Source organism: Gopherus flavomarginatus, chromosome 11 (genome assembly GCF_025201925.1).
Source record: "Gopherus flavomarginatus isolate rGopFla2 chromosome 11, rGopFla2.mat.asm, whole genome shotgun sequence".
Classification (NCBI taxonomy): domain Eukaryota; kingdom Metazoa; phylum Chordata; order Testudines; family Testudinidae; genus Gopherus; species Gopherus flavomarginatus.
This window is the reverse complement of record NC_066627.1, coordinates 49,596,177-49,719,073: the sequence shown is the minus strand read 5'-3', so window position 1 is coordinate 49,719,073 and position 122,897 is coordinate 49,596,177. Positions and strand designations below refer to the sequence as shown.

Sequence of the window (122,897 nt, the reverse complement as noted above, 5' to 3'; positions counted from 1 at the left end):
GGGACCTTACGCTTAGCAACAGAAGAAAATCTCCCACCTGGTCTGGGCTGGCAGGGCTCACCCTGCCCCAGCTGGCTGTTTGGGGCAGGGACTGGCTGGCCAAGGGCCCTAGAGTGCCCTGAACGCAGGAAGGGCGTAGGTGCCACCCATCACTGCTATGTTAGTGGAGCTACTGAGGTCATACTTGGCTCAGAGATGCCCCAGATGTCACAGACACGGCTGTGCCAGCACTGGCTCTGAACTCCTCAATGGGTCCTGTCATGTTCTTCCTCAACTTCACACAGTGATAGATCCCGGTGTCCTAGGGGCAGGTGTCACTGATGCGAATGGTGAAGTTTGTGTCAGAGCCACGCACAGCCTGCGTCACCCGGGGAAATGATCCCATGTCTGTATAAACGAGCTGGCGGCCACTGCCCGAGTCCTTAAACCACTTCACGGGTCCTGCTGGAGCGAGCCCAGTCACAGAGCAGGTCAGAGTGACACTCTCTCCCGCTGACACCGACACAGCGCCCTGGGGCTGCAGCAGCTGGAACTCCTGGGCCTCAGCCCCTGGAAGGAGAGAACAGGACAGGCTGGGGGATGCTGGTTGACAAGCCCCAGTCCCGCAGCAGCAGGGGGCTGAGTCCCACGCCTGGCACCGCTGTGTGGATCCTGCTCCCAGCCCTGCCTAGAGCCGGGCCCTGCCCAGGGAGGGGTGCTAGCTGCCTGGGGAGTAACTTTGTGTCGTTCCACAGCGACCCCTGCAGGCTGCCCCGGAGCCGCGTTTCCAGAGCTCCGCCCCGGCTCCTAGGAGCAGGCAGGGACCAGAGAGCTGTTGTGCTGAGTGTAAACAGGGGAGCCGGGGCAGGGGCAGAGCTGCAGGGGCACGAGCAGGGACGATGGCCCAGAGCCCCTGCTGCTGTGCTGCTCCAGCCACACAAATCCCACGGGTAAACTAGAGGCAGGCCGGCTTCATAGCTTCCCAAGCCCAGCTCTTCCCACCCATCAAGGGCTCGTGGCACCCCTCCATTCCTACCTGTGCACCACCTGCCAGCCCCTTCCACCTCAGGGCCTCCCTGCAACTCCACCACTCCCTGCCTCATGAGGCTCTAAGTGTCCCCTCATTCCACCCTCCCCCACACCAGGGTCCCCCTTTCCTCAGGGGCTCTGTGCGCCCCCTCTTTCCCCCTTTCTCCCTCTGCCATACACCAGTGGCTCTGTGTGCCCCCTGCCCATCTCCCCTGTACCAGAGTCCCCCATTTTCCCCTTCCACCATGCCCTGCCATTTCCCTCACTGTTATCAGGGCCCGTGCAAGGATATTTTGCACCCTAGGCAAAACTTCCACCTTGCATCCTCTACTCCCCCCCGGAGCATCGCTTATTATAAATTTTCAAAAATGAATACAGTGGAGTCACATCTTACTTGGGGGTTAGGTTCTAAGGTCAGCGCATAAGAGGAAAATCATGTATAGTGAAAATTACCATAAAGTACAGTAAATACAGTATACACCAGAACAGGGGTCCTCAACCCATGTATTTATTGATTGGGGGAGGGATAGCTCAGTGGCTAGTGCACTGGCCTGCTAAACCGAGAGTTGTGAGCTCAATCCTTGAGGGGACCACTTATGAATCTGGGGCAAAATCAGTACTTGGTCCTGCTAGTGAAGGCAGGGGGCTGGGCTCAATGACCTTTCAAGGTCCCTTCCAGTTCTAGGAGATAGGTATAGCTCCATATATTTAACCTACGGCACACTTGCCAAAGGTGACACATGAGCTGATTTTTTTGTTTTAATGGCAGGCTGCAGGTCCCAGTCACCACTGAGCCTGCTGCCTGCCTGGGGTTCCATTCACTCAGCTGCCAGCTGGGGTCCCAGCTGGCAGCTCCACTCAGCCTCCTGCCATTCACCAAGGCTGGCAGGAGGCTGAGAAGGGTCAGTGGCGGAGACCTTGGCTGGCAAGGGGCCGGCAGCCAGAACCCCAGAGCATCAGCGGGCTGAGCAGGGCCGGCAGCTGGAATCTCAGCCCACTGCCAGCTAGGATCCCAGCCGCTGGCTCCTCTCAGCCTCCTGGCGGCCGGGGTGAACGGAACCCCAGGCCGGCAGACGGAACCCTGGGTGAACGGAACCCCAGACCATTCACCCAGGCCAGCAGGAGGCTGAGCATGGCTGGCGGCTGGGACCCCGGCTGGCAGGAGCCAGCCCACTGCCAGCCCTGCTCAGCCCACTGCCGGCTGGGCGAATGGAACCCCAGGTCGGCAGCACACTCAGCAGTGGCCGGGAACCACAGCCTGCCATTAAAAAAAATCAGCTTGCGTGCCACCTTTGACATGTGTGCCGTAGGTTGAGGACCCCTGTTCTAGTGTACTGTACTTTATGGTAATTTTCACTATATGCAATTTTCCTCTTACACAGTGACTTTAAACCTAACCCCCCTCCCATGTAAGATGTGACTCCACTGTAGTGTAAAGAAAAATTTGGGGGCACTGCTTTTTAGCATCCCCAAATCTTGGCACCCTAGGCGGCTGCCTAGTTTGCCTAGTGGCTACACCAGCCCTGATTGTTATTATTTCTTTTCCTTCTGCCTGGGAGAGAAGTCATGGAGGACATCAGCATGTTACTCTGCCCTGGGGTGTCAGGCAGAGCTGAGCTGTTAATCTGGAAGGCGTTTATGGGCTGTCATCACCCAATTCTTCGATCTCGAGCCAGTTACTGACCGAGCTGAAGCCAGTGTGCGAGCTAACCAGAGACAAGGGGCTCCATGTGTCCCCCACTTCTGCCTTCTGCTTTTCCAGTTTTCACCAAAATCAATTGGCTTCCTCCTGTTTGGCACCTATAACTATCCCTGAAGTGTTGGGATTGATAGATTAGAATTCAAAAGTTCCTGTGTTACGTCCAGCCAGGAGAGGAGGGGGTGCAGGCCTTGCTTCCCTCAGCGATAAATCACCAGCTCAGTGTATGTTACAGAGGGACCACTAGCGACGAGGGCTGCTTTGGATGTCACCCACTTCCCATAAAGGGAGAGACACTTTGCTCCTCAGACATCCCCACCCGACATGGCAGCCCCACTGGGTTGGCAAAGCTCTGTAGCAACGTGCTGAGTAAATGAGACTCTCACAGACTTGACCATGGTAAACTCCCCCATGGGACTTTTTACAGGCGCCAACTTTGGGATGAGAGGTGTCAAGTGAAGCGAAGGGAATGAAAGGGTAGGAACCAATGACCAGTTCTCAGTCTGGGAAGGGGACGGGAACCCAGGGCTCAGTGTCAGGCTGGATGATCTTCCAGGTATTTATTAAGTGTCCACAAGAGCAGTTGTTCAGTCAGGTGACAACTAGAAACCGTTGGATTGATCAAGCTGGGGTAGCGGGGACGGTGGGGTCAGGAGGAGCAGTGCATGCTCATGGGCTCTGACCCTGTTGTAATTTCTCAGGACAAAGGTCTAGGCAGCTCTGGGGGCAGCTCAGTGAAGACAATTTCTCAGTATACATGAACTGCAAAAAGAATGGAGTGAGACCGAAGAATCTGTGAAAAGGGGGCTAGGCAATAAGGTCTCAGCCCCGCTCCTGTATCCAAACAGGATCTCTGTACACCACAGAACCCCTTCCACTGTGATGGGACGGAGGCAGAGAACGGCTCGCGGGAGCAAGCTGGTCACAAGCTGGGGTCAGGAAGAAGTTTCCTCTCATGGTATAAAATAATACAGAGGCTTAGATCTTCCACTGACGCATCGGGAATTTATTACAGTTTCAAGGAGCAGGAAAGCAGTCTAGACAGTTTGTGCCTGCATGGGCAATACAGGTGTCACTTACCAGGGATTTCCAAAAGAAGCAGCAGCACTAGGCATGGCCGAGACAATGCAGACGTATGGGTCAAGAAAGCCATCATGATGGCAGTGGGGAGACCCTTCAACACTGCATCCTTTGCCAGTTCCCCATTGGCTCAAGAGATATTGAGAATTCGGAGTTAGGGATCAGACCATCCCCTGATGCAGAAGGAAGTGGATTGCGTTAGTGACATTTCCAGTTTTGAATCTGTGCAGGCAAAACTGTTTTTTCCCCACTCTTAATTTTACTTCTCACAGCAAAGTGGCTGGTGACCCGTGTTCTCCCATGAAGCCTCATAGTCCAGCCCTCTGACCCCCATGAAATAAAGCACCCAGGCTAACACTGCTAGGGTATTTAAGGGGGAAGAGAGGGCCTTGGCAGAGGGCTGTTCTTTGGGAAGGGGATTCCCCAATGATGTTTAAGACAAGGAAATCTGCCCACACCCCCCAAAGTCAGACCAGAGAATGTACTATCTGCGGCATGTTCAGCCACTCCCTGAGACCCCTGTTCTGCAGCGATTCTCTGAACAGGGCTGTTAATCTGACAGGCCCCTTCAATGCTCATCTGAGTGGGTGGAAGTCACTTGACTACTCACAGCACCTGAACCATGTGAATAGGCCAAGGAGGTGGGGGTTGGATCTGGATTAGGTCTAGGCTGGGGTTGGGTTTGATGGTGGAGATCTTATGAGACCAGCTTTTCTCTGGAGAGCCAAACCTGAGCCACGAAATGGCCTTTTCCAGTTTTGGATCCAATGCAGAACTCACACTGCGCGAGCCAGGAAGGTCTTGTGGTTACGGCACAGGTGAGCTGTTACGGAGTCACCTCGTGGGTCCTTAGGCAAATTGCTTACTATCTCTGTGCTTCTGTCTCCAGCGGTGCAGTGGGGATAACAGCACCTTCCTTCTTCTGCCCCTTGTCTGTCTCGGCTTCATAGACAGCAAGTTCTGTGGGGCAGGGACCATCAAATACCAACGCCTAGCGCAATGGGGCCCAGACGCTGCTGTGTCCTCCAGCACCCTGCAATAACGCTAACGAAGAAGTATATGGATGGAGTGATGAACAAGAGCCCCTTGCCTTGAAGGGGTTTGGATTTGAGACACCACTTTGGGTCATTGCTAGAGTTCAAACGGTATGAACATTCCCTCCCCGTGTTCTAACACTTCGTTAGTTTGGGCACCGCCAGGTCTTTTCCTGAGCGATGGCTCAAGCAGCAGGGCAGGCACTGAACGTGATAATTACGCATGTGCCAGTTGCTTCTGTTTCCTGTTGTGACTTCTCATTTTCCTTTGCCAGCTGAGCTGGCTGAGCTCAGACCATTGTTAAACCTACAGGGCTGACTGGTCTCCAACCTACAGCCCTGCAAATGGCTTTCCGCACGTCGGCGCGGCTTCAGCTGCTGAGCTTGTTGCTGGGTCTCTCTTCCATGGACAGGTCAGGTGAGTACAAAGCGGGCAAGCGATGGGAGCTTTGCAATACAATTTGGCTGGGTTAATGAACAGGGAAAGAAATCAGCCAGTTAGGGATCTCTGTGCAGGGGGGAGACAGAGACAGATGTCTATTTATAAGACACAGAGAGAGAGAAAGTGTGTGTGTGTGTGTGTGTGTGTGTGTGTGTGTGTGTGTGTGTGTGTGTGTGTGTGTGTGTGTGTGTGTGTGTGTGTGTGTGTGTGTGTTTAAAATAACCACAGAGCATTTACCCTCCCGGGGAGCCTGGGACATGGCGTTGCAAGGTTAAAGGTATTTCCTGGTGAATGGGACTCGACTCTGCAAAAACATCACAGCTCTTGGACTCTTTTCCAGGAGCTCCTCTGCAGTTTTCCTGCAGGTACATGCACACAGCACAGACCAGGCAGCACACACGTGTCCTGCGCGCTTTGCTTGCACCCAGCTCTGCACTGCTGTGACCTCCCTCCCGCAGAGCTGGGCTGCATGGAGTCAAGGCAGAGCTGCTCCCACATCACCTGCTTGGTTTTACAGCAGAGCAGCAAGTGATGTCAATCCTGGAAGAGCTGCTGGGACCCAGCTTCTTAAAGAGCAGCCGACGCTGGACAGAAAACTCCTGAAAAGCGTTGTACTTAGAAACGAGTCCTCCTCGCCTCTTCCCGCATTCGCTGCTTCTCCGGGGGCTTATTCCCTTTCAGTGAGGAGATCTGCAGGAGAACAGGGTCTTGGTTTGTGCAGAGATCATCTGACCCATCCGCTTCCCCTTCCCATCCCCCTCTGCCATCACAGCTTTGATGATCTCCCAGCCCAGCTGCTCCAGGTGGGGAATAACCAGCAATAACGCATAACCTCTTAAAGAGACAAAGTTCCTGCTTTCGTGCAACCACCCCGAGTTTATAAATAAAAAAGGGGAAGAGAAATGCCCAGGCATAACTTGCAGAGTCACTCTGCACAGAACGTTGTTTCCAGGTTTGCATGTTCAGCACAAGCAACACGCGGAGCCGATTCTGCCTCTGCCAAACAAGTGACTTCACCAGCATCCAGCCAGGAACATGGCAACCCATGACCTGCCCCAGACTCTGCGCCGAGAGAACCAGACTCAACTTCTCTGCAGTACTAGCCATGGGATGTGCCCTGGGTGGCTCTCTGAATTCTTTTCATGGGGCAGGGAAAAGGGCAGGCTTTGTTCTGCCCCCAGTAGCAGCACTAACCCCAAACATGGATCTTGAAGGATCCACTAGAGAGCATGGCCAACAGCTTCCAAGCTTGCAGCTTCACGTTGACTCCAGGGCCTTCTTCAGCTCCCCTCTAGCTCCTGGCAGCACAGCTCCATGGAAACCCCACGGCCAAGGCTCCCTCGGCCAGCAGCTGCTCCCTGATGCTCATAAGTGGAGGGCTCAATGCCATGGAGTGAAGCTCCAGAAGAGGGTGCATGGGGCTGCTGGGCAACATTGCCACAGGGTTGGGGGGGGGACATAATCTTATTGGATCTAGGGACTACCAATCCCAACACAGGCCAGTCCAAGAGCAGAGTCTGGGCCTGTGGGCCAAAGCATTCAGCCAGCCTCAACCAGGCATCTAATAGGGCATGCAAATTGTGCACTTCACACACGCACAGACACATGCAAACCTTTGCACATGCAGTCCCCAGAGTTGTGCACAGGAATTGGGTAATTTGGTGCCCAACCACCCATCTGCTAGGACAAAAGTACCTGTTGATTTAAGACATGCCAGTGTGGAGGCCCAGGCTGGGAATTTGCCCCTGGGTTGTAACTTGGTTTTTGTTTACAGCACAAGGAACATTAAAGGTTCAGGTGGGAACAACCCCCCATCTTGATCTCCTGGGACTCAACGAAGTGAGGAGTTTAGATAGGACTGAGCAGAGTGCAGGGAGGTAAATGGTTAAACCCAACAGACATCAGATCAACTATGGGCTTCCAAAACCAAGTCTCCAGTTCCTCGTGGGTGGAGAGGAAGATCTCCAAACATACTGTGAGCACTTGCAAATAATACACAATATAAGGAATAATAACAACTTCTTATCCTTGTCATTAACTAAAACTCGCCCACACTGTCTCTGCACTGCAGGTGCCGGGACCCAGGAGTTCCAGCTGCTGCAGCCCCAGGGCGCCGTGTCGGTGTCAGCGGGAGAGACTCTCACTCTGACCTGCTCTGTGACTGGGCTCGCTCCAGCAGGACCCGTGAAGTGGTTCAAGGACTCGGGCAGTGGCCACCGGCTCGTTTATGCAGACGCAGGATCATTCCCCCGGGTGACACGGGCTGTGAGTGGCTCTGACACAGACTTCACCATCCACATCAATGACACCCACCCCGAGGATGCTGGGATCTATCACTGTGTGAAGTTTAAGAAGGGATGGCAAGGACCCGATGAGGAGTTCAGATCTGGCGCTGGCACAGCCGTGTCTGTGGGCGGTGAGTGCGAGCTCCCCCCAGCCACACACCCCTCCCCACCAGGGGCTGGTACCAGGGCAGGAGGGAACAAACCAAACTCAAACTCTTCCTGCCCATTCTGTTCGCTATTCTTGCAGCTGTAACAGGCCTTGTGCGTTATAGAAGACACAGGACTCAACAGTAACAGAGATAATGATGAATCTTCATAAGGCTGCAGGACACAGGCACACCCTGTGGTTCTCCAGCTTCCAGACTAACACGGCCTGTGCTGCCCAGTGTCACCACACAGCGTCCCCCTGAATCCTGGCCTGGGTTTTTAACATAGATTCCAAGGCCAGAGGGGACCTTTGTGTCTAGCCTGACCTCCTGGATAGCACAGGCCAGAGAATTGCCCCAGAATAATCCCTAGAGCGGCTCTGTTAGAAAAACATCCCAGCCTTGATTTAAACACTGTCAGGGATGGAGAATCCTCACAACCTGTGGGAAGTTTTTCCAATGGTTAATTACTTGCATTGTTAAAAAATGTACTCCTTGTTTAGCTTCAGCTTCCAGCCACTGGATCATGTTAGACCTTTCTAGACTGAAGAGCCCGTGATTAAATGTGTTCCCCAATGTAGGTACTTATGGAATATGATCAAGCCATCTGTGACAGGTTGGATCACAGAACCCCCTTGGGAACTGCCAACTGATGTGCCAAAACTACTTCTGCCCGTTTTCCCTGCCAGCTCAGGACTCCAGCACCCTGTCTTGCTGAGCCAGACATTCCTGTCTGCTCCAACACAGACCCAGGGTCTGAACCACGTGCAGCAAAGCTGAAGACTTAACTGAAAGCAACTTAAGAAGTGTTCCTGTCTTTAACACTCAGATGCCCAACTCCCAATGGGGTCTAAACCCCAAATAAATCCGTTTTACCCTGTATAAAGCTTATACAGGGTTAACTCATAAATTGTTCACCCTCTATAACACTGATAGAGAGAGATGCACAGCTGTTCCGCGCCCCCCCCCCCCCACACTCATAGGTATTTTTACATACTCTGGGTTAATTAATAAGCAAAAAGTGATTTTATTAAATATAGATAGTAGGATTTCAGTGGTTCCAAGTAACAGAAGACAGAACAAAGTGAATTACCAAGCAAAATAAAATAAAACATGCAAGTCTAAACCTAATACAGTAAGAAAGCTGAATACAGATAAAATCTCACCCTCAGAGATGTTTCAATAAGCTTCTATCACAGACTGGATGCCTTCCTAGTCTGAGCACAGTCCTTTTCCCTGGCACAGCCCTTGTTCCAGCTCAGGTGGTAGCTAGGGGATTCCTCATGATTGCAGCCCCCTTTGTTCTGTTCCACCCCCTTATATAGCTTTGGCACAAGGCGGGAATCTTTTTTCTCTCTGGGTCTTCCCCCACCCCTTCTAAATGGAAAAGCACCAGGTTTAAGATGGATTCCAGCTCAGGTGACATGTTCATATGTCACTATAAGACTTCATTACCCACTTGTAAGTCTTCCTGTATACGCGTGTGCTGGCAAGTAAAACAGAGCCATCTACAGACAATTGTCCTGGTTAATGGGAGCCATCAAGATTCCAAACCACCATTAATGGCCCACACTTTGCATCATTACAATAGGACCTCAGAGTTATATTTCACATTTCTAGTTTCAGATACAAGAGTGATACATTCATACAAATAGAATGATCACACTCAGTAGATTATAAACTTTGTAATGATACCTTACAAGAGCCCTTTTGCATGAAGCATATTCCAGTTAAATTATATTCACACTCATTAGCATATTTTCATAAAATCATATAAAGTGCAATGTCACAGCATCCCTTAATCTTCTGTCTGTTAAGCTAGACAGATTGAGCTCCTGGAGTCGATCACTATAAGACAAGTTTTCTAATCCTTTAAATCATTCTCATGACCCCTCTCCAATTCATCAACATCCTTCTTGTATTGTGGGCACCAGAACTGGACACAGGAGTCCAGCAGCAATTGCACCAGTGCCAAATGCAGAGATAAAATAACTTCTCTACTTCTACTCCTGATTCCCCTGTTTATGCATCCAAGGATCTCATTTGCCCTTTTGGCCACTGCACCATTCTGGGAGCTCCATGTTCAGCTGATTAGCCAGCACACCCCCCAAATCTTTTCCAGAGTCCCTGTTTCCCAGGATAGAGTCCCCCATTGTGTGATTGGAGCCTCGTTCTTTGTTCCTAGATGTATATATTTGCATTTAGCCACACTAAAAAACATATTGTTTAATTGGTGCACAGAGTACCAAGCAATCCATATCACTCTGTATCAGTGACCTGGCCTCTTCATTATTTACCATTCCCCAATTTTTGTGTCATCTGTTCACTTTATCAGTGGTGTTTTTATGTTTTCTTCCAAGTCATTAATAAAAATGTTTAATAGTGTAGGGCCAAGAACTGATCCCTGCAGGATCCCTCTGGAAACACTCTTTCAGTGATGACTCCTGGTTTACAGTTACATTTTGAGACCTATCAGTTAGCCAGTTTTTAATCCACTTAATGTTTCCCATGTTAATTTTATATCTTTCCAGTTTTTCAATCAAAATATCCTGCATCAAATGCCTTAAAGAAGTTCAAGTATATTACCATTATTACCCTTAAACTTAATATCTCATCAAAAGAAGATATTAAATTAAACAGGATTTATTTTCCATAAACCCACATTGATTGGCATTAATTATATTACCCTTCTTTAATTCTTTATTAATCAAGTCCCATATCAGCTCCTCCATCATCTTGCCAGGGGTTGATGTCAGACTGGCATGCCTATAGTTGCCTAGATCATCCTTCTTACATTTTTTAAATATTGCACAACAAGAGCTTTCTTCCAGTCTACAGGAACTTACCAGGTGTTCGAAGACTTATTGAAAATCAACATTAATGATCCAGTGAGCTCCTCAGCCAGCTCTTTTAAAACTCTTGAATGCAAATTATCCAGACCTGCCGATTTAAAAATATCTGACTTTAGAAGCTACTGTTTAACATTCTCCAGAGACACTAGTGGAATGGAAAGAGTGTTGTCATATGACATGACTACATGATATGATTTTTCCACAAGTGTAGAACAGAAATATTTATTGAACACTTCTGCCTTTTTTCCATTATTACTGATAACCCTACCATTTTCAAGTAATGGATCAGTTCCATTGTTATGATTCTTTTTGTTCCTAATATATTTTTAAAACTCATTGTCCTTAACTCTGCTGGTCATAGATTTTGCCTTGTATCCCCTTTGCTTCCCTTATCAATTTTCTAAAATTCCTAGCTTCTGATTTTATTCATTACTACCAACTTTTCCTTTCTTCCAATTGTTTTATTTATATAGATATAGATAAATAATAGCTGCCTTCACTGCCTTTTTAAATTAGGTAAGTTTTTTAACCAACATGGCCTTCTTCATCGATTGTGGCTTTTGGGACATCCAGTAGAGTGTTCTTAAACAATTCCTAATTGTTCACTTTTTTCTGATTAAATTCTTCCTCCCATGTGATTTGGCTCATAATTATTTTCAGTTTTGTGAAACTGGCCCTTTGAAAGCACCATGTATATATCTATATCACCTGTCTGGACTTTATTCTGTTTGCACATCATAAATCTGATCAGATCATGACAACCTGTACCTAAAATACCATTGCTTTTAGTTCTGTGTTCAGTTCCTCTTTATCTCTCATGACAAGCTGTAATAGAGAATTCCCCTGTGTTGGATGCAACACTTTTTGTGTTAGGAAATTGTCATCTATACTGTTTAGAAAATCCGAGGATGTTTTAATCCTGGCAGCATGAGACCCCTAGCATATGTCACTCAAATTGAAGTGCCCCATCCCATTCCCTAGTATAATTTGGGGGTCTGTAGCAGACCCCAATTAACACCCCATCTGGTGCTTTACCTGTTAGGACATTGATCCACAAGCATTCAGAATCATTTTCTTCTAAGTTATCAGTGACTCAGAAACAGATGATGCCATCTTTGACATAGAGTGTCACCCCCCCTCCCCTTTTGCCCACTCTGTCTTTCCTAAAGAGGTTGTAACTGTTGATTTTAACATTCCAATAGTGCACATCCTCCCACCAGGTGTCAGTAACACTGCCTAGATCGAATGTATGCTCATAAAGGAGCCATTCCAATAACTTTTTGGTACCCAGGCTCCCCGGCAGTCCTGGAAGGACTGTGGACCGCGGTACAGAAGCATCGCAGACAAACCCACCTGTCAGTTATTTATGCACTGCAGAATGGTCTCTGCCACCCCCTGAAGTGCAACTTGTGCCTCTAGATTCTATTTCCTCAGGTCACACCCAGGTTTCACCTGTGGCTGCTGCTGCTGGGACAGTCTGTGTCCTCCTGGTCATTTTATTCCTTGTCTCCACTTACTTCTTTGTGAGAAAGAAGAGAGGTGAGTGCAGCGGTTCAACCAGCCTGTTCCATTTACTCCAGGGATATTTGCTGCTCCTAGCACAACTAACTGACCCATTGTTTCTTTCCTCTGCCCATCTAGGTAGGAGCCCCCGCACAGCCAGGTCTGTATAAAATTGATGTTAATCCAACAGCTCTGTTAGTCAAGCTAACCCATTCTCTCTCTGTCTGACCCAACAGCCTCCTGGCTTAAACCCCTCACCGCATTTTGTTCTGTAAAAGATCTTTTATCCATAGCACGTAGCTGTGTTTGGTTATTGTGACTTGAATTCTACCTGAAACCAGACCCCAGTAGTTTGTCTGTATGCTGGGACATCGCTCTGTGGTCTAGGTGTTTCTTAGGCACCTGTTACCTTGGTATTTAAGAGTCCAGCAAAGCAATATAAAAAGCAAGCACACAGAATGTCTGCCTCCAAAATCACCCCAAATACAAAGCCGATTTCAGGTTTGGCCAAGAACCCCGGGCAAACTTTCAGGGCCAGATTCTGTCCCGCGGATGGGCCCAGCTGCTTTTCTTCTACACAGTTCAGTTCTTGGGGGGCAAAAGCCTTTTTTCTGTGTCTTACTAGGATTCTCTTTCCCACAGGTCCCAGATTCCCTTTCCAGAGAACACGAGGACTCAGAGCCAGGTATGGCAGGATGCTGATACAAAGGGAGAGTTCACAGCTCAAGCAAGGGGTGCGGTTCCCAGCCTGAGGAGACATGTAACCTGCACTGGCTCAGATCACGCTTAGGTGCTAACACCAGAGTGTAGCTGCAGCAGGGGGAGAAGCTAGCTGGAGTCCTGGGGGGGGGGGGGTGACCTCAACCAGAAGGGGTGGGGCCTTTAAATCCCCAGGCCTTTTACATCACCGGCCTGGGAAGCCAGTCCAGTATGCCGTACCGTACTGTACCGGCTTACCTTCACCTCTGGACATACCCCCAGCTGCACTGGGCCTCCTCCCTGCTTCCTAGGACCAGGCCCGCAGGGTTTCGCCCTGATGCGTAGGGGCCGCGAGCATTTGGTCCTATTTCCAGGATGTCTGAGGCTGCACAAAACCCAACGCAGCACCCCAGCTGGAGCGCAGGGGAACTCCCCAGCTGCTCCCCTTCCGGCCTCCCAAATGGGTTCACTGAGTGGCCCAAGAGGCCACCTGGGCTGTCACTTTCCAGCCTGCATCACCTCCCAGAAGCGCGCTGAGGCACTGGCCAGGTTCTTCTCTCACTGGTGTAAGGCGAGAGTAAGTCCACTGAGGCCAACGCAGCGACATCAGTGTAACTGGGGGAGAATCAGGCTCATCGCCCTGTCATTGCTGTTAAAACACCAGGGTCATAGTGATCCAGGCCAGAAGGGGCCACCAGATCACCCAGCCCGACCTCCTGTATGGCACAGGGCCAGGCCACCAATGCCCAGCACCCGCACACTGACTCAGCAGCCCCAGGAGACAGACAGAGAATAGAAGAGACCACGGTAATTCCCATGGGAAGGGAAGTCAGTCATGTGGGGTCAGGCTCTGTGCTGGGCCTCTCCGGAGATGAAGCAAAGCAGGAGCAACCTTATGCGCTATTCCTAGGTGGGGGACAGTCCCACCAGAGGCCTCTCTGGCCCTGTCTACACTGCAGTCAGGGTGTGTCACTGCAGCACTGTAGACAAACCCGAGCTAGCTTGCTAACAATAGCAGTGTGTCCACAGTGGCACGGATGGCAGCATGCCACACTAGGTATGAGCCCGCTGGGGACCCGGCCCAGGGACCTGCTCAGGTGGCAAGCCCAGCCCACCTCCACTACACATACACTGCCCTCTTGACAAGCTCTTTAGATGGAAGCTAGCTCCGGAATGCCTACATGTGCTGCAATCACACCTCCGACTGCAACGCAAATATACCCAAGGTCATCCTGGCAATTCCCGGACGTTACCAGGAAAGGGGCTGCAACGGGGAGCAGCACCTGGCCCAGGAAGGGGTCACGTTGATTTTCCTGGCTTGCATTGGTACCAGAGTTGAACCCCTTCCAGCCCCTGCTGTCGCCCAGGCACAGGGAGATTTTCCAGCCTGTGGCTACTTCCCCCGTGGCGCACTGCAGCTTGGGTGGCGTTTCAGCCGCTAGCTCAGGTTCCTGTTGAGGTTTCTCTAGAGCCTTCGCGTTCTTTTTTTAAACCTAGTGTCTGTGTGTGTGATTCACTGGCAACCCAGCTGGCATTAACCCCTCCAGTGCCAGGCATGGACTGTACCCAGGGAAGTCGGGAGTTTGCAGACCGTGTAGGAATGTTTTATTTAACGGAACAGCATCCAGCTCAAACCAGGGCATCACGTTCCGCTCTGGTGGCCGTATGTGCTGAGAGCAGAGGTGGGATGAAGAAATAAACTGCTTGGAGAGCAGGGGAGGAAACTGGCCGGTTCGGGCTGACTGTAACTTTGCAATCTCTCCTCTTTTCCCCCTCCCTGTTCCCTGGGTGCAAAGCTACACCACAGTGGGCCATGGAGTAATTAAGAGGGATAAGACAAGGGCAGTTTGTTCTTCTAAACACGGGGATACCATACTGTGCCTGTGCTCATGCATAACTCAGCACGTACATAGCTTGCTACTGCACCCAGGAACCAATTCACAAACACTTTCATTCCAGCCCACTGATAACAAAGACCCTGACGTGCTCTACGCTGACCTGCAGCACTCGGCCGGGCTCCAGCAGCCCAAGAAGAGCGCCCCAGCAGAGCATTCTGAATATGCTGCTGTGAAGGTAACCCCGGCCATCGCCAGGTAGAGGGAGAAGGCAGCGTGGCTCTGGACAGCCTCGGAGAGACTGTCAGAGGAGGAAGCAGCGCACAGTCATCCAGGTCACACAAGGTCTGCCCCATGGGGGGCCCGAAACTGACACAGTCTCTTGTTCCCTGGCACCTTATTGCGATATCGTGGGTGTGACTCAGAACTGGGGAACTCATGACCTGGAAAGGCAGCAGCCGCCTGGCATGTTCCTGTTTTCATAAACAATTAAAGATTTCAATTATATTCTCTCTAAGTAGAGCCAACGACTATTTACCTGTGAAATCTGAGCTGCGGCCTTTGAACGGATGTTATCAGAGGCCAGCATATGAACTGCCTCTGTGATTTCTGAGGTTGTTCTTAGGATGAAGTCTTCTAATGGTGGGATGCACACATGGGGCTGACTTTTCCTTTTCCCAGGGGTGCTCCATCCTCGCTCCACCCCTTCCCGCTGAACGACTGTGGGGCCTCCTGGCTGCAGTCCCAAATAACAAACCAAACAATCCTGCAGCCCACAAAACAGCCCAGACTCGCCCCGCGCAAGGCAAATTGCCCTCGGGAAGGGAGGCTGGGTTTCTAACCCCCCGGGCATCGGGGGGTGGGGGGCAGACTCAGCACCCTGGGTTCTAGGGGAAGCCAAGCAAACTACAGATGGCTCCTCTATCTCTCCAGAGGATCTTCGGCCGCTTTCCTGACCCACAGCTCCTTTTCAGAGGGGCTTGGGAGCTCCAGCCCTGCGTCCCTCCTAGTGCCAGCCTGCACCGGGCTTGGATCCCCGCTTTCGAGGGGCTGCCCCTCTCCAGGTTTGATAAGCCACACCGGTGGCTGGTTTGGGGCTGATTGTGCCCAGAGGAGCTCTTTACCCCCATCCTGACTCGGGGAGGGGGCCAGGAGAACCCATCCTACCACCGGGTGACTTGGTCACTATCTGTATGTACCTACAAGGAGAGCCCATCGATAATCGAGGGCAGGGCCGGCTCCAGGCACCAGCGCAGGCAGCAGGTGCTTGGGGCAGCCAATGGAAAGGGGCAGCACATCTAGGTCTTCGGCAGCGGATCCCTCGGTCCCTCTCTTCCACTTTGAGCTGCCTCCAAAGTGCCGCAGAAAAATGAAGTGGTGCGATTGAGCTGCCATCGCAATGCCGCCAATCACCTTGATCTTTTTTTTTTTTTTTCGCTTCGCTTCTTGGGGCGGCAAAAAAGCTGGAGCTGGCCCTGATCAAGGGCACTTCAATCTAGCAGAGAAAAATATAACACAGTCCAACGGCTGGAAGAGGAAGCTAGACAAATAGACAGACTAATGCATGTTAACAGGGAGGATAATTAACCACTGGGACAATTTACCAAGGGCCGTGGTGGATTCTCCATCCTGGGTTTTTTCTCTCTAACAGATCTGCTCTGGTTCAACCAGGAATTAATGAAGGGAAGTCCTATGGCCTGTGGCACACGGGTCAGACTAGATGATCGCAGTCAAACCTTCTAGCCTTATAACCTGGGAACCTTAGGCCTGGTCTGTCTACACCTAAAAATTCAATCAACCTAGCCACACCGCTCAGGGCCTTGAAATATGTCGCTCCTAGTGTGATGTCGTTAGATCACCCTAAGCCCCACTGTAGATGCAGCTATGTCTTCTGTCGGCCTAGCTCCCCCCCTCTCCTGTCGCCTAGCACCCTCCTCTCAGTGAGGTGGATTATCTACATTGATGGAAAAAACCCTCCCATCACGGTGGGGAGCGTCTACACCACGGTGCTGTAGACACAGCCCTACCGAGGGGCTAGACAGCTAGCCTACCTAAAGGAACTCGGCACTGGGGCACCGCCTTTTTGAAGATAATGAAGGGGCTGCTAAATTGTGCAGGACCTTCCATTTCAGGGGATCAGCCCCCCCGTTTGAAGGTTTCCTAGCACCTGTGGAAGCCCGTGGTGTTTTTGGCACTTTGGAGAGGTGAGTTGAAATAGTCACTGAAGGGAAATGATTCCATAACGAAGGGCTGGATGGGGCTGTGCTGGTACAGCCCCTAGCAAGGGATGGCGTGAAGCAGCACTGCCCGGGGGCAGGCAAGGGGGGCAATTCTGCCTCATGGGGGCCAGATCCTGAGCTGGTATAAATCAGGGTAGCTCCACTGGCTGCAGTCAAGCTACCCCAATTTACACCAGCTCAGGATCTGGCCCAGAGTAGCGTGCAGACTCTCAGCGGCTGCCTCCTGGCTGCCTTCTTTGCAAGGTGCAGCAAAGTCCCGCATGCCCGGACAGCTGCGTTGGTTCACGCACAGATGGGGCAGAGTCCCGGCAATGTCTGCACCAGGGGAACAGGGCGGGAGTAACCCCTGCACACCCCAGGTGCCAGGGCTGTAATTTCACCTACACTTACATAAGCCAGGGAAAGGGGTGGGGATAAGGGTCCTTCCGCTGCCCACCTCCTCCACGCCCCCATCTAAGGGCTAGCCACCATCTGGCCCTGCATGATTCATTGTTATAGCGAACAGCAGATTTGGATGAAGGATATGACTTGAAACCAACATAGGTTCATTAGGCCTGATGCTCCTCTCACGAACCAGTGAAACCCTCACCCCCTAGGCTTCAGCAGCGTGGCTCCTGAGTCACCTCTGTGTACGTGACATGAGCAGCAGGCCCTGCGAGCTAGGGCTGCGAGTGGTGCTAGATTGTATTCTCATCACAGACGAGGTTGGATCTGATTCCAGTGTACCCCCGAGCGGCCTGCTGTGCTCATTAGCGTCAGGAGGAAGACAGTCCTAAGAGTTTCTCTGCATGCAAACGAGGGGCAGGAAATGACAGGGGCAGTTTACATGCACAGCGTCTGAATGGGTTTCCAAAGAGGATCACCCAGCACCAAACAAGCAGAGAGTTTTCTGTAGCACAGAGATTAGACTAGTAAGAAATGCGGATCTGGACACTACAGCACCTCTGCACAGGACAGATCCGAGCTCCTCTTTCTTTCCTGCTGTGTATAAATGAGGAGGAATCCGGCACAGTGCCCAGGGAACAGGCCAGCGGCATTTGTAACCCTTTGTGCATCTGAACTTTGTATCCCTTTCCAGAAAGACAGTTTAAAATATATGAAAATCCCAAGCCCCAGCCGGCATCTAGGGTTTGCAGCCATAAGTGCTGTGAGAGCACATAGAAGGAGCGAGGAATCGAGAGGAGTTGATCATGTTAAGCCAGGTTCCTTCCTTGGCCTCACTCTCGGACAGTCCCTTTCCATGCAATACTCAGAAACGCAAATGCCCTTTCACAGCCCAGCAAAATGACTGTATCAAATTCAGCCTCTTGCTGGTTCCTGTCGAATAACCTGGGAGCAAAATAAACTCTCCATCCCCAACAGCAAATACAGACTGAATTAATATAACAGCTCCCTCTAGCGGTTAACAGGGAAAGTGCTTTCCGTACCCCAGCTGCCTGCCTCTTTTTATGGCGCTTTTGCTACTTAATTGTATTAGAACTGTCCTCATGTAACTTGGCCTCTCAAGCTGCCTTTCCAGCCCGTAGCTCTTAATCATGTTCAAAGCCTTCTGGAGCATTCAGATTGTGTAATATCATGCGTTTAATAAAGCATCTTCCTCCCAGAGAATCCCAATGCACTTTGCAAACAGCAGGCCAAATCCTGAGCGATGTGGGGCCTTTGCAGCTCCCAGGAACATCAACAGTAGTTTTGAGAGCTCAGCACCCCTCAGGATTGGGCCTTCTGCCGACGTGAATCATTTAAGGGAGCATCTGCTTAGCAGCACGCTGTACATCACCCCCAGCACATGGGCCATTCGTACGCTACAGGGGTCAGTTTCTCAGAGGCTACCATGATAGCGCAGGGAGGAGAGAAATAGGAGGAGGAGGTTGTTGCTTTACCCTGGTAAAAGTAAACTTCCTGATTCACAACTTCATCTGTTTTTTTTAAGCAACTTAATGTGTTGATTAGTCTCTCCCTCGTTCACTATCCAACCCCCTTGGAACAAGCTAATGGCCTTGCGCTGTCCCCAGCTCCTGGAGCCATGCAGGTAGGAGGGGCAGGTGCTGATGGTGTCTGTGACACTACAGTCGTCTGCATAATGCAGATACAATCTGTGTGGGGCTGGGCTCTGGCCATGCCTCCAAGGTGGCCCAGTCCAACCCCTGGAGCCTTCTTTGCTGATGATTTTAGCAAAGATGCCCAGGTTTCCATGGCTCCCACAGGGCCTGGCACACCACCTACAGTGCCCTCCTGCCCCCATACTAGCTACCAAAACTCCCAACTTCCCCCCGACAGCTCCTACGATCAGGGGCAGCTCCAGGCACCAGCGCAGCAAGCACATGCCTAGGCAGCAAGCTGCAGGGGAGCAGCGCGCCAGTCGCCATGAGAGCGGCAGTCAGGCAGCATTTGGTGGCATGCCTGCAGGAGGTTTGCCAGTTTTGGCAGTAATTTGGCAGCAGGTACGCCGAAAACACAGGAGAGGCAGATTACCCACAAAAACGCCGTCGAATCTGCGTGACCTCGGACCACACGCAGGCAAGCTGCCAAAGGCTGCCTGACTGCCATGCTTGGGGCGGCAAAAACGTAGAGCCGCCCCTGCCTATGATGTAGGAAGGCCCCATCAATACAACCACCTGTGGCACTTAGAACATCCAGGTTTACTGTCAAGTGAATTGAATTGAATCACTGTGACACTCTGTACCTCAGGGGAACACCCTGCACCCCCATGTTCATCCTTATAATACGATTGTGTGTAATCCAATGCAAAGTTTGTCATGTCGGGTGTCTGTGGAAGACTCATGATGCACTGAACATTGTTGACATAGTAATGATATAGGTTGTAATTTCATGTATATAGTTATGAGGCTGAAAATGTGTCCTCATGGCTTAAAACAAGCTCAGACAAAACTGCCCAGGAACAGAGGGGCAGTTCACACTTCACCAGGGCAGGTATGGGACAAACCCAGCCCAGCCTCACAAGAACAAAGGATACTGGCCTAGGCAGCAACAAATTACCCTAATTGCCAGCTTAACTGTAAAAAGTGAGTGAAAGGTCACAAAAATGTCACTATACCTGTTATCTATGACAGCCAAAGTTGATGGGAAAAGGCACGAAAGCAAGACAGACAGACTGATCTAGTCCAGTAAACAGGCCACTGGATAGAACTCAAGGACATTGTTAAGATCATGCCTGGTGAGCGAGAAAAGTGAAGGAACGGAAATCAGTGAGCCAAAAATTGGTGTGGCGAAAACTAGGTCTAATCCAGAGTTTCTCAAACAGGGGTCGCCGCTTGTGTAGGGAAAGCCCCTGGTGGGTTGGGCTGGTGTGTTTACCTGCCCCGTCCGCAGGTCCAGCCGATCGTGGCTCCCACTGGCCGCGAATCGCTGCTCTGGACCAATGGGAGCTGCTGGGAAGCGACGCGGGTTGAGGGACTTACTGGCCACCGCTTCCAGCAGCTCCCATTAGCCCGGAGCAGCGATCAGCCGGACCTGCGGACAGGGCAGGTAAACACACCAGCCCAGCCCACCAGGGGCTTTCCCTACACAAGCAGTGACCGGGTTGGAGAAACCCTGGCCTAACCTGTGGCCAAAATAACGAGAGGACGGGTTGTTCTGCCCATCTCCCCTCTTCGAGGGTCCTTGAACCAAGAGGCTTGGGGGAAGGACGGGGGGGGATGGATTGCTACATTGGCTGACTGAAAGACACAAGAAGGGGAAGGAGTGAACTTCACCATAATGGCTGCCACCCCCACCAGCCTCTGCTGTTTAAAGACACACAGTCCCTCTTTGTGGCAGATGTTACTGTATGAGGCTGACTTGACTTCCACTGGAGTCCCGCTACATCAGTGTCTGGATGCACAACTCTCCTCGGGGTCAAGCCCTGCCTCAATTGGGAGCTGGGTCCTTTCCTGACTTTCCTGCATCCATCCTTCAGGAGCACAGCTCAGTCGCACTGCGTTTTCTTGAGATCCGGCTGTTCTTTGAACATGAGAAATCCTGCATGAAGGTCCCAGGCTTTACGTGGCTGTGTGTCACTGGAATTCCTTGTCTGGCTCTCCAACCTTTGTTCTTTTGCACCTTCTTTATCCTCACCACAGGACCTTCCTCCTGGTGTCTGATAACGCTTGTACTCCTTATCCTTCAGCAGCACAGCCTTTCAGCTCCTTGCACCTCTTGCTCCCAGCTCCTCAAACACACTTCCTCTCCTCTGGCTCCCCCGCTCCCTGACTGGAGTGAGCTCCTTTTTAAACCCAGGTGCCCTGATTAGCTGCCTTGATTGGCTGCAGGTGTTCTAATCAGCCTGTCTGCCTTAATTGGTTCTAGCAAGTTCCTGATTACTCTAGTGCAGCTCCTGCTCTGGTCACTCAGGGAACAGAAAACTACTCATCCAGTGACCAGTATATTTGCTCTCAACCAGGCTCCTGTACCCCACTGGTCTGCGTTTGTCACAATATAAGTCAAGGGGCACCGACCGTGTTGTGCTGGCCGAGCTTCTCACTTCTGTGTAATTTCATTCACATGGTTCAGTTTCCCCGGATGAAGATGCTTAATACACTTAAAAAACAACAGCTCTGTTGACGACAGCCCTAAAAGCCCCTTTGCTGGTTATCTTTCTCTGCCCAGGTTCTCTCTCTGCTCTGGACAGTTTCCTCTGCACAATGGAATCTGTGCTCTTCTCCGACACACGCTGCATCACACACTGTGCTGTCTCTGCTGCTTCCCGTGTCATTGTGCAGTGCTTTGAATTTCTCTCCCATTACAGAGCTGCCTTACTCCTTGGCTGTCAGAGCATTTGGTGTGTACTTAGCAGCACTGGATCGGTGAGCTCCAGTACGCCTCAGGCCTCAGCACTCTCAGCACTTTGACATGCCCCCCTGGAATTCAAAGGAAAACTAAGCTAATTCTTGTATCAAAGGGACATTTTCTACCATTTTCCTTTAGCTTTTGTTACTAACCCCATAAGGGGATTTTTTCCAGATATCAAAAATCTCAGTTTGGAGCTGGGGATCACAGCAGCTTGGAAATTGGAACGTCTCCTTTTTCCCCCTCCCCCAACTTGTTGCAGTTGATGCATTCAGGATATTGCAGGTTTGAATTCGATTCCAGTCTGCCGGTGTTTGTCTGTTCTGCAGAAGAAAACATCATCAATACAGATGTTCCCCTAGCGGCAGCCACACACACACATCTGGGAGGTCCAGGAGGAAAATCCTGATTAAAAAGGGTGTCTCGTCCCTGTTATAAATCAGGGTGAAGGAAGGGAGCAAGCCATTTGACACGTGCTACACCCAGTCCGACACACCTGCCGCACTCCCACACAATCTGATACACGTGCAGCAGGCAGACACACAATCTGATACACAGCATCCAGCCATGCACGCACTCAGCCAGGCACCTCTCCATCTAGAATTCGAAAGAACACTTAGAAGTCCAACCACACATGTTCTGTACAGAGCTGAAACCCCTCTGTGCCAATCACTGGCTCTATCACGTTGGAGGTTTCTGGCTGAGGCCAGCTTCCAGATTCCTCTCTCAGGCCCTCTTTCAGAGACTGAAACGAGGACACGAAATGAGACAGCAAGAGATACGTACCAATACAACAGAGCTTAATCACGGCTCCCATGACAGGTCAAGCGAGTTTCTATTAAAAGCAACAGTTATTAGGCAATCCGGAGGAGAGGTTAGGGTGACCAGATGTCTCGATTTTATAGGGACAGTCCCGATTTTGGGGTCTTTTTCTTATATAGGCTCCTATTACCCCCCACCCCACCCTGTCCCGGTTTTTGCTGTCTGGCCATCCTTGGAGAGGCTGTTTGTGAACTCTGTTTGCATGACTGCAAAGTCGTTTTGATAGTCAAGTGCCTGGGAAGGAAACATGGAGGGTGCTGGTGCTTTCAAGCTGAATGACAATGACTAGCTTTGTATTCAATAGCCCAGCCCAGCACCACCTTGGTGTGGGGTATTAAAGGAGTTCATAAAGTCAAGCTGCATGAAGAGGCAGTGGGAGGTGCCCGGCCGCTCTCTGGTGCGTGTAACTCACTGTGAAATAAAGCATTGAAAAAAAAAAAAGATTGGAAAGAGGAGAATTAAGCAACAGGTGAATTCCATGCACAGAAGCAGCATCCAAGCTCAGCAGGGCAGTGCAGGGACTGTCTCTGGTAAGTGGTAAAGCAGGTGTTTAACTGTTTTAATGAGGGAGACAGGAAATTCGGCAGAGGATGCACACGTAATATTTCAGAGGCACTGGCAAAGGCTCCACACTGGTGATCATTAGTGGCAGCTGAGGGATCAGGGTAGCAAGGGTGAAGTAGCTTAAAAATGCATGCTTGGCCCTTGGTAGAACACTAGGTCAGACTATCCCTGAACTCTGGTTCTTTGTTCAAAGGCTGAACCCAAATTGCAGTCTCCGTTTTGCAGAAGGCCCCCTAGCTTTCTCATGGGCCCAAAAGAAACCCTTTAAATCCAAAATATCCTGAACTTCAGAGTAATTGCAAGCCAGAGCCAGATCTGGAGTCTTCTGGTACTAACACTCTCACTTTTATAGCTCCTTTCAACAGAGGATCTCAAAGCATGTTGCAAACACACTAAGTAGGTCTCACAACCTCCTCAGAGGATTGTTACGTTTTATCCTCATTGGACAGATACAGAAGCCAAGACAAAAGAAGTGAAATGACTCAGGGCTTCTTGTTCACACTACAGGGTCGACACCAGCCTAGCTATAGCACCATAGCTAGGCTGCTGTAACCCCGGAGTGTAGATGCAGACTACTGTGATAGATGGGGTCTTCCGTCGCTGCAGGAACTCCACCTCCCCGAGCAGCGGTAGTGAGGTTGACAGAAATGTTCTTCCATTGACCTAGCCACATCTAGAGTAGAGGTTAGGTCAGCAGAGTCAGGTTGCTCAGCAGCGTGTAATTTTCTCACACCTTTGCACAACATAGCTCTGTGGATCTAAATTTAACCTGTAAACCAGACTTCCTTTTGTAGCTCTGGACACAGAAATGGCAGATCTGGGAACAGAACCCAGGAGTCCTACACCTACATCTCTCATTCTAGCCAATACTAGGCTTGGTCTGCAATTAAAAGTGATGTCAGCAAAGCTACATTGGTCCAGAGTCTGGGGGGTGGGGAACAAATGAGATGCCTGGCTGACAGCTGTGCCAACAAACCCCTCAATGTAGATTCAGCCATGTCGATGGAAGAGGAGCTAACGTCACTCAGGGAGGTGGTGTTCCTACCCCGACAGAAGAGCTCCCTCTGTTGGTGAAGGCTGTGTCTACACTGGGGAGCAGAGCTGTGCTGACGTAGGCTTCATAGGATAGACGTTCCCCTACACAACACTCCTCCATTTTATTTAGGGCCAGCTCTACCATTTTTGCTGCCCCAACTAAAAAAAAAAAAAAAAGCCTCTCGGACTGCCACCCAAACTGCCGAAGCAAAAAAATAAAATTAAAAAAAAGCCACCCGGACTGTGCCGCCCCAAGAATGGACGGAATGCCTCCCTAGGCACATGCTTCCCCTGGTGGTGCCTGGAGCCAGCCCTGGTTTTGCTCATTTAAAAAACCTGTTCCCTGAACAGGAAACCGATAGCATCTTTAGGGTCCTTTCCCTTAGAGGAGGGACCCAACACATACTTTGTGCAAACAATTTAGGAAAGGATCTCGAAAAGGAGAAATCATACTGAGACCAAAAACAACGAGGAGTCCTTGTGGTAGAACAGTAGAACACTTCAATCTCCCTGGACATTCAATAACAGACTTAAAAGTGGCAATTCTTCAACAAAAAAACCTTCAAAACCAGACTCCAGCAAGAAACTGCAGAACTGGAGTTAATTTGCAAACTGGACACCATCAAATTAGGCCTGAATAAAGACTGGAAGTGAATGGGTCACTACAAAAAGTAATTTTCCCTCTACTGATACTCACACCTTCCTGTCAACTGTTGAGAATAGCCCACTTCCACCTTAACTGAATTGGCTCGTTAGCACTGACCCCACACTTGGTAAGGCAACTCCCATCTTTTCATGTGCTGTAATATATATACCTGCCTATTGTATTTTTCACTCCATGCATCCAATGAAGTGGGTTCTAGCCCATGAAAGCTTATGCCCAAATCAATGTGTTAGTCTCTAAGGTACCACAAGGACTCCTCATTGTTTTTGCTGATACAGACTAACGCGGCTGCTGCTGAAACCTGTCACCATACTGAGACCGAAACCAGAGAGGGTGGGGGGATGAGGGGAAATGAAACCAGGCTCAGTGTTTCACAGGGCTTTTGCGTTCCTGGCTGGGCCAGGAAAGGGAAACTCCACTTTGATGTAAACAAACACAAACAGCAGGAGAGGAAGCCGCCCGCGAGTGGTGCACCTGGGAAGTGACCAGTTCTGCGGGCTTACTGGCCAGGAGAGGGATTTGATGGCTATTGTGGGAAAATCCTTTAAGCCACCCGCCTAGTGTGTGGTTGGCAGTGAAAGCACAAAACAAGCTTCTGGCCTGTATCAGCGCGCGGTAAGAACACAAATCCAGGGCGGTGTATTGTTACTTTGCAAGGCACCCGTTAGCTCTGGGGCTACTTAAATCTGGGGAAGGGGCTGTGGCGGGGAGAGCGCCTCCCATTCCTTAGGGATCTCGCATTAGCCTGCCTGGGCTGAGCAGCTGGAAAGTATCAGGCAATGAATAGCAAGTCAGTAAAGAGAGAGACTCTGCAGTGCTCAGGATTGTCCTGGAGGGAGGCAGCGAAGGCCAGGGGGTGGGGGGAGGAGGAGGGAGGGGAGAAGAGGGACTAGCTCTTCTCTGCCAGGCCAAGATCAGTCCAGGATTTATCTCGCAAGAAAAGGCCAGGGATGTTTTCAGTAGTGACCACTGATTTCAGGTACCGCAGTTCGCAGTGCCCAGCTTGAGACACTTCTGACCCCCTTGTTTGCAGAGAGGCTGACTTCCCACTGTCCCAGCTGGAGCCAGTCAGAGCTGGGAGAGCTCAGATCCCCTGAAGACCTTCTCACTTTGAGTACTAAGAACCTGCAATCCGTGGCCACCCACTTCTGAAAACGTGGCTACTGGTCTGCCACTGACAGCAGGGCTTGGGGGTCCCGAGTTGGGCCCTGGAAGCAGCCAGAATTAGAGGTGACAGTGGGTCCATGGAGAACTGGTGAGGTGCATAGTTCAAACTGCAGAGGGATTTACGTTCCCGGGGGCAAACAGTGGAGGCCCTGGGACATTCAGGGGATGCATGGGAACCTGCCTGGACTATCTCACAAAGGGAAAAGCAGCAAAGCAGAATGAGTTGCTGGGTCTGACGAAGTATAAATGAGCTCATGAGTGAGAGAGACCTGATTATGGAGAGCAGGGACTGACAGGCCTGGGATGTAGAGCGGACTGGCTGGCCCTAGGCGACAGTTCTTGGTTAGCTCCAACGCACAAAGAAATGCTGATTGTGTCGGTTTCCTGTCACCGTCCAGGCGGGCAGCTAAAATACCTGGAGAGTGATCACTATGGTTTTCATACCAATGAGCAAAACATGGGCAACTTATTTTTTGCATTAAGAAAGACCAGCTCTGTCCCTGTGACAAAGAGAGCAGAGTGTAACATTGCCCAGAGACTCTCTCTAAAGTGGCAGAGCTCTCGGCAAACAGGCAGGATCCCTCTGTACATTTACAGTTACAGGGTGCTCAGGAATCGTGCGCACAATTACGTACAGTAGCTGTCAGATAACACGGTGATGGGCACAGTAGGAGAACCTGAATAGAGTAAAACAGAGTAGAGCTACAGGGCGTCATGTATGCAGTGCTGTTTATCAGAAATGGGCTAGGAAGATGGCATCTGGTTCCAGATCAGAGCTAAGGTCGGGTTCTTGGCTAAAGCCCAGCCACAGAGGGGGGCTGAGTTTGACAATGATGCAATTTCACAAGCTGGCTTCCTCCCACACACACCCACAACCATCTTGAGCGACATCCAGAAATCAGACCCCATCTGGATTTGCATCTGGCCCCAAAGCAAAAAGCCCCACTGGCCCCAGCACTATACTTGGGACACTGTTCTTTGGGTCTAAGCACTGTTGTGATGCAGTCCCAGGAGCACCTAGGAGTGGAGCTCTGCTGAACTCACTGGGTTACAATGACAGGGATAATGAGGACATGGGCCTCAGAATTGCAGGGCCCCTGACCTGCTGGGAGAGAAGTTTCTCACTCAGGTGACGGCCTGGGGAATGTAACAGGGCTTTTCCATCACCATGATTTGTGACCTGGAGAAATAGGCTGGTGGAAGCCTGTGTGTAAGTGTGTTCCAGCTTTTTATTCATCCCAACACAATAGGGGAGCTGGGAAAGAAAAGCGAAGCCCCGACAGGCTTTGGAAGGAGGCTGTTCTCATAGTTACGCAACAGCAAGACTCTGTGCAAAGCCCTGAAGTCCGGAGAGGGAAGAGAAATAGAAATAGCCCTGGAAGTGAGAAGAGGCCGATACGCCAGGGGGGTTGGGCAGAGTCTGCTTCCAGGCCCTCCGCTGCTTTTCTGACAAAGACAAGCTAAGGATCAATCAACTGGCCTTGGACAAAAAGAGAAACCAGTTCATCTCTAGATGCTATAAATTGGACTTCCTGGCAACTGGTCAGAAGCAAACAGAATGGCTCCTGCTGCTGCAAACAAACCCCTTTTTGTATTCTGATACAAAAGATGGTCCATCCTGACAAGATGGGACCCTGTGCCTTTCAAAACCAGCACGGAGTGCTCGGGCTGGTTTCTCGCCAGACAGATAAATGCCATGACTGAAGACCAGCCCTGTCAGGGTGACACTAGTTCTATGCAGTGCACCCAGCTTAACCCCAGGACACAAATGGGAGATGGGAAACAGCTTCTGGGGCGCCCAAGGAAAGGCAGTTGGCTACCCAAGCTAGTTACAAAAGTGCCAGATTATTATCTGTGCCTAGCATGGATGGAAACCATCAAGGAAAGAACGCGGCTTGCAAACAGCCAGGGAAGCACACCCAGCTGAACGAAAGCTTGCAATAATGCCAAGTAATTAGTTCAGAGAACAGGATTCAGAAAAAAAGGACAATCCAAGGGATGATTTAATTAATAAGGGAAGGGAGTGCGGTCTCAATTAGTGCACAGCAGCAGGAGTCAGGGCAGCTGGGTTTCATTCCCAGCTGTGTCACTGAATCACTGTGTGACCTCGGGCAGGTCACGTAAATGCTCTATGCCTTAGTTTCCCCATCTATGAAATGGGGATAATACAACCAGCCTGCCTTGCAGAGCCGAAGTGAGGCTAGATTAATGAATGCTTGTAAAGCACTTTGGCCCAGATCCTCAAAGATGTTGAGGCTCCGAGCTGCCATTGATATGTTAATAGGGAGGGGGTTAAGGATGGGTCTGCAAAGCTGTGGCACCTCTAACACTGTTACAAAGAGTATCGCGTCGTCCAGCCTGGCAAAGATCAGAGGCAAGCGAGTGAGAATACCACTGTATGGAACCAGTTACCCCAGGGAGGGACACCGCTGAAGTCAGAAAACTCCAGATGTTAGGGAAACATCTTCCTTAGAGACCCAGAAAACAGGCTCAGGTTGGTAATAAATGGCAAAGAAGAGAAGGCCTGGAGAAACAGCTTGTGCTGGAGCCCTGGGTGAGCTCAAAGAAAAGCAGCGCTCCGCTGCCTGCATTGATTCCTCCTGCCCCACGACTCGACGTGCTTGGGGTTCTCAGCACTTCACAGACAGGAGAGCCTCTGGCTCGGATGGATGAACAGACAGTGTCACTGGACTGCGACAGGGAAAGGCAGCTCAGAGGGAGGCAGTTTCATGTCTCAGGAGCTCTGTGAAATCTTGGAGGCTGCAGTTAATGCTGGTACCTTACAGCACATTGATGCATATCCCCCCTCCAGAGAATGTCCTGGACTATTTTCATTCGGCTGTACAGAGTTGTCCCCCTGCCTCCCGGTTTTCCTTTGCTCTGCATCTCAGAGACTCTTCCTCAGGCTGAGAGGGGCCCTTTGGAGCCCACCAATGCTGCTCTGATTTGCCTCAGGCCAATACAAGGGACACCTGTCCCACCACACGGCCAGAGTGCTGCTTCTGCAGCCCGTCCAGGCCCAGGCGAGACAGAAGGCCAAACAGGCCCAAGACCCAGAAATCACATCCCTGCCCACTTCGCACCTGCAGCTTCCTTCGAGTCTGCCAGCTGGGACAGACTGGAACAAGGAGGTTTGCCCATTCAGTGTGTGCAGCCTGCAGATGAGACTCCTGCTGAAGCTTAAGCCAGGACTCCCGTGGTCCCTAGGCAGCAGTGCTGCTCAGTGAACTAAAACAGAGACTCCCTCTGACCTCCGCCATAGGAGCTGAGCTGAGCTGAGCTGGTCTCCGATGGGAGGCTGATCTTTGCATGTACCTCGCCACTTCTCTGTTCTCACTCCCAGGCCGGCCCAGCTTTGGTCTCCTCATCCAGTGCTGACTGAGCAGCCGCTTTCATCTCCTATATTTGATCTTTCTCTCTCAGCAAAGCAGCACTGAACAGCTCCTGTGAAAGGCCCTGTCTGAATAAAAATTGTGTTATCCTGCATCTGAGAACCCCGGTCGGGCTCGAGACAGCAGCCGCCTGCAGAGTGCTGGAGAGGAACAGCTAGATAATCTGAACCCGTGTCCATCAGCTGTCACCCGGTGCACTGCCAGCCTTGCTGCAGACCAAAGCCAGGCTGCAAAGATCTACTACTGTCCCCAGCCCCAGGGCCGTGTAAACCAGTGTCAATAGGGACTGCACTGGAGAAACACAACCAGGACTGGAAGGTAAAAATGAGCCAGGAAACAGTATGAGGGAGCTACACAACAAGTGGATACATGATCACACAAGAATGTTGACGGGGGCTTCGTAAACCAGGGACAGCCTGAAATGTCTCTGTAGAAGAGCGACTGTGGGGTCACACCAGCCTCCCCTGAAGTCAATGGCAAAGATCCCACCAACTGAAACGGGAGCAGGATGGAGTCTGACCCGGTGCTGGGAGAGAGGGTGCGGGGGGATGTGCTTCACTGCAGTCTAATCTCTCATCATGACAGGGCTCTTGTCTGAATTACTCTGCTCAGCTACTATGGTGATGGGGACTAGACAGATACTAGATGAGCTAGTGATTATCTCCTGAAATGTCGAGAGCTGAATAAGCCCAGCTGGCCGCCTACAGTAGCTGCGTGGCGCTGCCTCTCTCCTTTTGCAGAAAGATGGCACTGGCTGGGCTAGCCTGCTTCCAAACACACAGGAACGTCTCCAAAGGTCCTTGTGCCTCTGCTCCAGGACAGTCTTCTGCGTTTGATGCCACTGCTGCATTGCTTTGTGCCCACAAGACCTAGTCGCAGGCCGGATCTGTAGGCTGCGAGGGTTGAGTTTCTGTCCTCCGTATAATCCCCCCCACTAGAGAGATCAAACAGACTTAGTCTCCCTTTTATTTGCTTGGGAAGCACACATGTTCACACCAGCAGGAGGACAACGGACTCGGCTGATCAAATACGCATGTTAAAATGGAAATACTTTCTCCTTCTTGCGACCCCAGGCAGCCAGGAAGAGCCGAGGCGCATGAAGCCCCATCCTGCCTTCGCTGTGTTCTGCTGGAGAGGTCACCAGGGTTAGGGACTAGCCGCGCCGGATCCGGGGTCCTTGACATGTCTGTGTTTGCAGGGTAGGAACAAGGGGAGCAGGTTGCTTTCCTCAGGGGGCTCCATCGCACTTGGGCGGCCTGACCCTGCTCAAAGCCCAGCGTGGACGGGAAGGGGTCCATCCACCGCCTGCCCCAGGAAAGCCAGCGCAGCTGGGAAACATGAGCTTGTGCTGGCCTCCAGGCCACAAGTCAGAAACCGGGAGACAAGTCTGGGAACAGTGACTGGCTTTTATATTTTGGCTGAAACGTTTGCTGCCAGATTCTGGTCCCTGTGAAGGCTGCTCCACGCTGCTCTTTTGGAGGAAAGCAGCATCAGAGCTGGCTTAGCTGGTTCTGGGAGCAGTCACACTCACAGGAATCCCTCGGTGGCGGAGGAGCCGTGTAGGAGACCAAGCACTGACTGGTGCAGCGCTTCCTCCTGGAGGCCTCGGGAATTAGCTCAATTCCAGTTCTCGGAGTGTCTCTGCTGGCCTCAGACCCCTGTGTCCCTCCTGGACCCTGGTGCCCTTTACCTCGGGTTTCTGCCCCAGCAGCACCCCACACTCTGGGTCTCCCCTCCCAGGGGAACCCCCAACCCGCTATACCCACCTTGCCACAGTGGCTACTGCCAGTTGCCATCTAGTCCTGTTCTCTGGGGCAGGCTGCAGCCAGGGCCAACTCCAGACCCCAGCACGCCAAGCGCGCGCTTGGGGTGGCACGCTGCAGGGGACGCTCTGCCGCTTGCCAGGAGGGCGGCAGGCGGCTCTGGTGGACCTCCCGCAGGCATCCCTGCGGAGGGTCCACTAGTCCCACGGCTCTGGTGGAGCATCCGCAGGCACGCCTGTGGGAGGTCCACCAAAGCCGCAGGACCAGCGAGTGGCAGAGCGCCCCCCGCCGCGTGCCGCCATGCTTGGGGCGGCGAAATGACTAGAGCCGACCCTGCCTGCAGCCTGTAATGACCACACATCACTGGCAAAGGGGTAGGACCAGCAGCCTCTGTCTATCCCCGGGCTGCACCGCTGTAGCCCCAGAACCTCCTTAGGCCTCACCCAAGGCCTCAGCCTGGGGAGTTGCCAGGCTGGAGCTCCCCAGCTCCTCTGGCCTTTCCCCAGCCCTGTTCTGTGTCAGGTACCCTCTGTTCCCAGGCAACCAGGCCTCCAAGGCTGGAGAGAGACTCTGACCCAGCTCCTCCCTTAGCCCTTTTATCAGGGCCTGCTGTGGCCTGATTAGGTGTGGACCCAGCAGTGGCTGCTTCCCCAATCAGCCCACCTTTTCTCCCGGGAGAAGGGTAACTGCCCCTTTACAGGCTGCTATGCTGGCCAAGGGAGCATGTGTTGGGAAAGGAAGTGTGGCAACAGTGCTTGCAAGGCTCTGCCTATTTCTGGATGCAGAACAGCCCCTTGGGGGGCCACTGCAGCCAGGCTCAGTTTACAGCAGCCCCCAGGCTGCTCTATCCTGTGCCAAGAGCACAACTGGCCCAGGCTGGTTCCAGGATCAGGTGGGCAGAACAGAAAGGTAGATGTAGGCTCCTTGTGCACAGCCCCCAGGTCCATCCCAGGCTATCTCACGCCAATGCAGAAACATTTTTACATGTCTGTGTGCTGCTGGGGCTGTCACTTTCTCCTCCTCACAGGAGCATTTCCAGAGCATGATGGGTACAGAGCCTTCCTGGGACTGAACTATTCCATACCACAGGCCAAATTCACTCTTACAGCGTAAAGAGCAGACATTTCAACAGTGCCCTGCATGCTGCCAGGTCAGCAGCACTGCTGACCTTTGATATTTGCGGACAGGCTGTGTGTGCACATTCAGCTGGGAGGGTTGTGTTCCCAGACCTGTACGTCTCACTTTTCTTTAAGAGGAACATAAAGAGCTTGTGAAGGATATTAGACTCCAGTGCCAGGAGTCTGAGCTGTTCTGTGCGAGGCAGAGGAGAGGACAGCACCAGTGTAAGCTCCCCCAGGCTGGCCTGCTATCACGGACCCAAAGAGGCCCACCAACCCATACTGATCACAGTGCCAGGCACGGCACGGCAGGCAACAGCTAGTTATTTGTAGTTTAATAGAGAGATCATGCCCAGTTAGGGACCCTTGTTCATGCTCCATTCAAAAGCCTTTTGCTGCTATGGATCTGGGGGGGAAGGGAGCTCAGTCTGCATGGGCCATTCGATCCTTGGCGTCTCTGCTGAGCCTGCCAGCAAGGAGCCAGTTGTGAGGGTGGTTGTTTTGGAAAGTGGGTACATCCAGTAGGAACCGGCCTGAGGCCCCCAAACATGTTACACATGGCACCAGCCAGCTATCACATGGTAACCCATGGTCTTTATGTATATTCAAATCATACTTTGCCTCCTTTCAGGGACTCGGATAATCTATTGTACAAAGCCACCGTCTTGCAAAAATGGACGTATGTTTTGAACCCCATTGCTACCCTGTGGCATTTCTCATACACGCGCAATCCTATTTTTCATTCCCTTGCTTCCGAAAGTAGCAAGAAGTACGTGCCACCACATGCATGTTTCCATTGGGTGGAAAATGAAGCTGTGTCTAAAATGCCATTAGTCTTCTTCCTCAGGAATGTGTTTTTCTCAGCAAGCTCAGGGGAGGCAGTCGAAACTCAGAGGACAAACCAGCGATGAATCTTGGCTGTTTACTTATTAGGACAGCGTTTTCATTATGGAGAAATGAGCTAAGTGAAAGTAAAAGGGTCACACACTTTATGGTGTCATTGATCTCCTTCATATGCCAGTTATTAAATCTTCTTTTGTGGCTTACTGTAGGTTTTTTATGAAAGAGGATAAACAGGTTTGAGATTTGGGGTTGTCATAGGAACTGTTTCGGTACCGTGCACTTGCCTCTGATATATTCTTCTCTCCTCCCCACCATTAGTGATTTAGTGCAAGGATTCAGTTCTCCCCAGCACGACACAGACATTTTTCCAACTGCATAGGCACGGCCTCCATGAGTGAAAACACGTTAGCAAGAGGATCTTAATTAAGTTGGCCAGTCAGTTTGACACAGTAACTGTGGTTCACTTGGTTAAAACTTCTGACTAAATTTCCCTCATCAAACAAAAAGGAGCCAGTAAAACGACTCCCCCCCACACACACTTTTAAAATTGGCATCTCTGCTTTGTTAATCTGTGTGCAATGAACTGGCCTTGACAGAGCAATATGTCTGAGGAATTAGAAAATAGGGAGGTCTATAGAGCCCTGCCTAAGAGGAATATAATTGTCTGTATCTGTACAGTTGGCCAGGGGAGTGTTAATGCTAATACTAGCAGCTAAGGTCAGACGTAGTGGATGGAGTTCACTCCTCCAAGGGGGTGACTCCCCCCCCAGGTGAACAAGTGATGTGCAGGTGTTCTCTGTCCATCAATGCACCGCAATCATAGCCTGCAGCACTCCACATACGCCAGCATCACAACTTCCCCTGCACAGAGGTTGCCAGCCCCACTAAATCGCATGGTGCGGTGTGCTGTTGTGGATACACATCCTTTGAGGAGTGGAAGGAGGACGGCAAACTCATTTCCCATTTGTGTCTCTACAGACAGCTGTGAAAGCAGGTTTCTAGGACACACACACATCCACCCCCACCCAGAGAGTCTATCATTCCTGTTGGCTGCGAGATGGAAGCAGGGGAAAAAAAGGAAGCTGAAAAGAACAAACGACATCAAACCCCAAAGTTCAGCAAATCTGCTGCTGGCAGATCTATATTTATCACCTGTGCTCTCTGCTTCATGCTTGATCTGTCGAACTGGCTGTCCTCTGCCACACAATAGGGAGGCTAAAGCCACATCCATCAGCCACACTGGACGTCCTTCCAAATCTAATGGCTCTGTATTGCACACAGGGCCTGGGCTTTCCCTCCCTGGACGTAGCATTTAATTATAGCTCCCTGTCAGCCAGATTCTCCACTCTTATGCAGGCTGAAGAATAACTGACTCCATGAGTAACCTGACCCAGCTCCAGCTGACCCCAAACAGAGAGGCTCCCACTGAGTTAGACTGGGCCTTAGACATCTGGTGATGTTCAGACACAGGACTGTGAATTACAGCCCCCTGGCCTGGAGTTTGTTCTATTTGCTAAGGAAGCGAAATATAATAATTAACCATACAGGCCAGGCAGATCAGGAGCTGCTGTTCTCCTTGTCTCACATCACCAGGCCAAGGGGATGTTCCATGACAATGAACGGTGGAAAGTTAAGTGCTGATGAACAGAAATACTTTTTTACACAATGCTCAATTAGCCTGTGGAACTCACTGCCACAAGGTGCCATTGATACCAAGAGCTTAGCAAGAGTCAAAGAAGGATTTGGTGGTTACATGGGTCACGGGAATAGCCAGAGCTAGAGTAGTAAATGCTAAATATCTATTGGAAGGGAGAAAAATTTCACTGGGTCTAAGCCAATCTTGAACTATTCGGGATCAGGATGAAGGGCAGAAATAACTCACATCTGCCTATTGTGCAGTTCTTGTAGCTCCCTCTGAAGCACTTGGTTCCAGGCACTGTCCGAGACACGTTACTGAGCTAGACAGACCCAGGGAATGATCCAGGCTGGCACCTAGTTGCAGTTATTCTGCTGAGGGCCACATTCTGCTCCTGTCAATGTTCGAGGTTTCCCTCGATCTGCTGACGCAACTAGTCCTGGGGACTTCTGCTTTTTGGTTTCTGAAGCTCTGCATGTGATCGAGTTTCCTGCAAGAGGCATGAGAACCTTTCGTTACAACCCTCAAACCGCTCAAAACCTGCCTGCTGCAGTTACAGCCTCAGGACTCAACCCAGAAGTACTGGGGGGAAGGGCAGTGTTGAGGTTTTGTTCAAAAATGACATGAAACTCGCCAGCCCCAGCTGCACCTGGCTTTGAGTCCAGTCTCCAAAACGAGTGTGAAACCAAAGTGTGTGAAACCACATGAACCAAAACCAAAAATAAACTCAGCTGAACCCCAGCCACCAAATCTCAGCGCCACAACCCCCCCGCATCAGCAGCAGTGAGAAGTGTGCAACCCCAGAGTCTGCCAGGGAGACCCCGACTTGGGGAGCGCTCGGCCAGGGGCCAGTCACAGTGTCCCATCCAAACTCTTTGTCTAGGAAGCTCAGCCCTTAAAGAAACAGTCTCCAATGTACAGGCTAGTGCCCTAACTTCCTCTGCTGAGGGTGTCTTTCAAATAAAAGAGAACTATTGTTTGTTAGCGGGGCAGGGGGGTCCTAAACCAAACTCGCCTGTAATTCGGAGATGATTATCTCTGTTTTTTAGATGATCTCATATTCTTCATGACCTGCCTCACTTCCATCGCCTGTTGGAAACAAGACTTAAGCGCTGCCTATAAAAGATATCCCTGGAAATGGCTGGCTGGCATATGTGCCTCTGGACTTGTGAGTTTATTTTTCAGTGTACTGTATCTTTAAATGTATTTGGTGTTTGCCAGCCTGCAGGGACAGCCATCATTTTGCAAAGGGGCCGTGAGCGATGCAGCATGTTACAGAAGGGATGCACACACACTGTGCTCTTCCACAAAGACTGTACTTTGGTTTTCTCTTGTTCCCTTCACTCGAAGGAAAGCCATTCAGAAAGAGAGGATGCCGCTGCTCTTTGTGTATAGGAAGCCATCACCATGTGGCGATCCCAGTCGCTATTCGTGCCGTGCATGTGGAGCCTCCTTAAAACTTTCCTCTGCTTGGCTGCACGCCTCAGGAAGTTGGCAGCAGCATCTACCAGGCAGTCACAGCTACCCTCTGATGGGAAGTGCAAAAGAAAGGAAAAAATATTTAGAGAACTAGAGAATGAAGCAACAGAAACTGCTGGAAGAAGCCAAGAGGAGTGCTGAAAGCAATTTCAGAGCACAAACGGGGAAGCAAATCTGCTTGTGCTAGGCTCTGAGTGTACACAATGCACTTGGCACCAGGAGAAGGCCATATGCAAAAACGAAATGTCTCTTGGATGCCACGTGGACGCTGTATTATAGTGGAGTGTCCCAGCGCACTCAGGAGAGGGGAGAGAGGATTTAGCAGGAAACATGCAAAAAGGGGGGCTGGGAGCTTTTCCCTTCTAGGTGCCTGGCTCAAATTCACACCACTCTGACAAGCAGTGACCCAAAGCCAGGCCTGTTCAGGAGCCCACAGGAAAGTCATTTGTGAGCTTATCCCATCCCAGCGCCTAGGTGACGAGTGCCAACACCCCCGGTTCCCAGCACTGAAGGGATTCCCTGGCTAGTGCGCTCATTCACTAACCCAAGGATTAAGCTCCTGGAGCAGGAACCATCTTGTACAGCTCCTAGCACAGTGGGGTCCTGGCCCAGGACTGGTGCCCTTGGCACCAAATACATAACACTAGTAATGATGCTTCTCAAAGTGACCCAGCTTCTCCCCCCAGCGTGAGCCCCCTAGCTCAGGCCGGAAGCACGTACGCGAGACTTGCCCTGTGCTGCCTTGGCTTTACCTTCTCTGGGGATAAACTGCAAACTTCAGTCTCCTAAGCTCTCAGCCCAGCTCCTTCCACAATCACTGCATCCACTTCCAGCCCTCGGCCTGCCCTCCCCAAGCATACATTACAGCCCAACGTTACCTGGGGGGCGGGGGGAATAAACAACTCGCTCTTTTAAAATAATTGCTTCTGACAGATCCAGTCTACCACGAGGTTCAGGCTTAATTTTACAATGGTATCGGTAACTATAGCAACGTGTAAAAATAACGTGCCCCAGAGCAAAGCAAAGTCTCGATAAACATTTCTCATTTTCGTGAGCAAAAAAGTGAGAAATATGGATGAGTCTGGCCCGCCCACTCTGGCAGCAAAAAAAAACCAACAAAAAAAATCACCACCACTTTCTTGCAGGGCGAAGGTGAGCAGAACAGAACACGGCGTCTTACAGCACGTTCCACACCAGGCGCTTTGCTTCCTAATAAAATCCCTTCGTTCACTTGTGCATCTCCTATCTTGTCCTCTGGCCCATGAGTGCAGTACCAGTTCCTACAACAGGGCAGGCAGAAATCGGGCATTGCACTGAATGGGATCCGGATGAGAGGCTGTTCCTGAGAGGTGCTTAGGGTTAGGGTGCTTAGTGGTTCTAATCAGAAAAGTGACTCTGTGAAAATGGCATTGTGGGATTCCCACATTTATACCATCTTAAAGGCTGGCTGGGCCGAGCTTACAAGAGAGTTTGTGCTATCTGCCAACCCTGCGGACAGAGTTTAGGATCTGACTGCCAAGCTGGCTTCTTTTCTCCTTTTTGGGCATTGTCAGCAGTCATTAAGGTGCTTGGCTCTGTAGCTCAAAGTATAGCCCAGGCTGCTGCCCTGTGCAACTTTAGTGACTTTACTGGGTTTGCACAAATGTCTCTGACAGGCCTTCTAATTGGAACTTAGCAAACCACCCTGTGAGCTCTGAACAAGGAGCAATAAATCCCACTAACTCTCTCTGAGCCGGGTGGCCTCTGCAGGGCTAACTGGAGTGAGACACAACGGGAATTTATTTTTGTCACTGCAGTCAGAAGATCAGACTCTAGATATGTCCAGGGAGCAGACATGAGGAGTAGGAAGCTGCTATGCTCAGAGAAGAGAATCGCGCTGCAAGAGGAGAGATGTCAGGACCAAGAGAAGCAGTTAGCTTGGTGATGAAAAGGGTAAGTATCTAAAAGAACATGGAGAACAGACTGTTCAAGAAGGAAATTCCAGCTCAAATCCAGGAGACTTATGAGGAACTCATCCTGAGTAAAGCGTAACTAACCAAAGTAGAGATCCTCTGATTGAAAGAGTGAAGTTTTTAATGTAAGGACTTACTAATAGCTTCTTGGCTCAGACAGCCAGAGCACCATCAGCTCTTTGTCCCTCACTGCGGCAATGCCCAGGGCAGATTGAGAAAGAAACCGATAGGGCAAATTCTACTTCTCCTACCAGGCCCAAGGGGAAATCTCCTGCTTAGGTATAAGGAAACATTTCCTTCTGATCGGAATGGTTCCGAATGTGCACTTGGGCACAAGAGGAAGCTAATATGTAAAGTAGATTTCATATTATTAGTTCGTTGCCTACAGGACATGGTTCTTCTAGTCCAGTAGCCTGTTTCTGACGATGGCCAGTAGCAGTTACTTCAGAATAAGCTATAAAATGAAAACTAAAACCTTTCTACAGCTCTTAACACAATGGGATCCTGATCCATGACTATGACTCTAGGCACTGGGGTAATACAAATAAATACAAATAATGATAATAATAAAAATCTAAGTAACATCACTTATGCCGTCGACTGCTCATGGGGGAAACAATCAGTGCTTGGCTTGTGTTGGTTTATATATTTTGATCATGCCTAATATAATATATTTTTATTACCAGTACTTATAAATGGCTAATCCTTTTTTGAATCCCACCAAGCTCTTTGTGTCCATAATATACTGCGGCTGTGAGTTCCACAGGTGAATTAAGCACAATTTTTTTTAAAAAATACCCTCTCACTTCTTATTTCAGAGAGCACAGCAGATTGTTGCTGAGATGTGTGAACAAGAGCGGATAACAAAGGAAGAAAGACTTGGGCTGGCAGGGAAGGAAGAGAATGGATTTGCTTTAGGTAATAACTGGTTAACACACCGGGAATGGGAACTGTGACACTATGTACCTTGGGGAAACACCCTGCACCCTCATGGTCATCCTTATAATACGATTGTGTGGTATCCAATGCAAAGTTTGTCATGTTGGGTGTCTTCGGAAGACTCACGAGGTACTGAGCACTGTTGATGTAGTAATGTTATAGGTTGTAATTTCGTGTATATAGCTATGAGGCTGAAAATGTGTCCACATGGCTTAAAAGAAACTCAGGCAAAACTGTCTAGGAACAGAGGCAAAGAGTCCTGTGGTACCTTATAGACTAATAGACGTTTTGGAGCATGAGCTTTTGTGGGTGAATACCCACTTCCTCAGATGCATGTAGTGGAAATTTGCAGGGGCAGGTATATATATGCTAGCAAGCAAGCTAGAGATAACGAGGTCAGTTCAATCAGGGAGGATGAGGCCCTGTTCTAGCAGTTGAGGTGTGAAAACCAAGAGAGGAGAAACTGGTTCTGTAATTGGCAAGCCATTCACAGTCTTTGTTTAATCCTGAGCTGATGGTATCAAATTTGTAGATGAACTGAAGCTCAGCAGTTTCTCTTTGAAGTCTGGTCCTGAAGTTGTTTTTGCTGCAGGATGGCCACTTTAAGATCTGCTATTGTATGGAACAGAGGGGCAGTTCACACCTCATCAGGGCAGCTATGGGACAAACCCAGCCCAGCCTCACAGGAACAAAGGACACTGGCCTAGGTAGCAACAAAGGATCTGTTGGACTCTTGAGTGAATCACTCCCCTTCCCTTGGTCAGTTTGGGACTGCAATGAGGTAATGCTCATCTAAAGCCAGTAGGGAAGAAAGAACATGATAAAAGGGAGAGACGTTTACCATGCTCTTCCTCTCTCTTCCACCTCCATCTACAAACACCACCACCAAGCGACTGAAGGGGCAAGCCTGGCTGAAGAGCAACCAGCTAGCCTGTGGTGAGAAGCATCTAAGTTTGTAAGGGCTCTGAAAGTGTTGAGATCAGCTTAGAATGCATTTTGCTTTTATTTCATGTGACCAAATCTGACTTGTTGTGCTTTGACTTAAAATCTTAAAATCTATCTTCTGTAGTTAATAAATTTGTTTGTTTATTCTACTTGAAGCAGCGTGTTTGGTTTGATGCATGTCAGAGACTCCCCTTGGGATACCTAGCCTCATACATATCAATTTCTTTGTTAAATTGACAAACTCATATAAGCTTGCAGTGTCCAGCAGGCATAACTTGACCCTGCAAGATGGAGGTTCCTCAGGTTGTGTCTGGCACTGGAGATATTGGCTAGTGTCATTCGGTTGCACAATCCAAGCAGCGGCTGGCCAAAAGTACTCACTCACATAGCTGGGAGCAGCTTACATGCTACAGGCTGTGCATGAACGGCCTGGGAGTGGGGGTTCTCCCAGCAGAGCAGGGTAAGGCTGGCTCCCAGTATCGAGGACTGGAGTGACCTAACAGATCACCAGTTCAGATACCACCAGGGGAACGTCACAGGAATGCCTGTGTTCCAAGGTTTATTTGTTCTTAATCATCCATGGTGAAAGATTGTGCTTTAAGGAAGTCCAGCTCGGTTTGGAGGTTGTATCCGGTGTTGTGGATTGCGACACTAGCATGTTAAATCATTTCCCCATTAGCACAGGCTCAGACAGTTCCCCAATGCCCAAGTCTTGTGAAAGGCTTGGTGTTTCAGTTAGAATCATGCAGTGACTAATTAATGGAGTTAACTGCTTACGCTTGGTGATGGTAACTCGCATTAAGATGTAGATAATTTCATTTGTTAATCCTTCAGGCTACAGAGAGTTCACATGTAGCTAATTGGGCAGATATTTATGCACATGGTTAGAAGCTGTGGTGACAGCGCAGCGATCACTCTAGCATTTTACTGGCAAGACTTACATGATTGAATTTCTTTTCCTCTCACATTACTGAGCTTCTGTTTTGCCACTGGGGCTGTACTTCTCCTGTCTCTTTGGAGAGCATGGCCACACTAAGTCTGTCACTAATCACATTTTGTATTTACATGGGGCTTTTTATCCAAGGGTCCCTCGCTCTTGGGAAAGGAGCAGTTAGCAGTCATTGAAAATTCCCCACCTAATCATTTGTAGCGGAACTCCTCCAGTTTGGTGTCGCTCAATACACACTTTAATAACCCCTGGACATGCCTGGAGTTTTCTTCCACAAATCTGATCTCAATGGGGAACCAATATCTGCACCAGGCACTTCCCTAAACGGTGGTTAGTTACAGAACTGCACGGTGGGAAAGATGGTTGATGATTGAAAGAGATAAGATAAGAATGTGCAGAACTTCTATGAGCTAGGCCAGGACGTGGTGTTTCTTTAAGTCTCTCCATTCGTTTTTGATGCATATAAATACACACAGATATGTCTGGCCAAATAATAGATCAGACGCAGAGGCCAACAGGCAAGGTGCTGTTTATCTACCCGCGGGAGGCAGGGCAGTGTCAGTCATTCTGGAATGATGTCAGGTGAAGGAAAGGCTCATTCTCCATTAAAATAGTGGGTGTCTATAGCCAGCCCCCAACAGCACAGCTTGGGACCCCTCCTCCTCTATGTCTAGATCTTTGTCTCCGCGTCTCCACATGCACGCGGGGCAGTGACTATAATTTCAGATGCCCCTCTGCCCGGCACGTCTCTGGGGGTTGAGGGTCAGACTAGAGGGGGTCTGTGCTCTGCAGTGCTCAGACACACGGTCAGCACGGAATCAACTGCTGAATCCTGTAGCTGGGGGGCCAGAGGTAAGAGCATGTTGCCGGTTCAGGAGCCTTGTTGCAACTGCCAGGTGCACAGAATGGGCCCTCTCTTGAATTTACGCAGACCATCCTCCCAGCTGGGAGCTATCGCCGCCTGATGCAAGTGTACGTTTGCGCTGGAATAACCTGGGTCACAACAGTTAATGGCTAATCCTGGTCAATATCTTCAAGATTGCACAGTACACAGCCCTTAGGCTGTATGAATCCCTGATCTCTAACCCTGAAACCACTAACTCCCGACCCCCTCGAGTACAGACCCTCTGCCTACTCATCCTCGTTGGCACTAGTGGGCTGGGTTCCAGGAGAAGGGGGTGCAGCATTTTGTGGTCTGTATGTCGGCGAAGTGAATGGCATGTCACATTCTCGCTTGTCACCTGTGACATATCACTTAGTCCGTGCCAGCCCCCTGAAAGCAGCTGGCCTTGGGACCAGTGCATCAGCCGAATGCTTGTATGTTCGTCGACATCACAGAGCTGGAAATAATCACGGCGTTTTTGCTGCATTCATGGATTTGAGAAACCCTCTCCCATCCATTTCCAGCAAGGATTTCCCACAGCAGGCCAGTCGCAGCCTCCCCTATGGTGGACAGCTGAAAGCATGAAAATCACTAAGTATGAACAGTCTCTCGTGCTCTGAAATAAAGAGTTCTGTGCGCTCACAAGCCACAGGAGCCCCATGTCTGCAGAGCTGCTGCACACCAACCACTCTGCCTTGGGGAGTCTCTCTCCATGCCTGAACTGGCTGGCACCTCGGCTGATGTCAGGACAGGAGGATCTAAGCAGCAGGCATTTGGGGTTAAAGCCACACTCCTATGGGGGGTCCTGTCCCTGCCCCATCTGCCCCAGCTTGAAGGCAGGACCCGGCAGCAGCAAATCCCTGTTTAGATCCTAAAGGGAATCAGCAGAAACAAGGCTTCTATGTTCACGCAAGCTTGGCTGTCACTTTGGCATCTGCAAACTGCCCTAACTACTGTGGCAAGGGTTAGATGTGGGTTGTGCACAAATAACCTTTAGAACTGTTATCACAGCCACTCATATCACTGTCGCCCCCTGTTGACATTGTCCCCTAGGGTGTGATCACACCTCCTATCTATCTCCTCCACCCAAGTGCTTTAACGCCTCACTGGGACACAATCAGCAACATAGAACAACACATATAGGACACAGGGCTACATCCTCAGCAGATGTCACACCACCCATTCCAGTGGCTTGTCTGGCCTGGGCTCTTTTTAAAAAATGCCAAAGAGAACAGACATCTCAAAGCCAGGACTTCACAGTCCTGCAGCCTCCTTTAGCAGAAAGCCATGGCAAGCAGGAAGCGATGGGCTGCGAAAAACTAATGTGATAAATGTCCCAGCAGCAGCATTCTGAATTATCAACAGCTGCTGTGAGATTTTATCAAGCAGCCCAGCCAGCAATGAGCTACAATCACCTAGGCCTGGAAGACAGAAGAGCATTATCTGCAGTTTCAGCATTGGATGTTCTCTCGCGATAACACTTTGCAATCAAGGAAGAGTTCTGAGGGAGTGAAAAGAATCCAGATGGTATCCAGTATAGGGCTGAGGGATTAGCCCACTGCAGATCCTGGAGGCATCAAAAGGGGATGGATGGATTTAAGAACTTCTACTGCACCCTGCCTCCGAGGATCTCCAAGCACTGCACAGACACTGCCGAGCGGTAGCTGAACCATTTTATGGATGGGGAAGATGGAAGCACAGAGCTATTATGGTGCCCGGTCACGGAGCAGTCTGTAGCCAAGCAGAGAACAGAACCCAGCTCTGTGCCTTAGACACAAGAGTCGATTTCCTTCAGCTAGCGAAGCGTGAGAGAGGGCTCGTGGCCTTGCACGGCATCTCTAGACATTGGGCTCAAATCCTTTTGCTGGTCACAGGTGAAAATGAAGGTGACGGTTTCCTCCAAGTCCCCATCTCGGGGTCGTCTCGGCTCAGGCTAGGCCAAGGACTGGAGTGGCTGGCAGGGAGTGAGCACATCTGCAGGGGGGAGTGTGCTACCATCGGCCCATTTCCTCACACTGATGCTGTTAATTTCTCTCTCAGGATCCAGACAATCTCTCCCTCACCCCAGACACGCTGCATCCGGGCAATTCCCACTGGAAAGCAGCCCCCTCAGGAGATCCTGCTTGACAATGTGCTACTTGGCTCAGGGCATCAGTGCTACTTGGCCTGCAGCCAGCCCCACACCCCCTGCCCTGCACGCAGCCAGTCCCGCACCTCCTGTCTCCAGCCAACCCCACACCCCATCTCCAACCAGCTTCGCATCCCCTGCCCTGCCCAGAGCCAGCCAGCCCCACACCCTGTCAGGTTATTCAATTATTTTCATTAAATATGTAGGCTAAATAATGAAATTAATAAATTTTCAAGCCGAATATATATTAATTCTAATGAACAATGCCACATTATGCAGTATTCATTTTTGAAAGTTTATAATAAGCAATGCTCTGGGGGGAGGGGTGGGGCCAGAGGGCGCAAGGTGGAAGTTTCGCCTAGGGCGCAAAATATCCTTGCACCGGCCCTGTCCCCGGGCCCTTTGTGGGGCCGGATGATGGGGTTTCCCATTCACTAGGTGTGATGAACAAAGGAGCCAGTCCAGGGGACATCACGATTCCACGTCAGCCGACCCAGACGCTGCACCATCAGCATCCAATTTAAGAACTCTGGGATACCCAGAGGAGGAGAAGTGCTGTGTAAAAACAACCCATGCACATATGTTTACTCTCTGAGGAATGGCAGCTATCTTTTCAGCACGGTGGTCATGCCAGGGGACACAACACAAATCAGAGATGGGCTCAGCTGCAGCCCCTGGAAAGGGCAAAATAAATACATCAGGCATCAGCACGACCCCAGTCCCCTTATTAGCCCCTGGAACATAAATAGATGGGCTGAGGAAGCAGCATCTGGATGCAGATGTGGGTGAGGCTGGGATGTCAAAGCTGAACCAGAGGCTGGGATGGGTTAGCCCCCATCACATCTCCTCTGGTGAGAGACAGGCCCCAGCGTAGGAGAATTCTCAAAGAGCAGGAATTCTGGAGCTTTTGGCCCAGAATGGAAAGAATCCTATTCAATGTCTCTTCCTGAAAGATTTTAGCTGCCTCTGAATGGGAACCTGAAATCAAGCCCCTGTCTGGTCCTGGGCTTAATCTGGAATCAAAATCCTAGGGGAAGGTTTGGCTCCAGACACTGAGATCCTACTCCTTCCTCTTATAAAATGCAGGGTGGCTTATGGCTGAGGTTCTGGTTTTGCCCTAAGGATAATGCCCAGATAGAGAAGGGCACAGGGCCTGGGGATGTCCTCAAAGAAGGCTCCTGGGAGACTGGGACATGAGGTCTGATCAGGTGCAGCCAGCAGCCAAGCAACAGTGCTGGGAAACTTAGGTAGATGCCGGGATAAAACAACGCTGGCCACAGAGAGACTGCAGACAGCCAGGGAAAGTTAAAAGGCCTCTGCTCAGCAAGATCAAAGGCTCCAGCAGTGCTCGTTACTCCTCCTCACCCAATCAAAGGCACCAGGACTCCTCTCAGAAGGTAGGGCATGCAGCTCTGGGCTGCTGGTACCTACACACCCTGGAACTGATGCGACAGATCACACCTTGCCCAGACTATGCCAAGAACCTCAGGTCTGTTTGCATCCAGCTCGCGGCCTTGTGCCTTCATCTCAGTGGTAGGACGCCTGCCTGCTGAACTGAAGCCCAGCAGCTATTCTGTCCTCCATTCCATGGTACAGGCAGGTGTGTTTGTCCCACAGGGAGATGGGAATCACAGAACACGCCACACTAGCTTGCTTTTGCCCTCTGGCAGACATGAACGCTCCCGAATCAATCCCGATTTCCTGCGGCATTCTTACTTTCAGCTAAGAAGTCACAGCTTATTTTACAATTATCACGGCAAGAAATAATCCTCAGCCCTGAACACAGCAAGCCTAGGTTCCGATTTGTATATTCCTCCTGCTCCCCCGCTTTCTTTTTCATAGCCCTGCTCCCCATGTGACAGCCAACAGCAGAGCACGTCCCCCGAGCACAGGCTGAGCCCAGCTAGACATCAGGAACAATTAAGTGCTGTTTGTGGGAAACAGGCCTTGTGAAGAGTGAAGGACTTTACACCACTGGCAAGTATATTTGTCTCTGTCTGTTCATGCACAGAGCACATTGCTGCTGGCACAGGCAGGCTTCGCTTTCCAGTGCTTGCCAAGAACACTACCTCGGCCCCGACGTGTGGGAGGAGGGCTGGGAACTAGGGATTGGTAATTAGTTTTCCATGCTCTTCAGGGCCCCTAGTTGAGAGGGGAGGGTCAGGGACTCTCTGAAGGTTTGGCAGCTTGCACCTCTGTGGCACTCCTGTCCTCCAGCACTTGTTGCTTCTCCGAGTTTCTGAGCTGGCGTCACTGTTAAGTGTCCCAGGGCTAAGGGCGGATTATGTATTTCTTGTCTCTGGTAACAAGAACCAGCAAAGGAAGCTGTGAAGTCCCTGTTTTGCAGCCAGTGCTCATAGTAACGCCCGCCTTGCAGAGATCACCAGGATGAGCTCACGTACACGCTGCACAATTAGATGAAGAGATAATGGACAGTAGGTCAAACTTGCTGTAAGAGAGCCAGTTAACTCTGCAGCACATTGCTGAGAGCATGAGGAGAAGCTGTTCCTTCTAGAGGGGAACAAACGAGCATTACCACCAGAGCTGTGTAGTGTTTTATGTTTCACTAAAAACTACCCAGGGACCAGCATTCCCTGAAGTCCTCAGCCATTAATGTGGAAACACCTGCTCTCCATATTCTGGTCCCAGCAGCCTGAGGCAGAAGTAACATCACAGAACAGAGTGAAGCTACAACGGGGTAACATGGAACCAGGCCGGAGAATACCAGCTCGGTCAAGATTCTGGGCTGCGTTCTGATCCTGGTTACTCTAGTGTAATCCTAGAGCCCCTCAAAGTGTTACACCTGCGCAACTAAGATCGGAATCTGGCTTATTTACAGCTGCGAACACTAAACGTGACTCCACTGAAGCCAGTGAGGCTCCGCTAGGTTTACACTGGCCCTTAAACTGGAGCACAAGTCACAAAATCAGGATCTTCATTTAGGACCACACCATCACCATGAGGACAAGAACACAGAGCCCTCCACTGCACCAGGCCCCTCAGAATTCAAAACTCCAACCCTACAGTCAGCACTGTGATGATGCCTCTTCATGAAAATCCCTGGGTCTCCTTCCCATCTAGCAGCAAGGGCAGCGCAGGAGCCATTGGGTCACTGGTCCCTGCTCCAGTCGTGTACCTAATGGGGGCAGAAGGTGCACACTGGAAGCAGATGTGGCTCTGAAAATAAACTGCTTTGCCAGGGAGCTTGTGTACAGACGTGCAGGTCCCCTGATCCTCATCCTTCGCCAGCCACATCCTTCTAATGCCCTTGAAGCCTTAACCATGCTGAGTTCATGCAGAAGGACTCCAGATTTGGAGTTGGCTGCCCAGGGTCTGTTCCCCTCCTGCTCCCAGCTTGAGGGTTTCGGTGTGTGTCCCAGGGCTCTGCACAGCAGAAAGGCGCACAGGGCCCTAGGAAGCCAGGGAAGAGATTGGAGTGGGACGCTGCTGGAGCGTTCCCTGTGACGTGAGCCCAGCCAGGACGTTTAACTCCTCGTTGTAACTAACCAGCCAGTAATTCCAGAAATTCTTCAGCTTCTCAGCGCTTCCTGACTCTGAATGCTCTGGAGCAGGTTTTCAGCCCACAGCTGGAGCACCCTGGTACCTCTACACAGCTACACTTCCAGTCCATACAGGTCAAGACAGGGCAGGCTTCCAGGATATGCCCACCTTTCCTGCTGTGACTCAGGCCAATAGGAATTCCCCAGCAGGAAACTTGCAGGAATATGTTAAGGAAGCCTGGATGAATTACTCTGCTTCCACTGCTGCAGGTGCCATATTCCAGCAAAAACAGAGCCAGAAAGCAGCTGACAGGTCCCTGCATAGCTCACTGAGAGACACAGAACCATCTAAGTTCCAAGTAACAGCTTCAGGACCGTCCCACTGCATGCATGCAACACCCGGAGCTATGGAGCCAGATCTTGATTGGGGTCTCTGGGCACTACCGCAATACAGACAACCAATAACGTTTTCATGGGTTTGTATTGTTATTCACATAGAGTAAAGGCCGCCTTCCTGTGCTCAGGAGCTGAGGTGGATTTCGGCTGTGGTTGTTGGGGCAGACGAGAAGACAGTGCGTTGGGAGTCAGGTTTTAACATTAAGCAATCAGACGTAAGCCGTTCTGCAGAAGTCATTGACCAAGGGCAAAACAGCACAATCTCCCAGTGGAACATGAGTATGACTAAAATTAAGTTGAATGTGATTAGAAATACTCCTCCCCAATTAGTCTACAACAGAGGTTCTCAAACTGGGGGTCGGGACCCCTCAGGGAGTCGCAAGGTTATTACACGGGGGGTTGCGAGCTGTCACCCTCCACCCCAAGCCCTGCTTTGCCTCCAGCATTTATAATGGTGTTAAATATATAAAAAATTGTTTTTAATTTATAAGGAGGGGGGGTCGCACTCAGAGACTTGCTGTGTGAAAGGGGTCACCAGTACAAAAGTTTGAGAGCCACTGGCCTACAATAACTGGTGGCTTTTCACAGTAAGCTGTGAAGCAAGCTGTATTGTTGTGTCCTAGTTTCACTGTTCCTTTAGACACACACAGTTTGGGTCCTCCCTACCCCCCTGCCCTTCGCTTTGGGACTGGTAGGGCAATAGCTCAGGTTTCAGCCTCCAGCTGTAACCACCATCCACAGCTTCCTAGGACTGCCAGAGAACCTGGGATTTCTGCTATGAAAAGCAAATCAAGTGGTAAAAATCCTTGCTGAATAAATAATAAAGACAATTCCTTTGAGGCCCCCTCCTAAAGGCACAGTACGCAAGTTTCTTGACTTTGCTGTTCATCTTTAAATAGAGCGAGACCAGTGACACATATCACAGCCAAGGAAAGACCTATCAGAAACACATGAGAAGGAAACACACAGAAGAAAAGCCACCATGAAACAACCGTTCTGCTTCACAAGGCAGCTTTACCCAACGCCGCCCTAATGGCCTTTGCTTCTTTGATAAATAGTTGAGGGTAGGGGGGCAGCAAATAGATTCTTAATGCAGCACCTGTCCCTTTGTTTCCCTGGGCTACATAAGAATCTTGTTGCGGTTAGTCGTCTCTGACTGTGAGACACCCATGAGAGCAGAGACCTATTGCAGTGGAGTGAAATAAGCCAGCTGTGCTCAGATGAGTGTGCAATGAGGAGGCCAGGGAGGATATGGTCTGCGGCTGTTAAAATGGGTCAGAAGGTCTCTTTAGGAGCCCATGAGTCTGACCCTCACACAGATACGAATGCCTGCTCCCTTCCCCCCCATAAATTACATTCTCCCTCATCTGAGGCTCAGCAGGCTCTATGCATCACTCCTTCTCACTGGCACAAGGGTATTTTTCCATCATCAAGTTAACATATTGTTTAGTACAAGCTAACATCAGATCAAACTAATTTAAGCTCCTTCTGTACTGGGTGTCTTGGATTAATTTGGCAGGCTACCCAGCTAGGCTGAAGGTACATTTGGCTCCCTGGAGGTGCTAAATATCAGAAGTGCAATAGCAATACCTAGCTTTTAAAGGGCTCATAACAAAATCTGCTCCAGGCTCCTGCCTCTCCAGTCAGAGAGGGCTTCTCGGGGCTAGGCCAGGAGACTGAGCAGTGTGGTGCATCACTTCTATTCTGAGTTCGAGGCCTGGTTTGGTTGTGAGAAAACACAAAAGTCATTTAATCTGAGGAGTGGCTCAGAGCTCTGATGGTCTGCGCAGTGTCTGGGGCTGAAAATGAGGGCTACACTCGGTAGTTTACGGAGGCTGAGCTCATTGCATACACTCCTGGCAGCCCTTCAGTCCACTCACAAGCTCCCTGTGTGCTACCCTGCCAGCGCCCTCTCCTTCAGGGACTCCCTGCAATTCCCCCCAGTGGCTTCCCTGCCAGGGCCTCCGTTTGCCCCCCATTCCTCCTATCAGAGGGTCCCCCATTCCCCCTTCAGGTTCCACAGGCTGGGAGCACTTCCTCCCACTCCCTTTCTTCTTTCTAACTGGGAGAGAAGTCATTCAGCATGTGAAATAATCTGAGAACATCGTTAAAGGGTGGAGGAATTCCTGTGCATGCTGGCTGATGTGTTGTGGAGGTCCAGGAACTTTATGGGCCTGATCCAAACCCACTGAAGTCAATAAGCATCTTTGATTTGACTTCAGCTGGCTTTGTATCAGACCCTAGACTGAGGTCTTCTTGTGGCATTGATTTTAAAGGAGAACTCCCCATCGATTTCAGTTTCTACACGTTAGCCTGTGGTATTCTTTCCTCTTGTCTGATTATCATTTTAAGAGACTTCCCCACCTGCCCGGGATTTTGAGAGACTTAATGAAGTTGGAAGACCCAACAGGCTGGATGGTATGGCCTCATATGGCCATACCTTTTAGAAGTGGTTGGCCATAAGGCTGACGACTGATTGCTATTAACCTCTAAGGCAGGTCCCTGTTACATCATAATATAAACTGCTTTGTCCTAATAGGATTGTAAAATATTCGTCTCTAAAGGAAAAAGCCCTAGCAAGTGAGTGAATGGAATATTTCCATTAGTGATAAAACGGTGCTACTTTGATAGAACTAGAACTTGTCAGGAATGCAATGTGTGGTCCCACTGCACAAGAATTGAAAACCTCTCCACATCTGTGTGTAATTTTAAATCACTCTCTCGGTGTAGAAAGAGCAGCTACCAGCGTTCTCCTGGCTGTCTGAAACCAACAGGGTGGGAAGCGTGATAGAAAGGGGATGAGAAAACCTGACTGGAGTCGATGTTTAAAGACTTTAACATTTGAATCCCACCAGACGAAATTCTTTCCTTTTCTGAGCACACTTGTGTTTCTCTGTTAGGCAAAAGACACTCAACATTCTAGTCTGACACCAAGAAAAGAGGGGAGCAAAGCTGGCGATGAATGAGGGGCAGCCTATACTAGGAACTCAGGCTAGCTCCCCCTTACATGAGGAATCCGGGTATGAAAGAGCCAATAATCTATATAGCAGTGCCCGTTGCCCACCCAGTCCTGTGACTGGTTTGGCTCACAAATCATGGGGCCTGACCATGCTGCTGGTGGCTCTGGCCTCAAATGCTTGTCTGTCTGCATTTAGTGTCTGCATTTACAGTAGTAGATAAATCCCCATGGCAGCCTGGAGTCCACTGTGGACTCCCTCCGTGTGTTTATGCCAGCTCCAGCGTGCACCTAGACTGAACAGGTCTGACCCTGTAGTGAGTTTGCGGCTGGGACTGCATGCAGGGAGATGTTCTCCTTTTCCACTCCATGCTGCCCCTGCTACTGCTCAGCCTGCAGGGTGGGCATGTGGGTGGAGGGATCTGCTGTCAGCTGCAAAGGACAGTAGGCTGAGAGTACAGGGACTCAGTGTGGAACAGGCTGCAGGCACAGGGTTCTGCCCATGCTGTCCCCCTTCCTCAGGAGGGATTCACAAGTCACAGTCTCGTTGCCTCATGGGTCAGTTTGTCCCCAGCTGGATAAACTCTCTGCTTACAAACCTGCTGCCTCCTGTCCCCGAGATGCATCAGAGAAAAGGCCACTATAGCCATAAAGATGCCAGCATCTGGATAGGTTATTAACATTGTCTCTAGCACATGGGAAGGTGGGCTCCAGACTCAGTGCCTTTGAGAAAGTGGGGCGTGATGGAGCAAAGGCTGAAAATCACTGTTATGCTGGACTGGACATGGAGCTCAGAAGCCAGGAGTCCTGTCTGATCCTGGCTCTGACACCACTGGCGAGGGGAATGAGAAGGAGGCATTTCAAATAGCTTCAACCTTCAAAACTCCCTACTGGCTTTTTGAGTTCCCAGCCTGCAGCACCTTGGACCTGGATTTTCAATAACACAGAGTGGGCACAACTCCAACTGAAGTCGATGGCAGAGGAGGGAGCTCCGCATCCCTGAAAAATCAGACCTGAGGTGTCTCAAGTTGGGCACCCAAAATCAGTGCCCACTTTTGAAAATGCCATCCTCCACCTTTCCATGTGTCCCAGTCTGTCAGTTAGGGGCACTGCCACTTACCCACTTCCCGAAGGAATTGTGTTGATGTTGGCACAGTGCTTAAAAATGTAAATGTGCTGGATAAATACTCAAGTATTGTCAAGTATCAGAGGGGTAGCCGTGTTAGTCTGGATCTGTAAAAGCAGCAAAGAATCCTGTGGCACCTTATAGACTAACAGACGTTTTGGAGCATGAGCTTTCGTGGGTGAATACCATGACATGCATCTGAAGAAGTGGGTATTCACCCACGAAAGCTCATGCTCCAAAACGTCTGTTAGTCTATAAGGTGCCACAGGATTCTTTGCTGCTTTTAAGTATTGTCAAGAATCTGTGGACAGCCCAGACATCCCTTGATACTATGGTGCCACTCAGAATTGGATAGCAGTTTCAGGAGTAGAACTCAGATCTTCCAGTACAAAATCATATGCCCTTTCTACTTAAGCTTGCATTAAAATATTTTGTTTCAACAAAAATAAAATTTTGTTTCAATCTCAACTTTTAAATTATATGTAACATAATGAAACATTCATTTAAAAATTGTCAAAAAGGGATGTTTTCCACTGCCAGAATTCCCCTCCCCCCAAATGATATGTAGACAAAATCAACGTGATTGCAAAGCATTTCGATTTTGACAGAACTGCATTTTCCGCTGCCCCTCCTAATTGGTGCCAGTGGCATGTGCCTTTATTGCAGTGTTCTGAATAAACACTGTGGTGGTGCTACATACAAGCTATGTTACTGCTGCAATTCCTGAAGAATGCATAATATAAAATAGGGAGACATTCTGAGTCCAGAAATAATCTGAGCTATTTACCAGATTTCATTCATGCTCCTGTGTCACGGGGGACAAGCTGAAACCCCAACCAACCTCTTAGAAAGAGAATCAGGACTGTCAGTTTGTTGGAGGTCACTGAAAAAAAGTTTAAGGCCTGAAGCCCACAGAGTGACTGATCCAGCCATAGACATAGAGGGCTCAAATATCCAGCATTGTTGCCACTGGCCTTGTAATGCTTCCCCAAGAAAGGGATTGAAAGCATGGAAAGCTCTTCGGTCCAGCCCTTGAAGCTGTGAAAGCAAACCTGTTCCTGAAAAGCTCTCCTGAAAGACTGAAACCTGGGGCTTCCTCTTCTTCAGTTATACCGGCCAAGCAAACCCTGCAAGCAGCGAGTTATTTATTATTGAAACCTGTCAGAGCGGCTCTGAATGCACAGAGTTCTCCCAGCACCAGGTCTGGATTGCTTAAGAGCAACTTAACACTAACGGGTGCCGGAGCCACCTGGTTGTATGGCTGCTGAAGCAGATAGGAAAGGCCAGCGGGGCTGACTAAGGAAAAAATGGCCTTTAAAATCCAATGCCTCCACCCCAGCTCAAGTGGTAGTTTCAGATTAAATTAAGAAGCAAAAGCAGAAGCTAAACTTGTCGAGTGGAGCCTGGCTGCCCAATAATAGTATTTAACATCTGGCAGCGCTAACCCACCCCAATGAATAGCGCAGCAAGCTGCCTGCTAACGGTGGGAGTTTGATTCCGAAGGAAACTACTAATCACGGCATTATGTCTCCTGAAAGGCTCTGAGCTCTCGCTCCTTCGCAGGCACTCAGCAGCCAGGGGAAATGGCGCTTTCATCACAAACAGATTATTAACCTGCAGCCCCTGCTATGGCACAAGGGCCTCCTGAGTGGGCGGGCCCCAGAAAACACCACTCGCTTTGATGGGGAGCTTGTGTAACCAACCTAAACAGCCTTGGGCAGGAGGGATGGGGCAGGGGGGCAGACTGCTGAGCCCACTGGCCTGCCCATATGTTTTTTATAAGGAAACAACACCAGTTTAGCTCCATGATGCGCTCACGCCACAACCATCTGCTTTGCTTCAGCACATTTCTCCTTGCAATTTTTTTTAGCTCTGTAACTTCCCTTCCTAACCGTTCTGTAGCTGCTGCTTGCACACGGGCTGTCTCCACTTTGTAATCGCCTCAAAACAGGTTGTCTGAACCTTCAGCATGGCACAGGAGAATAGCCCAGACATGCTGAAGTCAAACAGGCCTCCAGGAATTCTGGCTCCATTTAAAAATAATCATCAGGGCGGAGAAATGCCACAGACAGCTGCATGCATCGCACCCATATATCTTCCCTCTTCCTTCTGGTCCGCCCAGCACCAACTGCTCCAGAATTCAGTTCTGGGAGGTGCCAATGAATCAAAATCTAGGGAGGAGGATGTCTCATGCTTCTATAAGAGGATCAATTATAGGATCTTAATAACCCTCTGCCCAGTGCCCCCTGCTTTCCATTTGGATGCCCACCACTGTGCAAGGAATTGTTTTAAGCCCAGACCAAGCTCCTCTGGCCTTACAAAAAGCCCCAGATGAAGCATGAACGTGGGACAAAATGGTTCCAGTGTGCTCACAAACCCCATTCCCTGCTGCTCACTTACACGCTTGCCAGACAGACAGGGGAGATAAAGATGGTGGTAGCAAGTTTTTTTTTACATAGGATGGCCAGTGTTTCCACTGGAATAATATTGACCACAAAGATATTTGCATTATGATAGTACCCAGAAGCCCTTAATCAGGTTTGAGGCTTCACTGAGCAAGGCACAGCACAGGCACATAGGAAAATACGTTCCCTGCTTTCAAGAGCATGCAAATTAAGACCAGATGCAACATGTGGGTGTAGCAAACTCCAGGACAGAGGAGAGGGGTTGTAGTGGTAAGAACATGAAGTTATATGGGCTGACAATGCTCCCAGCTTGGGGGGACCATTTCCAAATCTCTTGAGGTAGCTTTGTTTTTTGTTTACAACATGACATAAATCAAGAAACTAGCTATGGCACTCTGTCATCCTCCCAAGGGTGTTACGGTTAATGGGGGCGGAGGGAGGCTACAAGCCAAACTGCTGGAAGAATTACAGCAAAGTTCTCCAGAACATTGGAATTATTCTTGTTCTAGAAGAGCAGTCGCAGAGCAAGGTCTGCCGCCACCCTCTGGCTGAAGTCTAGTGCGAGACAGTAGCTAGCTGGCATTTGTGCTCTTCCTGCTCCTGGGTATGGATAACTGTCTTAGGCAGTGTGAGCATAAGAATATTTGGTCTATCTGGCCCCAATCAAGGATTTTTCTTTCTGATAAGAAGCTAAAACAGCAGTAAAGACTCCCCCCAAATATCTGCCACTCCCCAGCCCACTTTGACTCCCTGTGTGCTATGCATTCATATTGCTTGTAGGGTAGGCTCAGGTACAGTGGTGAAATCCTTCGGGGCCCAATGGGCAGCCACAGCCTTACCCGGTAGATCATTCCATCTGTTCTGACCCAGGTTGGCAGCGAATGAAAACTGTTACCAGCTGACCATTGTTCAATGAGTTGATCATTGTTCATTTCCAGGAAGAAGCGCCCTGGCCACAACTGGCCCCTTGTTCACAGAGAAAACCAAGGTCTGAATGGGTAGTGGAGGCTGTGCTTGCCTGTGTGTGTGAGGAGAAGCGCAGTAGTGTAGCAATGCCATGCCCACTGTCCCCAGTATAGTGGGTCTGGTGTCTTGCAGGAATACGCACAGCACTTGGGCTATGGCTACACTGCAATCAAAGACCCATGGCAGGGGTGCTGCTGGCCTGGGTCAGCCGACTTGGGCTCTCAGGGCTCAGGCGGCAGGGCTAGAAAATTGCAGTGTGGACGTTCAGGCTCCAGCTGGAGCCTGGGCTCTGACACCCCACGAGGGGGGAGGGTCTTAGAGCCAGGCACCAGCCCATGGGTCTACACTGCTATGTTTAGCCCCAAGCCCCATGAGCCTGAGTCAGCTGAGACTCAGCACCACAGGGTTTTTACTGCAGTGTAGACGTACCCGTGAATACGCTGCAGTGTGAGAAGGGAGAACCAAACTCTGCCTTCTCCCTTCACGCTCTTTCTCTGCCCTGCTCTTCCTCCGCTTTCACCCTCCCATTGCCTCCATCCTCTCATCCTTGCACTTCCCCCCTTTCCTCCCTCGCCGCCTTGGGCTTTTGTTCCATTGATGGAAAATAGGCCTTGTCAGCCTGTGACAAACGGCACGTCGCGCGGGGCATCCATTCATCTGTTTCCCCTCTCAAACAAAGCTCTCCTCATCGCCATACCAGGGGAGGAGTCGGTACCAGTTGGCAACCAAATTCCTATTAAGTGCACTTGCTGGAAGGGTTCCTCTTAGCTCCTGAGGACTCGGAGGGCAGTGCAGTGGGTAGGGGAGATGGAGACCAGGCTTTGGGGTGAGGGCCAGGGGAGTCGGGGGTTTGTCTGGCATGGATGGTTGTGAGGGGGGGGTCAGTGCTGTCGGGGGCAGGGACGCCACCTCTCCCCTTCCTTCAGTTAGCTGTTGGAATTTAACAAGGGATTCCCAGGGCCTCTCCAGGAGGTTGCAGAGAGACTCCTCCTTTCTCCTATTTCTATTCTCCCCCTCTCTCCCCTATTTGCTCCCAGCCCCACATCTTCCTACTCTTCCAGCTAAGGTGCTTACTATTATTAACATGTATTATGGTAGCACCTGCGAGCCCCAGTCCTGGGCCAGGACCCCATTACACAAGGCACTGTACAGACACGGAACAAGACAGTCTCTGTCCCACAGAGCTTCCATTTAGGGAGAGCAAATAGAAAGAGTGAAAAATTGGGATGGGGTAGGAGGTAATCAGCAACTATATAAGAAAAAGCCCCAAATGTCAGGACTGTCCCTATAAAATTGGGACATCTGGTCACCCTACTCCCATTACCGACGTCTCTGAGCCCCTCACAGTTGGGAATGTGTTTCGCCTCACTGCTCTCCTCGGGGCAGGGTGGGGCTGTCACCCCCAAATGGAGCAAATAAGTAAGCAAACAATTTTCACACACCTAGAAGATAATGTGATAAATAACAGTCAGCATGGATTTGTCAAGAACAAATCATGTCAAACCAACCTGACAGCTTTCTTTGACAGGGTAACTAGCTTTGTGGATGGGGGAAAGTGGTAGATGTAGTATATCTTGACTTTAGTAAGGTTTTTGGTACTGTCTAACATGACTATCTCATAAACAAAACTAGGGAAATATAACCTAGATAGAGCTACTATAAGGTGGGTGCAAAACTGGTTGGAAAATCATTCCCAGAGAGTAGTTATCAATGGTTCACACTCATGCTGGAAGGGCATAATGAGAGGAGTCCCACACAAATCAGTTCTGGGTCCGGTTCCGTTCAATATCTTCATCAGTAATTTAAATAATGGCACAGAGAGTACAATTATAAAGTTTGCAGACAATACCAAGCTGGGCGGGGTTGCAAGTGCTTTGGAGACTAGGATGAAAATTCAAAATGATCTGGACAAACTGGAGAAATGGTCTGAAGTAAATAGGATGAAATTCAATAAGGACAAATGCAAATAACTCCACTTAGGAAGGAACAATTAGCTGCACACGTACAAAATGGGAAATGACTGCCTAGGAAGGATCACTGCGGAAAGGGACCTGGGGGTCACAGTGGATCACAAACTAAATATGAGACAACAGTGTAACACTGTTGCAAAAAAAGCAAATATCATTCTGGGATGTATTAGCAGGAGTGTTGTAAGCAAGACACAAGAAGGAATTCTTCTGCTCTGTTCTGTGCTGATTAGGCCTCAGCTGGAGTATTGTGTCCAGTTCTGGGTGCCACATTTCAGGAAAGATGTGGACAAATTGGAGAGAGTCCAGAGAAGAGCAACAAAAATGATTAAAGATCTAGAAAACATGACCTATGAGAGAAGATCGAAAAAATTGGGTTGGTTTAGTCTGGAGAAGAGAAGACTGAGAGGGAACATGGTAACAGTTTTCAAGTACATAAAAGGTTGTTACAAGGAGGAGGGAGAAAAATTGTTCTTAACCTCTGAGGACAGGACAAGAAGCAATGGGGTTAAACTGCAGCAAGGGGGGGTTAGGTTGAAGATTAGGAAAAACTTCCTAACTGTCAGAGTGGTTAAGCACTGGAATAAATTACCTCCTGAGGCTGTGGAACCTCCATCATAGTAGATTTTTAAGAGCAGGTTGGACAAACACCTGTCAGGGCTAGAACAGAGACTAGTACCCCGGTCATAAACTAGTGCTCTAACCACTGGAAAGCCCATCCTCTCATCCCCACTGCTTCCTGCCCTGCCCTCCAGTTCTTCCTCGGCCTTTCCCTGGCTTCCATGGGGAGCATCCGGGAGAGGCTTGGTGCAGACCAAGGCGGGCTCCGGGCTCCACGCCCTCCCCTGGCTGGGGAAGCGATTGGCGAAGGCAAGGGGCGAGCAGCAGCCGAAGTGAGGCGGGAGGGAGGGGCGGGAACTCGCCCAGCCCACCTTAAGCCCGCAGCGTGGGGCTGGGGTGACCCTAGACAAACCAGTGTGTGCGGCGCCAGGCAGGGCCCCGGCGCACCAGCCCCGCAAGCCACCTTCAAGCGCGGGGCGGGGGAAGCAGCGTCTCACCCAGCCCCGCCTGCTAGGCAACCGGGGAGGCGGGTGTCTGCTCAGCGCCAGCCGGGACTGGGGGACGGAGCGGCCGCAGGAGCCGGGCTGCTGCTCCCGGGGACGCACAGGGCGCGCGGTTCTCGGCGGCAGCGCCCCGGGGCTGAGCGCTCCCCCTGCGGCTCGCAGCCCAGGTGCCCCCGGGCTCCTGCCCGCTCCGCCCGCCTAGGGGCGTTGCAGCGGCTGGCATGTGATTGAAGAAGGCGGCTGGTTCGCAGGGGACACCGCGCCGGGGATTGGGATCCCGCCTGGGCACAACCCGCCGGCTGCCGCAGGTGGGTGGCGGCTCCCCGGGCAGGATCGGCCCTCGGGGAAGTCCGAGTCCTCTTCCTCCTTTCGGGCTGGGGCGCCAGCGCAATTTCCTCCTGCCGCTGCCCGGCCCCGGCCCCTGCTCTTCACGCGACTCTTCTCCCTTCTGTCCCTGCCAGGGGCCAGCGATGGAGCCTGTCGCCAGCCGTCCCTGCTGCCCTGCCTGCTGGCTGCCCTGCCTGCTGCTCCTCGCCCTGCACGGCTGGCCCGGTAAGTGCTGCTGGCAGAGCTGGATATTCCTGCCAGAATGATCGCTAGGAACCGTCTTGATCCTGCCCCCCCACCCCCTCTCTTCCTTTCCCTGGTGTCTGGGTCCCCTACAGAAACCTTTTCCAGCCAGGAGTGTCTGGTGCACAATATAAATGCGTATTGACCTTTAACTACGGCAGCACTGCTGCAGGGGAGGGGGTCACAGATGGGAATTAAAGGGGCAGGGGAGATTGTAACTGGGCTGTTATGGATGGTGGTAAGCCGGCTCTGCCCCCCCTGGTTCCACTTGGGTTATGGGAAGCCAGGATTCCACTGTGTGGCTTGACTCAGGGCTAGGGTTTGTTTGATTTGCTCTGATCCATAGATTCTGCTACAAGGTAAACACCTCTGCCTTGCCCTGGTGAAAAGGGAGCAGGAGGGGCTGAATTCAGCAGCTCTGAACTGGCAAATCGCTGGTAGGGCTGATGCGAGTTTGTCAGCAAATAGGGGTACATGATGAATTTGTCAAAACTGCACAAATCTGCCATTCAGGCAATGTGCAGAATTGGTGTAATTTACACACCAAGGGTCAGCATGATAGAAGAGCAACTAAGGGCATGTCTGCACAGGAAGGTGTTCCTGCTTAACACACGGTGTGGATGCTCTTAGTCCAGAATAAGAGCATCCACATAGGGAGTTAATCAGGAATAGCTGATCTGCTTTAAATTCACACCCTATTTTATTCCAGATTAATTTTCATGAGCCTGTGTAGGCGGCTGTAAAATGGGCAGTTGTAAAATAGCTGTTTTCTTACCCACTGCTGATAGTTGCTTTTCTTGTTCCTTAACCTCCTTCCTGCACTGCATGGTGTGCAAAGCTCACTCACTTTGCACAATCACTGAACATCAAATCAGTGTAACTTGCAGCACTGTGCATCAGTTTTCTGGCTAAACTACGCCCAACATGAAGTTTGCATCACAAGGGAAGTTGCACACACTGACGCCAGGCTCCGTTCGACCCTGTCTAGGTTATGGCTACACATGGCTGCGCCGCTGTAAGGTCTCCTGTGTAGCCGCTGTATGCCGGCGGGAGAGAGCTCTCGCACTAGCACAATTAAACCACCTCTGCGGAGGGGCGGTAGCAGCTCTTCAGCTGACACAGCGCTGTTCGTATCGAAATTTACATCGGTCAGGAGAGTGTTTTTTTTCCACACCACTGAACAGCAGAAGTTTTGCCGACAAAAGTGCTAGTGTAGACAGAGCCTAATCTAGGCATTTTCACAGTGTTTGCCCCATGGTATCTGAGCACCAATCAAGGCTCCTGGCTCACATTCCTGCCTCTGCCAATTTTGTTTAATGCTTGCAAAAGGCTCTGAGATCTATGATGAAAGGTGTGACTGTGGTGCATCTAAAGTATTTATTTTTCCTGTCGTTTGCATTTCCCTTTTTTCACTCCCTTCCCTCCATCAGGTTCAGTAAACCTCCCTCTTCCACCAGGAAATGAGCCCTGAGGCGCTGCTTTCAATGGTGCTTCGCTGGCAGCTGAAATGCTGTCAGTAATTTTATTTCTATCTCAGGATTAAGCAATTGGTTAACCTGCCTTCTCTAATTCATGTAAGGCCACATGTGCGACCAAAGTCAAGGCCTGCATTTCATTGGAAGCCCTCAGAGGAAAGATGCTGGAGTAGCCAGCTCCTGCTAATGTCCAACCATCTCGAAAGCCAGCCAATTAGCCAGAAAATGCCATTGACCAGAGACAAAAAAAAGGAGAGAGAGAGAGCGAGTGCCTCTCTAGGCTGTCAGTTACCAAGAGGGGTTTTGCGTACCAATAATAAGGGCAAATTTTTCAGATGAAAATGTATGTAGGCTTCTTTCCATGCTGACTCTGACCACTGCTATCTAAGATTGATGGGTTCCAGGGAGAGTTGCCACAAAGAGGTTTCTGAGGGGGTGGGGAAAAGGCACAAACAACCCAGCATATTTCTTTCTTGCAAAAAAGCAGCACTGGCTGATCACTGGTAAAGCTGACTTTGAACTAGAGATTTGCCAAATCAAAGCCATGACTCCCCACCAACACCACCTTCCGGACACCGATTTTCCTAGTTCAGCTCTGGGTCTCATTTCTCTAAGCTCTCCCTGTGTAGGAGAGTCAGATAAATGTTTCTGTGGTTCTGTCAGTGCTGGGGAGACAGCGGGTCACAAGTAAGAGTTGTTGAAGCAGATGATATTTCCCTTGTGAACTACATACTCTTTTGGCTGATGTCACCCACGTGAAATACACCCTTCCTGTAACCCAACAGAGGCTGTCTGGGGCTCCATATAGCGCTGTGTAAATATATCTGTGGCTTTTTTTTCCTTTTTCCAAGTTGCAAATTCCATCCTCATTTATAGCAAGCACCTGTTCATTTTCTTAACTGGGTATCCCCATTGCGGGGGAATTTTAAGCATTGCACCTAGTGAATTATTTCTGGGCTCCTTCTCCAGCTCACGTTGTCTAATTCCAACAAATGACAGTGGCACTGCCTGCAAATATTCAAACCAGCTGCATATTTCTTTACTAATGTGAAGTCCTTTCTCCTAGTAACGCTCACAATGCTCCTTCCAGTTTTCTTTAAATTGCTTTTGAAGAAAAGCTATTTTTGTTGGCAAGAATTTAGGCAAGCGCTGCAGCTCGCCTGCAATTAAACCGTAGCCCATTCCAACCCACTTAGCAGCAAGTTACTTGAAAATGGGGAGAAAGGAAAAATTAATCACTCAACAAACCGGAAAGTTTAAACTACAAATAACAGAAAACTTACTGCTCTCCTAAGCCAAGCAAAAACCAAGGTGAGGATAGATGGTACTGAGCACGTGCCATGGGACGCTGTGCATGCTGGTGCCTCCTTGCTCAGCTAGGCTCACCGTAATTCACTCTAGACTTCGCCACTTCCCCCCATGATGAATTCTATACCGTACAAGTTCTGGGTCTGCGGTATGAGGATTTCCACACTTACAAGGATGTTGCCTTACATGATGAGATATAGTGCTTTTAAAAACAACATTTCGCTAACCCTGAAATTTAACATCATGGAAAAGTAGATTGCAGCAGATGAGCATTAAGGTTCCAATCCTGCAGGGATGAGCACACGCTTAACTCTCCTTCACTGATCCTTAATTCTAATTTTTAAAGGCATTAAGGGTGCTCAGCACCTTGCAGGACTGGGTCCTAAAACACAAGTTGCCAGTTTCCTAAGAAAATGGGTTTTCTAAGAAACTGTTCAGTGCTGTGCATGGGAAGTGATTTGTTGCTGAATGAGTGTTCACTTGGGAAGAACAGCTTGTCTTTCGTTTGTGGAAGTTGGCTGTGGAAATTATCTCTTTTCCGTGTGTGTGATGCAGCAGAAGGAACTCATGATCTTGATCACTGTACAGTATGTGTGTCACATGATCAGCATCTGAGTCAGTAGCTGAGTTGCACAGACTATTAGAAGAAACTTTCTGAACACCTTCCCACTCAGTGCTTCGGTGCTGTGTAGTAAAAGCCTTCATGAAGGGGCTGGGTGGATTCTTGCCTGATTTTAAGCTCATTGAAATACCGGTGGATTCGGAAGCTCACCTGTAACAGAGCTTATATTTTGCTTTGAGGAGATAATGGGGGGGTGGGTTAATTGTGGGGAAAATAAGTAGCGGAAGAGAAAATATTCAGTCACTGAAGTGTGACAGGGAATGGAGTTTCAGCCTAAACTTTGCATTTTCTTGCTTGTATGCTGAGGTATGCATGTCTCTTCAGGGGTTTTCAGCGCAGCTTCCTCTTCTTTCATAGTGATGAGGGGAAGGGACTCACACCACTAGTGGGTCTTGGCATTTCAAGCCATTTCTAAACTAATACTGGGCCAAATGCATCCCTGGAGTTACTCTGCTGACATTGCTAGAATTATACCAGGAATTAATTAGCCCACTATGTCAATAGGCATGCTGAGAGGTAGGCCCGTTTTGTATGGCAGCTCCAGTGATAGTTGTATACTTGTAAGATGTGTGATGTAAATACCCCTAGTTGAAGCTAGGAAATGCTAGCATGGCAGATCATAGCAGAAGCTTGCGTGCTGTGCCCATCCTGCAAATGCTTCTGAGCCATTACAGTAAATCGTAATATCAGCAGTCGCTTATGTCTGATCTACGGACCAACAGGTCATCACAGGTTATGGAGAAGAGGCTGGGTTGGGAGAATGGGGGAGAAGGGCTGATACAGGTTGGGCAAAAGCAACATTTGAAATATATTCCCAAAGCGCGTACAGCTGGGCAACGTTGACAGAGATGACTCGGAAACCAAAGCCGCCAGATAAGCTAGTGGCAGCTTCACACCACGCTGCTGTTGGCTATTTGTTTCATAGTTACACTGATCGTTCCTCTCCAAGTGCCAGCTCCATCTGAAACAAACAGCCACATCTAGTGCACTGACCTCACCAGCTGCAACAACACAACTGGCTGACCTGTGGCCAAATGTGTGTCATCAGTTGGACTCGACTACAATGAACAGACTCATTAACCACAAACTCCTCTTCAGTTAGAAGCTGACAGCCATTCAGATGTGCACACGTTGCAAGAATAGGGTTGGACGAGCCAGTGCATGATACGGACGAGCTGCCTGCAGATCCTCACTTCAAAACACAGACGGGATTGAGCTCCAGGAGCACGAAAGAAAGTCTCTAGTACTCTGCCACTTCCTATACTTGCTAAGTAGCTTGAAGATGCGGGGCTGCCAGGGAGGGGAAATGCCATCCTAACTGGAGACTATGTATAGTGGGTTTCAACAACAGTGACCAACAGTTACAGTTCATGGCCCAAGTTCCTCTCCTAGTTATACTGGTGTAAATGCAAAGTAATTCCGTTCACGTCCATGGAGTTACTCCAGATTTACATTGGTGTAACTGAGATCAGATTCCGTCCCTCTGAAAGCCTGCATTGATAATAGAAACCGATAAATAATACACACAACTTGGCTGAACCATATCCAGACCCATTGATATCTGTTCCTGAGGCTCCTCAGACCCCCCAGGATTCCAGAGCAGACGCTTTCCCCATCTTCCTCCTCTCTGGGTATAGTGCTTACCTCTCAGCGAGATCGACAGATGGCGAGAGGGAGGAGGAAGGAGAGAGCTCTCTCACGTCCATTACACACTGTATATTCTACTAGCCTACACACTCCCTCTGCCTAAGGCTACTGATATTGACAGGTTCATTCCTACTGGAAAAGTTTATCCAGGATCTTCCTCTGGACAGAGCAGAATTTTGTTTTGCTGTCTGATAAGACCAGGGGGAGGTTGTTTCAGACAGTTAATGTTGGAAACTGCCCCCTCTTTAGCAGATGTAATTTAATCAAACATTGCTGTTGTGAGCATGATGCAGAAGGAAAATTATCTTCTCAATGAACTTTTGTTGGAGAAATAAATCACCTGCAGTAGCGAGCATTCAGTTCCCCTCCATCATGTTCTCCTTAGGGCCCAATCCTCAGGAAACTCAGAGGTTACAGTGATAATTGTCGGAATAGGAACATAGATAGGGTTGAAGGATCTCCAAGGCAAAGTGCCACTGAAAACATTGTGAGTCGTACCTGAGTGAGACTTGCTGGACTGGGCTTCTAGTGAGGATTGCAGTGGGAAATGGACAAGAATGTCCTAGAATTCTTTCACAAAGCAGTTCTAATACCAAAGATGAGGCCAATGCATTGGCAATACAATTATTTTTCCAGCAGAAGCTGCTTTCCTGTTATCCCCAAGTGATCATGGAAGAGAACAGGTCTGCAAGCCAGTTAGGTCCATTTTCAAAGCAATTGGTGTGCAACATGCGAAGGCCGATATTTAATATTACTTCTGTGTAATAATTGTGCACTCATGGCTTCTGGGAACAGTATATATATATCTAAACCTGTCAGCCAGCCTTGCATGCATTAGGCAGCAGTATGAACCATTCCCCCCAAGCCCTCTGTCCCAGCCCGCCAGGTGGAAATCACGTCCAGAGTTGAGCCCAGAGTCCAGCAAATGAGTAGTCAAGACGACAACCCTGGCACAATTCCTTCAAGCCCAACACAATGACTCTGGTGCCAATTCCATGGCAGGGAGCCATCCACCAATGACAACCTAGCTCCATGTCCCAAGAGCTTATGTGATGGCCACCAGCTTGGCCCACAAACAGGGGATTGAACCAGAGACCTCCAGAGCTAAAAGCCAATGTTCTCTAGAGATTTATATCCTCTGTGCATAGGGCACAGAGAGGAATCTGTAACACACAGTCACCAACGGGTTATACTTAAATCTAGTGACTGTCAACAGGGGAAACCCAGCTGATGTCACCCATTATGGAGATGCATACGGAAAGGAGATCTTATTTGATAAAGATAAGATAAAGACCCAAATGAGGAACACAATCCCAAATTAGCTGGGAGAGATGTGGGATTTTTTTCCTTATCATCTGTTCCCTGTGTTTCAAGGCTATTGGTCGGTTGCAGTCATTTACAAAAATTAAATCCAGAGCTAACAAAACTTGTGTGCACAGTAGAGCTGAGTGAATTATTCGTGGTTAACAGTTGACTTGGTGAGCTTGGCCTCTTCGTGCTTACCGAAATGACTGTGATTTCCTCCGATGTGGTTGTTGTATGAATTTAATCTTTTTATACTCTTTGAATTGATCGGTTTGCTGCAAGGATTCTCTGGACAAAATTGGAGCTGTTGTGTTTGGTCAGATGATCAGAAGTCACATGCTATTGGTTCTATTTCCTGGGAGAGCGTAGGAGGGTTTGGAGAAGCTGTGGGAGCTCTAAATCTCAGGAAGCAGCAACGAGAACCAATATTGCAGAAAGCTTTTAGATCTCTTACTTCCTGGGTCACACAGGCCTTGCTTGAGGCACCCAGAAAAATTAGACTATTAGATGTACTGGCTAGGTGCAGAGCAGAAGTTTAACTTTCCCTTCTCCTGTGCACACAAGTAGCTGTGTCTGAGTGCAGCCTTAGCTATGACCAGTGTGGTCAGATCCTTATCTGGGCTGCTTAGTGGGCTCTGTTACAGGAATGCTCGATCTGTATCTATTACATTCAGAGATAAGGTGTCAGTAGGACAGCTCATCTGCGTCAGCTCTTCACAGCCTTTGTGCTACGTTCTGCTGATGGGTTTAAGGAACACTCGTTCAGTGCTGAGCCAAACAAACAGAGTCGCTTCTGGAGAGAGTTCTCAAAGACGCAGCTTAAACTTGGTCTGACCATTGGTACAAGTAAGGCTCAGCCACATTCACATGTTCAAATGTCTGTGAATGCTCGGCTGCTTCGCTGCAGGAATAGATCAGAGCTACTAATGTCAAGTATCAGAGGGGTAGCTGTGTTTGTCGCTTTTTACAGATCCAGACTGAGTCCTGTGGCATCTTATAGATGAACAGACGTATTGGAGCATAAGCTTTCATGGGTGCATCTGATGAAGTGGGTATTCACCCATGAAAGCTCATGCTCCAATACGTCTGTTCATTTATAAGGTGCCACAGGACTCTTTGCTGCTTGCTACTAATGGAAGCATGTCTGAGTCTAGAAAGTGAGTGTGATGCCTTGTTTCACAGTTGTGTCCAGTGGAGATTAACGTTCTCTTCTCACTGCTCACACATGCTCTCGTCTCTCTACTCCCTGCCCTTTAAAGAACTTCTCACACACCAGGCACGTGCTCCAGAGAGGGACACTGCTGTAAATGGGTATCTGAGAAACTCAGGGACAAAGTAACATTTAATGTTGTATGAGCCTAGAGTTATTAGACTGACACCACTCATGGATAGATGAAATGGGGATTAGGCTGAGCTTGCACATTCTGAAATGCCACTGAGCTCCTACTGAAATGAAAAAAGTCCTTTTGGACACACTTGTGTCTCAGGATCAAAATGCTGATGCTGTATCAGCCCCATTCTATTTTTGAGGAAATTTCAGTGTCCTGGTGTTCTTAGTCACACCAAAACCCAGGATTTAATCTGTGAAAGGAACAACATGCAGAAAGCAACAAACTTAAAATGGATATTTTTACACAACGCACAGTTAACCTGTGGAACTCACTGCCACAAGGAATAATTGATGTCAATAATTTCACAGGTATCAAAGGATTGAGAATGTATATGAATGAAGAGAACATTAGTGAGTTACATTATAGAGGATAAAAAACTATAAGTGATTAAAAAAATACCTTGTGGCAGGGCATCAACCAGCCACTAACTAACAGGGTCTAGGGAGAAACTTCCCCTATGGCAAGTCATTCCATAGTTGTCCAGTAGGGAGTGTCTTGCACCATCCTCTGAAGCATTTTGATATTGGCCACCATGATGGGAAAGTGGTTGGCATTCAGTTGGGATTTAGGCTAACTGAGAAAATCATCTGGTCTCTACAGTAGTTGTAAGACCCCTTTGCACCACTGGGAACTCTTCACAGGGCAATATTGAGTCCAAGTCTTTAATTTTCTGGTGGGGGATATAACCTGTGTGCAGCTGCTGCACTGAAGACTATTACTGGATTCAGGCAAAGAGAACAGACCTTACTGGTGAAATGCTCAGCATTTTAAAAAAACGCATCACAGCTAACACTAAGCATTTCCTTAAGAGCTAAGTGCTTACACGTTTGGTTAAACTTAACACTATTTGTTACAGTTGCCATCTATTGACTCCCCATAATAATATGGCATGCAGTGATTTACTCTAGCTGTGAGTGCCATTAACATCCACAGAAGCTCTGCAACTATATTACACTTCCCTCCATGCAGCGTTTAAAAATGTAACTGTACGCAATGGCATGGATAGAAATCTTGTCCAGTTCAGTTCCAATAGCTATATTAGCATGACGAGGATGACAAGTGTTGCCAAAATACATACATCAAATATCTGTATAGGCTACAGAGCATCTCCACCTATGTTGCTCCTCCTGCTGCTGCTTCTACAGGTCTTGACTACAGCACTTTTCATTATTTCTGGTTGTCTTGAGCCCTCACCTTGCCTGCTTTATTCTGCCTAGGTATTGCAGCACTTAATTTACTTTAGATAACCAGGCAGTGTTTCAGTCAGCTGAGCATGACAGGTCAGGGTAACAGTGAAGTTTCATCCGAGGCTGCTTTATCATCATCATCATTACATTTTGAAGGTAAATTGGAATGTTCAGGACATTTTGAGAGACCTCAGGTAAAGTTCCTACATAGTTGACCGGTGGCTTGTTTCTGCACATGCATGTGGACACACACACACAGCCTTGCCATGCAAGTGCAAATGAGCATTCAGGCTCACAAGGTGGAGAATTCTGTGCAAAAGTGCCCGCTTGCATTAACTAATACAGCATACTCTGGTTAACTGGGGAGCTGCTTTATTGAGATGTCTCCTAGGGAAGTGCCTTAGCCTATTGGCAGGAAACGGTAGTAACTTTTGGTTAATTAGGAAGAACTGGCATAAATATCACATCTGCTTAGTGCCAAGTGGTGCTGCCCAGGCCTGCTATTCTAAGATTCAGTATTTGAATTCAATAGATGCCAAGTAAAGATAAAGATTTAAATGCAGGAAATAAGACCTATTCTTGTATTTGTATTAATTACATTAGTTTGTTTCTTGCATTAAAAATGGAAAAGATGCAGAGAAGGGGAACAAAAATGATGCAGGATATGGAACAACTTCCATAGAGGAGAGATTAATAAGACTGGGTCTGTTCAGCTTGGAAAAGAGACGACTAAGGGGGGATATGATAGAGGTCTATAAAATCATGACTGGTGTGGAGAAAGTGAATGGAGAAGTGTTAATCACCTCTTCACAGAACACAAGTACTAAGGGTCACCTGAGGAAGTTAACAGGCAGCAGATTTAAAATAAACAAAAGAAAGTACTTCACACAACACACAGTCACCCTGCGGAACTCATTGCCAGGGGATGTTCCGAAGGCCACAAGTATAACTGGGTTGAAAAAAGTTCATGGAGGAAAAAACCATCAATGGCTATTAGCCAGGATGGTCAGGGATGCAGCCCCATACTTGGGGTGTCCCTAAGCCTCCAACTGCCAGAAGCAGAGATTGGGTAATGGGGTTGGATCACTTACTCATTGCCCCATTCTGTTCATTCCCTCTGAAGTATCTGGTACCGGCCACTTTCAGAGACATGATACTGAGCTAGATGGATCATTGGTCTGTGCCAGTATGGCCGTTCTTATGTTCTTAAGTTTGTGAGGTGTTTTTTAAATGGCCCTTTTTGCTGATAGAGCAGAGATAACACCAACCTGCCTCACAGGGCTAACGTAGGGATCAATGCATTCATCTTTGTACAGTGCATTAGAATTGTAAAGCTCGCTGTAAGGGCTAACAATTATTATTGTTATTCACTAATGCTCTGACCCTGCTGCCAGTTCCTCTAGCAGGGACTTCCATGCCTACATGCCACAAAGTCAATGGTACGTGGCACAGGCCCAGGACTCCATGCCACCACAACTGGTTGCAGGACCAAATGTTAATCAGGGGAGCCCAGTGAAAGTTTTGGTGTAACCCCAACATGCTGCAGAGACTGGCTAGTTTCCTGTGAGCAGGAGTATTTTATACTCTCCTGTGTTAACTTAAGAGCAAAGAAGTGATTAATGTATGGAGCACAGAATCATTAGAGCAATTACACCGTAGAGATAAGGAGCCTGAGTCGCCTCTCTTGTGCGGGTATCATTTAACAGCTACTCCCAAGAACTCCATTGTAGTAAGAGGACTGTCAGGCCCATGAAGGAAGTGCCACGTGGTTCACAAGTAAAACCAGCATCTGTTGTTACAAGATCCATTTCTGAGGTGCCCACCCTGGGCATTCATTACATAATTAAGAAGTTTAATGATACCCTACTGAAAGGAATAGATCTCTCCTGTGTAAAAATAGTTTCTTTGCAGCATCAGAGCCAGGCTGGGATTGGCAGGAGAATATAGCTGGACAACACTGTCACCCACTAAGAAAAGGTCAGTTACATCCCCTCTAACTGTAACCCCAGCCATTTCTATTGATCACGTTAAACAGTCACCAGGAAAGTCACACTTGTCTGGAGTTTATTTTCCTAATATCATCAATACAAAACACCCCGTAAAGGTGACTAACTGGTTGATTAGGAGATCAATATTTTCTTTAGTTTGCATTTGGCAGCAGTGTGTGTGGGGGGGGGGGTATCAGTTTGGCTGCTCTGTTGATGAACACTTGGGTTCAGTCTCATACGTTAGCAGGATGTCGCTGCTCTCCAGCTCGGCCCCTCATTCCTGCTCCGCCCCATCCTCCAGGAGGGAGTTTACCAGTAACTCAGCAGCACGGCTACTGCTGTTGCAGAGTTTGGAGCCAGGAGGACATCTCTTCCTGGGAGCCCTGTACAGAGACTGGGGGCAGCAGGAGCTGGAGAGAGGGAAGTGGTGGCTGGAAGAACCTCTCCCCCCGTCCTCCTTTCACCATTCAGACCTCTGGGTAGATTGTATGGGGATGAGACCTGCGGCATCAGGTATAACCCAAGTGACATAACTAATCTCCACACAAGAACCCTCCTGCGCTGAGCTCAAACCTGTACAACTGGGGGCTAGAGGACCTTGAATGGAATAGTTTTAGCAAAGTATAAATAACTGGGCAACAGGCATTGGGTGAAGCCACACTGCCTAACAACTAGGGCAAAGCCCAAACCAGTCCCCCAGCTATCAGGCTGGGATTATTGCAGACAGGCCTCTAGCCTTGCGAGGATCCACTGAAACTTTTCAAGATGGCCCAGCTTGATTGCTCAGCCATGTTTTGGGGGTAGGAGTGTATTCAGTGCTGTAGATCCCTTCTTTGATCATGACCAAGAATGTCCACCACATCTCAGCCCAGGGGGATTTCTTGAATGAAATACTATCAGTAATACACAGAAGAATTTGTGATGCTGTGGCAGTGCTGTAACTGCTATTGTTTTGGGGGTCCCTGTCTCACCTACAATATTTTCTTGTAAAAGGAAAAAAAAACCATGACTCACAGGTAGTAAGAGATAAAGCCATCCTCACCTGGGATTGTATGGTAAGGGTTAAAGCACTGTTAGATACCCACAGACAAGTCATACATTTTATATGCATGACTAAACGTTAAGTATCAGAGGGGTAGGCGTGTTAGGCTGGATCTGTAAAAGCAGCAAAGAATCCTGTGGCACCTTATAGACTAACTGACGTATTGGAGCATGAGCTTTCGTGGGTGAATACCCACTTCATTGGATGCATGTTGAAGTGGATATTTACCCACGAAAGCTCATGCTCCAATACGTCAGTTAGTCTATAAGGTGCCACAGGACTCTTGGCTGCTTTGACTAAATGTTAGTTTCTCCAGGGCAATCATCCAGCACAACAACAAATTGTGGTTTGTCTAGACTGACATTTCCACCTCATTGTGTGTGCAATTTGAAGGGATAGAGACTTTGAAGGTGTGTAACTCTCTAGGGTAAGTATAAGGTGCCTATCACCTGGGTACTGAAGATGGGAACTGTTTGTGTGATACCAACAGGCCCAGAGGGCCTTGGTTGGGGCATGGGCCAGCTGATTTGGCCCAGCCCAGCTATTTTCAGTCAACGCAGATAAACCTGATAGGTATTTTTAGGTTCGACTGTACCTGTCTTCTGCAGGTGGCAGCTCAGCCCCAGAGCAATGGGGAGATGGTTTGGGATGTTGCTGTAATGCAGGGCAATGCTGTAAGCTCCTGCTAAAAGAGACATGATGGGCTCAGCCCTTGGACACAGGAGGAATGATGCTGCCTGTTACTCTAAAGGTCACCTCCTGTAATAGTGCCACTGGCTGTGTCCCGCCCCCAGGGGCAAGGGGTGTGTCTAAGAAAAGAAAGAGCTGGATGATGAAGGTTGTTTTTGTTACAGGTGCCGGGGCCCAGGAGTTCCAGCTGCTGCAGCCCCAGGGCGCCGTGTCAGTGTCAGCGGGAGAGACTCTCACTCTGACCTGCTCTGTGACTGGGCTTGCTCCAGCAGGACCCGTGAGGTGGTTTAAGGGCTCGGGCAGTGGCCGCCGGCTCGTTTATGCAGACGCAGGATCATTCCCCCGGGTGACACGGGCTGTGAGTGGCTCTGACACAGACTTCACCATCCGCATCAGTGACACCCGCTCCGAGGACGCTGGGGTCTATCACTGTGTGAAGTTTAAGAAGGGGTCGGGAGCCGATGAGGAGTTCAGATCCGGCTCTGGCACAGCCGTGTCTGTGAGCGGTGAGTGCGAGCTCCCCCCAGCCACACGCCCCTCCCCCCTGGGACTGGTACCAGGGCGGGGAACAACCCAGCTCAGCCCAGGGAGCTGCGTTTCCCATGGGACTCACCTACATTGGCGCTGAAGCAGCCTGGTGGAGATTTGCCCTGTGACAGATGGGTCTGGGGGATCTGAGCACCAGGCAAAAAATCTCCATTTCTGTTCCTACCTTGGCCCCCTGAAGATGGCTTCACATTGCGGTGAGCACCAGAAGGGGGGTCTGGTGGGAGGAGGCAGGTGTCAGCTTAGTGCCTCCCTTCTCTTCCCCCACAAACATGCAGGTGCTGCTGGCATTGGCAGGCTGATCCAGGCATCACCTCACTGATGCCAGTGTACCAAGCTGGGACTCGAGTCCCACCTGCAGGGCCATTTCCCCTGCCTTGTACAGAGCTGGGGGGAGGCCCCACAGGACCTGGGAGGCTGGAGCATCCAGCCCTAGTTCACTCCTTGTGTGTGCAACTGAGCTGCAGCCAGACGCAATCCTGGGGGGACTTCGCTCTCCTCAACTCATTTAATTCCTTCTCTTGAAGCTCACTGCCCCTGAGCTCGGGTATGTGAATGAGTCATGAGGCATCTGGGGTTATATTCACAAGGGTACGGAGGCACCAGGGGGCTGGAACAATGTGTATCGGGGCGGTGCTGAGAGCCATTGAACCAAACTGTAAACCCTGCGTATGATGGAAACCACTTCAGTTCCAGCACCGATGCTGAGGCACCTAAACCCCAGACTTGGGGGCCTTAGGCTGGATTTAGGCACCGCAATCCAGAGGTAGGATCCACTGCAACCCACCAAACGCTCAAGCCCTGCCGGAGCCTAAACTCAGGGTTGAACTTCCCGAGGCCTCTGGTTTTCCCCTCGGCCATCCAGCTGCCTCAGCCCCAGAGCAATTCACAAACCTGGAACTGGGCACCTGCCTGCCTGCCTGCCTCATGTGCTCAGAGGCCACCCAGTGTATTGGGTCCCATTCAGAATTGAGGAGGAGGTGGTGGAGGCAGCCCCCCTCCCCTTAAACTTGTTGGTTCGAGCACTCACCTGGGTGTGAGAGCCCCGGGTTCAATCCCCCTTTGTTAGGGGAGTTAAGCAGGGGTCTCCTCCCCCACCAGGAGAGTGCTCTAACCCCTGCACCCATGGGACCCTCTGGGGGGCTCCCTCAGTCCCTCCGTTGAAGTTGCCCCATTGTGCAGAAAGTCCCTGGAGCAGGGGTCTGGGCCCTGGGCTCTCTCACCTCCAACCTGGGTGACCAAACCATCAGGCTCCAGCCGCCTCCTCTCTCTCTGGCTCCACAGTAGAGCATCTTCACCTGGAGACCCCTGTTCTACTCTCTCCCCCCACCCCAGGCAGAGAGGAATTGAACCTGGGTCACCCCACCCCAGCTGAGCACTCTCGTGCCAGGCTAAGGGGGACACACCCCCATCACCACTCCAGCTGGTGTGTGTGGCGTTACACACCTGCCTGGCTCATTCACACCACAACCACCTAAGGCACCTCCGCTGCCCGACTCCAGGCCAGGGGTTCCTATTCATGGATCATGTCACAGAGCTGGGCACACCCTGAAAGCTGGACTTAAGCCCGATTACCACAAGAGGGCTGGGCTTAGCACACAGGCCTGTCCTAGTCCTCTCCCATGAGCTCAGGTAGCTCCCTGCCTCACGTGGGGCTCTTGGGGATCACAGTTTAAGGCACTTATCTAGCCCTGCTTTTGAGGGAAGAAGGGGGGGCTATTTCCCCCCCATAACCATAGGTCCTGGAACTAGGGGTGATATCGTGCTGTTCCCCCCCACCAGCAGCTTGAAGTAGTTTCCATTTTATCCAAGGTTTACAGTTTGGTTCAATGGCTCTCAGCACCCCCACTATACACATGGTTCAGCATCTCTGCCCATGACTAACCTCCCTACACCCCCACCCTTTGTGTTTGCTGTGGGGCAGTGGCTGGGGCTCCCCCAATCTCCGGCTGTCCCTGTGGGGAGATGGGTCCCATGGGGTGGAGGGATGGGCTCTCAGTCACAGAGGGATCTGACTGATAAACGCTTCTCCCTGCAGCCAGACCGTCGGCCCCGTCCGTGTCCGGCCCCCCCAGCAGGGCAGAGCCGGGTCCCCCAGTGACTTTCACCTGCACGTCAGGAGGATTCTCCCCCAGAGACATCACTGTGACCTGGCTCAAAAATGGGGCCAAACTCCCAGACCCCCAGACCCAGGTTCTCCCTGCACACGAGAGCATCTCCTACAACGTGTCCAGCACCGTAGGGGTGAGCCTGACCCGAGGAGATGCCCACTCCCAGCTCACCTGTCAGATAGAGCACAGCACCTTACCGGCTCCCCTGCATGCGACTTACAAGCTCAGCGATGCCCTGCGAGGTAGGAGCCCAGCCGGGGCTGATGACTGGGGGCTCCGCTAGTGGGGAAAGGCAGAGATGGATCCTTCAGCCTTTGGGCTGGGTAGTGGAGGGTCAGGGGGGTAAGAGGGGAGTCACTGAAATCCAGATTCAGATCTGGACTCTGCCCTGTGCCCTTAAAACTTTGAGACTCTTCACCCTGGGCTGGCACATCCCCTACTCCAGCCCAGTGGAGGGCAGGCAGGGGGAGAAGGTGTTTGACTTTGTTTAAACCTTGGTAAGACACCACTCTCCCTTTTAATGTCCCAAGCTGGGTCTGTCAGGGGGTTTTCCAGGGAGAAGGGGAGGGAAATTGGGGACACGGTCGATTTGGGTTTTTGCATTCTGTTCCTTTTAAAACATTTGCCTTCCCCTGGGTTTATTCCTGTGGGAGGGCCAAAGCTCTCACACATGGGAAGGCAACTTAGAGATAGCCAAGTTCTTTGCCCTTGGAAAAATATCACGTCACAAGTGGAACATGGGCTCAGGGGGAAGGTCTGTTTGTCCAGCCCCAGAAATTTCCCTGTAACTCAGCAGGAAAAGGAGAATTTCTGTAGATGCCGAGCGCTGGATATTTATGTTCTCAGTTTCACCCAGGCTGCAAGTGGGCACTGCCCCAGCGGTGCCCGTCGCACTGAACACATCTGTGACGTTCACCTGCCGCGCGGAGGGGTTTTACCCCAAGGATGCGAGTCTCACCTGGCTGGAGAACGGAAATGAGACGAATCTGGGAAAGTCCTCTGCCCTGTCCGAGAATGCAGATGGGACGTACACACTCCAGAGCTCCCTGGAGGTCAAAGCAACCGAGCAGAGGAGTCAGTCCGTGTTCACCTGTCGGGTTGTGCACGATTCCCAGCCCCCCGTCAATACCAGTGCGATGCTGAGACTCTCCCAGCCACCTGCTGAGCCAGGCAAAGATCCCACTTCATCTGCTGGAGGTAAATGTGCAGTCGAACCCTCCCCTGCACTGCTGGGAAATGCCAGGTCTGTTCTGCGGAACCAGGGGCCATTTCAGCCCATCTCCGCCAGGGGAGCGCCTCAGTGTAACAGCCACTCTTTTATTCCGGGATGATCGCTCAGCTCTGCTCTCCTGGGGCCCTTGGGCAGAGTGGGAAGGGGAAGGTTAAGGGCAGGAACTGTCACTTTGGCCACACTCTGTGCCCAGGGCAGATGATCTCAGCAGCCCTGCAGGGGTGTGACAGAGGCCCTTGCCAAGGGGCTCAGACATCATCACTCCTGCAGACACGAAGTTGAGGTTCCACGTGGCCAGCTAGTATCTTATACAAACAGCTGCCAGCCAGAGCTGGGCAAACGCAGAGGGTTCAGTTGAGTAACTGAACCTGTGTGTTTGGTTTGGGGATGAGCCAGCCCCTGTGTGTTGCCTGGGGGCTTGAGTTCAGCCTTCGGCCTGTTGGAGGTTTCACTATGAACATTCTGTACAGCTGATCACTTGCCTCTTGACTCTTCCTCAGTATCCCAAGACAGAACTTAACCCCTCCACATGGTGTGCATCTGTCGGTTAAGGGTCTCTCTCATATTCCTCTCCAGCCCACTGTTGCATGAGATGAACAGTTATAGTGGCTGCTGTGCCACTCGGGGGGGATTGCTGTCTAGTGCTGCCAGAAGTTATACCGAGACTCAAAGGCTTCCCCCGCCCCTTTTCTATAGCTATGGGGCAGTCTAATGGGAACACGTTAACTTGACGTTGCTGGTCTTCACTAGATATACTCAGCAGATGGGCTGAGACTGGTCATTATTAGAGCTGAGCAAATAATGGATTTTTGATGCAGGGACAAAATTAAAAAAAAAACCCACCTCAGATACGGTTTATTTTGACCCAAAAATGGAAGTTTGCTTTGGGTGTCTCACCCTTTTTTCTAGGTAAAACAGAACTTTAGCTAAACATCTAAACAAAACACCATTTCAAAATAAACAAGAGCCAAGTCTGGACTTTGAAATGGCCAAAACAAGCCATTTTAGTTGTTTCCACTGAAAGATTAGCTGAATTTGGCCTGAATTCACAAGTCTTTCTGGTATAAAGAACCCAACCACGCACACTTTTTGGTAACTTCACTGTTTGCCAGAAAAACTTCAGCCAACTATATCCACACATCTAGAGCACCTAACGAATTGGATTCCAAATCCTCCTCTAAACCCCACAGACTAGGCCTGAGACACACGAGGTGGGGGAGGGAATCTCTTTTATTGGACCAAACTTCTGTTGGTGAAATGGACATGCTTCCATGATGTGCAGAGCTCTCCTTCAGAACAGACCTGTCATCTCTACAACAGCTATGAGCAGGAATCCCAGATCTGTACAATCAAACTCCAGGGAAGTTCCCATTTGTACCAAACTTCAGACCTGAGCTGTGGTTGAGATTCTTAAAGAGACCAAAGGGAGTCTGAATTTCCATGAGCTGAGCTCCTAACTCCCTTAGGCTCCTGAGGCCTAGCTCACCTTTACTATAAATACACGCCCAGATGTTCTACATTTAACTCACTCCATCTGGCAAGAAGTTTTTCTGTTTGACTGTTCTGACGCTGGCCTCCTATGATCCCCGAATTTTTCTCATTACAGATAGTTACTTATCTGAAGAAAAAAAGATCTACATAGCAGTAGCAGTGGTTTGTGCAGTGCTGGTTGTATTGGTAATCGCCGTTATTTACCTCATCAGAGTACGACAACGCAAAGGTAAAAATGAATTATTTTCCAGGGGTGCCTGCCAGGGGGTGCCCTGGCTAGATCACTCTCTTCCCACACACGCAGGCAGTGCTTTACAAACACACAAGCATCAGGAAGGGGGGGTTGAACCAAACTGGTTAGCGTTCACCGGGGGAAGGTGGAAGAGAATTTCACTCGCAGCTGTAGGGAAAAGTCAGTTATAGCTTAAGGGTGACAGCCACTGGAATAGATTTGTTGTGCATTATGGAACTCATATGAATGAGTCACACTTGCTGTTCTTCTCCTTAAATAGCATCTAGGGACCCTGAAACTCTCTAAGATGCAAGCTAGAGAGATGGAGGGGCAATGACTACAGATGTTAAGGGCAGTTATGGGAATTTAAAAGCTCTAGTTGAGGGAGAATGCTGGCCAGGACACTAGGGTTCTCTCCTAGTGCTCTCAAAAAAATGCCCAGGGGATATCTGATATCCTCCTGGACAGATGAGGAGTAAAAGGACCCTTGGTTTAACACCCTATCTAGAGGGCATGCTGTATGGACACCAAGCAAGGAAAGCATTGACTGCATGAAAGGATGGGTTGTGTTTGTCCTTGTAATAGGCTTAGCATGTCCATGGGGCAACCCCATTTTGGATGGAGATACTCTCACCCCCATGCATTAGAACATATGGGGGCTACTAAGATTTTAACACTATCCCATAGATTCTAGCACCCATCCCATAGAGCCCAGCACAGCTGCTAGGAGCAGGTGTTTGGATAACTTCAGCATTGCACTGTGGGAAGGACCAATGCAGCTGCACCACTTGTTCCACTCCCCGCATGGAGGGAATGCCACTCCTAAACGCATCACTGGTTCTGCCAGGCCGTGAACTAAGACCTCATTTCAGGTGCTGCAACCAGCTAGTCCAACAAGGGATTGTAGAGGATCCAGATCAGCCCATGTGGGGATGCGGGTGTGTTTGTACATTTGCTGTAAGCTCAGGGTGTTTCAGACACTGGTTTGTTGCAGTATTTTCTTGCCTAACAATGCAGCACCCCATTAATACATCACTGAAACATCAGCGCTGGTTGTGATCTCAGGGTTTCTCAGTAGGGTTGTCCCCCTTGTCTGATGGGAGGGTAAATGGGAAAAGTCTCACTGCTACCATCCCCCATCTAGTTTCTGCCAATTGCTGGAGGAATCACAGCTCCCAGTAGTGTGCTTGGAAGGCATTGGAAGATCCATCCCACAAATAAGAGGGGAGGGGAATTACCAGGGGATAATCTCATCAAGGAGAACTGATAACATTTTAAACAGCAAGAGCAATAAGACCTCAGAACTCTGATACTGTTACAGGCTTCTGACCCCTTTCCCATCACTACTCTAGCATGCTGCCATGTTTAGCTTCATAAAACAGGCCCATTCTGAAAATCCCCAGGCTGTCCGTAATATTGTATTTGATACAATTTGTGTGTCGTGCAAAAGACACTCCTAAAATAGGAAAGGTTTAGACTGCACTCACAAAGATTTGTCCTGCAATCAAAGGAAAGGAGCTTTGCAACACGTTCAGCAGAGTTTGCAGGAAGATGCTGTTATTGGGTTTCTGGAAAACCTGATCTAGCAACTTCCACCAAAAAAGTAAGAAAAAAAGTAAATAGTGTGCGAAGGAGCTAAAAAATATAAACTAACATGAAATGCTGTGGGGAGGGGTGATTATTACAGTATGGTTTTTTAAGTTGTGTTTCTCTTTTTAACAGGAAAAAGCTCCCCTTCTGTAAGGTAAGCACTGCTCTCCACTTTCTTCATTGAACTGTTGGGTAATCAATGAGGGAATTTAAAGCCACAGGAGCTAATGAAGTCAAAGTGTTGACATCAGGGATGAATTGAGTCAAATTTTAGCTAGGTTCCAAGTTTGTAACTTAAATCCCTACGGTTTAGGATGGTCTATGCTTCACTTTGAAAGCTCTTCACCTGTACATGGTGGTTGATGTGATGCTCAGTCACTAGTGGCTGGAAGAGGAGATCCGTGCTATGGAGACATTGGTCTCTAGCTCTAGTGACATGGCAGGGTCGAATACCTCAGAGCCATTGTAAAGGCAAGAGTAGCTCATGAGCCATGACTCAGCCTGTTGCAGCTCACGACTGTTCAAGAATTACCACCCAGAGACAGCTCAGCTAAGTCACTCTGTACAAACACAGCTACGAGCCAGCAAGCCGACATCGCTGGAGATGGTTCTCCCATAGCATTGCTGAACGGAGGCTCCGGCTGAGCATACACCCTCACATTCATTAACTGAGCAGACGACCAGCCACATGTTCTTCATTGTCCATGCCACACACAGGCAGCCTGAGGGAATTCAAATCTTCATCCTATGGCCAGCCGGCTATTTATATCTGTGTGTTGTGTGAGGATAAACTCTGCGGAGTGCGGTTAGTTCTGTTATCACGCATTGATGTCCAATGGTTCTCCCCTCTGTCCTGCGATCAATCGTCAGTCAGTCCTCAGCCATCCTAACCTGAAAGAATCCTCTGCAAAACTTAGGGTATGTCTACACTATGAAATTAGGTTGAATTTATAGAAAATCAATTTTATACAGTCAATTGTGTGTGTCCCCACTTAAGCCCATTAGTCACCCAGCAGTGCTACTGTTTTAAAATACAATGAGTGTTTGACTCTGTTCTGTTGCTTTTTCTGTAGGCTACACGAGCCTGAGAAGAGCCCCGGCCCAGCTCCCCAGGTGTGTAACAACTAGATTCTTTTGGGGAAGTGGAGAGGGTTGAGCAGCAGAAGATACCATGAAATACCAAGCGTCAGGCTAAAATCGTGGCAGTTTATTAAGTGCTCAGAATCTCAGCTATACAAGCCTACTTCCATGGCTGGGGTGGGAGGGAGAGACAGACAGTACAGGACAAATCTCCCTCTCTAAATTGCATAGGGATGTTGCCGCCATCGCACTGAATTTTTCTTCTCCTCATCCAGACCCCTCCCCAAAGAACAAGTCTGGATCTGTTGTGACCAGGGCCAGCTGTACAATAAACCAGGGAAGCTATTTCTAGAGTTATTTTGCATTCTGTGATGCAGCTATGAGTAATTTACCGATCAGAACTGAGCTCTATCCCCCCTGTCTCAGCTTGTCCACATGCTCACGCTCATGTAGGCACACAGCTGACTGAAAACTGGTAAGACCTCATCCATTCAGGACACAGCAGCCCAGACCATGATCTCACTTATACCACTGCAGGTCTAGAGTAATTCTGTTGACTCCAGTGGAGCATCTCCAGACCAACAGGGGTGCAGTGGATTGCAGTCTCTAGCTTGGTATTGCCAGCTGGTTCTTCCTTCTGAGCATCCTTCGCCAGCAGACTGAAGGGAAAATTCTTGCAGTGAATGGTAATAGTGCAGCTCAGTTGCTTGAGAAGCCTGAAGGCAGCCAGCAAGTGTCTTGGTTAGTCTTGGGCCCTGTGGACTAGCGTGCTTCTCCACCCCTCTTGAAACACTAGCAAGTGTCCCCAGGAGGTTGAATGACAGTTCTAGAGCCAAGTTATCTGACAACAGGTACAGCTTGCACTGCTGCTGGCTAGATTTACCGCACACTGTCCCACCAGCATGCCGTCATCCTGCCCAGGATGGTAGATCAGTCTCCAGAGCCATTTCCATCTTTGCCAACTGGCTGGCTTATTCAGCAGAGAACAGTTGATGCCCATAGTTGAGGGGTTGGTTTTGGAATGGGGACACCTGTCTCAAGATCCAGCACCACTAATTCATCACAGACTCCAGGTCTCAGATGGTAGGACTTTAGGTTTGAGCACATCATACTTGTGTTGCCCTAGCAGGTCCATCCAAGGACCCCAGAGCACTGTAGTCATTAATGAAGTAGTTGTAGTCCCAGTTTATGATGGGGAAACTGAGGCACTGGGCTACTAAATTACTTGCCCAGGGTCAGTCAGCAGCAGAGCTGGGAGTAGAATCTAGCTCTTTCCCCAATCTCTTGCTATAGCCACTAGACCAGGCTCTTAACTCAGGATGAACAGCTTAATACCCCATCTGTAGGTGACACAGCTCCCTACTGACTCCATGTTTTCTACCTCCCCAAACTCAGGATTCTGATCCCAACAACCTGACCTACGCAGACCTGAACTTTGACAAGCAGAAGAAGAGGACGCCCCGGTTTGTGGAGATGAGTCCACAGTCTGAATACGCCTGCATCCAGCCGGCAGCAACTGAAGACAATCTCACCTACGCTGACCTGGACATGGTCCACCTCAGCAAGTCACCCAAGAGACCTGCCCCCCGGCCTGAGGAAGCCGTCTCAGAGTATGCCAGCGTCCAAATCCAAAGGAAATGATCAGGGCTAAAAGCAGTCCGAGGCTCACTGGGTTTTCGGTGAAGTATGGCGGGCCCCCAGCTGGACGTGGAGCCCTGGTCCTTCAACACTGGCTCTCAATGGAGGCACCAGGAGCACAGTGGAAGTGTGCGCCAAGCCATGGGCGCTGCATTCCTGGGTCTGGAATACTTCACACAGCGTGCAGAAGCCTCTCCATGCCACTGTGTCCTTCCTCACTTGAGTTAATACCAACTTCCACACCCAGCCTGGAGAGGCCCAGACCTTCACACAGCGCAGCTTTTATTTCTGAACCAGTATCTCTGCTATTCTCCCTCTACTCTCCCAGTGATTTGTCACAAGACTGGAGAGGTCCTTCGCTCAGTGCACCGAGTTTGCTTTCACACGTGTTAAGCAGACAGACTGTTTTCAGTGCTTTGCTGGTGCAGTGGCCTACTCCATCTCGTAACCTCTCCAAACAAGGGCCGTGTCAGTCTAGTGAACACCTGAGTTTCTCTGCAGCCAATTTAGCACGTCGTGTGCATGGAAGAACCAGCCAGGCTGCCTCAGATCAGCCACCTGAAGGCGGCAGCGGCCATTTTGGGAGATAACTTAGTGGCAGAGAGCTGTCTGGCAGCAGGCTCTGGACTGCTGTTCTCAAGGCAACATAAGCCAACTAGCTTGCCTGTTGGAGTCCCTCTGTGAAGAGCAGACACTGATCTGGAGTGACTACTACTTCTTCCTCTCAAACTTCCTCCCTTCCCCTGCTCCAAAACCCGCTTCTGAACGAGACTGCTCATTTTAGGCCCAGATTTCCTTCCAAACTAAGTGTGTCATAAGTAATTCCTTAAGTTTCCACCTGAGGTTTCCCCTCCCCAATCATCCCATCCTTGGGCAGTATGTTAAGACCAGTGACCCCCTCCTGCCCTTGAGGGTTGAGCACCAGGCTGTGTGTCTCACGCTCTGCAATCAGATCAACAAAGTGAGGATGTTTCTCAGCACCAAGCAGCTTGGGCTGGGGAACACAGCCTGCGGAGCTCCCTGGGCAGAGCGGAGATTCTTTATCTGACCCAGGAGCCAATCACAAGCTACACTAGTTGAGCTATTAGGCACCACCTCTTCCAGGCCTGTGTTCCCCTGGTACAGAGCATCCTCATTACCAACCACAGAGCTTATCCTCTGAGACTGGGACCAACGGGCTTCCTACAGAAGCTTGTGCTAGCCAGGGTGTGGGGAAGAGGCTAGCCAACCTCTACTGCCAGAGCACAGGCTAATCCTAGGGCTATGCTGCCTTTCAGCACTTCCTGTTCATCCAGCACTCCTGGCCCCAGTGCCTGGAAGGAAGAAGAGAGCCTTGATGCACGGGGGAGGGCATCCCCCAGAGAACAACGTCACCATGCTTTGACTGTTTGACATGTAACTGTTAATCTTTAGAGCTAAAAGCCAATGCTTGTGTGTCATCCATGGGTGGAGTGCTGTGTGTTCATCACTAGGATGAGACGTGCAAAACTAAGTGTCAAAGTCAGCGTGCTAATCCCCAACCCTGTCAAGTGAAGTTCTGGTAAGCAAGTAACCCTCCATCAGCGCTGCGGGGAGGGGAGCGGATTTCTGACTTCGCGGCCTTCCCCACTGCCGGGCAGACTTACCGGCCTAGCAAAGAAAAGTGACAGACAAAGCTGAAATGCAGCCCCGAGTGGCATTTCAGAAGCAGCCATCTTCCTGAGTTTCTCCATGGGAGGTTGCAGATAATGCACAGGTTCAATTTTCACCTTATCCCTAGGATTCACATTTCAAGAGTCCCAGGGCCAAGAAGAGCTGGGCTAGGCAGCTGGCACTCTAGGCAGTGGATTATACTCGTTTATGCCAGGCCTGAATGTAGCCCCTTTGCCCAGTTATTGTGATGGCCAAATGCCCTTTCACTGCCCTCCTTTCCTCAGCAGTATTAAAGGGAACACGTGGGATCTGTGGTACCATTCCTTGGAAGGAGGGCGGACGAGGGAGAAATAATCTAGTACTAAGACGCATTGGAAACCAGACTGTATTCTAGCTGCTTGATCCTGCAGGGAGCAGGGGAGGAGGAAGGGGAAGCCAGGAGATCTGGACAGGATGTTTCAAAACCAACAGGGTGACCACTTGTACAGATTGCAACTTTATTTTTTTGTTTTGTTTTGCTTGCAGGATATTTTTGTAATAAAAAGTTCAAAGTTCTGTCTTGCTTGTGTGTCAGTGCCAACTGCAGTGCTCTGGGCCCCCTGCCACAGGGAAGCCAGGACATCCTTCCTGGGTTATCTAACCCTGGGGGAGTGGGGTGGCAAATCTGAGTCATTCATGTTCTCAGATCCTTTCCCCCCCACATCTCTTTGTACTGCCCAGTTTTACTCTGTCCCTCCCTTGGTGGTGTCGGGGAGAAGAATTTGCAGGGCTGAGCACAGCTGCTTTGTACGTCTAAAGCATCTTCTATCCAAGAAGCTCCAGGGGCTTCACAGTGCAGCCTCGTGACCCCTCTGCAAGGCAGGGCAATGTGATCCCCATGGAGCAGACGGGCAGACTAAGCCACAGGGCGGTGAAAAGCCGGGTTTTTAAACAAGTCTGGCACTCAAAGGTGCAAGTGCGGTCATGGTAACTGAGCACAACTGCACATGCAATTCAGGCAAGTGGGACCATTTGCATGCACAACTGCAGATAGGATTTAGATGCATAACTACCTATCGTAAGGCAGCCAGCACCAGGATTAGAACTCGGGAGCTAGTTTAGTCTTGTGCTTTTCTAAACACCAGCCCATGATCCTTTCCCCTCACATCTCTTCTTCCCCTGCCCCCCGAAGCTTTCTGCCAATCATCTGGTTTTGCTGACTGCCCAGTCCATAGCAGAGCATCCAATAATGCTAACAGAGGCAGTTAAAACCAGTGTTGAAAGCCAGCCTGTGTTCCTCTTTCTTAGTTTAGCTTTCTGTGGCTTAGATGTCTGGATCTCAGATGAGGTCCAGTAACCGTCTGCCTGTGGTTAGACTTGCTGGGCCTCTTGTAAAAGACTCCATAGCTCCCAGCTGAACCCCAAAACAGGTTCTCAGTATAACTACTGTTGGCTGAAGCCTACTTCTGTTTGAGATGAAGCTCATTGTTTGGAGGGTGACAAAGGTCCATCCCTTGCAACAGAAGACTCAAAAAGCAGGGCAAGGACCCTGAGCAGCATCACATGGAGAAGGAGGGGATCTATGTGGGAGGGGATTTGTCAGGAGATTGCACTGAACTGGAGAGGGAGGAAGCAGTAGAACCTGGTGACATAAGCGGCTGGCATGCAATATGTTTCCCCACTTCTTGTGCCAGGCTTATCAGCTGCCATGAAGCAATTCAACAAGACATCCACAGATCCCATTTCCATACAGCTGTGAGAAAAACACTGTGTGTGGAAACTTTTCAAGTGATTCCCATGAGTCTGTGGCTGACCTTCAGGGCTCCTACAGCTTGTGAGGGGGATGCGAGAACTGCAGAGACCAGGTCCTGCAGGCAGTAGCAAGCAGACTACAGGAGGACTCAGGAGCATAAGTCTAGGGTAGTAATCATTGGATGGTTCTGTGCGGTGGAACTGAGCTTTCCAGAAGGAAGAATGTGTGCTTGGAATAATGATGGGAAAACACTAAGGCCTGCAACAAGAATGATCCAAGACATCACGGCTGTCTGCTGTGTTTGGGAACAGGAGGGAGCAGACATACTGGGATCGTTCTTAAGAACAAGAGACCTAGGAGGAATAGTTCAGTGACTCCCAACTGTCAGGAAGCCCAAAATGTTTTCAGACCAGCCATGATCCTTTCCAAGATTCAAGAGTTGTTTACCCTGTCCAAGGGCCACTTGTGTATTTACAACCACCTGCGTGCCCACGCGTCTTTATCTTCCACTCTTGCTGTTCCACCCCTCCCCCAGGAACATGTTGCTGTGGTGGGTGACCCTGGGGAGTGAAGGGCTGGGGTCTGGCCACAGGGGCTGTGAATTATCAAATCCTAGCTTTGTTGGTGGAGCTCCCCCCAGGCGTAGCCCTGTATGCAGACAGGTGGAAGTCAATAGTAACAGGTGTTTTAGAAGAGGAGCCCACTTCTGGAAATGGGCCCTTCCACCATGACTGCTCCAGCTATGGAGCTCCAGCATTGTCAGGATCCCCTGTACAGCCCGTCTAGAATGATAAGCACAGCTAGGTCTAGGGGTGGCATGAGCCCCTAAGCAGGGCAGCCCCCTACATTCCATCCTGCAGCAGCGACTTGTCCCCCTCGGTGAATTAACCCTGTCCGAGCAGTAACTCAGCCCTGCTCCCTCCTGACTACTCTCCCAAACCGAGCCACCCATTAACCAACATCAGCCTAAAACAGTGAACAGGTCCCCGGCACAAAGCTGCTTGTCATGCAGATGGTCCTTCAAGGCCCACTGAGCAAGGCGGGGCTGTGTCCTCCAGAGCCCCTCTCCTAGCAGAACCCCCCAGCAGCGTCATTCTGATAGCCATCTGGAGAGGAAGCCTGCCTGCCTGCCGTGTGTGTGGGGGAAGGCGGTCCACATCCCCCCAGGGAGCTGGGGAGTATAGCAATGAGTTTTAGTACAGCTGTGGCTGACTGAAGCCAGAGCAGACACAGAGGAGAAGTTCAAGCAGCAAACTCACTTCGGATTTCCCAACAGCTGAACCAGCAGCCACTCACACTACAAAACAAACAAGACTGAGTACCCAGAGGGGAAGATTTCCTGTTCCTGTGGTCAGCGGGGCACTAGGAGCCCCAGGTTTCAGTATTTACAATCCCCCAGCTCAGAAGCAAGTGCTGAGCGTCCCCCCTCCACCATTTTATCACTGGAGCAGAACTGCTTCCTCTCTCTGCAGTCCAGCCTTTCCAGCCTTTGAATCTCGTCACAGCGCTCCAGCCGGTTCTGTTTGTTCAACCACGGCTGAGCGGAGGGTGTGCAAATCCAGCCCCCAGCCCTCATTCAAAGTTTGCTTTCGAAAAGAGACTCATCACAGTGAGCTTCCAGGGAAGAGGAAGGTCTCTGGAGTTGCTCCAGCCCCTCACAGCACACAGCTGAAGGCTGGGACCCTAACAACTAGGCCTGCTACTGGTCAGTGCTGCAGTGTGGATGGGTTACCTGGTGCTTTGAAAGAAGAAAAAACCCCCAGCTGTTGAATAGCCTCCCTGTGCGTTACTCAGCTAACCCCCTACCAGTGCCTGTCAGAGAGGGGTGAGGATAAGAACCTTAAAGAGGCACGAGAAGAGGTTGCCTGTCTGTTAGTGGGAGAGCTGCAACTTATGGCACAGGCCTGCTTTCCCCAGCTACGGCTGAAGCTAGCCTCCCATTGGAAACAGACACACTCTGCCCAAAGCAGCTTCCATACAAAGAAGCCAGTCACCCTGCAGTGTTGTGGCAGATCATGCCCAGGTAGAATTTTTGTTTTGCTCATTCTTCCTCCTCCAACAATTTAAAGTTATGGTCTTTCAATGCATCCCACTGACAGGGCAGGTTTTCCTGAGGTGGGGTAATCACACACGCCCCCATTTCCGACTGGCCTGGCCAGTCTGCAGACTGGCTTTTAGCCCTGCCAAGAAGCACTGTTTGATTAGGTGAGGAATGTTAACAAGAACATAACGGCCACACTGGGTCAGACCAAAGGTCCATCCACCACAGTATCCTGTCTTCTGACAGTGGCCAATGCCCGTGCCCCAGAGAGAATGAACAGAACATATAATCATCAAGTGATCCATCCCCTGTCGCCCATTTCCAGCTTCTGGCAAACAGAGGTTAGGGACACCATCCCTGCCCAGCCTGGCTAATAGCTATTGATGTACTAGATAAATTCTTGGAGGACAAGTCTTTTTTTTAACCCTGTTATAGTCTTGGCCTTCACAACATCCTCTGGCAAGGAGTTCCACAGACTGACTGTGTGTTGTGTGAATGAGTACTTCCTTTTTTTAGTGTTAAACCTGCTGCCTATTCATTTAATTTGGTGGCCCCTAGTTCTTGTGTTATGAGAAGGAGTAAATAACACTTCCTTATTTACTTTCTCCATACCAGCCATGATTTTATTGACTTCTATCATATTCTCCCTTAGTTGTCTCTTTTCCAAGCTAAGTCCCAGTTTTATTAATCTCTCCTCATATAGCAGCTTTTCCACACCCCTCATCATTTTTGTTGCTCTTTTTTAAACCTTTTCCCATTCACATGCATCTTTTTTGAGATGGGGCAACCACATCTGCACACAGTCAAGATGTGGGCGTACCATGGATTTATAGAGGCAATCATATTTTCTGTCTTATTATCCATCCTTTTCTTAATGATTCCCAACATTCTGTTTGCCTTTTTTTTTTTAAACTGCCGCCACACACTGAGTGGATGTTTTCAGAGAACTATCCACAATGACTCCAGGATCCCTTTCTTGAGTGGTAACAGCTAATTTAGACGCCATCATTTTACATGTATAGTTGGGATGGATGATGTTTTCCAATGTGCATCACTTTGCATTTATCAACACTGAATTTCATCTGCCATTTTGTTGCTCAGTCACCCAGTTTTGAGAGACCCTTTTGTAGCTCTTCACAGTCTGCCTGGGACTCAACTATCTTGAGAAGTTTTGTATCATCTGTAAATTTTGCCACCTCACTGTTCGCCTCCTTTTCCAGATCATTTATGAATATGTTGAATGGGACTGGTCCCAGAACAGATCCCTGAGGGACACCACTATTTACCTCTCTCTATTCTGAGAATGGACCATTTATTCATACCCCTTGTTTCCTATCTTTTAACCAGTTACCAATCCATGAGAGGACCTTACCTCTTTATCTCATGACAGTTTACTTTGCTTAAGAGCCTCTGGTGAGGGACCTTGCCAAAGGCTTTCTGAAAATCTAAGTACACTATATCCACGGGATCCCCCTTGTCCACATGTTTGTTGACCCCTTCAAAGAATTCTAGTAGATTGGCGAGGCATGATTTCCCTTTACAAAAACCATGTTGACTCATCCTCAACAGGTTATGTTCATCTAGGTGTCCGACAATTTTGTTCTTTACCATAGTTTCAACCATTTGCCTGGTACTGAAGTCAGGCTTACTGGCCTATAATTGCCAGGGTCACCTCTGGAGCCCTTTTTTAAAATTGGTGACACATTAGCTATCCTCCAGTTATTTGGTACAGAAGCCGATTTAAATGGTAGGTTACAGACGACAGTTAGTAGTTCTGCAATTTCACATTTGAGCTCCTTCAGAACTCTTGGGTGGATACCATCTGGCCCTGGTGACTTATTACTGTTTAGTTTATCCATTTGTTCCAAAACCTCCTCTAATGACACCTCAATCTGGGACAATTCCTCAGATTTGTCACCTAGAAAGTCTGGCTCAGGTTTGGGAAACTCCCTCAAATCCTCAGTCGTGAAGACTGATACAAAGAATTCATTTAGTTTCTCTGCAATGGCCTTATCATACTCGAGTGCTCCATTAGCACCTCGATCGTCCAGTGGTCCCACTGGTTGCTTAGCAGCTTCCTGCTTCTGATGTACTTTAAAAAATTTGCTATTACTTCGAGTCTTTGTTAGCTGTTCCTCAAATTCATTTTTTGGCCTTCCTAATTATATTTTTACACTTCGTTTGCCAGAATTTACGCTCCTTTCTATTTTCATCACTAAGATTTAACTTCCACTTTTTAAAGGGGGATTTTTGCCTCTCACGGCTTCTTTTACTTTGTTGTTTAGCCACGGTGGCTCTTCTAAGGTTCTCTTCTGATTTTTAATTTGAGGTCTATGTTTAAGTCGAGCGTCTCTTCTAGTATCTTTAAAAAGTTTCCATGGAGCTTGCAGGGATTTCACTTTTTGCGCTGTACCTTTTAATTTCTGTTTCACTAAACGTCCTCATTTTTGTGTAGTCCTCCTTTCTGAAATGAAATGCTACAGTGTTGGGCTGCTGGGGTTTTTTCCTTTATTCTGTGTTTGTTAAACTTGAACTGTTTCTGCCAGATTTTTCCTCTCACTCTAGCTTCTGTCAGGACCCTCAGCTTTTGACACCAGACATTAACTAGCAGCCTGTTGATTTTTCTCTGTCCCAGACTCACCATTAAGGGGAGCTCATGTATCAGCTATTGGAGAGATCAGAGCTCGTTCTCACTGGCTAGATGGTGCCACCCCGCGCTGCTGTTTTTACTTGCAGGTCTGTCCCATACCTAAGCATACGCGGAAAGCCTGTAATGTACTTCCCTGGAGCAGAGTCTGTACCTCTATCAGTCCCCAGATAAACTGACACACAAGCTGTACTGGAAGAGCCCTTGTGGCCCAAGGAGCCATAATTGCTGGGGAGGAGGGTGGATCATTAACCATTGAAGAGGACAGTTCACTCTCTGGGGGTGGGGAAGGCTCACTAGACACACCTTCATTTTAATTCCCATTACGCAACTCTAGGTTTACACACACACACACACACACACACACCTCTGCCTCCTTCGTATGTTACAAAGCAGCTACAAAGGCATCTCCAGGCCACAAGGGGAGGCTACAGGATAAGTTACCTGGCAGCTGCCAGCAGTACCACTCTAGAGCACACCTAGGATGGAGGCAGGTTGCCTTCCCCACCAAAGTGATGCCCCATCAAGCATCCCCCTGGGAAAGAGGGTGGCACTGGGGTGTCCTGTGAGCAAAGCCCTCCTTCCCATGGGCCTGAGCTGGCCACAGAAGTTCATTCCCTTGCAGACCAAAGTTCTCTGCCCCCATGAAACATACAACCCAGTCTGCAGCCATTGCTAAGCAGTACAGCTGCTACCGGCTCCACCACTACCCTCCAGGTACACACCAGCCTGTCCATGAGTCGGCAGCCACCCTTCACAGCACAGGTGCTGTAGGTCAGTGGTTACTAGCCCCCAGGCACGGCCCCAGCAGACAGCACCCCAAGCCCAGAGTTTGTAAAGCAGAGAAAGTGTTCCCCAAAGGGCTGCCATGCAAATCATCTACAGAGACAGGCAGCATCTCAGGGCGCCCTCCCCGAGGAGCTGTCAGCAGCATTAGCACCAGCGGGCAGCCTCCCCCTTCGGGGGCTAATTGGGCTGCCCAGTAGAAGGAGTTACAGGGGATGAAGAGCAGCAGGAAAGCCACAGCTCTCAGGGCCAGCACACAGCATTCATCCCCAGCTACAGGAAGGCACAACCTGCTTCAAATTGCATCCAACCGAGATCGCATGGGCACACAGGAAAGGCCACCTCTATCTAAGCCTCATGATGGTTCCCAGGCCACAGTCAGCCTACGTGCACAGCACCTGCCCTGGATCCTGCAGCACAAACAGAAACCCAGCCAGGCCCTGGCCCTCCAAGCCCCACACCGCCCCGCAGGCCTCCTTCACCCCGGCCCAAAGTACCTGTGAAAGCCCTGCTACTGCGCTCTGGAAAAAGGCAGAGTCTTCTCCAGCCAGGCCAGGTTTGCTCTTCCTGGACATGGGCACTGAGGAGACCAGCTGACTGCCTCTGACCCAGCACACCCCATTTTTCTGTTAGCCCCACCCTGGGTAAGGTGCCTGCTGCCTTCTCTTTATAGCCTCCGCCCCCTCCTAACGAGCCAGCTGGGGGACAGCCCCACCCCCTCCCCAATTGTCAGCCCAGGCAGGTTCGCCAGGGTGCAGCTATTCTCTGCCTCTGGGAGCAGTTGGGGCATTTACACATACACCCGCCAGCTGTTCCTGCTGAGGGGGGTGTCCTGGGCCGCTCATGCAGAGGCCCCCTGCTCCAACGCCCTCTTGCTGTGAAGCTGTTGGCCGATGGCTCCTGCTCCATTGAAGGTCATGGCAGCCACTTCTAGCACTGAGTCACACCTGCTGATGGGCCCTGGGCAGCTGTTGCCATGGGAACTGTTTGTCAGATTTACTCTTGTTTTCCAGGGGAAGGAGAGGAGGCGGTTCCTCAGCAGGAGCAGGGCCTGATTCTGATCCCACTTAGCTGGGGTAAATGAGGATTAACTCCTCTGGAATCACCAACAGGTGAAAAATCAGGCTCAAGCTCTCTGAGCCTCCCTCCTGCGGGCCCCAGGGGAATGACGGACCAGCTGGGAGCAGACATATGACACTGGGACCTGCCTAGTGCTAGGGAAGATAGAAGAATCCCTCCTTAACTTGTCTCACACTCATAATTAATCATTTGCACTTATGCTGCTTGTTTCATCCCTAGCTCCATGTATCTGGAGAAGTCTCCTTAGCCCTCTGTTGTTCATGGGGCCCAGGAGACACAGGTCAGGGGGTTAAGGGTTTTGCTCCGGGCTGCAAAAGGTGAAATTTAGCCCTGGGGAAAGGACTTTAGAGAGATGCATGCAGTGCCTAAGGTTGGTGCTAGCTGGCGGCACAGGGCTGAATTTCAACAGTTGCACAGCCAGGAATTGAAGCCACGTTTCTTGCCTCCCAGACCTTTGCCCTGCCCAGTACGCCACATGGTCTCCCTTCATCTACTGCAGCTCCTGCCCTCCTGACATCTCCTGCAAATTGCTGGCTTTGTTGTAACAATGGCTCTCCTAAGGAGAATGGCAGGAGACTGAGGGATTGTCTCTGCTGGGCAGAGCTCTGCTCACCTGCAGTCTGGGAGCTACGGTTGGGAAGTTTTTGGCATGGCTTGTTTCAGAGCACAGAAAGCACCAGGAAGAGGTGTGTTCTCAACAGAGAGCAGCATCACCTGCTGACCAGAGTGGAATGATTGAGTGGGCTGAGGAGGTGGGTGCGACTGGGTGGAAGTGGATCCACAGGGGGTGGGCCCTACTGTACAGATCAAACCTGTCAGGAACAATTACCAGCTCCCAGCCCAATACCTACCCACCCGTTCGGACTGTGAAGGGGGCGAGGACCCAGTGATATTTCCCTTGCCCTGATGTGTGGGTGAGAGGCTGGAATTATTATATTTCTAACACAGACACATTTTCAGATAGGAGTAGCAGAACTCTCTGGACTCTTCCTCCTTTATCCTGGATGAGGGTCATAACTCCACGGGTTCTCTATGCTTTGTGTCCCTCTGTATGCCAGGGCTTCATGCCCAGCCGAAGCAGGGCTACTGGGCATTCATTGTTTTCTTTTCTGTGTCCTTGTCCTGGCCCCTGCTGCTCCCCTCCCCCAGCTGAATAATCCGAGTACTCAGCAGTGAATCTAAAAGCACCCACATTTGCTCCATGCACATAAAGCAGGTTTAGGGCTCACTCCTGTGAGATGCTGGCTGCTCTCCCGAAGGAGCCATAGTGAGAAGTCGTCTAGTCCAGCCCCTGCACTGAGGCAGGACCAAGTACACCTAGAGCATCCCTGATTTCCAGGGCTTCTTCCCCAAAGACCTATGTAGTACCGCGATAAGCCCTCATCCTGGCCGGCCCCCACGCTGTGGACAGATGCATCACCAGACACAGACTCATGAACATCTTTTTATTTACCGTACAGAAAAGGAAGGGGGTGACCGTGACCCATCTCAAGACAGACCAAACTTTATTTCTTCTTGTAAACGTAATAACGAAAAGTAACCAGACTCCGAAACAATCTGTACATTTCAGAACAGCACAAGGGAGCAGGTGAGGGCTGATGGAGGCCTGTGCTGAGCCAAACAGTGCATCTCAGGCAGAGTCCAGACCTTGTCTACATTCCCTTTCATAGCTTTCATCTAGTTTAATTTCCCAATTTTGCCCATGGTTGGAAAAGGAAACAATGGGCCAAGCCCCGCCCTTTCCTGCCTCTGTCTCAGAGTATTTTTGTTGGCCTGTTGCAATTCAGCACTAGCTGGAGGATGGAGAACAACACTGATGGTTGCAACGAGAACTCCATGATGAGCCAAACTCTCAGACATGGCTCCTCATTGATTTCTGTCATTGGGTGTGGGAGCGATCCCCTGTGAGCAGAGAGAGAGAATGGGGACAGCTAGCGTCAGTCTGCGCTCCTAATTATTTGCACCTGCAATTCTGTGCGCACAATCACTCCAAGGCATAAAGAACCGGACTGTGCCAGCAAATCTGGCAGCACAATACCTCCATTCACTCTGCTCCCTTAATGACTGTGCACATAAAACCCCAGGCGACAAACGAGAGGCTGACTCGGGTGCCTTCAGAAGTGCGACGCTGTTGTGATTTCATCGCTTCATTAGGATCCTGCTTCTCTTGTGTGTATTAGAAAGGATCACAGCTGTGATTTAGCTGGAATATAATGAAGTCTATAGGGCAAGCCCACCTTGCTCTCCAGGCAAGATGCCTTCCCATACAAATACAGGTCCCTCTGGGAGACACTGGATGTTCTCAGCAGAGGCATCTGAATGGATAGACTAAAAGGCAAGTAGCAGATGCCTCTGTTTCCATTAGAATTTTTAAATTGGAAATGCCTGGCAGCACCTGGTGCCAGCACTGGGGACTTTTGAAAATGGGGTTCCACTGCAAAGAACTACAGCGGTATGGTTCTGATTTGGCGCTAGAGCCAAACTCCCCCAAAGCTGGGAGGCCTTTGGACCTGGAGCTTTGGGTTGGTCCGTGATGGACCAAAGGGGCCAGCCACCAAGTTTGGATCCAGAGCTGAACTTCCCCAGCATTTGGGGTATTCTGACTGGAGGGTGAGTTGGGCTCATCGCTAAGGATCACAGGGAGGATCAATAGTCAGTCGTCTGAGACTTAATTAAAGTAATCTGCTTTCGATACAGCTGAACTAAACCCATAGCTGGGCTGATCGGTTCGGTACTGGAAACAACAGCAGGTGCAAGTCCCAGAGCTGACAGAGACAGAAACTGAGGAGGAATTTTGCAGGTTACAATCCCTTCCTGGCTCGAAACATCTGGTTCTTCAGGGAAGCAGCAGCAGAGCGGTGCGTCTGGGTCTCCGCTCACAGGCCGGATGTGTGTGTGATGCCTGGGATGCTTGGCTGAGCATGGGAGGGCGATGTGGGTCGGGAGGAGTGATGCAGTCCATACTGGAAGTATTCCGGCTGTAGGGGGGGTTCTATAGGTCCAAGACCTCCCCCGAGTACGCGTTGGGGTCCTTGTCCGACCGCGTTGTCACCTTGAACTGGTGCCGCAGGAAGCCCCCGTAGCGCTTCTGATTGTCCCATTTGAGCTTGGGGCGGATCCTGCGCAGGAAGCCCCCATAGCGCTTGTGCAGGTCCTCCAGCTCCTGCCCCTCCCCGTCGGGGGCCAGCGCTGAGCTCCTCTTGGGGTACTTGCGGAGGAAGCCCCCGTAGCGCTTCATCTCGTCTTTTAGGTCTCCTTCCTCAGGCTCTTCGCTGTGGTCGCCTGTCTCCCTGGCCTCCAGCTCTGGGTAGTCCTCCGCCACCTCAGAGGCCGCCCTCTCCCCTGGCTTGCGGAAGAAGCCACCATACTTCTTAGTCATGCTGCCTTTGCTGTGGGCATTCTCACGAAAGAGGGAGAAAATCTTGTTCTTGTCCAGTTTCTTCATGAAGCCGCCATAGCGTTTGACCAGGTTGCTGGGGAACTCGCCGGGGATGGGGCTCCCCTCTGGCTCTGCCTTCGCCTCAGCCTCCAGAGGGGACAGGCCCTGGCCCTCCACCGCCGCCATCAGTGAGGCGAGGAGAGCCAGAGCGGTCTGGCACCTCTCCCACTCTGCGCGGGACAGCAAGGAGCCCTGACACTCCAGCGAACAGATCTGCAACACACCAATGAGAGCAAACCCATAACACCCGCCGGCTGTTCCCAACCACCAGGGCTCTCTCCAGTACCCTCGAGAGGGAGGAATGATGTCTTAGGATTCCCCTTCCCAGTCCTGGAAGGGACTCTAGCTCTACTCCTTGGGATCCCACCACATCCTACCTTGTAAGAGCCTGCATCCCACCCCGCTGCAGTGGACGGCTGAGTAATCTGGTCCCACAGTGGGAAGCAGATGCTTCCACACCTCTAACCCCCAGAGCCAGATACAGAGAGGGAAAGGTCGTCAGAGATCAAAAGGAGCCCCAGCCCCACGGCCCTGATTCTGCGTTGCGCGGCACTTGGGATCATCGTAGACACCAGTGCAAAGTGGGTGTGAGATGCTGTCACATCAGACTGGTAGCTTTGACACAGACTTTGCACTAGTGTAAATGACTGCACAAAGTGCAGGGCAGTGGAGAACTGAGCCCGTGTTGTTGTTCTCTGGTTTCTGCTAGAGCATGCAGAGTCCTGAGAGCAGTTATGCTCTCGGTCCAACCTTTCCCCAGCTAGCAGGACCAGCTATTTCAGCAGCTCTGCCACTGCCCTATACAAGGTAAGAAGAAATGCTCACGTTCAGCTAGATTTCAGAACTGTGTGCACAAAAGCACATTAGTGTGCACAATTACTGCAGTTGCACACACACAACCATGGCAACGACACCCCCAAATCAGGCATGCAAACACAGATGTGCAAGTCTGGAAAATCTGGGTCTTTGCAGATCAAGTGTTACCCCAGACGGGAAATAGACTAAAACAGGGGCCAGTTTGGATACAGAGCTCGTTTTATCTGAGCTCCAAAGCTGAGTTTGCTCCAGACTGCACCTGACATAGGACCCAGCACTTACCAGGGGACTGATGGGTTTCTCCAGATCCTGGGTCTGCACGGCACACATGGAGCACTGGGCTGCACAGTCTGCAGAGGCCAAATGAGCCAAACCCATGCAAAGAGCCAACACCAGAACCTGCCACTCCATTCTGCACAGTGGGCACTTCCTGTGGTGAGGAAGGGAGAGAGAAAAACCACTGATCTTTCACCATCAGATGCAAACCCCAGGCAATGGGTCCCCAGCACTACCCTCCCATAGCCAGGGGCACCCACAGCACTTAGGTGAGCCCACTGTGGGGAAGAGTCAGTACTTGTCCTGGGAGTCCTCCATGAGTCAGAGATCACAGCGTAGCTTCCAGAGCAAAAACTATTGGGCCAATAGGAGTTAGAAAGCAACGTGCCCCAGCCAAGGCAGGTGATAGTCCCCCAACAGAGGGCATTGCACCGATGTCACACTTGCCCTTAACCAACAGTACCTATGTATAGGCGATCCCAAGGCAATGGAGCATGGGGCACAGGTCTGAAGTTCCTCACTCAAAGTGACTTGCCTGAGGTCACAAAGGCAGTGTGGAGCAGAGCTGGGATCTGAACCCAGATCTCCTGAATCCCTGTCCAGTGCCTAGTCTGTGAGGCTTTACTTCCACGCAGCCTGTCCTCAGGCTGCCAGTGGGAAGGTGGGGTTAGCTGTGACCTTGCAGCTTGTGCTTAGCATTGCACGTTCACATTAGTCCCACAGACATGCACAGGAAATGGCTGCCACTGGGCATCAGCAGTATCCTTGAGGAATTTCCTCTAGAGGCTGTTGAGCTGCTTGACAGGTTGCAGGGGCGTGAGCGGCATCACCACTGACATTTGCTCTGAATGGCAGGAAGGGGGCGTTTGCTGATCTCTGATGCAGCATGAATGATGATACAGAATTGCAAGATACGACTTCAGCGCGAAACATATAGGCATAAACACACCCCGCCACCTATGTGCAGAAATAAACACACAGAGGCACATGCACACACGCACACATGTTCCACCTAGATGTCTCAGAAACCCACCACTTCCACCCAGCTGGTAAGTTTTGCACACGTGCCTAATACACAACTTAGCCCAGAACTTCAGCTCATATAAATGAGCATAACTTCATGGAAGTCAATGGAGCTAATTCCGAGCTACACAAGCTGAGAATCTGGCTTTTTGACTCCAATATGCAGTAAAAGCTGTGTTATCCAGCACTTTATCAGCTGGAAAGCTCTGTTAGCTGGCATTTCTGACATCTCCCAATACAAATCTTCTGTCTAGTAACGGGGACGAGTATACTGCCCAGCACGTTATGCAGGTCAACAAGATGGTATCAGGGATTTATTCAAAAAAGCAGCTTCCAGGGTGTGTCAGGATCATTACAGATTCAGCCCAATTTCCTACACCTTCTACAGCTACAATGATAATTGAGGTTGATAATGATGACCCTGTGGCACTGCAAGATCTTGAAGTGCCTTCTGAATCATCAAAGAAAGATTAAATTATATTCAGTATAGTTTCAGTGTTAAGTGTATTTTTAGTGATCTGGGTGTACACCGTGCACTGCCCATAGTGATATGTAGTGTCATCGGATAACCTACTGTATAGAAAACTTTACCTGTCTACACCTAAGTGCTTCAAGAAACCAACCACTCTGCGGTGCAGTACTACTGCTGGATTGGTGAGTACCTGTACACTATTTTATACTTCATTCATTTTATCGTCTTCTAATTGTTTGAAAATTGGTATTCCATTGACAGGTAGAATTCTTAGTTAACAGGAATATTTGATTAACTGCCTCCCCATTCCTCCAATATGCTAGATACCAAAGTTCTTACTGTATTTAAGGAAGTCCTAGTGTGCCTGTGTACGTTTCTGACCTGTCTCTCAATGTTCCTAATGTCCTGGGGACTATTTCAAACATGCCTGCATACAGCATGTCGCTCATCAACAGGATCTTTCTAGTCTCATCAGCTCGTGGAAGATGTGGGTCCTGCTCTTGTAAATGCTGTTCAGTAACCTGTTCCTCCCGGTGCATGAGTGAGAGCAACTCAAACACATTTATTCTAAAGCCTTTTATTTATCATTTTAAAGAGATTCTTTCTTAGTCAACAGCAGCATGAATTTCTCTGCAGTGTTGTTGTCCTTGCGCTACCGAGGGGCTTAGAGAGGGTGAATCACTGCTTCTCTCACATGGCCTTGAAGAATAAAGGCAATGAAATCCACAGCAGCTATTCACAAAAGAAGAGCAGGGGGAAGGAAGGAATTCAAGGTCTTTGCATTATCCAGTGATGGATGGCAGTACCTTTCCAATGCCCACTTCCTCAGTTCCCAGCTGCAATGAAAACTTCACATTCTGGTCTTCTTTCCTATGGGCATTGAGCCTTCAGAAGGAGACGGGAAGAGGTGGAGTTCAGGAAACTAGGCTCTGAACCTAACCTACCTCCATGTCACATTTTGGATTCTTCATCCATCAAATGAGAGGCCACACGAAACACTCCTCTCCCTTTTGGATCTATGTCCAATCGCATCACACTCATGAGTGAGCAGATGGTGCAGCTGGGCCGTGACACATGGAATTGGCTAACAGCACCAGCCATATTAGTTGGAGATTTCCACCCCAGAGACACCCTAGAAAGATTCCCTAATGGCCTGCTAGCTCACCCTGTCCTCACCACAACTTTCTTCTCTCACAATATTCTGCACCCCCCCAAACACCTTCCTTCCTAAAATCTAGTCTTCTGTACCTCCCCCCCCCCACACACACACACAAACCCCATGCCTCCCAAATACCCAGCTCAGCCTCTCCCAGGGACATGCATTCAAAGCACTTACACCCACTGTTCCACTAGGAACAGAGTAAGTGGTAACTAAACTGGACCAAAGTGAATCTTGCTGTGGAGTTCATTGGCATTGCATCAGAGAAGCCAGGGATTTGACGTGATGCCTTGTTCCTGCCAAGATTCCTCTGCTAATAGAGAAATGGGTGGTTGAGGATAAAGCAAAATGCCGTTGGCCTGTGGAGTGAAGGTGGCTGGTCCCTACACCCTCAACAAGGGGAAAATTATGTCAGAGATGCTTTTATTTTCCAACCAGCAGTGAAGAAGAGGCAGTGCGAGAACTCAGCCTGGCACAGGAATGTGCCATTTAACCCACGTTGCCTGCAACGCAGGCCAACCCTCACACTTGCCACGAGATTACATGCGCCAGCCACTGTCCCTGTGCCCCTCCACTGCATGACACCTAAACATCCTGGACTAAGCCATCTTTTTCAGAGATTAGAGCACAGCAGGTCACACAAGCCCAAGATACCTGGAACATCTCGACTCCCAACTCCTGAACCTTCATTCCTGAGAGCCCTAGGTCATTAATTGTTTATGTTCAATACAATTCCAGAAGTACTCATATGAGTTAGGAACCTAAGTTCCATTGACTTTCAATGGAATTGAGGCACTGTTGAACATTTTGCCCCTTGAACCACGTGTGTAAGAAGTTTAGTTGTCTCCAAAATATACTTAAGCAGAAAATTAGCCACTAGTTGTCCTCTTGCTTTATTGTGACCATGTGATAAATATTCTGTTACCTTCTTGGTCCCTTTTGCCTCCAGGACAATGGCATGACTCAGAAGCAGTCCATTTGGGATTACTGACGAGTACTGCAGTCTCTTGCATTCTCAGTCAGTATCTGTTAATGGACCATAATTGGCACTAATGAGGAAATATGTTAATGTTCCAATTATTAATTCAGGCTACGCTTTAATGTAATTTGATTTATCTGCATTATCATATGCTGAACTATCTGCATTAATAGAACATCGAATTCACCAGGCTCAAAGCTGTTATCAAGACGCTCAGTAAATGAATGGCTGAATAATGACAATATTTTGCACTAATGTAGTGCCTTTCATTTGTGGATCTCAAAGAACTTGAAAAGCCAGGAAGCCTCACACCATGACTGTGATAGGTGTTATCATAGTTATAAAGGTGAGTAATAAAAGGCACAGAAGGTGTAAGTGATTTGCTTAAGGTCATATAGCAAATCAATAGAACAGAACCCAGGAGTCCCTATCCCCAGCCTCCCACTCAAACCACTAATGGTTAAATCACTCTCCCTCCTTGTTAACCTCTCGGGACATGTCATTAGAAACAGGAATATGAGATACCCTGTTACTTTATTAGCCTCTCTGCTAGTCATGCAAATAGAACTGGTCAGAGAAAACTCAGCTAATGCCAATATCGATGCAAAACTGTCATACACAGGTCAGCAACCTTTCAGAAGCGGTGTGCCAAGTCTTCATTTATTCACTCTAATTTAAGGTTTCGCGTGCCAGTAATACATTTGAACGTTTTTAGAAGGTCTCTTTCTAGAAGTCTATAATATCTAACTAAACTATTGTTGTATGTAAAGTAAATAAGGTTTTTAAAATGTTTAAGACACTTCATTTAAAATTAAATTAAAATGCAGAGCCCTCCCGTACCGGTGGCCAGGACCCAGGCAGTGTGAGTGCCACTGAAAATCAGCTCGTGTGCCGCCTTTGGCATGCGTGCCATAGATGCCTACCTCTGCTGTAATACAACAGGAAGAGAAAGCTCAATACAGCACGAAAACAAAACTGATTTTTAACAGCCTAATTTAAAGTGCTCTCAGTCTGGAAGACTGAAATGCTGAAGGTCTTGGCTCTGCATGGAAAGCAAAGAAGAAAAGGGGAAGGGAAGCACCAAAGAGGAGGGGCTGGTATAGAACCGGTTAAAAGGAAGGATGGAGAAAAAGACCAATATGCCACTTGTCAATAACCGCAACATGTTCAGCTCCTCATCCCAGGTCCGTTAACAACATCAGACTCCCCAGTGCCCCACTTCGATCCAGGTGCCCAGTGGGACTGGACGCTTGGCATTACACAAAAGCCTGAGGAAGGTTTCCAGCAGCACATGGAAAGAAGACAGCAATGTGTCCTATTTTCTAGCCATGAAAATCCCCGTGCCCAAGGCAAGGCCTGGGGATGAGGGGAGGGAGACACACACTTGGGGGCTTGGGAAAGTGGTGCTTGACAGAGCGGGACCTGACACAGGATGACTGGCGTTTTTCTTGCCTAGAAGCCCAGCATTCTGCAAGCAGTGCGAGGCCTTCAATCAGGTTTGCATTCAACAGGGCTGTGGCACAGCCTCTCACTGGGGCATGCAGTCGAGCCTCGGCTCTGAACACCTCCCGGTCTCAGACTGGCCCCACACATACAGCCATTCCAGTGAAGAGTTGCCCTGCTTTATCCAAATCCCGATTTAGTCAAGCCAGCCCCACATTCTACATTCTGCTTGGATTAATGGGGCTCAACTCTGCCTCCTTCCTTTACTAGGTTAAGTCAAGACAGAAGGGCCAAATTCACACCTGGTGTTTCCAGATACCTCTTGACTTCACTGGCGCTTCACCTGCTTAAACTACATGTAGATACAGCCTGGAGATTCGTATTTTCCCTGTTCACTATCGATCCAGAGTTTTCCGCATTAATAGCTTTTCTCTGTCTGATCCAGCACTGAAAACATCATTGATCTCTAAACTGAAACAAATGTCTGGCACCAGGGAACTGGCACCTATTTGTTGCTACGTTAGCTACGGCATTCCATGACATCAGCTCCTATATATTGATTTCTACCAAGATGATTTAAAACGCCTTGTAAAATGCAAGAGCAGTGAATTAAATCCCTGGCTATCTGGTATTGGATTTCAGAGAGAAGATCAGAAAAGGAGCCCTCTGTGCCATTTGGAGAAGCCAGGCACCACCTTACACATCTGATAATATTTATCACACAGGGGTTTTCAAACCTGATGTGACAAATTCCAGAAGCGACTAACAGACTATGAAATCAGAGCATTTGCCTGATAGTTTAGCTACTGGATCAGGCACAGTGCACCGAACATAATCCCCACACCCTCCACAGCCAGAGGACAGGGGGTTTCATGACACCCTGTGCAGCTGTAAGTCCTCTGGGCAAATTGCAGGTTACGGTCACCAGTCATCAGGCAGCCAGAGACCTCTCCTGTGAACATAACTCACCCAGCACTGTAAGAAGTACTCCACACAGAGCTTAGCTGTGCTCTGCTCAGAAATGGAGAAGTGACCGATAAAAATAGAACAAAAGAAAAGGAGAGAGAGAAACAACGTAGGATAAAAGCAAAGGAGGGAACAAAAGGAAGGGAAGAGATAAAGAAAAGAAGAGGAAAAGCAGAGTTATAAATATCTGCCATATTTTATATATGTACGCAATACCCACACTATAATGTGTGTATATATTCACACACACACACACCAATACACACCATGTTACAGACACATCCTGGAGAGACAGATCCTTTCATTAATGGAATTTTAATAGATGTAATACAATTTAACTTCTTGCTTGCAGCTACCTATAATTAAGTTAAATATGCACCTTTGGGGCTGAATTCTTCCCTGCTTGGTCTCTGATCAAAAGTGGATTTTTTTTTAAGTTCATGCAAAATCCCTTCAGCCATTTCTGAGGACATTGTGTGCCAGATTATAAAGAAAGCAACAAATGTACAGTGTATTTAACTAACGAGCAGAATGAAAAATGGGAAGTGAAGGCTGTTCCTGTAGGTGATCATTTCAGAATCAGATTTTCTATATATTCACCTACTGGATTGATAAGCGGTGTGATGCAACATAATTAGTGGGTAAGAAGGGCTGCAAGGTCTTCAGATGAAAGGTGTGAAAGATATGAAGATAACTATATTTTTTAATAATTATTATTGGCAATATAAAGTTAACATACCTTGCACTTTATACAACATAGACATTGTACACTTACCTCAGCCCGGTTACACCAGTTTCTCCTCTCTAAAAGATCTATCATTCTGGATGTTTTCAGGACCTTATAAACATTTCTAATATCATTTCCCCTCCCCTCTCATTTGCATCCATTTTGTCTTTTAAAATGACCTGAAAAATGTCTTTTATGCATGTTTTGTTTTACCAAATAAAACAAAAACAAAACGCCAACCCTTAACACAGAAATGCTGCATAATTCTACAGCAATGGTCCATTACTTTGCAACTTCCACTACTGCTACTTCAGAGTTTGGTGCTACTGCTGTAGAATACTAGTCTTTTTTAAGGGAATTATAAAAGAAGGAAATAGGTGTTGTCCTTAACCTCCATGTGCACTTTCTAGTTTATTTTGAAATGTGATTTGTTTCAGCGTAAGTAATTCTGTCCTTTCTTGAAAATAGAAAGATATGGTATCTGAACTGAAATGAAGTACAGGAAAGACATTTACACAGATAGACTGGGTAGGCGACAGACTGCTATAGGGATGAAAAACATATCTGGAGACACGGAGCCTTATTTGCATGTAGTTAAATAATTTAGCAATTGAGAAGAGGTACTTGGCACTAGAAACCAACCAGGGGTTTTAAGCAAATCAAGTCCCTTTTTAATGACAGAATTGCTACCCAAGCTGCAGCCTGTGCATCATTATTAGAAGTTGAAATGCAAGGAAAGGAAAAGCAAACCTGAAAGCAGAGAATTAAACTCCAAAAAGTGTTGGATTCAGAGAAGTGCATCACACACACACCTGTACAGATCGACAGACACACACACATACACACACACAGCTGGTGTCTTACCTGTGTGTTCCTCCCAGTCCCTGGAGAGCTCCCCACCCCAGGCAGAGTTTGGGTGGAAAGTTGATTCTGGGAGCTGCAGGCTCCCTTGGAAAGTTGGGAGTCTCAGCAGATTCTGTTCATCTCCTTTCCTCAGCTTCAGGATAATCTGGTCATCAGTCAAGGGAGGGTGGGGGAGGAAACTGCTCCCTTTTAGCAGCTGTAGCTTTTGGCTTTGTAGCCCCCTGACGGCACCGAGGATGGCCAAGCTCTGCTTGTTCCCCTTTGGAATTACAGCCCTACTCTTTCGATCCCCTCTTTTTATTGACATGGAGCCTCCTCCTGTCACTGAGCCCCAGCTCAGCATAGGCTCTCCAGAGCCAATGGGGGGAGACGGAAGCTGTGAATAATCAGTCACAGACTCCTCTCCACCACCCTGAGACGGGCCCCCAATGATCCCCAGGCCCTTTAAACAGTAACTCCTGGGAACATGCACGAGGCATCTGCTCAAAGCAAGAGTGTGCAAAAGGGAGTACGAAGGAGGAGGGTAAACACACACACACACACACACACACAGAGGCTACCGAATGTGGTTTACATTTGCAAATCTCCAAGTCTAACCCACTCCAGCCTCCTGAGCGCCTGCCCTGCCAAGTGGCTCTCCTAGTGATACTGCTGGGCTGTGGGATTGCCGGCCATGTTGCAATAAGCCAGAGGATGCGCCAGACCCAGAGACGAGCCCTTCCCAAGCAGCCTGGAACTTAGGGTGAAAGTCACCAGCTGCAACACAAACAGACAGACTCCTCTCGTAGGCTGGCAATGGAGAGAGATGCTTCTCACCTCTCGTGGCTGATTCAAATCCAGCCCAGACTGGTAGTCACCTGAAAGTCACCCACCTGCTGGCCATCTGACAGCCCGTATGAGATGAGATTGGTGGGTCTCAGTCCAGCTGCCAGGGAATAGATGAAACTCACTATGAACACAGTAGCTGGCAAAGAGGCGCAGGACTGAATACACCCTGGGGACTAAACTGCCATCCCCACCACCCCCAGACATGGCTCCTTGGGATCAGAGGGGAGGCCACTCTGGCAGGAGGCAGCACACGGAGACGGCACTGCCATTGCCCTGCTTGGTCCTGTCCTGTGGCTCAATAAAGGAATTCAGCCTCCAGGCCTGTTGATCTATCACCAGCACAAAATTCAAACATCACCCGTAAAGAGTCAAAACCAGTGAAGCTGCCACCTGCCCTCACCTGTTTTCCAACTGCCAGAAAGCCTTCGTCGGCTCAGTAACGTCTCTGAGATGGAGTCAAGCTTCCAGAGCTATGGACAAGACAAAGAGAGAATGCACAGTCACATGGACTCTGGGGAAAGGCCTGGCCCAACTAACTGGATGTGTATTTCCAAATATTAAACCCTGGGACACAGGGCCTTTAGCATTCAAATTCCTGCCCACCCCCCTGTCCCCACCCTCACTCCCCCATCTACCACCATCCAGGCAGCCTCATGCTGCTGAGACATCTGTCACAAGGCCAGGAGACCCAGAATTTACCTCTACTGGCAACTATGCCAAGACACCTATGTTCTCCAGCTGCTTCTTCTCAGAAAAGAGTCGGAAGGGAACCAGCTAGGGGCTAGTGTGTCTGAAGGCAAAGAGATTCAGCAGCCACAGGGGCTCTCCTCAGTTGCTTCAACTCTCTCCTCCCTCCCTGTTTTGTATAGCCAGCAGTCCCTTACCTTGACCTTTTGACGCTCTGTATGGAACAAGCCTCTTCACTTGTTCGAAAGATTTCCACCTGCGCTTGCTATTGAAATGCAGGTTTTTATTCACAGCCAGGGGTTGGTTGTACTTTCCCCCATCGCACACTCCACCTCCTCTTCCCCTGCACATCGAGCTATTGATAATTACCTTGGGAAAGAGACAAAGAGATGGGAATACCATTAACATAGAGGAGGGGAGTGGGAGGCAGCCGGACAAGGGAGAGACAGAAATGTGCCCAGATTCTATTCCGCACCCTGATTCTGATTCACTAGGGCCCAGACTGGCATCAGGGCATTTTTAAACATCTGCCAACCCTCAGTGCAGGCGCACAAGCTAAGATTTGAGTGTACAAGCCTTGAATTGCACATGTGCATCAGGGGTTAAGCTTGAGAAAACTGGGCATGGACTAAAGTACATTGTGGAAAATCTGGGCCTACAGGCAAGTCACCCAAACCCTCTGTGCCTCCGTTTTCCCATCTGTAAAATAGGGGTTCAATTTATCTGAGAGGGGTCATTCATCATGTAAGAGCATTAGATGAAAGAAGCTACACAAGGGGCATTTCTCATCGGTAGAGTTCCTTATTGCCATGTTTCACCTCAAGCAGCAAATATAGCCACAAAAACAGACTGAGCAGAGGCTATAGCGCTTAGCAATGTGCCTGGGGGTCGCCCTTTACCTCGTCCTCTTTCAGACGTGTGAAAAAACTCCCAGAAATTTACTCACTATCTTTCCCTCTCTTTCTTCCCAGTAAGTCTCAAATGAAAGAAACCAGCAGGGACCAGCGAGCAGGAGACGCCTGACTGGGGTGACGCACAAGAGGTTATGATTCTGCACCTCCTTTGCAGCAGCATGAATGCCTGGGCACAAACAGAAAAAGCTCTTCTCTTTCTCCCTCCGCCCTCCTCCCCCAGTAAATTTTATGCCTTAAAAACGAGAGAGGCTCTGACATGGTTACTGCACGTGATGCCTTTCAAATATTAGTGATAATCCGGGATCTGAAGAACGTACTATTTTTACCATCTCTCTCTCCAGAGGGATGTTTCCCAGCAACCCTCCCTTCCCCTTAGCTTGAAAATTGGCTTGCTGGATACTTGAAGATCCTTCTTGTGAATAAAGAGATGGGTTGAATTAGCAGGTAAATCTTAGTTCTCTACAAAAGCCTCAGGAGGCCACTTGGTAGGAATGGAGAGATGCCCATGAGATACGAGAAACATTCAGCTTTTAATAAAAGTATTTTAAATCCCAATCCTTTCAAAGAGTTTCTTACTGGGACGTGCACAAAACTAGGGTGATTCTGCACCTAACTGGCCAAGCCTATTGCATACGCAAACTCCACATTGGCACATAAAGATGGGAATTTGTGCACAGATGTCAGCTTGTTAGGAGCGCAATAACCCAACTATTATTTACATGTGACCTTTGCTCATGCTAATTTTGCAGATGTACAGCTTGCAGGCCCTCTGAAAATCCAGCTCCAATTCAGGGCAGGTTACATGGAACACCTGTGTAATCACATGGGATGAAAATCACGCCTGTCCAGAGGATCGACATAAGGCCCATGTACCACCTAAGTTCTGCTTGAGTTCAAGCATGGGATCTTCTGCTGACCCTTTGCATGGGGTAAATTTCACCCTATGTTACTAGCCACTGAATTCCACAAGAAGTCATTGTGACTAGTTTTATTCCAAAGGTGGCATGAGGAAGGGGAAGGCCATGGGACACTGCAATTTGAGACAGGACTTTTGTGTTCAGGATCTTTGCTCGCCAGACCAAGAGTGGAAATGGAGGGGAAGCAGCAATTTCTACCTTTCCATAAGATGCTTCCAGTCACAGAAGGCTGGTGCCCTCACATCAATACTCTGTAAAGAGTTATTACAAAGCATTGTGCATTTCTAAAAACGGTCCTCAGGGACAGATGACGGGGTTTCATTTATCCACTGGAAAGACAACCACCACTCTCCATTTGATAGCTCTGGCCACGGAGTTTGAAAGAGAAGTTCCCCAACCTACCTGAAGGAGCAGAGATTCCAGCTTGCTGCTCACATCTGACTGACTAACGTGTGCTGACATTAATAGATAAGAGACTTGTCATGGGAGGGCACACTACCGAGGGGCTGGAGTCACCTTCTTAACTTAGCCCATTCTTCTGCTTGTTCTTTGCACACATGGACTCAGGCACCAGTGTAGTAAAAAGCAGCTGCAAACCACAAACACCCCTGGTCTAGCTGGTTAAGATCACAGCTATCCTCAGAGCGATTTAACCCTTGTCGTTAGGCACAATGGGTAAGATTCAAAGGCCACTGAGGACAAGTCAAAGTTTCCTGTTAACTTCAGTAGGTTTTGGATGAGGCTTTATGTGGGCATAATGCTTAATACTGGAAACATTCTCAATACACGGAAAACTGTCATTTCTAGCAACTTATTCTCCCAAGTTAAGACCCCAGATGTTTAAAACCCAGGCTCCCTTTTTTATAACCTGTAATTATATGGACCCGTTAGATGTCATGTTAGTGTCTGATCACCTCTGAGTGCCATCAGCCGCGTTCCCATAACAGTGCCTGCGCAGCTGTAAGGCCTGACTGGAAACGGAACCTGTCTCAGCTTCCACGCTGCACCAGCTACTGTGAGAGCTGAAATGGATGTCAGATACATCGTTACCTGACTGTAACGCACCACTTCATCAAACATTGATCTGACATCTGTTGTGCCCACACAACTGCAAGTGCAAAACTAGAAGCCAGGGGTTTTTTTGTTTTTTGTTTTTAAATCTGTCCCCGAACGTATGACATATTGAATGCACACATGCTGTTTGCAATTCACAAACAAGGACGAGAGGGAGAGAAGAGCTGCCTGCTCCCTGTTAACCCTGCTTATCTTTAGAGACTCCAGTGCCGTGACTGATGGCGTAGCTCAGAATTCACAGAGAATCCTGGACATCAGATGGAATTCAGCCCCCAAAGGGCACCTGAAAGTCCTCGCAGCTGCTTTGCTTTGAACCAGTTCAGTTGCACTATAGAAAAACCTGCTTTGGGAGACCAAGCACCAGGCTTGGTTATTCACCCTAAGATTAAAGTACTTAGTAATAAGATTTCTTAATAAGAGTTTGTTTCCTTTGGCTAGAGGGGAAAGTTAAATTGCTTCTCTTCCTAGAGCAGATGGAGTTTATTACTACTCTCAATTTATATTGCAGATTCTCTCTCTCATCTTCGGCCTCTGCTTAGCTAGTGTTGAGAGTCCTCTCGTCTCACATTGCTGGGTTCCCCTCCATCTCCCACAGCCTGACTTCCACTAACACTCTCAGTTCACTGACCATCTGGTGCCAGCTCAGCTGCTCAGGCCAGGGAGCATGTAGCTACAGGGTCCTCAGCAGAGTCAGGGAAATGACAAAAAAGAAAACCCACTCACTAGTAAGTGTAATTAATATTCATCTGTCTCTTCCTAATGGGAGACTGTCTCTGACTCATGCTGACATTTCGCTGGGACAATGGTAATTAAGCACCTGGGTAAAGGAGACAAATGTGCAGTAATAGAAAAGTTAAGTTTTCTTAACTAGAGCAGTTAAAAGCTGGGTAGGAAGGAGGAGGGATTAACATGAGTCGCAGGCTAGTGGAAAAACAAGTGGGAGTTAATTTCAGCTAATGTCACACAGCTCCTCTCTTCACAATTGTAGCCCCTCTTCACCAGGGCCAACTGGCAGCTGCTTGAAAACCCCTGAATTTTGGTAGCAGCTTGCAGAGTTCCCTGGAACTTTCCAAATTTCCTTGAATGAAATCAGCTTCTTCCTGAGTCCCCCCTTTCGATGGCCAGGATGATCCGCCTGGAACAGGAAGCATCACCTTTGGTCAATCTCCAGGGAATACCACGTAACCATTCAGACAACATGCTCCAACCAGCACCAGCTCCACCATACAAGCCAGAGGAGGTGGACACCGATGACTACAAAATACTAGGAGCAGTAGAACATTATATTGGAAGAAGCATGTTGTATCCATGGCAGCACCAGTCGAGCAGAGTGAGCAGATGCAATACCTACTGGGGAACAGTCTGGGAAAAACATGGTGGAGCCATTACATTGTTGTGAGTTCACTTAAAATCCAGCAAAGTCCGACTACCTGCTTCTCAGGTCTACCAAGACAGATCACAGTGCACTAGGATTTATGGGGCTGTCCCTAAATAAAGGTTGAATGGCATCTAGATAGAACATTATTACATTCAGCGAGGTGCTTCTAGCCCCCTCTGGCCCTCTCCTGCTACTGCATCTTATGGGTTCACCATGTGCATGACTACAGGCTGTCCTCAGGCAGATGAAAACCCCAGAGCCAGCACTGACTCCCAGACAGGAGCAGGCAACTCACTGCCCAGGGGCCATGCCTAGCTGCAAGTCCCCATGCAATAGCAACCACCATGCCCAACTGGGCAGCAGTTCTTGGAAGTGTCGCCATCAAAATGGAGGTACTGCTGCATTTTGAAGGGAAGCAAAGTGGCACTGCTGCTCACTAGATCTGATGATAGAACATGTTGGTCTTCAAGAGACCAGCTATTTCCCAAAGGTTGTTGAACAGTCCTGATGGAACCACAATAGGTACATAAAGCTGCAGCCCTTGGAGACTGGATGGCTCAAAGGCTTGGTCATGGGGATATGGCATCTCTGGAGTGCCAGTTTTCTTCCAGTCCACCCAGAATGCGAATGAGAGTTACCACCATCTGACCACACGTGACGTCAGTGCTGAATGGAAAACGAGTTTTATTTTTCTCGGTCTTGTTCCTACATCAAAAAAAAAATTCCTCAAAATGACAACTGGCCTTACATTGCTGCTTTATTGGCAGTCTCAGCAAATAGATGAAAGGGGAAAGTTGGTTATGACCAGTGAGCTCCTCTCAACATGCATGAGACCCAGAGGTCATAGAAATAAACAGCCTTTCAGAAGATCTTTAAATATCAGCTCAGGAAGGCTGTGTGCCAAGCTTCTTCCTCTTTCACTTCACCAAAGCCCCTGGCCTTTGTACCCAGCTTTCCAATTTAGAACTGCAGCGCAGCAGGCAGGGCCGGCGCTTCCATTTAGGCGACCGCCAGGATTTGGGAGGGAGGCAGACTGCTCCAGTGGACCTCCCGCAGGCATGCCTGCGGACGGTCCGCTGGTCCCGCAGCTCCGGTGGCCCTCCCACAGGTGTTCCTGCAGACAGTTCACTGGTCCCGCGGCTCCAGTGGAGCATCTGCAGGCACGCCTGCGGCAGGTCGCAGGACCGGCGAGCCGGCCCTGCACCTAGGGCACCAAAAACCCTGGTGCCGCTCCTGGCAGCAGGGCAAGGATTCACTCCCTACTTCCACTCAGTCTTTAAGCACCATGGACATCAAAATGATCCTGACGAGGGCAGAGAGCCTGGAGCTGGGAAGGAACAGAACGGGGCAGAAGGGAGGGAAGGAGACGTTAAAGAAATCACCTGGGAGTCAGTAGGAGAAGCCCACATCCAGGTTTGGAAGGAGGCTGAGGATTTTCTCCAGGGGATAGGCAGAGACCAGGCACACTGTGGAGAGGTGTAGGAAAGAAAAGTGACAGCCACCCAGCATATGAGTACCCATTGACTGGCATCAGTCTCATGCCCGGCTACCTCCCATCCTACACCAGTGGTGGCCAATCATACGACAGAGGAGTATAAGGCCTGTACCATGAAGACCACGTAAAGACCATCTCTGGATCAATATTCAAGCAGGGGCAATGTCATTCTCATATACCAGAGAAGAGCCAGAGCTTCTTATAGTGGTGATCAGATGGGGATAATGTCTTGGGTCAGATAATGGCAGAGAGGCCTGCTAGCAACCAAGTGGTTCAGTCCCAAACGTGAGAAAAGAATTCATACAGTTCCTACAATGCTGTCTGCCACTGGAGAGCAGAGCAGCCACGCCTCGGCCTGCTGGGAAGGGGCTCGAGCAATGGAGAACTCTCAGGACCAAGGCGTATCCTGCCCTCCAGGTACGATCAGCCAATGAGAGTTCACGCTGGTGAGTGATGTTTGGAGAGCTCTGGCGGTGGCAGAGTCTTGGTGGAACCCAGCAGAGCTGGGATTAGCTCCCAGGTGCTCCTGCAGTGTCAGTTAAACGCAGTTTAATTCCATCTTCAGCGTGGTTATTTTCCCCAGTAACTTTCACTCTAACTACAACAAGATCTGCTTGGGGAGGGACGGCAACTGGGATTTCTTTTTTAAGCAAAGCTACTCCGGCTAGTCAGAACAAAACATTTGCCAGAGTTTGGTGTCCACCATTCCCGCTGTTCATCTCCCACCAGCCAGCCCCAGATTCCAGCAGCCACTGTCCTCAGTAGGCCGGCTGCCCTGCTTCTTGAGGCCTCTTTCAGGAGAAACCAGGCAACACTCTTCTATTGGAAGAAGGAAACTCCTCCGTTTGGCAGTAAGGCAGCGGGTGCGGGGAGCAGTGACGGTCTGGAGATATTGGGCTGTTTTGTCACCTGAGACCCCATGAGCCAAATATGCCTTTTTACAATTAAACCCAGTGACTAACTGGACCAGGACAGCAGCAGGAAAAATGAAACAAGCTAATACAGTGAGAGGCTCTTGCTTTGTACGCTGCCTCAAAGCCTCCACCCCAGCACTAGCTTTTTGGACTCTGCTGGTTCAGAATATTCCAGGCCTATAAATACACAGTAACTACATGGTCAGGGCAGTTCTCAGTATTCTGTGAACCCCTTGGCCAACCCGGGTGCAAGGGTTAATTGGCCCACAGGAAAAACTAAATACAGATCCAAAAGAGAAAAAATCACTGCATTGTAGAATGGGGATGGAGCCAGCAGGGGGAGCTGCATGCTGAGGTTTTTCTAATGTCTCTGGGAGACTGGAGCCATTAAGCATCTTTACTGGTACCTCCACCTTCCCCACTGCAGTGACCATCATCGTCCTTTGGGTCACACTGAGCTTGGGCTGTGAACCTCCCAGCCATAACGTTCCCGAAGTCACAAAAAGTTACCCAACCTGAATAGAAGCTTTAGACAAAGAAATCACTGGTTAAACACTGCTGCTACAACTGTTAATTAAAGTCTGCTTATCCGATAATTGCAAGAGCTACAAGTTAACAGCAGGCAACCACAACTCTTCAGAAGTCCCCCTGGCCTGAGCTTATGGGATTGAATAGAAAAGGAGAACTTTCCTACTGAGGTCTGAGGTAATTCGATGGCAGGGATATAAATTCTCTATTAATTGCTATATGGCTGCAATAAAATTCGGTTGCATTGTTGAGCAGAAAGGAGATAGCGCTCTGGTTTTAAAAGCAATTTCTAAAGAATTCTGTTGGTTTCAATCTTATTACATTGTACACTTTTCCCAGAAAAGGCCTGTGCTAAGTAGCTTGTTCACCCCTCATTCTCCCTGAGCAGATGCAACCTGCTGCCCTACTAGGACTATGCTAGGTGTGAAGCTGGATTTTGTCAGTGAGTGGAGGAAGAAGGGGGACAGAGGTAAAGGATAGGATAGGGTACCAAGGGAAGTCCCTGGCAGTCTTCTTAGTACAGGGACCTGGACCAAATATCCATTTGCAGCAGCATCCCCTGTTGCCATGAATGGAAGGTTTCAGGATTCCACTCAGCCCAGCCCAGAAGCCTCACTGCACTGGCCGTTTAGAAACGATTGTTTGTTGTTTACAAACTAGAATAAAATCCAATGATGTGAAACATCTGGGCATGAGGCCAACTCACTTCCAAGAGAACCTTACTCCCTGGGATTCAGCTGCCAGTGATTCCCAATGCTCTACAGGGAGGCACCCCTTAATTCACCACATCAGCGACGGAAGAGAGTCAGGGGTGCACAAATCTTACCTTAACCACCAGTTTGGGGCAGCAGGAAAGGGCCCAACCACTAACTCACAGGTCAGCTGCACTGACATTTGCAAAGTGCTTTGAGATCCTCAGATGAATTACTGTCCCATCTGTTTTTATTGCGGTAGTACCAGATGGCCACAACCAGGTTCAGCATTCATTGTGCCAGGCAGAATAAAGTCAGTCCCTGCCCCCAAGGAGCTTGCAATTTCAGCATGTGACGAGAGGCAACAGGTGGAGAAAACCCATAAGAGGGAATGGAGGGCAAGGTCACAGTGAAATGAAGGCATTTGGTACCAACGCCGAATCCAGCTTTTTTGCCACCCCAAGTGGCAACGCGAAAAAAATTACATATATAAAGCCCATTGGTGGCAGCTCAATGGCGCCGCTTCATTCTTCTGCGGCAATTCGGTGGCGGGACCTTCACTTCCTCTCTTCCTCTTCGGCAGCACTTTGGCAGCAGCTCAAAGAGGAAGAGAGGGACGGAGGGACCCACCACCAAAGACCCGGATGTGCCACCCCTTTCCATTGGCTGCCCCATGCACCTGCTTCCTTAGCTGGCCCCCTTTGGTACTACCCAACACTGACTGCCTACCCACTGGCATTTGTGGGCATTGCAGCACAGATGTGACATAAGGCTATGCACACAGTGTATTATTTTCCCAAGAAGGTGAATAGAGGGTGCTTGATTATTAGAGGGCAGCAATGACCATTGTCAGGGTCCCTTCTCAACATACTGCCCAAAGCCATTGCTCATCACTGGACGGGGCTCAGCTGGTGACAAGACAGGTAACTCCAATCTGCTGAGTACTGAGCTAAGCATCACGTTTCATTCCTGGGAGAACAGGTAGTTCAGGGGATTGACAGAGGGACATGGAGCCTTTCTAGGTCGTTGGCAGTGATGGAAATCTGTCATCATTTGACAGCTGTTTGGTGGCCCACATGCAGTGAGATTGGGGGTCTCAATCCAGTCCTGATGGACAGGCACCTGCCTCACAAAGACTGCTAAAAACTGGCACCCGCATCACCATGTCCTGCAGAGAGGACCGAGACAATAAACCAATGGAGACAACTAGCATCTCTCCTCTCCAGGTCATGGCTAACGTATGTTTATGGGTTGGTATCCACTTGCCTTCTTGCTGTCCATGTGGTAGTTGTCCTGTAGCCAAATCAATCCAGTCCCCAGGCCCAGATCCTCGAAGATATTTAGGTACATATTTCTCATTGAAATCAATGGGAGCTAGGCACCTAAATATGTTTGAGGATCTGAGCCCAAGGTCTTTCCGACATATATAGCCATCTCTGCTTTTGGTAGCTAACCAACTGAAGGAATGGGCTGCATCTCTCTTGCCACCCAAGAACCTAACCTAGAGCCCACTCAAGTCAGTAGAAAGACTCCTGTTTACTTTGATGGGAATTGGTTCAGACCACCATGAGGAATCCAGCCAGAAAACTGGGCAGCTTTCATAGGTGGAGCTGTAAGATTGAGAAGCAACTGCTAAAATAGCCTGTCTCCGATGACGTGGCTTATTCCTCTCATGCGCAAGATGAAGGATTCCTAAAGAAACAATGGCACAAAGGGGTTAGACCCTGGGATGAGTCAAACTGTCAGCCTCCTGCCCTGACACCATGAAGCTATTATATATGCTGCTGTATCTGCATCTATTTATGAATATATTCTGATTCATTTCAGCCTTGGGAATTGAGGCTCTTCGTGACACCTTGCTTGGTGCCGTCATTAAGAACGCCATTCAGCGGAACTCGAATGCCGCTGCCTGAGATGAAGTGACGTGGGAGCGAATGAGCGGCTGTCGCTAATGAAGGAAGCGAATGCCTCACAAGAGGCTCAGAAGTGACCAGTTCCTTAGTTACCATAACTGCATGGAACTGCAGGGATTCACCCAGCTAAAAGAAGCCACTGTGCTTTTAATGTTCTTGGTGAGAACAGCAGCCTTGATCTCCTTTCTACTTGAAGTCAGCGCTGGGGAAAGGCGCCAGACTGATGGCCCTAGAGAAGGGCCAAATTAAACCCTGGTGCAAGTCCACGGTCTTCATGGAACAGGATGAATCTGGCAGATAGCCCTCTGCTTATCCACAGAGCAAATGCTGTGGAAGGCTAGCTTTCCCACACCACCCCATCGCCATGCCTTTACCCTGATTTGCAGAGACCAATGGGATAGGTCGCTCTCCAGGCCACACTACTTTCAGCCCCACACAGGCACAGCCAGCCAAGCCACCCATTACTGCCAGTTTCAATGCTATCCATTGACTCATAGATCTGTAGGGCTGGAAGGGACCTCAGGAGGTCATCTAGGCCAGCCCCCTGTGTGGAGATGGGACCAGCCCTGAGAAGTGTTTGCTCAAAATGTCTTGAATAATTTATTGGAAAACCAAAGCAAATGCTGGAAGAACCATGAACAGCTGGCAGAAATGTGTTACATTTCTCATAAGTTCTCCTTGTTACAGGCACCTAATCCTTACCTCTTCTTAATGGGTACTTCCCGTTAAGAGAAACACCCTTTATGTTTCAAGGGCCACAGGGAGATGTGAAGTGTGTCTCTCCAGTACTACCAGCTCATCACTGTGTAAGAGTATAATCTCCTTTTACAGCTAGGGATACTGAATAAGGGCCTAATCTTGCAATATGTCAAACGCCCTCCACACAGCATAGGCAATGAGAGCTGAGGGTGTTCAGCATCACAGCAGTAGCAGAGGCAATTCCCTGGTTTGTAGTCCCATAGGCTACCCACAGAGCCTCACATAGGTAGGGAAATGGCAGTGTTCCTTAAGGAGAGGGAAGAGGGGATGGTGCAGGGTGGGGACACTGTGAACATCACAAGAAAACAGCCCAGTCAGCTGTAAATTCAAAGTGCATCTTCAACTGGTTCCTGCATCTGGGTGGAAAAAAACCACAACACAGTTCTTCAGAAAACCCACCATCAATGTTCAAAGACAATGAGTGTGTGTATTCGTACTAATTAGCCATTTGCATACATAATTCTTGTGCACACAAAAGTACATAATTTGCTTGTGCAAACACTAGCAGCTATGTCATGCCGTTATGAAACGATGAGCCCGAATAAACAAAAGAATCACATAACTTCCATTATGCCTGACATGTTACTGAATACTGTGAGCCTCTTAAAAGCAAACATGCTGGCCTCTGCTGCCCTGAACTCAGAACTCTGCCCTTGCTAACAAGGCATTATCACAAGAGCTGTTAGTTGTGTTAATGGCCCCTCTCAGTCAGTAGCAGGAGACAAAGTGACTTTAGTTAGAAGTGAATTGAGTTTAAAAAAGATGATCTCGGCAGCCACCTACTCTCACTTTGTAACTTCTGCCGAATCTGCGCTTAATCAGATCTTCCATCACAGCATGTGCCAAGTGATCTGACACCAAACTGCAATCTCCATCTATTAGCCCACTCCTTCATACAAAATTAACTAGTGAAAAAGCTGCCGACTGCACCAGCAAGCCCTTCCAACCTTGTAATGAGCATCCCCTGCCCTGATAAACTGCCCTCCGGTTGGCAGGAGGGGCAGACATTCGTGTCATTTGTTACAAGGCTGCACTGGCACCAACAAACACAGCTAGCTCTGCAAAGCCCCATCCTCACCAACAGCCAAGGCAAACCCAGCCTGCAGGCAAGTATCAAGAGATTTAAGGTAGCATGTTTCCCCTACCAACACTTCCACTTGAAAAGGAATTAAAGGTGTCTTTGTTAACCTTCACCTTCCCATATCTGGAGACTTGAGTGAAGAAGTGGGTTATAATGAAACACAAAACACTTGAAGTGTGGTCCACAGGTTCTCTGCAGGCCCATTAGCTCCCCTTCGCTGTTCCTTCCCTAGCCCCTTCTAACAAAGCTATCATAGTCTGCCGTAATGGTCACAGCCATTGAACCACGCTCTAGTGTCACGGTAGCATTTGGAGCCTGTCCTGCTATTTTCTGAAGAGGGAGCTGGGTAACGAGCATGTGGGCTTTCAAAACATAACATAATTTCTGCTCAGCCACGCGGAGTGAGAAGCAAGATGTTTGACAGTGCAGAATTCAACCCCCAGCATCTCAGCCATGTGAGAGATACAGCAATTCCTTGTGTGGCTGGCCGTTCGAGGGAAGGCAAGGTGACAGTGACATTGTAACAGAGGATCTCTTAGCATGGTAAACTTCTCTAACATAGACAAGGTTTCACTGAAGCCAGCAGGAGTTTTGCAGACACAAGGATTCACCATGAGGCATGATTAGGCCCATAATATGAAAATGGAATAATTTTTGCTTTTAAGGCTTCACTGCTTAGAGGTGGGATTTCTTAATGAGTTAGGTACCAAATTCCCTGAAACCACAGGTTAAAATCTTGGCTGGATCTACACAAACCTTTGTCCTTCCAAGGTGCAGCAGATAAATTGAGAATGATGCAGTTTGCGGTGTAGGAGTCTTCAGGGTGACATTGTAAAAACAGAGCTCCTACCTGCTCTATATGGACATTACTGGCTAGATCTTATAAGGAAAAAAAGCTAGGCATGCAAAATATGCATGGAAACATATGCTTAATTTAAATTCACAATTACTATGATTGTGCACACAAGTGAAATAACTGTGCATGCAAGTGGCTAATTAGATGCATTTGTATGAACTGTGCAGGCAAATTAAACTCAGTCCAGCAGCAAGAGGAGGACTGAAGATTCTAAGGCAGCGACTTTTCAACCAGGAGCAGCATTTAAAGATCAAATGCATCTTCCCACTTCTTCTCAAGTTCACGTCAGAAAGCCTAAGAAACAAATCTCCCATCCCAGCCCCCGCCATCACCGGCCATTCTGTACTTCACCTTGCACAAACTGAAATCCATTGGTTAACACAACACTCACAAAGGTACCATCTTCCAAGGGGACCTGGTTTTCCCAATGTATTGATCACCAGTGTTGTTTTGCACCACGCGGCGAGGGCCACACACCATTTGTAGGGGAGCTCTCTAATGCTGCTGCAGACAGAGCATCCTTGTCCCAGATCCTATTCAGGAGGGGATCAGTTCAACAACTAAAAAAAGAGGCGCGCCAACATAATAATAATGCTAAAACTCGCTTTTACGGTCATCGCCTCCAGCTTTACATGCCATTTTTAAAGGCCTTCAGCATCACGAGGGGAGAAAAAAGAAAGAGGAAAGAAAAAAGCAGGGAAAGCAGCTTTTCTCTTTTCTTATTTAATAAGAAATGTTTTTGTGGTAGGATTTGCAAACTTGCAGAAAGGGATCTAAGGGACAATGTGCTAGCAGGCTTCATGGAAAGCAATGCAGGGACAGAAAATAAGAGAGAAGGACAACGTACCAGCGATAATTATAAGCAGTTATTACTAAAGCATCCTAGGTTAAGTGGCTGACTGAGGGACGGCTTTGCATACAAGCACTGGCCTGCCAGTTGCACACATCAGAAAGGGAGCTCTGACAAAATGAGCACAGGAACACGCCTCCCTTTTGGCAATCTGCCGAGCCCATAAATGTACATTTCTATGGTCCACGTGTGTACCTGGAGGGAGGAGGATTGTGTTCCATGCTGCCTGAATCAGCTGCATACGGAGCATGGGTATAAATCCCCCTGGGTCACCTTGGACACTCTGCTGAAGTGCAAAAGGAAATCCCACTCTTAGGAGACTTCCTCCACTAGGAGTTTGGTCTGCAGCCCCTCACTTCTGCCTTTCCCCTTGCCAAACATCACTACTTCGCCTCGACCCCCATGACTGTAACCCTCGGGATCCGCTCCGCTTTTGATTCTCTCTTGAAATGTGCTGCCATCTCTGCCCTTCTTTAAAGGCTAAACTGACACCCACTGAAAGAAATGCTCCACTTGGAATGGCCCCTGCCCCAGCGCCCAACTACACTGTCCTCTTTCAGCCTCCCCACCCCTTCAGAGTGTTTGTGCATTTTTAGCCATCTTTACACCAACAAATAGACTGCTATAAAAGCAGCTGGAAACTAGGGGAGGCAGCACCTTGGGACCCTGTAGGCCCTCCCATGCCTTCACCAACCACCTAGAGCAGCTTGGGAATGAACCAAAGGTTAATTTTATTCACCCATCTGAACACAAAACCACCTCTTCCCAACAGCTCATTGGCATGCTGGCTGCCCTGAGTGATGTGCTCTGGGTTTGGCAGGGCCACCAGCATCCCAGAAAGTGAATGGGTGGAGGGGACCTTGCACTGACTTTTGACTTTGCTTAAGAGAGGGGAGGTGTGCCATGATCCGCCAATCTCCCACCTCCCCCAGAGGGGAATTGGCACAAGCTTTTCTGGAAGACATGGCCTGGATCTCCCAGGGAGAGGTTGCACAGCAGGTGGCAGCTTTCAGTCACCTAGAGATACACTTCACAGTGATAGCTACTGTGCGTGCTGCGATACTCACAACGGACTTTGGACTCTCAGAAATGGGCTTGACCCACTGAAGCCCATTGAAGTCAATGGAAAGACACACTGACTTTGACTGATGAGCTTTTGATCAGTCCCAATATATTTCACATTTTTTCCAGCCTCACAATGTCGATCCAGTTTTGCAAAAGCCGCCTATGGAATATGTTTTCCCACTCAATTATCATCACTTAGGAGCTAAAAATCACCTAGTAGTCACTTGAAATACTTTGAATTTGGGGGGAAAACCCCACAATTTTTAAATTAATAAATTTCAGTTCCAAAGAATCATATCAGAAGTTATGCCAAGCTGTAATTTTTGGTGCCAAAACTGCCAATCGTGCACATATAAAAAGTCCTGGAAAGGGTTATAGTTGAGGTTATGTAACGGTCCCAAAAGAAACTGCAAATATCTGTTTGCAACACTTTATGAAAAATAATTGTTTGATTTCCCCCCAACGACCTCGTTATACTTAGGTTGATCTGGAGTGAGGAAGCAACACTGAGAGCAACAAAGAGGGCCAAGTTTGAGCCTCATCCTCCTGCCTTTCACCTCCCGCAATGGAAACAGAGGGCCCGCAGCACCTCTGATGGGCCCCAAGGGGTGCATTCTGCACACCTATATTTTTAAAGTCTTGCCCTTAATTTTTCTAGTTACCCAAATCCTGAAGCCCTTATTCACACGAGCAGCTGTACTGACTTCAGTGAGATTGCTCACAGTAGGAAGTACTATGCGAAGTGGTTACAGAATTGGGCCCTTGATGCTTACCCACACCCCTGTGATGTAGACAAGTTGTATGGATGCTTGTCAAACACTCTGAGACCCTCACAAGAGGCATTAAGGAAATGCAGTCTGACTGCTTCAGTCCCAGTTAAGTTCAGCCCCACTAGAAAGAACGGTGCCAGGACAGATTCCAGGTTTGTCACCACAGCCCCAGGCTAAAAGTGACTTGGAGGGATTGAAATTAGGGAAGTTTGCCATAATCACATGGCCAGTAACTGGGAGCAGAGGGTTAACAAGTACAGGAGACCCAACCCCTTATGCACTGAGTCACCCTGAGAGTCTCAATGTTCTTTATATCAAGGAGAGCTTTGCAAGGACGAACACAGACTTGGAAGTAATTACAGATGGAGACTCACAGATGTTTCTTTGACTCTTTAGTAATTATCTTTGGGTTTGTTTTTTTAATATAACCCAAATAGCTGTCAGAGCTCTTGAACCTCCGCTGTGCCTCCAAGTGTATTAAGTACTGGATTTATTTACTGCCAAGCTATCATCCAACAGAGGTGTCAAATCAATTAACTCTTGGGTTTCACTGCTTAATCTTAATATTATGAACTCGACTGATTCAGGCAGATCACTGACCCCATGCCATGCCCTGTGATGCAAGGTGTAACAGGGATGGGTGCTGCTTTAAATCCTGTATTGCTGGCAAGGAGCAGCCATCTCAAACAGTTTATTTTGCTTTAAGAAGCCCGGGCAACAAATCTCTCTTTATCGCAAGCCTGGAAACCCAAAGCACCAGAATGAGCTGTTCCAAATTTGAGAGAAATAACACTGGACAGAATTAAAGCTTCAGGTTCATGATCAGTGATGTTCGCAAGGAATTTTCTATTTGAAAAAAAGGTTATTAAATCCTGACAAGCTGGCCATGGGGAGACATTTGTTTAACTTTGTCAGATGAAACTATGGCATTTGAAATTAGCAGGTGATTGGATAAAGTTAGTTATGGGACAGACTTTGCAGCAGCAAACATTCAAATGGCTGATAAGGTGTCACTAAACTACAATCAGGATTCACTGGGACAATGCAGGCCTTTGCAAACTGCATTTGTTAGGCGTTGGGAACTGCTGTAGCAATGCATCGCGGGGCAAACACATTCAGAAGTTTATCTGATAGCCCAGAAATTTTCTCTCTCAGCTTCTAGAAACAGACTACGGTATATAGTAGTAAAAATTAGTGATTCCAATGAGTCAGTCTAGTGCTACAATATCTATGCTCCAGTATACATCTAAGTGCCAAAACTGCTGCAGATTTTAAAATCCCCCATATATTTCAATGGAGTTACAGCAGGATTTGGCCCAGTGTCTGCAGGCTTTATGAAATGTTTGATGATACCAGTCTCAGAGGCTAATTCCTGGTGTGGATGAAAAATACTTGTCAAAAAATGAACCACCATGTAAACCTCAAAATCCACACATCACTCATCTGCACTTCTATCATCTTTGTCTTCCCAGCTTGTGTCTGTCCTCTCCTCCTGTTCTTACCTTTAAACCACAAGCATTTCAAGGCATGGTCCCAAGCTGAGATTTTCAAAGCCATCTACGGGTTTAGACACAGTTCCCATTGGAATGAGTGCGAGTTATGCCTCCAAAGCCTATGTGTCCTTAAAGAGTTCAGCCTCACAGTCTTTCACTGTTTGATAAAGAACCACATGCATTTATGGCATTGCATAAATACAAATAATAGAGATGGACCAAAACTGATTTTTTTCAGCCAGACTCTACCATCCTCTTTAAAAAAAAAAAACTGTGATGATTTAGATAAAATTGGATTTGATCTGAACCACCTCTGGCTTTGGGGATTACAAAATCAAAACCAAAACGTGACCGCCACAGTTCATCATCTAACCAACAGCTTCCCCTCAGTGTAGACTGAGACGCTCTCAGTGAGATATCCCTGGAAGTGGTGTTGTGTCCACAACTATTTATTAATAGCTTCGAGAAAGCAGTAACTAAGAAGCTGTTGACGAGACAAAGCTATTTAGAATAGTGCACCCTAAGGAGGATTTTGAGAAGATGCAGCTAAACAAATTCAAATATTGCATATTTTATACGATACATAGTAACAATGGGACTCCCTCCCTTTCCATACTGTTTGGTTTTTATCATTTCCCCCTAAGAACGGCCCAGCAGAGATTAAAAGCCACAGAAAACTCCCCATGGTATCTGTAAATATGGATACGGCCTCCCAATTAATATAAATCAAGCTCTTTCCTCTCCTCTCTCAAAGGGCCTGGCGCTGTGTGTAGGTTTCTTCTTGTACCATACTGTACCGGGCACATGGAGCTCTTCAACACTGAGCTATTCAGGGCACAGAAACGATCTTTTGGTACACTTCACCTAACACCACAGCCAGGCATACAGCCTTTCCCAACTGACCCTTCCCCCATACTACTGGACAAAGCTCCCAAGATCCTATCCCCACGCTGCTTCATCACAGCACCTGCCTACTTCTCATCCTGCAGACTGATCCATAGCCCTCACTCTTCGGTTTATTACCCCCACCACGTAGCTGCAGCATAACCACCCCCAAGACAAGACACTCCTTCCTGCTGTAGTTGCAAAGCTCCCTCCTCCCCCATTCACTGCCCAGCCTCAAATTCCCCTCTTCACATCCCCATCCCGCTGCTGCCCAGCCCTCCCCCATTTATAGCCCCCACTACCCA

The 122,897-nt window shown here is 49.2% G+C and overlaps 2 protein-coding genes across 6 annotated transcripts; one reads left to right on the top strand and one right to left on the bottom strand.

Moving 5' to 3' along the window:
• The first annotated feature begins 5,081 nt into the window (after positions 1-5,081).
• Positions 5,082-83,598, top strand: LOC127031484 (tyrosine-protein phosphatase non-receptor type substrate 1-like). Of its 5 annotated transcripts, none has more exons than XM_050918337.1 (9): positions 5,082-5,239; positions 7,335-7,452; positions 71,775-71,998; positions 74,077-74,391; positions 74,996-75,346; positions 76,987-77,100; positions 78,826-78,847; positions 79,767-79,806; positions 81,169-83,598. In XM_050918337.1, the coding sequence occupies exons 1-9, from the start codon at positions 5,167-5,169 to the stop codon at positions 81,412-81,414; spliced, it is 1,503 nt and encodes a 500-aa protein (XP_050774294.1). In that variant the 5' UTR covers positions 5,082-5,166; the 3' UTR covers positions 81,415-83,598. The 5 variants fall into 5 exon arrangements, with proteins under 5 accessions (XP_050774294.1, XP_050774295.1, XP_050774293.1 ...); XM_050918335.1 differs by lacking the exons at positions 5,082-5,239; positions 7,335-7,452 and adding exons at positions 58,212-58,575; positions 58,729-58,819 and having other exon boundaries at positions 71,657-71,998; XM_050918338.1 differs by lacking the exon at positions 7,335-7,452 and having other exon boundaries at positions 71,657-71,998.
• A 9,161-nt stretch (positions 83,599-92,759) lies between these two features.
• PDYN (prodynorphin) lies at positions 92,760-104,750 on the bottom strand. Its single transcript, XM_050918407.1, is given in 5 exon segments — positions 92,760-94,981; positions 95,867-96,014; positions 103,494-103,575; positions 103,578-103,972; positions 104,722-104,750. Coding segments are annotated over 4 exon segments (1,149 nt in total). The 5' UTR covers positions 103,837-103,972; positions 104,722-104,750; the 3' UTR covers positions 92,760-94,321.
• Between the last annotated feature and the right edge of the window lie 18,147 nt (positions 104,751-122,897).

What these genes read in the sequence shown, in the direction of transcription:
- LOC127031484 (XM_050918335.1), top strand. Translation starts at nt 58,738, where the DNA reads ATGGAGCCTGTCGCCAGCCGTCCCTGCTGCCCTGCCTGCTGGCTGCCC. An exon ending in GCTCAGCGATGCCCTGCGAG is followed by an intron (nt 74,392 to 74,995) that starts GTAGGAGCCCAG and finishes TTATGTTCTCAG; the next exon opens with TTTCACCCAGGCTGCAAGTG. An exon ending in CAGAGTACGACAACGCAAAG is followed by an intron (nt 77,101 to 78,825) that starts GTAAAAATGAAT and finishes TCTTTTTAACAG; the next exon opens with GAAAAAGCTCCCCTTCTGTA.